This window comes from Pan troglodytes, chromosome 22 (assembly GCF_028858775.2).
Source record: "Pan troglodytes isolate AG18354 chromosome 22, NHGRI_mPanTro3-v2.0_pri, whole genome shotgun sequence".
NCBI lineage: Eukaryota > Metazoa > Chordata > Mammalia > Primates > Hominidae > Pan > Pan troglodytes.
In genome coordinates this window covers 43,494,319-43,605,552 of record NC_072420.2, presented here as the reverse complement: position 1 = coordinate 43,605,552, position 111,234 = coordinate 43,494,319, and the positions used below count along the sequence as shown (strand labels likewise).

Here is a 111,234-nt window from a genome sequence, read left to right as displayed (position 1 = left end):
AGGCCGGTATTTCTACGTCTCGCATTTGTCAGCCCTTGCCAAAACGGTGACGCAGAGGTGTGTTACCTGCCGACAGCATAATGCGAGGCAAGCGCCAGCAGTTCCTCCCGGCATACAGGCTTATGGAGCAGCCCCCTTTGAAGATCTCCAGGTAGACTTCACAGAGATGCCAAAGTGTGGAGGTGACAAGTATTTACTAGTTCTTGGGTGTACCTACTCTGGGTGGGTGGAGGCTTATCCAACACGAACTGGGAAAGCTCGTGAAGTAACCCGTCTGCTTCTTCCAGATCTGATTCCTAGATTGGGACTGCCCTTACGGATCAGCTCAGATAACGGGCCTGCGTTTGTGGCTGACAGTACAGAAGATGGCAAAGGTATCGGGGATCACATGGAAACTGCATGCCGCCTCCCGGCCTCAGAGTTCCGGAAAGGTGGGGCGGATAAATCGGACTATCCAAAATAGTATTACTGTCTTCCCCACTGGATATTAAAAACAATTCCACATGGGCGTCAAACCACTTGCCAAATTTGAGGGAATGTTATCCTCTCCCCCGCCCCCCGTCCCCAGATATTAGAGACAATAACACAGGGGTAATGTATACCCACTGCTTTATTGGGAGTAATATCATCCTCTCCCTTCTTGGATATTAGGAACAATATCACAGTGTGCGTGTACGCCTGTCGCGAAATTCAATGTAATGTCATCCTGTGCCTCCGTGGATATGACCAACAATATCACGGGGGATGTACCACTTCTGAGATATTGGGAGTGATATCATCCTCTCCCCTCTGGAAGTTAGGGACAATATCACAGGGGTAGTGTACACCCTCTGTGATGTTGGGACTAATATCATCCTCCCGCCCCCTGGATATTGAAAACCATATCACAAGGGGCGTGTACACACACTTCGATATTGGTAATAATACCATCCTCTCCCTCTTTGGATTTTCAGTGCAATATTTCAGGTGGGGTATACACCACCTGCAATATTGGAAGTAATATTATTTTCTCCCACTGTGGATATTAGCAACAATATCCCAGGGGGTGTGAAAAACCCCTGCGACATTCGGAGTAATATCATCGTTCCCCTCATGAATATTAAGAACAATATCGTGGTGGGGGGTGTATACCCCCTTTGATATTTGATATCATCCTCTTCCCCCCTGGATATTAGGAACAATATCAGGAAGGGATGTACAGACCCTGCGACATTTGCTGTCATATAATTGTCTCTCCCCTAGATATTAGGAAAAATGTAACTGGGGATGTGAACACCCCTGCGATATTGGGAGAAGTATCATCCTCTCCCCCCTTGGATATTAAGAACAATATCACAGGGGAGGTGTACTATCTCTGGGATATTGGGAGTAAAATTATCCTCTCTTCCCCTGGATATTAGAAAGGGTCTCAGAGGGGGAGGGTGTACATTCCCTGCGATATTCAATGTAATCTTATCCTCTCCCTCCCAGGGTATTAAGAACAATATTACGGGAGGGGTGTACACCCTCTGCGATACTGAGAGTCATATCATCCTCTTTGGCTCTGGATATTAGGAGCAATATCACAGGGCTGTGTACACCCCCTGCGATACTGGGAGTGATATCATCCTCTCCACCCAGGAAATGACTAACAAGGTCACGGGGGGTGTACTCCCCCTGCGATATTGGGAGTAATGTCGTCCTCCCTAAACCTGGATGTTAGCAGCAAGATCACAGAGGGGGTGTAAACACCCTGCGATATTGGAAGTAATATGATCCTCTTCCCCCCCACCCCAGATATTGGGAAAAATATCACAGCACGGGTATACATTTCCTACACTGTTGGGAGTAATATTCTTTTCTTCTCTGGATATCAGGAACAATATCACAGGGGTGGTGTACATTTCCTTTGATATTGGGAGTAATATCATCCTCTCTCCGTTGGGATATTAGGAACAATATCCCAGGGGGGTGTCTACCCTCTGCGACATTGGGAGTAATATCATCCTCTGTTTCCCTGGATATTAGACACAATATCACAAAAAGGTGTACACCCCCTACGATATTGGGAGTAATATCATACTCTCCTTCCCTGGATATTAGAAAACAATGTCATCAGGGGTGAACACCCCTGCGATAATGGGAGTAATATTTTCTCTTTCACAGGCCATTAGGAACAATATCACAGGGGGTGTTTACACACCCTGCGATATTGGAGGTAATATCATCCTCTGCCCCCCGGAATATTACCAACAATATCAAACAGGGGTGGTGTACACCTCCTGTGATATTGGGAGTAACATCATTCTCTCCACCCCCGGATATTAAGAACAACATCCCGGCGGGGGGTGGTACACCCCCAGTGATATTGGGAATAATGTCATCCTCTCCTTCCCTGGATGTTAGGAACAATATCACAGGGGGATGTACACCTTCTGTAATATTGGAAGCAATATCATCCTCTCCCCCGCTGGATATTAGAAAAAATATCACACATGGTGTACACCCACTGTGATATTAGGAAGAATATTACAGGGTGTACACCCACTCTGACTTTAGGAGAAACAGCTACCTAAAATGTCACAAACAATATCACAGGGTATACAGTAATATCTCCCTAGGATATTACAAATACTATTACAGGGTGTACACCCACTGCGATAACAGGAGAAATACATCCCAAGGACATTACCGATAATATCACAGGCTATACACCCACTATGACATAAGGAGTGATATTTCCCTAGGATATTACGAATAACATCACAGAATGTACACCCACGGTGTGCACCCACGGTGATATTAAGAGTAATATCTACCCAGGACATAACCAATAACAGCACAGGGAGTACATACATGATGTACACCCATGGTGATGTTATGAGAACTATCTCCCTAGGATATTACAAATAACATCACAGAGGGTACACACATGGTATACTCCCACTGTGGCACTAGGACTAATAACTTTCTAAGATATGAATAGCATCACAGAATAGAAACACATGGTGTACACCCACTGTAACATCAGGCGTAATTTCTCCCTAGGATATTACGAGTAACATCTCGGTGTGTACACACATGGTGTACACCCACTGTGATATTAAGGGTAATATCCCCCTAGGATATGAATAACATCACAGGGTGTTCACCCATGGTGTACACGCACTGTAATATTAGGAATAATATCTCCCTAGGATATTATGAATAATATCACAAGGTGTACACACATCGTGACTTCAGTGCTAATATCCCTCTCATCTACTGTGAATAATATCACAGGGTATGTACCCCTGTGATATGACATTAGGAGTAACATCTCCCTAGAGTATTATGAATACTATCATGGGGGTACACACGCCTTTGGTTTAGGAGTAATATTCCCCTAGGATATTACAAATGATATCACAGTGTGTACACTCACTGTGATATTAGGAGTCCCATTTTCCTAGGATATTATGAATAATATCACAGTAGGTGTTCACGCATAATGTGTACACCATGTGTGTACACCCATGTGATATTTGAAGTAATATGTCCCTAGGATCTTGTGAATAATCTCAAAAGGTGTACACCCCATGTGACATTAAAAGTAATGTCCCTTTTGGATTTCCGAATGCTATCACAGGGTGTGATATTAGGAGTGTGATATTAGGAGTAACCTCTTCCTAGGATAACCCATGTGATATTAGGAGTAACATCTTCCTAGGATATTACGAATAACATCACAGGGTGTACACCTCTGTGACTTTAAAAGTAACACCCCCCTAGAATATTATGAATAATATAACAGGGCGCACACCCCCTGTGACATTAGGAGTAACATCTCCCTAGGATATTATGAATAATGTCACTGGGGGCACACCCTCTGTGATATTAGCAGCAGCATCTATCTAGGAGATTACGAATGATATCACAGGGTGTCCACTCACTGGGATATTAGAAGGAATATCTCCCTAGGATATAAGCTATCATATCACAGAGTGTACACACATGGTGTACACCCACTGTGTTATTAGAAGCAATATCTCCCTATGATATTATGAAAAATATCACAGGGTGTACCCTCTGTGGGATACTAGAAGTAATGTTTACCACGGATATTACAAATAATATCACAGGGTGTACACACATGGGGTACACCCACTGGGATATTATTTGTAATATCTTAGAGAGATATAATTCCTAATATCCCAGTGGGTGTACCCCATGTGTGTACACCCACTGTGATATTTAAAGTAATATCTCTCTATAAGATTACAAATAATATCGAAGGGTGTACACTCCCTGTGACATTAGGAGTAACATCCCCCTACAATATTGGGAACAATATCACACGGTGTACACCCCTGTAACATTAGGGGTAACATCCCCCCAGAATATTACTAATAATATCACAAGGTGTATTGTGACATTAGTAGTAATATCCTGCTAGCATATTTTCAATAATATCACAGAAGGAACACACCTGTGACAATAAGAGTAACATCCCCCTAGAATAGTAAGAATAATATCACAGGGTGTACACCCCCTGTGACATTAGGAGTATCATCTCGCTAGACTATTACGAATAATGTCACAGAGTGTTATCTTCTGTGACATTAGGAGTACAGACCCCTGGGAAATTATGAATACTATCACAGGGTTTACACCCCTGTGACATTAGGAGTAACATCTTTCTAGAATATCACGAATAATGTCACAATGTGTAAAACCCGGTGTCATTAAAAGTAAAATTGCCCTAGGATATTACGAAATAGAACACAGGGAGAACACCTCGTGTGACATTAGAAGTAACATCCCCTGAGGATATAACGAATATGAGGCATTTGTCCCGGTGGGACGCCCCCAGAGCAGTGTGTGGCAGGCCCCGTGGAGGATCAAGGCAGTGGCTGAACACCTGGAAGGAACGGGCACTTGGAGTCTGCACATCTGAAACTTGGTAAGACTGGTCTTTGAAACTTGCCCACTCCGTTTGGGTGGAAGCGTGGCCTGATCACCCACGGCGTGCCTGTACCGGCACTTTGGTTTTGGTTTTGACTTGGTTTGAATTGCTTGACGGGACTGGTCTTGAGAACTTGCCCACTCCATTTGAGTGGAAGCGTGGCCTGATCACCCACGGCGTGCCTGTACCAGCACTTTGGTTTTTGTTTTTGACTTGACGTAGATTGCTTGATACTTTGGTTTTGGTTTTGACCTGGCTTGGATTTCTGGATACTCTGATTTTGGTTTTGATTTTGGTTTGGTGTAAACTGCAAAAGTGTGTGTGCAAAGGGTGGAAAGAAGAAAAACTCAAGCCCGCCTGGGAAGGACCCTACCTTGTCCTGCTAACCACCAAGACTGCTGTTTTTACAGCAAAAAAAAAAAAAAAAAAAGATGGACTCATCACACCCGAGTCAAGAAAGTGCCACCCCCTCCAGAGTTGAGGGCCATAGTCCCAGGGGAAAACCCTACCAAACTAAAGCTAAGAAAAATTTAACTCTTTTCATCTACTCTATTACTCTTTCTTCTTTCCTCATTCTATTGTTGACCATCTAGTTATTAACATAATCAAATCAATTTCACCTCAAGCTATTGCATTTAATTCTTGCCTTGTTATACCCTGTGGGGACTTGCCAAGTCAAAGACAGCTTTCTACTTCAGAAAAGTATCTCTGCCCCTCCTGACTCTCCTCAGACTGGGCATTAGTAAACTAGGACCATTTAATCCGGGGAGATTTCGATAAACACCCCAGTGCCAACTAGGAGTCTTGCCCCCCGATGTAGAGCTTTCATGCCATAGTTGGTCCAACGTCCTGTGGACCACGAAAGAGCAAGGATGGACTGCCCCAACCAGTTTTTGTAATTTCCTAAAACCATACATTCATTTTACTAGAGGATCATAGAAGTTAAAGACTTAAAACAAACTTTATCAATTAAGACAGGATACCAAGATGCAAATGCCTGGTTAAAATGGATCAAATATTCCAACTGACATTAAACAAAAGCAATTGTTATGCTTGTGCACATGGCAGGCCAGAGGCCCAGAATGTCCCCTTTCCACTAAGGTGGTCCTCCAGTCGACCAGGTGTGGGCTGCATGGTAACTCTTTTCCAGGATTCTACGGCCTGGAGTAATAAGTCATGCCAAGCTCTCTCTGCTATATCCCAAAGTCCAGCACCCTGTGGGTCAGCCCCTGAGGGCCATCCAACCTCCGTCTCCCAACACTAAGTTCACTTCGTGTCTCTCATGACAGGGAGGAAACTTCGTGTTCCTTGGAGACCTGAAAGGATGCAGTGAAGCATAAGAATTTTCAAGAGCTTATCAATGAGGCAGCCCTTGTTCATCCCTGAGCGGATGTGTGGTGGTATTGTGGTGGACCTTTACTGGGCACTCTGCCGAATAACTGGAGTGGCACTTGTACTTTAGTCCGATTGGCTATCCCTTTCACCCTGGCATTTCATCAATAAGACATCATAAAGTGAGAGAAGCTCCTTAGGGGTCTTTCAACTCTCATGTCTATTTAGACGCAATTGGAGTCCCACGAGGAATACCAGATCAATTTAAAGCTTGAAATCAAATAGCTGCAGGATTTGAGTCAATATTTTGGTAGGTGACAGTTAATAAAAATGTAGATTGGATAAACTACATCTATTACAACCAACAGCAACGAGCTTTTCATGAGTTAAAAGAAAACTCACGTCAGCTCCAGCCCTGAGGCTACCTGATCTGACAAAACTCAACATTCTATGTGTCAGAAAGAGAAAAAATGGCAGTTGGAGTTTTAACCCAGACTGTGGGGCCCTGGTCAAGGCTAGTGGTCTATTTCTCAAAACAACTAGACAGGGTTTCCAAAGGCTGGCCCCAGGTCTAAGGGCCCTGGCAGCAACAGCCCTGTTAGCACAAGAAGCAGATAAGCTAACCCTTAGGCAAAATCTGAATGTAAAGACCCCCCATGCTGTGGTAACCTTAATAAATACCAAAGGATATCATTGGTTAACAAATGATAGATTAACCAAGTACCAAATCATGCTATTTGAAAATCCCCACATAACCATTGAAGTTTGCAACACCCTAAGCCCCAACACATTTCTCCCGGTATCAGAGAGCCCAGTTGAACATAACTGTGTAAAGGTGTTGGACTCAGTTTATTCTAGCGGGCCAACCTCTGAGACCATCCTTGAACATCAGTAGACTGTGAGCAGTACGTGGAGGGGAGCAGCTTTGCCAACCCCTGCAAAGTGACTCTGAAGAATATGACAAGCCCTACTCCAGTCACACCTGGAAGCTGACTGGTCCACACACAGCCGAAGCATGAGAAAACCCACTGCGGGACTCATTCTCCTTAAAATTTGGACATTTACAGTAAGGACTTCAAATGACCTTCCTCAGACTAAGGACAGTTCCCATTGTATACATCAAGTCACTGAGGTAGGACAAAAGGTTGCTATGGTCCTATTATTTTATAGTTATTATAAGTGTACTGGAACTCTAAAAAGAACTTGTTCGTGTAATGTTATTCTGTACAAAGTATGTAGCCCAGGAAATGACCAACCTGATGTGTGTTATGACCCATCTGAGCCTCCCATGACCATAGTTTTTAAAATAAGATTAAGGACTGAGGACTGGTGGGGACTCCTAAATGATACGAGTGAAGTGTCAGCCAAAACAGAAGAAAAAGGGGTGCCCAAACAATTCATCTTAAAATTTGATGCCTATGCTGTCATTAATAGTAGTAAGTTAGGAATAAGTTGTGGTTCTCTTCATTAGAAAAGGCTGTATGGCAGAAAATAAATACACCTGTCACAAATTAGCACCGTGTGGAAATAAATATAAATACTGGTCTTGTGTCATTTAGGCCACTTGGATAAAAAAAAATGAAAAAGATCCAGCACACCTTCAGAAAGGAAAAAATGGCCCTTCCTGTACTAAGGGACAATGTAACCCCTTAGAGCTAGTAATAACCAATCCCCTTGACCCTCGCTAGAAAAACAGAGGAGCGCATGACCTTAGGAATCGATTGGGCCAGACTGGATCCTCGACTAAATATCTTGGTTCGAGGAGAAGTTTACAAACGCTTTCCTGAGCCAGTGTTTCAAACTTCCTGTGATGAACTAAATGTGCCAGTACCAGAAATTTCAGGAAAAACAAGAAATTTGTTTTTGAAATTAGTCGAGCATATAGCCCAGTCTCTCAATGTCACTTCATGCTATGTATGTGGAGAAGCTGTAATAAGAGATCAATGGCCATGGGAAGCCCGAGAATTAGTACCTACAGACCCAGTTCCTGATGAATTCCCGGCTCAAAAGAATCACCCTGATAATTTCTGGTCCTAAAAGCCTCAATTATTAGACAATATTGCATAGCTAGAGAAGGAAGAGAATTCACTCACCCCAGAGGACGACTTAGTTGTCGGAGACAGAAACTGTATAATGATACCACAAAAACAGTCACTTGGTGGACTCCAGTGAACTCCAGTTCAAATCACACAGAGAGAAATCCATTTAGTAAATTCCCAAAGTTGCAAACTGTGTGGACCCACCCGGAGTCCCACCGGGACTGGACGGCCCCCACTGGATTATACTGGATATGTAGGCACAGAGCTTATGCCAAATTACCTGACCAGTAGGCAGGTAGTTGTGTTATTGGTACTATTAAACCATCTTTCTTCCTACTGCCCAAAAAAACAGGTGAACTCCTGGGCTTCCCTGTCTATTCTTCCCGCGAAAAGAGAATTGTAGCCATAAGAAATTGAAAAAATGATAAATGGCCCCCTGAGAGAATCATACAATATTATAATCCTGCTACTTAGGCACAAGACAGCTCGTGGGGATACCGGACCCCCATTTACATGATCAACCGAATCATACAGTTACAAGCTGTCTTAAAAATAAACATTAATAAAACCAGCAGAGCCTCGACTATTGTGGCCTGGCAAGAAGCTCAGATGAGAAATGCTATATGTCAAAATAGATTAGCTCTCAACTACTTGCTAGCAGCTGAAGGAAAGGTCTGTAGGAAATTTAACCTTACTAATTGCTGCGTACACATAGATAATGAAGGGCAAGCAGTTGAAGACATAGTTAGAGATACGACAAAACTGGCACATGTGCCCGTGCAAGTGTGGAATGGATTTGATCCTGGGGCCATGTTTAGAAAATGGTTCCCAGCGCTTGGCTGGGTGCAGTGGCTCAGGCCTGTAATCCCAGCACTTTGGGAGGCCGAGGCAGGTGGATCACGAGGTCAGGAGATCGAGACCATCCTGGCTAACATGGTGAAAGCCCGTCTTTACTAAAAGTACAAAAAATTAGCCGGCCATGGTGGCGGGCGCCTGTGGTCCCAGCTACTCAGGAGGCTGATGTGGGCAGATCATTTGAGCCCAGGAGGCAGAGGTTGCAGTGAGCCGTGATCTTGACACTGCACTGCAGCCTGGGCAACAGAATGAGACCTAGTCTCAAAAAAAAAAAAAAAAAAAATCACCTTCATTTGGGACATCATGGCAAGCACTGGAGAGAAGCCAGGTGGTTCCCCATGTCCTGACCTGGCTTGAACATCACCTGCACACTTAGGTTATCATGTGCCTGGCAAACATTGACCAAGGAATGCCCAGCCTGCTGCCTGGGTACCAGGGGCAGTGCCTGCATCCTTCTGCTGCCCTAAGCAGGGTTCTGAGTGTGGTCCATCCCTCTTTTCCCCGAGTCACTGGGCAACTGCCAAATGCCGGGCCTTCCCTGAGCCCTGTGCACCAGAGAGCAGAGCCCTGGAGAGATCCCCACACTGTGTCCCACCCCTCCCCTGTGACTTCAGTGAGACTCGCAGTGTGCACTTGCTCATGACTCCCCAGAGCTCTAGGATGGCACCAGTGTTGGTTTTTTCTTTCCTTTTGTTAGAAATAAGTTTTTGGTGCCACAAAGAAATAGCACTCAAACATAAATTTAATTTTCTCAGCAAGGCAATGTTACTTCTATAGGAGGGTGCACCTCGAGGATGGAGCAATGGTGAGAGCACATCTGAAAAGGGAAGGGAAGGGGTTCTTATCCCTGATGCATGCAGCCCCTACTGCTGTGTCGTTCCCATATTAGCTAGGGTTGGACCGCACCGTCTAAGCTAATTCCAGTTGGCTGTTTTAAAGAGAGCAGGGGTACGAGCTGGAGTGGCGGGGTGAGTAGTTTGGCGGGAAGGATGGTTACAGAACAGGTGACTCAGAATGACTCAGGTCAGAGCAGGTGATAGAGGCTAGGAGGGGACTGTTCACTGAAACTAGGGGCTAGGAGACGAAGGGAAAGAGGAAATTAAATTTTAAAATGAAGAACAAAGAACAGGGGAGCTGAACATACTGATGGTTCTTTGGAGAGGATCTCAGAACTCATTGTACTAAACAATTTACAGGCTAAAACCTTTGAAGAAGAATTTATTATATCCTACATTTTGTTTTTGTTTTTGAGACAGGGTCTCGCCCTGTTGCCCAGGCTGGAGTGCAGTGGTGCAATCATAGCTCACTGCAACCTCCGCTTCCTGGGCTGGGTCAATCTTCCCACCTCAGCCTCCAGAGTAGCTGGAATTACAGGCATGCACCACCATGCCTGGTTAACTTTTAAATTTTTGTAGAGATGGGATATTGCCATGTTGTGCAGGCTGGTCTCAAATTCCTGGGCTCAACGGATCCTCCTGCCTCCACCTTCCAAAGTGCTAAGATTATAGGCATGAGCCACCGTGCCCATCCGGCACCAGTGTTCACCTGTGACAAAGCCACACCCAGACCCTCTACCTTCCCGCTCTTTGTCTCATGAATGAGTAATGAAACCATCCAGGCACAGAGACAAACCTCCTGTTTGGCAGACCCACTGAGATGCCCTGATTGCAAAACAACCATACCTGGAAATTGTCCTACCTATAACTTTTTGTGTGTGTGTGAGACAGTTTCACTCTTGTTGCCCAGGCTGAAGTGCAATAGTGCGATCTCGGCCCACCACAACCTCCGCCTCCCGGGATCAAGCAATTCTCCTGCTTCAGTCTCCCGAGTAGCTGGGACTACTGGCATGCACCACCACACCCAGCTAATTTTGTACTTTTTAGTAGAGACAGGGTTTCTCCATGTTGGTCAGACTGGTCTCGAACTCCTGACCTCAGGTGATCCACCTGCCTTGGGCTCCCAAAGTGCTGGGATTATAGGCATGAGCCACCGCGCCCGGCCCTAGCCGGCTTCTTTACTGCAACCTGTTTTATCAGCAAGGTCTTTATGACCAGCGTCTTGTGCGAACTTCCTATCTCATCTTGTGACTTAGAATGCCTTAACCATCTGGGAATGCAGCCCCGGGAGGTCTCAGCCTCACTTTACCCAGCCCCTATTCAAGATTGAGTTGCTGTGGTTCACACGCCTCTGACACTCAAACACATGCATTCAGACACTCACACGAGCAGGTGAGCGGCTTTGTGACACGCTGGCTGGAGAATTCCCTCTCCAAATCACAGTTCTGTTCTCAACCTTTTGTGCATAGGCCACTCTGATTTGCTCCCTGACTGCCAATCCCCGCCAAGAAAAACAGACTTTGGGCTGGGTGCGGTGGCTAACACATGTAATCTCAGCACTTTGGGAGGCCAAGGCAGGTGGATCACCTCAGGTCAGGAGTTTGAGACCAGCCTGGCCAACATGGTGAAGCCCCATCTGTACTAAAAATACAAATATTAGCTGGTTGTGGTGGCGGGCACCTGTAATCCCAGCTACTGGGGAGGCTGAGGCAGGAGAATCCCTTGAACCTGGGAGGTGGAAGCTGCAGTGAGCCAGCATCATACCGTTGCACTCCAGCTTCGGTGACACAGTGAGACTCCATGTCAAAAAACAAAAACAGGGTCTGGTGCGGTGGCTCACACCTGTAATTCCAGCACTTTGGGAGGCCGAGGTTGGCAATCACATGAAGTCGGGAGTTTGAGACCAGCCTGACCAACATGGAGAAACCCCATCTCTGCTAAAAATACAAAATTAGCCAGGTGTGGTGGTGCGTGCCTGTAATCCCAGCTACTCGGGAGGCTGAGGCAGGAGAAGTGCTTGAAGCTGGGAGGCGGAGGTTGTGGTGAGCCAAGATAGTGCCACTGCACTCCAGCCTGGGCGACAGAGTGAAACTCCATCTCAAACAAAAACAAAAACAAGACTTTGTAAATAGAAAGATGTAAAGAAAGGTAAGAATTTTGAGGCTGATACATTTCACATGCCCGGGGCTCCGTATTCTTTCTTCCTGGGCTCCTTCCCCATCCCCTGGATCGTCTTGTCATCATCGCCCCTGCTCACAGTGAACGATTTCCTCACTGGGAATTTCACAAGAACTGTAGACGCTGCCAGAATTCTTTGGCACAAAACTCCTCTGAGTCAGAGCCTAACGCTGTTAGCAAGGGAAGAACAGCTGCAAGGGCCACACATCTGTGAGTCTTTTGAGAATTTTATGATGAATAAAAACTATCCATTACACAGACTCATACATTATATATTAACCTAACATGTCTTCAATTGCACTGCTAACCGTCTCTTTTCATATTTTTTTCTAACGACACCCCAATCCCAACAATAAATTCAAAAATCTGAAACTTTGACTATCTAGTAGCACTGCACGCCATTTCCTAGTCCTATTCCTATTCCGCCTTTGGAGAAGCCATTCCCTTATTCCTTTACTTTCTTAATAAACTTGGTTTCGCTTTACAGACTGGCCCTGAATTCTTTTTGGCACGAGATCTAAGAACCCTCTTTTGGGGTCTGGATCTGGACCCCTTTCCTGTAACATAAGGGTCCCTTCACTGCGTTTGTGACATCCCAGGATCACCCTGGCCTCTAGGCAGTGTGGCTCCAGCTGGGCTGAGTGGAAGAGCCACCCAAGATGTTCAGTTTTACAAGAAGAATCATAAATAGAGCATTCACCAAAGGGGCAGAAGAGAAGCGGAAACCCTCAGGGTGCTGAGATTGTGGAAAGAGAATGATGCACTTAAATAACTGAAAGGTTGAAAAAAGTATGAAGAGCATCAAAAGATGCTGGAAAATACACCTTAAAAATACTGTGACCGGGCGCAGTGGCTCACGCCTGCAATCCCAGCACTTTGGGAGGCCGAGGTGGGTGGATCACCTGAGGTCGGGAGTTCAAGACCAGCCTGGCCAACATGGAGAACTCCCATCTCTACTAAAAATACAAAAAAATCAGCCAAGCTTGATGGCACATGCTTGTAATCCCAGCTACTCGGGAGGCTGAAGCAGGAGAATCGCTTGAACCCGAGAGGCAGAGGTTGCAGTGAGCTGAGATCGCACCATTGCACTCCAGCCTCGGCAATAAGAGCAAAATTCCGTCTCAAAAAAAAAAAAAAAACAAGAAACAAAAAACAAAAAAAACTTCAAGCCCCGTGAGCTGGCTTAGGCTGACTCCCGCAAGTAGATGCCTTAGTTTGCAACCCGTCTGGTGACACAATTAGGATTTTTAAAGTGCTCAGTGGCACAAGGAAAAGGGAGGAAGGGTGGAAACTCAAAGCCATGAGAAAGACAACGGCCTGGGCTGGCGCGGTGGCTCACGCCTGAAATCTCAGCACTTTGGGAAGCTGAGGTAGGAAGATCACTTGAGGTCAAGAGTTTGTGACCAGTCTGGCCAAGATGGTGAAACCCCATCTCCAGCAAAAAATACAAAAATGAGCTGGGCGTGGTGGTGCACGCCTGTGGTCCCATCTACTTGGGAGGCTGAGGTGGGAGAATGGCTTGAACCCGGGAGGTGGAGGTTGCAGTGAGCCAAGGTCACGCCACTGCACTCCAGCCTGGGGGACAAAGTGAGACCCTGTCTCAAAAAAATGAAAGACAAGTGCCTGCTTTTAAGTACAACTCAGGCCAAGGAAGGGCTCCTCCATGCAGAGGATCCTCACTGACAGCAGCAGGTAAACATTGCACCTGTGTCCTGCAGAGGCCCTCGGAGTCCCCCTTCCCTTTCCTCAGATAGGAAGGTTCAGATTCCCAGGGCTTAGGTCAGTTTGCAGAAATGTCTTTTCCCCCCTTTCTTTTTTTCCATAAACTCCATAGTTTAAAGCTTCTTTCCTGGAAAATAGCTGTCGGTGCCATGAAACTTTGCCTGTTGCACTAGAACGTCCTTTCTAGAATTTCTCCCTTACTCCGGCAGCAGCGACTTTCCATATGTCCTGGAGAAGAGAGTGTTTTACCTTGGCTTCCTCTCATTGGCTCAGGGCCGAGGATGATATATTTTAAGCCGTATATTTAAAAATAAAAGTCTTGGCAAGGGTTCTGATGAACTAAAACCATCAAGACATACTCGTTAGCCCAGGCTCCCATCTGCTTGGATTTCATAAGATTTCAAAGCCAATGCTGGAAAGAGAAAAAGAAGGCCGGGCATGGTGGCTCGTGGCTGTAATCCCAGCGCTTTGGGAGGCACAGGCAGGAAGATCACTTGAGCCCAGCAGTTGGAGACCAGCCTGGGCAATATAGCTAGACTCTGTCTCAACAACAACAAAATTAGTTGGGCGTGGTGGCACGTGCCTATAGTCCCAGTTACTCGGGAGGCTAAGGCATGGGAACCTTGAAAATTTGAGGCAGGCCTCAGTTAATTTAGAAAGTTTATTTTGCCAAGGTTGAGGACGCACCCACGACACAGCTTCAGGAGGTCCTGACAACACGTGCCCAGGGTGGTCGGGGCACAGTTTGGTTTTATACATTTTAGGGAGACGTGAGACATCAATCAATATAGGTAAGAAGTACATTGGTTCGGTCTGGAAGGCAGGACAACTTGAAGCAAAGGCAGGAAGACAGGAAGCGGGGAGGGGGCTTGCAGGTCACAGGTAGGAGACAGACAAATGGTTGCATTCTTTTGAGTTTCTGATCAGTCTTTCCAAAGGAGGCCATCAGACATGCATTGATCTCAGTGAGCAGAGGGGTGACTTTGAATAGAATGGGAGGCAGGTTGGCCCTAAGCAGTTTCCAGCTTCACTTTTCCCTTTAGCTTAGTGATTTGGGGTGGGGGCAGGGGCAAGATTTGTTTTCCTTTCACAGGCAGGAGAATCACTGGAGCTCAGGAGTTTGAGATTGTAGTGAGCTGTTTTAGCAGGATGAGCTGTGGACAAAACCCTTCAGACACCAAGATAGTGAAGGGAGTGGCTGTAATCAGCTGGGAGCATGGGCAGGCTAGCGTCTTAAAGTCCGAGCTCCTCAGTGCTCAACTTCTGTCCCTTTTAAGGGCTCACAACTCTAAGGGGGTCCACGTGAGAGGGTCGTGATTGATTGAGCAAGCCAGGGGGTATGTGACAGGGGCTGCGAGCACTGGTGGTCAGAGTGAAACAGAACAGAACAGGAGGTTTCACAATGTCCTTCCACACAATGTCTGGAATCTATAGATAACATCAGTTCCTAGGTCAGGGGTCGAATTTTAACTACCAGGCTTAGGTCAGGCAGGCCCAGGCCTGGTTTCGGGTCTGGTTCCTAGGCGCCGGGCTACCTGCCTTTAGTTTCGCTTCTCTTTTTCTGAGTATAGAACAATATAAAACAATATGAGAGGGTCTCTCTCTTACCTCATTCCCCCGCTCTGAGACTCTCACTTTTTATTAGTGGGAGTTCTCACTCTTATTTTTGCCACTTATGTCTTCTTGTTGTTGTACCTGAGCGAGTTAGAGAAAACGCCACACTTTGAGACGAATTAAGAGTCCGTTTATTTAGCCGGCGGCCAAGAGATGGCTAATGCTCAAAGTTCTCTTGGCCCTGAAGAAGGGGCTAGATTTTCTTTTATACTTTGGTTTAGAAAGGGGAGGGGGGGTCTAGTTAAAACAATTTTACAGAAGTAAAGTAGGCAAAAAAGTTAAAAGGATAAATGGTTACAGGAAAGTAAACAGTTCTAGGTCTAGGGGCTTTAAGACTATTACAAAGTGATAGACACGAGGCTTTGGGTGTTATCAATGGGGCGAATTCCTGGGAACCGCGGATATAGCTCGCCACAGTATCTTATCAGTTAATTGCCTTCTTGGATGTGCTGGGAGTCAGCTTGCACGAGTTAAGTCCTTGAGGAAGGGGCTGCCAGGGAAAGAGCCAAGATGGAGTCTGTCTGGCTCTCTTAGCTAAGGGAGAGTCCATTCAGGTGGAAACACGCCTAAAAACAGGGTTAGTAAAAACAAGGTTGGGCATTACATTGTACAACAGATTGCTAGTGATTCATATACACTTGTGCTGATGCATTTTGGTGAACTAAGGTAGCGATGAAGCTTTTTATCATTTGAAGAAGTACAGTTAGCAAATAAGGGAGCAGTAAGCAGGTTTCTGTTACTATTATAACTCCTATTATAAGAGTTTTAAATCCTTCTAGTGCTGGGAACCACCTGGCTCCAGGGCCGAATCCGTGTTACACTTGCACGGGCACATGTGCCAGTTTTGTCATATTTCTAACTATGTCTTTAACTACTTGTCTTTAATTATCTATGTGTACACAGTAATTAGTAAGGTTAAATTTCTTGTAGACCTTTCTTTCGCCTGCTAGCAAGTAGTCGATCTATTGATCGATGGCAAGTAGCTGCTAGCCAATGTATTTTGATAGATAGCACTTCTTCTCCGAGTTTCTTGCTGGGCCAGAACAGTCAAGGTTTCATCGGTTTTATTAGTGATGATTTCTAAAACAGCTTGCAACTGTATGATTTGGTTGAGCATGTAAATGGGGGTCTGGTATCCCCATGACCTGTCTTATGTCTAAGTGGCAGGCCTATAGTATTGTATAATTTTTTTTTTTTTTTTGAGACAGAGTCTCGCTCTGTCACCCAGGCTGGAGTGCAGTGGCGTGATCTCAGCTCACTGCAAGCTCCACCTCCCGGGTTCACGCCATTCTCCTGCCTCAGCCTCCTGAGTAGCTGGGACTACAGGCACCCGCAATCATGAGTATTGTATAATTTTTTTAGGAGGCCATTCATGATCTTTTTAATTATCTATGGCTATGTTTCACTTTTCGCAGGAGGCATAGACAGGGAAGCCCAGGAGTTCACCTGTTTTTATGGGCAGTAGGAAGAAAGATGGTTTAATAGTGCCAATAACACAACTACCTGTCCACTGGTCAGGCAGCTTAGCATGGGCTGGATGTCTACATATCTAGTATAGCCCAGTGGGGGCCTCCAGCCCCAGTGGGATTCTGGGTGGGCCCAAACGGTCTGCAACTTTGGAAATTTACTGAATGGATTTTTATCTGTATGGCTTGAACTCCACATGTAACTGTTTTTGTGGTACCATTATACAGTTTTTGTCCGAGGCAACTAAGTCATCCTAAAGAATGAGTGAATTCTTTCCTTTTTTTTAACTATGCAATATTTTCTAATAATTGAGACTTTTAGAACCTAGAAATGATCAAGATGATTTCTTTTGGGCCGGGAATTCATCAGGAACTGGGTCTGTAGGCACTAATTCTTGGGCTTCTTATGGCCATTGATCTCCCATTACAGTTTCTCCACAAACATAACATGAAGTGACATTTAGAGACTGGGCTACATGCTTGGCTAATTGCAAAAACGATTTCTGGTTTTTCCTGGAGTCTCTGGTACTGGCACATTTAGTTCATCATAGAAAGTCTGAAATACTGGTTCTGGAGAGAGTGTATGAACCTCCTCTTTTACTACGATATTTACTCTAGGATCTAGTCCTTTTCTATCCATGCCCAGAGATATGTGTTCTCTTTTTTTCTACCTTGGGTTTAAGGGATTTGTAATTACTAATTTTAAGGGGTTGCAGCTTCCACTCGTACAGGCAGGGCTGCCTTCTCATTTTTGGAGCTAAACAGGATCTTTTTCATCCTTTTTCCAAGTAGTCCAGATGACACAAGACCAGTAATTACACACAGTTGCACATGAGCTTAATTCATGGCAGATATACTTATTTCCTGCCGTGTAACTTTTTTTTTTCAATTTAAAGAACCACATCTTATTCTATGCCGATTGCTATTGATAGTGGCACAAGCATTAAATTTTAGGGTTATATGCTTGGGGACCCATCTTTCTTCTGTCTTAGCTGTTACTTTACTTGCGTCGCCTAGAAAATGACCAGTCCTTAATTTTATTCTAAAAACTGTGATCATGGGAGGCTTAAAATGGGTCACAACAGGCATCAGGTTGGTTATTTCCTGAGCTACATACCTTGGATAGAATAGCATTATACAAACAAGTTTCTTTTAGAGTCCCGGTACACTTATAATAACCATAAAATAACAGGACTGTAGCAATCTTTTGTCCTACCTCAGTGACTTGATGTATATACTGGGAACAGTCCTCAGTCTAAGGAAGGTCGGTTGAAGTCCTTACTGTACAAGTCCAAATTTTAAGGAAAATGAGTCCCGCGATGAGTTGGCTCATGCTTCGGCCGTGTGTGGACCAGTCAGCTTCTGGGTGTGACTGGAGCAGGGCTTGTCGTCTTCTTCAGAGTTACTTTGCAGGAGTTGGCGAAGCTGCTCCCATCCACGTACAGCTCCCAGTCTACTGATGTTTAAGGATGGTCTCGGAGGTTGGGCCCCCTAGAATAAACTGAGTCCAACACTTCTACACAGTTATGTTTAACTGGGCTCTCTGATACCAGGAGCAAGGTGGCGGGGCTTAGGGTGTTGCAAACTTCGATGCTTATGCGGGGATTTTCACAGAGCAAGCTTTGGTATCTAGTTAGTCTAGCATTCATTAGCTAATGATGTCCTTTGGTATTTATTAAAGTCACCACAGTATGGGGGGACTTTAGGTTTTGCCTAAGAGTTAGCTTATCTGCTTCTTGTGCTAACAGGGCCGTTGCTGCCAGGGCCCTTAGACGTGGGGGCCGGCCTTTGGAAACCCCGTCTAGTTGTTTTGAGAGATAGGCCACTGGCCTTGGCAGGAGCCCTACAGTCTGGGTTAAAACTGCAACTGCCTTTTTTTTTCTTTTTTTTTTTTTACTTTTTTTTCTGTTAGCAAAGCAGCTGCCGCTACAGATTGAATGCATCTGGGCCATCCACGGGTTACTGGGTTAAGGATTTTTGATAGGAAGGCCTCAATGCTTTCGGGATACGCCCTTGTTTACACTGACAACAAAGTGGAATTAGAGTGTTACCGGCTTATGGAGAATACCTTTAATTATCAATTATAGGTTTTAAATTTACCTTGGCTTTTAAAGAAATAGGGTATACTGTTTTTTTCTTAACTACTTGTATATTTCTCTCTTTCTCTTTTTCTTTCTCTCTTTGACTTTCTGTCTCTCTTAACTACTTTTGGGGGGAAGGGGTCTAAAACCAGCTGTGACTAAGTGTCTATGTACAGAAACTGGTCTGGGTGCCCCGGCTTTCAAGTTACTTTGTGCTGTACCTTTGAAACAAGGGCCCTGTCCAAGCTTCTTTCTGATGGCCAACCTACCTCTAATGCTGGCCGGTCTATTTCACACAAAGTTCTAAGATGTCCTGGTGTCATAGTAACACCGTAATCTCCCTCAAATCCTTTCTTGAAAATTTTCAATATAGTTCCTAGTAGGGTGGGCTTATTTGTTTCTGACCCATGCTTCTTTAAGACAAAACACCACACTCACACCACACGCACACCACAAAACAAAGAACAGGTAAAAAGGGCACACACACACACTTTTGCAGTTTACACCAAACCAAAATCAAAACCAAAATCAGAGTATCCAGAAATCCAAGCCAGGTCAAAACCAAAACCAAAGTATCAAGCAATCTAAGTCAAGTCAAAAACAAAAACCAAAGTGCCGGTACAGGCACGCCGTGGGTGATCAGGCCACGCTTCCACTCAAATGGAGTGGGCAAGTTCTCAAGACCAGTCACGTCAAGCAATTCAAACCAAGTCAAAACCAAAACGAAAGTGCTGGTACAGGCACGCCGTGGGTGATCAGGCCACGCTTCCACTCAAACGGAGTGGGCAAGTTCCCAAGACCAGTCTTACGAAGTTTCAGATGTCTGGACTCCAGGTGCCAGTTCCTTCCCGGTGTTCAGCCACTGCCTTGATCCTCCACGGGGGCCTGCCACACACTGCTCTGGGGGCGTCCCACCGGGGAAAATGCCTACCCGGGAGCACTCTCAGGATCCGTGTCGCTCCAGCTGATTGGAGTCCCCCGCAGGGATGTTCCACAGGGCAGGCTAAAGCCACCTAAGGAGCTGCCTCAACTGTCCATTAATCACCTCACTTCCCGGTCAGGGAACCAAGAAATGTAGCAGGACGAGCCGCGGACAAAACCCCTCAGACACCGAGATAGTGAAGGGAGTGGCTGTAATCAGCTGGGAGCATGGGCAGGCTAGCGTCTTAAAATCCGAGCTCCTCAGATGCTCAACTTCTGTCCCTTTTAAGGGCTCACAACTCTAAGGGGGTCCGCGTGAGAGGGTCGTGATCAATTGAGCAAGCCAGGGGGTATGTGACAGGGGCTGCGAGCACCGGTGGTCAGAGTGAAACAGAACAGAACTGGAGGTTTCACAATGTCCTTCCACACAATGTCTGGAATCTATAGATAACATTAGTTCCTAGGTCAGGGGTCGAATTTTAAATACCAGGCTTAGGTCAGGCAGGCCCAGGCCTGGTTTCGGGTCTGGTTCCTAGGTGCCGGGCTACCTGCCTTTAGTTTCGCTTCTCTTTCTTTTTCTGAGTATAAAACAATATGAGAGGGTCTCTGTCTTCCCTCAATGTGATCATGCCACTGCACTCCAGCCAGGACGACATGGTGAGAACTCATTTCTAAAAAAATAGAAAAAAAGAGTAGCGGCTGCCTGTGTGGAGCAACAGGACCACATCCCTCAGTGCAGTGGTTCTACTCCCTCCACTGAGCTGGCATCACGGGAACAGATGACCCAGTGGTGCCGGAAGCTGCTCTTGTGGCCCTGGGGAGCCTCCAGAAGGATCCTGCCATGCGGATCTGTGGGTCAGGCCTTGACTGACTCAGAAGTACAAAGAAGCTTCCCTCTGATCCGCCACTTTCTCCCCAGTTTTACAGCAAGACTATGATTCCCTGATGGGCTCTTCCTGCCGCATAGATGACATCAGGTCACTGAGACTGACTGCGGTATTGCAGTAAAGAAAGAGTTTAATTAACGTGAGGCCAGCCCCGTGGGAGATGGAGTTCCTACTCAAATCAGTCTCCCCAAAGGCTTGCAGGTTAGGCTTTTGATGGACAATCTGGTAGGCATGGAGCTAGGGGAGGGGTGCAGCTAAATGGTTGAGATGAAATGATAGGGGTATCACCTGGGCACTGTGGCTCATGCCTGTAATCCCAGCTCTTTGGGAGGCTGAGGCGGGAGGATCATTTGAGGCCAGGAGTTAGAGACCAGCCTGGGCAACAAAGTGAAACCCTTGTCTACAAAAAATTTTTAAAAATTAGCCAGGGAGTGGTGTGGTGGCTCATGCCTGTAATCCCAGCATTTTGGGAGGCTGAAGTGGGTGGATCAACCAAGGTCAAGAGTTCGAGACCAGCCTGGCCAACATGGTGAAACCCCATCTCTACTAAAAATATAAAAATTAGTGGGGCATGGTGGGGCATGCCTGTAATCCCAGCTAATGGGGGTGTTGAGGCACAGGAATCGCTTGAACCCGGGAGGCAGAGGTTGCAGTGAGCCGAGATTGTGCCAGTGCACTCCAGCCTGGGCAACAGAGCGAGACTCCATCTCAAAAACAACAACAACAACAAGAACACAACAACAACAGCCGAGCGCAGTAGCTCACACCTGTAATTTCAGCACTTTGGGAGGCCAGGGTGGATAACCTGAGTTCTAGACCAGCCTAACCAACATGGAGAGACCCTGTCTCTAGTAAAAATACAAAATTATCCAGGTGTGGTGGCGCATGCCTGTAATCCCAGCTATTCGGGAGGCTGAGGCAGGAGAATTGCTTGAACCTGGGAGGTGGAGGTTGCAGTGAGCCAAGATTGTGCCACTGCACTCCAGCCTGGGCAACAAGAGTGAAACTCCATCTCAAAAACAACCACCACCACCACAACAACAAAACAATTAGCCAGGCGTGGTGGCACATGCCTGTAGTTCTAGCTACTTGGGAGGCTGAGGTAGGAGGATCACTTCAATCACAGAGTTGGAGGCTGCAGTGAACTGTGATAGTGCCACTGCACTCCAGCACTCCAGCCTGGAGAATAGAGCCAGGCCCTGTCTCAAGAAAAAAAAAAAAAAGCGGGGCTGGGGGAGGGACAGCATTAGGAGATATACCTAATGTAAATGACGAGTTAATGGGTACAGCACACCAACATGGCACATATATACATATGTAACAAACCTGTACATTGTGCACATGTACCCTAGAACTTAAAGTATAATAAAAATATTACACACACATACACACACACATATATATATACATACATATATATATACATACATACATATATATATATATATATCTTACAGGTATGGAGAACAGTCCTCCTGTGCTGAGTCTGCCTCTGGGTGGGGCCACAGGATTGGCTGGGTCACAAGTCACGGGTCCCAGTAGGGCCACTCAGTTGCCAATGTGAAAGGAAAATAAATCTAGGGACCCCCAAATCACAAAGGGAAAAGTCAAGCTGGGAACTGCTCCTGGCAAACCTGCCTTCCACGCTAGTCAAAGTCATCCCTCTGCTCACTAAGATAAACGCATATCTGGTTGCCTCCTTTGTAAAGGCTAGTCAGAAATGCAAAAGAACACAACCATTTGTCTCTTATCTACCTATGACTTGGGAGCCCTCTCCCTGCTTCAAGTTGTCCCACACTTCCAAGTCGAACCAATGGACACCTTACATATATTGATTGATGTTGCATGTCTCCCTGAAATATGTCACACCAAACTGTGCCCCGAATATTTTGGGCACATATTATCAGGACCACCTGAGGCTGTGTCACAGCATGTGTCCTTAACTTTGACAAAATAAACTTCCTAAATTGACTGAGACCAGTCTCATATATTTGGGGTTCACACCAGAAAGTTTGAAAAAAAAATCTCAAAAGACCAATCTCGTCTGGTCACGGTGGCTCGTGGCTGTAATCCCAGCACTCTGGGAGCCCGAGGCGGGTGGATCATCTGAGGTCAGGCGTTTGAGACCAGCCTGGCCAATATGATGAAACCCCGTCTCTACTAAAAACACAAAAATTACCCGGGCATGGTGGCGGGTGCCTATAATCCCAGCTACATGGGAGGCTGAGGCAGGAGAATGGCTTGAACCCAGGAGGCGGAGGTTGCAGTGATCTGAGATCGTGCCATTGCACTCCAGCCTGGGAGACAAAAGTGTCTCAAAAAGAAAAAAAGGCCAATCTTAGGTTCTACAATAGTGATGTTATCTATTGGAGCAATTGAGGAAGTCACAAATCCAGCTGCCTCTGGCTATATGGTTCCTGGGCAGTAAAGGATTATAGGCCCAGAGCAGTGGCTCACGCCTGTAATCCCAACACTTTGGGAGGCCAAGGTGGGAGGATCCTTTGAGCCCAGGAGTTCCAGACCAGCCTGAGCAACACGGTGAAACCCCCATCTCTATAAAAAATACAAAAAATTAGCTGGGCATGGTGGCACGCGCCTGTGGTCCCAGCTACTTAGGAGGCTGAGGCAGGAGGATCACCTGAGCTCAGGCAATGGAGGTTGCAGCTGAGCCAAGTTCATACCACTGTACTCCAGCCTAAGCAACAGAGTGAGACCCTGTCTGAAAAAAAGAAAGAAAGAAAGAAAGAAAAAAAGAAAGAAAAAAAGAAAGAAACAAACAAACTACACTGCTGGGCGGCACGGTGGCTCACACTTATAATCCCAGCACTTTGGGAGGCAGAGATGGGCAGATCACAACGTCAGGAGTTCAAGACCAGCCTGGCCAACATAGTGAAACTCTGTTACTACTAAAAATACAAAAATTAGCTGGGCATGGTGGCACACGCCTGTAGTCCCGGCTACTCAGGAGGCTGAGGCAGGAGAATCGCTTGAACCTGCGAGGCGGAGGTTGTGGTGAACCGAGATAGCACCACTGTGCTCCAGCCTGGGTGACAGAGTGAGACTTTTTCTCAAAAAGAAAAAAAAAAAGAAAGAAAGAAATTACAGCTACATTTATTCAGGCCTGTCCCATAATATTATTCTTGTGGCCTTTCATTAGTCTTTGAAAGGCAGTTTTTGGTCCCTGAGCGAGGAGGGTTAGTGTCAGGAAAGGACTATTAGCATCCTTGCTTTCAAGTTGAATTACAAACGAAATTCCTCCATGGTTAGCTTGGCTCACGCCCAGGAATGAGCAAGGGCCGCTAGAGATCAGAAGCAAGGTGGAGTCTACTCTCTGTCAGATTTCTCCTACTGTCACCATTTTTCTTTTTCTTTTCTTTTCTTTTTTTTTTTTTTTTTTTTTTGAGACGGAGTCTCGCTCTGTCGCCCAGGCTGGAGTGCAGTGGCGCAATCTCGGCTCACTGGAAGCTCCGCCTGCCGGGTTCATACATTCTCCTGCCTCAGCCTCCCAAGTAGCTGGGACTACAGGCACCCGCCACCACGCCCGGCTAATTTTTTGTATTTTTAGTAGAGACGGGGTTTCACCATGTTAGCCAGGATGGTCTGGATCTCCTGACCTCGTGATCCACCCACCTTGGCCTCCCAAAGTGCTGGGATTACAGGCGTGAGCCACCGCGCCCGGCCAACTGTCACCATTTTTCAAAGGCAGTTTCAAGACACCTGTGAAAGGAAAATAAATCTCAGGACACCCAAATCACTAAGCCAAGGGAAGTCAAGCTGGGAACCATGTCAGGAAAACCTGCCTCCCATTCTACTCCTAAATAAAATAGGTACAAAGAAAAGAGCATATGTTTCTCCCTCACAATTTGCTCACAGGAAAATTCCTTGTGGACAAAGGACAGAAAACTCAGTCATCCCTCTGAGGCTGCCCTGAGACAAATGCACATCTGATTGCTTCCTCTGCCCTATTGTTTATGTAAAAATGCAGATTCGCTGAGCCAGACTCAATTGTGTATTCAGTGGAAGGCTGACCAAGGACTCAAAAGAATGCAACTTTTGTCTCTCTCTCTCTTTTTTTTTTTGAGATGGAGTCTCACCCTGTCACCCAGGCTGGAGTGCAGTGGCGCTATCTCCACTCACCGCATCCTCCACCTCCCGGGTTCAAGCCATTCTCCTGCCTCGGCCTCCCGAGTAGCTGGGACTGCAGGCACCCACCACCACGCCCGGCTAATTTTTTATTTTTAGTAGAGACGGGGTTTCACCATGTTGGCCAGGCTGGTCTCAAACTCCGGACCTCAGGTGATCGGCCCGCCTCGGCCTCCCAAAGTGCTGGGGTTACAGGCGTGAGCCACCACGGCTGGCCTCACACATACTGATTGATGTCTCATGTCTCCCTGAAGTGTATGAAAGCAAGCTGTGCCCGACCACCTTGGGCACACGCCCTCGGGTCCTCCTGAGGCTGTCACAGGCGCGTCTGTAAACCCGGCAAAATAAACTTTCCACATTGGCTGAGAGGTGTCTTGGAAGCTTTGGGCTCACACACTGGCTGCCTGTGTCAGTCCCTCAGCGAGGAACAGCCGTCCCCAGCTTGTCTATACCCCCAGATTTGTCCCGCCCACAGTATTCCCCAGGTGAAAAGATAGCCCAGAGCGTTCTGTGCTCTGCTAGGCTTGCACAGAGAGACCTGAGCTCGGGACTTCACTCGTGCCCTCCACCCATGCCCAGCGCAATTGTTTAGCCATGTAGTCCCTGAATACCTGCTTCACTCATTACAATCACGTTTCTAAATTTGTGGAATTTGTGATACAAAGAACAAGCCAATAAATCGCTTATGTATTTTAATGTAAATTGTTGGCGAGGAATTTAGCAACTGCCTCATTTTTCCTTTAAAAATCCACTTGTTAAGGCGGGGCGCGGTGGCTCATGCCTGTAATCCCAGCACTTTGGCAGTAGAGGCGGGCGGATCACGAGGTCAGGAAATTGAGACCATCCTGGCTAACACAGTGAAACCCCGTCTCTACTAAAAATACAAAAAAATTAGCCAGGCGTGGTCAACGGGCGCCTGTAGTCCCAGCTACTCGGGAGGCTGAGGCAGGAGAATGGCGTGAACCCGGGAGGCAGAGCTTGCAATGAGCCGAGATCGCGCCACTGCACTCCAGCCTGGGCGACAGAGCAAGACTCCGTCTCAAAACAAAAAAACAAAAACCAAGAAACAAAAAACAAAAAACCCACTTGTGGGCAGGTGCGGATGGCTCATGCCTATAATTTCAGCTCTTTGGGAGGCCAAGGCAGGCCAGATCATTTGAGGTCATTTGAGGTCAGGAGTTTGAGACCAGCCTGGCCAACATGGCAAAACCCCATCTCTACCAAAAAAAAAAAAAAAAAAAAAAAAAAAATTAGCTGGGCGTGATGGCGTGCACATGTAATCCCAGGTACTCAGGAGGCTGAGGCAGGACAATCGCTTGAACTCGGGAGATGGAGGTTGCACTGAGCCAAGATGGCACCACTGCAGTCCAGCCTGGGCAATAGAGTTAGATTCTGTCTCAGAATTAAAAAAATAAAATCCCACTTGAGGCCAGGCACAATGGCTCATACCTGTAATCCCAGCACTTTGGGAGGCCAAGGCAGATGGATTACTTGAGGCCAGGAGTTTGATACCATTTCGGGTGTGAATGTGGAAAATCTGAGACAGGTTTTTTTTTTTTTTTTGAGATGGAGGCTCGCTCTGTCGTCCAGGCTGGAGTGCAGTGGCGCGATCTCCGCTCACTGAAAGCTCTGCCTCCTGGGTTCAGGCCATTCTCCTGGCTCAGCCTCCCAAGTAGCTGGGACTACAGGCGCCTGCAACCATGCCCGGCTAATTTTTTGTATTTTTAGTAGAGACGGGGTTTCACCATGTTAGCCAGAACGATCTCGATCTCCTGACCTCGTGATCTGCCCGCCTGGGCCTCCCAAAGTGCTGGGATTACAGGCGTGAGCCACCGTGCCCGGCTGAGACAGGTCTCTTGTTAATTTATAAAGTTTATTTTGCCAAGGTTGGGCAGGGACCTGTGACACCGCCTCAGGAAGTCCTGATTGAAAGATTCTCCCAGGGGCCTGAAAGCTTGAGGGAATGAATGACTCCTCCTCCTCAGGCCCAGTCCCAACGCGCAAACTTGCACCAGCAGCAAGATAGCAGAGGCAGGAAAAGAGCTGGCTGGAAGACACATACTCTCTGAAGATCAAGGGGGAGGCCGTCCGCGTACTACATAGCAGTCACGTCAGGCTGGGACAATTCCTGTTTACAGAGAACTATAAAAGCCCTGCCCCCTCCTCACTTGGGGCTGATGCCATTCTAGGCCTCAGTCTGTCCGCATCCAGGCGCTTATTAAAACAGCGTGTTGCTCCACACCGCCTCGTGTTGTCTGTTGGCGTGCTCTCCGGGTTCCAACCAATGCAAGAGCCTTGGGTCTGGCCCTGAAACCCGCGAGGGGCTTCCGTCCACGTCCCCAGTGGACCTACCACCCCTCCATCTGGGAGAGCAGGCCACAGCAGCCGGACAAAGGAAGCTCCTCAGCCTCTAGTCGCCTCTCCGTGCATGCACATCGGTCACTGATCTCGCCTACTGGTAAGTTTCCTGGGAGCCCAGTTAACAGGGAAAAATCCACACGGCCTCTCTTGGTTTCTCCAGCCCCAAAATCCAACATGGGTCCAAGAAGGCTATGGCATGGCTGGGCGTGGTGGTTCACGCCTGTAATCCCAGCACTTTGGGAGGCCAAGGCCGTTGGATTCACGAGGTCAGGAGTTCGAGACCAGCCTGGTCAACATGGTGAAACTCCGTCTCTACTAAAAATAGAAAAATTAGCTGGGCACAGTGGCAGGCCCCTGTAATCCCAGCTACTCGGGAGGCTGAGGCAGGAGGATCGCTTGAACCCCGGAGGTGGAGGTTGCAGTGAGCAGAGATCGCGCCACTGCACTCTAGCTTGGGTAACAGAGCAAGACTCTGTCTCAAAAAAAAAAAAAAAATGCTAAGGTGTGTGCCAGGCACTCGCTGATCATCTGGTCTTAGGGGGACTCTAAGCCAGTTGATCCCATTCTGGGAATGAAAAAGGCTCCTTTTATCGTCTCCCTCCGGCTGTCCAGGACGGTCTGCTTTTCCCGTTCTCCTGAGCCTACCCTCCATTATGCAAAATTCCCAGTCTTCCATTCCAAAGGACAGCCCTCTAGGCTGCCTCATGAAAAACCTGCAAACCTCAGACCTCAGGCAAGATATCCCTCTAAGGACCTTGTTCTTTTATTGCAATTCAGTCTGGCCACAGTACAAATTGGACAGTGGGTCCAAATGGGCCACAAATGGAACATACGACTTTACAATTTTAACTGACTTAAGCAATTATTGCTGACGGCTGGAAAAATGGGGAGAAATTCCTTATATCCAGGCCTTGTTCACACTCAGATTACAACCCGGCCTCTGCTCTTGCTCACCTGTTCAAATCCTCCCCCTCCATTCTCGCCGCCCTGATCGCCGTTCTCCTCCTGACCCTAACTCTTTTTCCTTGTTGGATCCAGCCAACTGCTGCCCACCCCTTCCAGCCCCTGCCTCTTACTCTCAACCGTCTTCTTTAACCCCCTAAGCCTCCTCTTTGTCTTCCCAGCCAGCACCGCCTCCAAGAGTATCCACTTCTTTTCCTACACCATCCTCTCCTCAGGACAATTCTTGCACTGCCTGTACCCATTCTCCTCCCCCACTGCTCTCTCCTGAGGCCTGTAAACCCACCCCGCCACCTTCCGCTCCTATCTATCCTCTGCTGCCTATTAACTCAACCCCCCTTCCCCCTTCAAACCCTCCGCAGGAACCACTTCCGGCTTTTCTTTCCCGCCTATACTCATTCAGGCGTTGCTTTTGGCCCATGCCCCACCCTTACTTCAGCGTCTGTGCTAGAATGCCCCCTTCGGGAAGTAGCAGGAACTGAAGGTCTTATTAGAGTTCATGTTCCCTTCTCCCTCACTGATCGCTCTTGAATTCACAAAAGACTCGGTTTATTTCCAGAATACCCTGCCTCTTATATTAGAGAGTTTCAGTACCTTACCCAGTCTTATGAACTAACTTGGCATGACCTCTACATTATCCTCTCTTCCACCCTCACCCCAGAAGACTGGGACCGTATCTGGACCCTAGCTCAGGCACATGCTGATACAATTCATCACCAAGCTGCCGCCCAGCCTGCTGGCACAGAGGCAGTCCCCAGCCAGGACCCCCACTGGGATTATCAAGATGGGGCCTTTGGATGCTGCCATCGAGACCACATGATTGTGTGTCTCCTTGCAGGACTCAAAAAGTGTGCCCATAAAGCGATAAACTATGAAAAACTTTCAGAAATCACCCAAGGTCCTGACGAAAACCCAGCCCTTTTTCCTCTCTTGTTTAACGGAAGCCATGAGAAAATATACCAACCTAGACCCAGCCAGCCCAGAAGGAACCACTATCTTAAACCTTCGGTTCATCTCCCAACCCATCCCTGATATCCAGCTCAAGCTTCAGAAGCTTGACGATGGCCCTCAAACCCCACAACGAGACCTTCTCAATTTAGCCCTCAAAGCCTTTAATAATTGTGATGAGGAAAGTGAAAGGCAAAAACAGGCAGAGTTTCGAATGCTTGCCTCCGCCATCGGGGGGCCCTGCAGGCCCACGGGGCCGCAGCTCCACACGGGAGCCTCCTAGCAAGCCACCTCCACCTGGCACCTGTTTCAAGTGTGGCAGTGAAGGCCACCGGTCCAGACAATGCCCAAACCCAGGTAAGCCCCCCAGGCCGTGCCCCCTCTGCAGAGGACCCCACTGGAAGTCGGACTGTGAGCGGCCCCTGCAAGGACCGCCTCCATCCCTTCCTGAGCCGGCCAAAACCTACTCGATCTCATCCGCCTTGCCGCTGAAGACTGACAGTGCCCTGGAACGGACACCCGGCAACTACCATTGCCTCATCTGAGCCAAGGGTAACCCTGATAGCGGCAGGTAGGCCAGTGTGTTTTTAAAATTAATATCAAGTCAACCTACTCTGCTTTACCTAATTTTTCAGGACTCACCGAGTCCTCCCAGGTCTCTGTTGTGGGAATTGATGGACAACTGATGGTCTCCAAATCCCGAGCCCCCCTCCACCCTTCTGCTCCCTTCATGCCTTTTCCTTCACTCACTCTTAGTCCTGCCCTCATGCCCAACTCCACTCCTAGGCAGAGCCATGCTTTCAAAACTCCACACTACTCTCCACTCCCACGTTCCCCATAGTACCCAACGCATCCACCCAGACCCCTCCAGGGCTTCTAACTTTCTTCTACTCCTGCAACTTCCCACCCTAAAACATGCAACCTTTCCTTATCCCCCATCCGTGGTTAACCCCGCTGTTTTGAGATACTTCCACACCCTCAGTTGCAAAACACCACACCCCCTTCTGCATTACCCTTAAAATCTCCACCCAGTTCCTATCACAGAAGCAGTATCCAATCCCCTAAGCAGCTCTTGTAGGCCTATAGCTTATCATTTCTCGCCTCCTCGCCAGTCACCTCCTCCGCCCAACAAACTCCCTTTTAAACACACCAATTCTACCTGTTAAAAAGCCAGATGGAACTTACCGCTTAGTCCAGGACTTCAGGCTCATTAACCAAACTGTACTCCCAGTATGTCCAGTAGTTCCTAACCCATACACTTTACTTTCCAAAATTCCCTCCAATACCACCCATTTTTCTGTCCTAGACCTAAAGGATGCTTTTTTCCACAATTCATTTGCACCCTGATTCTCAAGACCTCTTTGCTGTTATGTGGGAAGACCCCAACACCCACCTTTCACATCAGCTCACTGGTGCCTACTACCTCAAGGTTTTAGAGACAGCACCCACCTTTTTGGACAGGCCCTTGCTCATGACCTCTGTACCTATCCCTAAAACCGTCCACTCTCCTTGATGATCTGCTCCTGTGTAGCCCCTCTCAAAAAGACTGCAACGCCCATACTATCTCTCCTTTAAACTTCTGGCAGAGTGGGGGTATCAGGTATCCCCTAAAAAAGCGCAAACATGCACCCCCTCAGTCATCTATCTAGGCCTAGCTCTTACCCCATGAACCCAAGGGCTCACAACAGACCACATATCCCTCTTCCAGTCCCTCCCGCCTCCGCAAACTAAGCAAGAAATTCTCTCTTTTCTAGGACTAGCGGGATATTTCAGGCTCTGGGTTCCCTCCTTCGCTCTACTAGCCAAACTGTTATACCAAGCTGCTAAAGGCCCTCTCCATGAGCCTTTAAACCCTGCACAGCCTATTACCCAACCTTTCTGCCTACTCCAGAAGTCTGTCACCCCAGCCCCCATCCTCACCCTCCCAGACCTCACCAAACCTTTCTCCCTCTATCCCGACGAACTCGCACTACGTGTTCTAACCCAGTCTAAGGGACCCGCCCTCCAGGTTGTTGCCTACCTCTCTAAACAGCTCGAAACCACAGTTCTCGGATGGGCTGCTTGCTTCCAAGCACTGGTGGCAGCTGCTGTCCTCACCCTTGAAAGCCTAAAACTATCTCTTGATGCCAACCTAACAGTTTAGTCAGCCCATAACATCAAAGACATGCTAGCTCACCGCAGCGTACTAAGTCTCATCTCTGCCCCACGGCTCCTCCAACTGTATGCTTTATTCATAGAAACCCCCCAGATCACCGTGCTAACCAGCTCCTGTCTAAACCCGGCCACACTCTTACCTGAAGCCACTACCTCCCAAGACCCTGCACACTTCTGTGTGGACACTGTTCAAACTTTTCTTACCTTTTCCAAACCTAACAGACCAACCCCTTCCAGATGCCTCCTTTACTTGGTTTGTAGATGGCAGCTCCTTCCTACATCAAGGACGCCAACATGCTGGCTATGCTATAGTGTCACCCACCCACGCTATTGAAGCTAATCTGCTCCCCCTAGGAACCACCTCCCAAAAGGCTGAACTCATCGTCCTCACTTGAGCTCTCACTCGAGCAGCTGGACATGTATTCAGATTCTCATTATGCGTTCCACGTAGTGCACTCACACTTGTCCATCTGGAAAGAAGGGGGTTTCCTAACTGCAAACAACACCCCTGTCATAAATGCTCTCATCAGCAAGCTCCTTCAGGTTGCCAGGCTCCCGCAGAAACTTGCCATCATTCACTGCAGGGGCCACCAAACCCCAGACAATCCTATATTGGCCAGAAATGCTTTAGCAGATAGAGTAGCCAAACAAATGGCCCTACAACCCGTGCAAGGCCGGTTTCTTTCCCTGTCCTCGTTCTCTCCTCTTTACTCCCCAGAAGAAAAGGAGGACTGCCAAGCCCAAAACCTTCAAAAACAAGGACCACGGTATGTCAAGGAAGTGCGCTTCGCTGTCCTCACTCTCAAACAATCCCTGTCCTCCAAAGCCTCCACAACTCTTTCCATGTCGGGTACAAAGCTGTCCTGCAACGTCTCCGCCCTATCCTCATTTGTCCTCATCTTTCCAGCCCTGTTCGAGAGATCACCCAGTCCTGCTCTATCTGCCACTCAATGTCACCCCAGGGTTCCCTCTGGCCACCGCCTTTTCCTACCCACCAAGCCCAGGGCAAGGTACCCGGGCAGGATTGGCAGGTAGACTTATTCACATGCCGCCCCATAAATGGCTCCGCTATCTTCTAGTCTTTGTCTGTACTTTCTCCAGGAGGGTAGAAGCATTCCCAACAACTTCAGAAGGTGCAAATATCATCACACAAACTCTCAACATGCATATAATTCCCTGTTTCAGACTCCCAACATCCATCTGGTCCAATAACGGGCCTGCCTTTATCAGCCAAATCACCCAAGGCGCCTCTACATCCTTGGGAATAAAATGGGTTCTCCACACACCCTACCAGCCTCAATCTTCAGGCTAAGTTGAAAAGGTCAACTCTGTCCTTAAAGCCCAACTCACCAAGCTCACTCTAGAAATCTGCCAGTCGTGGACGAGAAGTCTCCCTTTCGCCCTCATGAGACTCTGGCAACACCAAAGGCAGCCTTTTTGTATAGTCCCTTTGAGGTCATGTATGGCCGAACTTTTGTCCTAGGGCCTCCACCCTTAACAGACTCTCAGCCACTCAGGAATTACCTCCCCTCCTTCATCCAGACACGGTCTTTCATTCGTGAAGCAGTGAGTGAGGCCATGCCTCTCCCTGCCGAGACCGCCTTATCCTCTCAACATCATAACTGTCTTGCAGGCACAGACGTGTTTATCGGCCAACCTGACCCTCACAAAAAGCTACCACTGAAGTGGACAGGCCCCTACACTGTGATACTCAGCACACCAACTGCAGTGAGAGTCCGAGGACTCCCCAACTGGATCCATCGCACCAGGGTCAAGCTCACCCCCAAGGCGGCTTCTTCCTCCAAAACATTAACAGCTAAGTGTTCGTCTGGGCCAATTTCTCCTACCAAGTTTAAATTAACCAACATTTTTTTCTTAAAACCAAAACACAAGGAAGACTAACCACGTGCTTCCAGGAATGGCCTGTATCTACCCAACCACTTTCTATACCTCTCTTCCAACCAAAAGTCTTAATACGGGAATATCCCTCACCACGACCCTAATACTGTCAGTAGCTGTCCTGCTGTCCACAGCAGCCCCTCCGAGCTGCCGTGAGTGTTATCAGTCTTTGCACTACAGAGGGGAGATGCAACAATACTTTACTTACCATACTCATATAGAAAGATCCTGTTATGGAAACTTAATCGAGGAATGTGTTGAATCAGGAAAGAGTTATTATAAAGTAAAGAATCTAGGAGTATGTGGCAGTCGTAATGGGGCTATTTGCCCCAGAGGGAAGCAGTGGCTTTGCTTCACCAAAATTGGACAGTGGGGAGTAAACACTCAGGTGCTTGAGGACATAAAGAGAGAACAGATTATAGCCAAAGCCTCAAAACCAACAACTCCCCCTGAAAATCGCCCGCGGCATTTCCATTCCTTTATACAAAAACTATAAGCAGATGCATTCCTTCCTAAGCCAGGAAAAAACCTGTTTGTAGATCTAGGAGAACCATTGTGCTTACCATGAATGTGTCCAGTTGTTGGGTATGCAGGGGAGCTTTATGAGTGAACAGTGGCTGTGGGACGGGATAGACATTCCCCCTTACTTACTGGCATCCCAAAACTCCAGACTCACTTTCACTCCTCAGGAATGCCCGCAGTCCTGGACACTTATCAACCCAGTACGAGGGACGGTGTGCATATCCCGCAAGTGGACTGATAAAACCCATTGCTCTGTAGGTGAAAACCCGTGACCAAACCCTAACAGTCAATGCCTCCATAGCTGAGTGGTGGCCAAGGTTACCCCCCGGAGCCTGGTCTCCTTCTAACTTAAGCTACCTCAATTGTGTCTTGTCAAAAAAGGCCTGGTACTGTACAAACACCACTAACCCTTATGCCGCATACCTCTGCCTAAGTGCACTATGCGACAATCCTAGGAACACCAGCCGACAATGGACTGCCACTGACGGATTCCTGTGGATATGGGGAACCCAGGCTTACTCACAGCTACCTTATCACTGGCAAGGTACTTGCTTCCTAGGCACAATTCAACCTGGATTATTTTTATTCTGAAGCAGGCGGGCAACACCCTCAGAGTCCCTGTGTATGATAACCAGAGAAAAACGATCCTTGGAGGTAGGAGGGAGCCAAAGATTGTGAGAGGACGAGTGGCCTCCGCAACGGATCATTGAATACTATGGTCCTGCCACTTGGGCAGAGGATGGTTCATGGGGTTATCGCACTCCCATATATATGCCAAATAGAGCGATTAGACTACAAGCTGTTCTAGAGATAATCACTAACCAAACTGCCTCAGCCCTAGAAATGCTCGCGCAACAACAAAACCAAATGCGCGCGGCAATTTATCAAAACAGGCTGGCACTAGACTACTTGTTAGCAGAAGAGGGTGCGGGCTGTGGTAAGTTGAATATCTCCAATTGCTGTCTTAACATAGGCAATAATGGAGAAGTGGTTCTAGAAATCGCTTCAAACATCAGAAAAGTAGCCCGTGTACCAGTCCAAACCTGGAAGGGATGGGACCCAACAAACCTTCTAGGAGGGTGGTTCTCTAATTTAGGAGGATTTAAAATGCTGGTGGGGACAGTCATTTTCATCACGGGGGTCCTCCTGCTTCTCCCCTGTGGTATCCCATTAAAACTCTTGTTGAAACTACAGTTAACCTCCTGACAATACAGACGATGCTCCTGCTACAGCGGCACGATGGATACCAACCCGTCTCTCAAGAATACCCCAAAAATTAAGTTTTTCTTTTTCCAAGGTGCCCACGCCACCCCTATGTCACGCCTGAAGTAGTTATTGAGAAAGTCGTCCCTTTCCCCTTTTCTATAACCAAATAGACAGGAATGGAAGATTCTCCTCGGGGCCTGAAAGCTTGCGGGATGAATAACTCCTCCTCCTCAGGCCCAGTCCCAAGGTACAAACTTGCACCAGCAGCAAGATAGCAGAGGCAGGAAGAGAGCTGGCTGGAAGACACGTACCCCCTGAAGATCAAGAGGGAGGTCGCCCTGGTACTACATAGCAGTCATGTTAGGCTGGGACAATTCCTGTTTACAGAGGACTATAAAACCCCTGCCCTGTCTTCACTTGGGGCTGATGCCATTTTAGGCCTCAGCCTGTCTGCATGCAGGCGCTCATTAAAACAGCGTGTTGCTCCACACTGCCTCGTGTTGTCTGTTGGCGCGCTCTCGTGGTTCCAACCAATGCAAGAGCCTTGCACTGATGACATGTCCCCAGGGTGGTTGGGCCACAGCTTGGTTTTATACCTTTTAGGGAGATATGAGACACCAATCAATATATGTAAGAAGCACCTTGGTTCTTCTGGAAAGGTGGGACAACTTGAAGCAAAGGCAGGAACACTCCAAGAGGGGAGGGAGTTTGCTGGGCACAGAAAGGTGAGACACTGGAGGCTGCATTCTTTTGAGTTTCTGATCAGCCTTTCCAAAGGAGGCAATGAGATATGCATCTATCTCAGTGAGCAGAGGAGTGACTTTGAATAGAATGGGAGGCAGGTTTCCCTTAAGCAGTGTCCAGCTTGACTTTTCCTTAGTGATTTTGGGGCCCAAAATATTTTTCTTTCACATGGGCAACATGGGAGGATCACTTAAGCTCAGGAGCCAGAGGCTGCAGTGAGCAGAGGTCACACCACTGAGACGCTGTCTCAAGAAAACAAAACTAGGCTGGGCACGGTGGCTCATGCCTGTAATCCCAGTACTTTGGGAGGCTGAGGCAGATGGATCACAAGGTCAGGAGTTCGAGACCAGCCTGACCAACATAGTGAAACCCTGTCTCTACTAAGAATACAAAACACCCACGGAGGCGGAGGTTGCAGTGAGCCGAGATCGAGCCACTGCGCTCCAACCTGTGCCACAGAGCGAGACTCTTGTCTCAAAAAACAAACTAAACCAAACCCACTTTTAGGCCTGGAGTAGTGGATCACGCTTGTAATCCCAGCACTTTGGGAGTCTGAGGCAGGCAGATTGCTTGAGTCCAGGAGTTCGAGAGCAGCCTGGGTAACATGGTGAAACCCCATCTCTACAAAAAATTTTTTAAAAAGCTGGGCATACAGCCAGCCGCCCCGTCCGGGAGGGAGGTGGGGGGGGGTCAGCCCCGCCCCCGGCCAGCCGCCCCATCCGGGAGGGAGGTGGGGGGGTCAGCCCCCCGCCCGGCCAGCCGCCCCAACCGGGAGGTGAGGGGCGCTTCTGCCCGGCCGCCCCTACTGGGAAGTGAGGAGCCCCTCTGCCGGGCCACGACCCCGTCTGGGAGGTGTACCCAACAGCTCATTGAGAACGGGCCATGATGACAATGGCGGTTTTGTGGAATAGAAAGGCGGGAAAGGTGGGGAAAAGATTGAGAAATCGGATGGTTGCCGTGTCTGTGTAGAGAGAAGTAGACATGGGAGACTTTTCATTTTGTTCTGTACTAAGAAAAATTCTTCTGCCTTGGGATCCTGTTGATCTGTGACCTTACCCCCAACCCTGTGCTCTCTGAAACATGTGCTGTGTCCACTCAGGGTTAAATGGATTAAGGGCGGTGCAAGATGTGCTTTGTTAAACAGATGCTTGAAGGCAGCATGCTCGTTAAGAGTCATCACCACTCCCTAATCTCAAGTACCCAGGGACACAAACACTGCGGAAGGCCGCAGGGTCCTCTGCCTAGGAAAACCAGAGACCTTTGTTCACATGTTTATCTGCTCTGCTGACCTTCCCTCCACTATTGTCCTATGACCCTGCCAAATCCCCCTCTGCGAGAAACACCCAAGAATGATCAATAAAAATAAATAAATAAATAAAAATAAATTGTACAAAAATATAGATTTTCCCCTATCCCCTACCCCTGGAAAGTAATATACTGAAGTCTCATCATATTCTTTTGGGGATTCCAGTAATTAAAATCTCTAGTGAATAAAGACCTGTTTCAAAAAAAAAAAAAAAAAAGCTGGGCATAGTGGTGCACGCCTGAAGTCCTAGCTACTCTGGAGGCTGAGGTGGGAGAATCGCCTGAACCCAGGAGGCGGAGCTTGCAATGAGACGAGATTGAGCTACTGCACTCCAGCCTGGGTGACAGACTGAGACCCCTTCTCAAAAAAAGAAAAACAACAAAATATCACTGAACTCCAGCCGGGACAGAGTGAGACCCCTTCTCAAAAACAAAACAACAAAATACCACTTGTAACTGCAGCTAATCACAGCATGGATATTCGGGGCCACTTGAGTCAGTGCTCCTGGCTTGCAGTCCATAAACTTGGCCCAGAGAAGCTCTACTTACATGAGTTTTGCTCCTGCTTCTTTTTTCTGTTTTTGAGACAGAGTCTCGCTCTATTGCCCAGGCTGGAATGCAGTGATGTGATATCGGCTCACTGCAAGCTCCACCTCCCAGGTTCCTGCCATTCTCCTGCCTCAGCCTCCTGAGTAGCCGGGACTACAGGCATCTGCCACCATGCCCAGCTAATGTTTTGTATTTTTAGTAGAGACGGGGTTTCACCGTGTTAGCCAGGATGGTCTCGATCTCCTGACCTTGTGATCTGCCCGCCTCGGCCTACCGAAGTGCTGGGATTCCAGGCGTGAGCCACTGCGCCTGGCCTCCTAAAGTGCTGGAATGACAGGCGTGAGCCCCCGCGCCTGGCCACCCCTGCTTCTTCCTTTAGGTCAGCACCTGCTAGGTTTAAGACATTGTGGGCGGGGACAACAGAAGGGATATTTTCAACCTTTTTTGGTAAGAAGAGTTGTTTCTTTTTTTCCTCTGCCCTATCTTATAATGCTAAAAGAGTTGCTTCTTTATTTTTATTTATTTATTTTGAGACAGGGTCTCACTATGTTGCCCAGGCGGGTCTCGAACATCTGAGCTCGTGACCCTCCCATGTCAGCCTCCCAAAGTGCTGCGATTCCAGGCATGAGCCAATGTGCCTGGCCAAGAGTTGCTTTTTATTTTATTTATTTATTTAGAGACGGAGTCTCACTCTGTTGCCCAGGCTGGAGTACAGTGGCATGATCTTGGCTCACCGCAACCTCCGCCTCCCGGGTTCAAGCAATTCTCCTGCCGCAGTCTCCCAGGTAACTGAGATTATAGGCCAGCGCTATGATGCTTGGCTAATTTTTGGGTTTTTAGTAGAGACGGGGTTTCACCATGTTGGCCAGGCTGGTCTCGAACTTCTAACCGCAGGTGATCTGCCCACTTCGGCCTCCCACAGTGCTGGGATTACTGGTGTAAGCCACCATGTCCGGCCTCCAAGTTTCTATTTTACATTTCTCATCTCCATCCTGCCAAGTGTCTATTCCGCATAGTACTGACTCATTTGCTCTGAAGGATGAGCTGAGGAGTTCTCCTGGGCTACCTCCCAAGTTCCTATTTGTGTCCTCCAGGTTCTTGGTTTATCTTCTGTTTACTTGTTAGGGTTTATAACACTCTCATTCTGTCTTGTAATCCCCATAGTTGTTTAGCCTTAATTCACAGGCAAATAGGTTCTAAGGTCTCCCCCAGTACTACTGTGGCCTTCAATTCTTGATTTTTTTCTTTTTTTTTTTTTGAGATGACTTTCACTCTTGTTGCCCAGGCTGGAGTGCAAGGGCGTGGTCTCGGCTCACTGCAACTTCTGCCTCCCAGGTTCAAGCGATTTTACTGCCATAGCCTCCCAAGTAGCTGGGATTACAGGTGCCTGCCATCATGCCCAGCTAATTTTTGTATTTTTAGTACAGACGGGGTTTCGCCATGTTGGCCAGGCTGGTCTGAAACTCCTGCCCTCAGGTGATCCACCCGTCTCGGCTTCCCACAGTGCTGGGATTGCAAACGTGAGCCACCGCGCCTGGCCCAATTTTTGAATTTTTAATGTTAGTTCATCTCTTGTTTGGCTGGATTTCACTGTCTAGTTTTCCTCCCACGAAGGGCTTGAGGAGGTGACAGAGTCTCTGAATACAGGCAGTTGAAAGATGGCATATATGGGCCAGCACGGTGGCTCCTGCTGTAATCCCTGCACTTTGGGAGGCTGAGGGGGAGAGATAGCTTGAAGCCAGGAATTTGAGACCAGCCTGGCCAAAATGGTGAAATCCTGACTCTAGTATAAACACAAAAATTAGCCAGGCGTGGTGCCCTTTCCTAAAGGATTGGCCTCAGCCACTTACTCAGCCTGAGGCTGCTCTGAGACTGCAGTGGAGAGCCAAGGGGCTGTGGCTTCCTCAAACCCAGATGCTGCTTCAGCCCCGGTGCCTCTCACACCCATCCGGAGGCCTTGAGGACTGCCCTCCAGGGCTCCCTCCACCAGTGCCCTGTGCTCCTGGCAAAATCCCTTTCGACATCCAGGTTAGGCATCATGTCCTTCAAAGCCTTCTCTGATGAATCCCCATCTTTGCCTCTCCCCAGACAGCTCCCCTGCCTCTGCCTTCTACATCTGTTATCCGGCACATCGCCATGCATCTGTCTCTCAGCTGCCCCCTTTCCCAGGCCATACACTCAGAGAAGGCAGGCTGTCTCGATCATGTCTGAACCCGTGGCCGAGGCATAGTGCCTAGCATATAGTAGGCATTTCAAATAATGTTTACTACAGACAGGTCTCTAAGGGTGAAAATTACACTAGAAGGAACACTGTTTTAGCAGTTGTGAATTTTTTATATCCTATTGCTTCAGATCCGTTCTAGAATAAAGGCCAAGGTCAGGGGGAAAGGGAAGGAGGGTCAGGGAGAGAAGGTGGTAGAACCAAGGAAGCTGAGCACTTAAAACACCCACTTATTTAATTTAATTAATTAATTTATTTTTTGAGACGGAGTCTTGCTCTGTCGCCCAGGCTGGAGTGCAGTGGCACAATCTCGGCTCACTGCAAGCTCTGCCTCCTGGGTTCACACCATTCTCCTGTCTCAGCCTCCCGAGTAGCTGGGACTACAGGCACCCACCACCACGCCCGGCTAATTTTTTTTTTTTTTTTTTTGAGACGGAGTCTTGCTCTTTTGCCCAGGCTGGAGTGCAGTGAGGCTATCTCGGTTCACTGCAAGCTCCGCCTCCTGGGTTCACGCCATTCTCCTGCCTCAGCCTCCCAAGTAGCTGGGACTACAGGCGCCCGCCACCACGCCCGGCTAATTTTTTGTATTTTTAATAGAGACGGGGTTTCACCGTGTTAGCCAGGATGGTCTCGATCTCCTGACCTCGTGATCTGCCCACCTCAGCCTCTCAAAGTGCTGGGATTACAGGCGTGAGCCACCGCACCTGGCCAATTTTTTGTATTTTTAGTAGAGACGGGGTTTCACCGTGTTAGCCAGGACGGTCTCGATCTCCTGACCTCGTGATCTGCCCACCTCAGCCTCCCAAAGTGCTGGGATTACAGGTGTGAGGCACTGCACCCGGCCTCCGACAGAACGTGGGAAATCACATAGACCCAAACAATGGCCCCTTGGGTGACCACTGTATTGCCACCAGATGGACTATCAAGAAGTCATCTGCAGTGATAGCTACAAAATGCAGAGCTGTGCTTGGTGCTGGCTATTGGGTTTTAAGCCCTTCCAATGGGTGGAGGAGAGTAAACCAAAATCCCAGAAAGACTAGCCCAACAGGACTAGTTCTAAGGGAAGAACTTTATTTTTTTGAGACGGAGTTTTGCTGTTGCCCAGGCTGGAGTGCAATGGTGCAATCTCCACTCACTGCAACCTCTGCCTCCTGGGTTCAAGTGATTTTCCTGCCTCAGCCTCTCGAGTAGCTGGGATTACAGGCATGCACCAACACGCCCGGCTAATTTTGTAACTTTAGTAGAGAGGGGGTTTCACCATGTTAGTCAGGCTGGTCTCAAACTCCCGACCTCAGGTGATCCATCCGCCTCAGCTTTCCAAAGTGCAGGGATTACAGGCATGAGCCACCGCGCCCAGCCTGGAAAGAACTTTATACAAGTCTCATGCTTTATCTTAAAAATATATGCAAATCAAAATATATTCATGTTCATTTTAATATTAAGGGAATTTCCATTTCCAAAGCATCACCACCCATCACAGTAGTTCCACGGATCCCAGCTTGAGAACTATTAAATGAAAAACCAAAAAATGCAAATAGCAGGATAGAAAAGTTGTAGGTACATTAAAATGGTTACACCTACCACCACCACTGGGGAATCCTGTAAGATGTTAATGGCTGGGCATGGGGGCTCACGCCTGCAATCCCAGCACTTTCTGGGGCCGAGGCAGGCAGATCTCTTGAACCCTGTCTCTACAAAAAATACAAAAATTAGGCGGGCATGGTGGCCAGTGCCTACAGTCCCAGCTACAAAGTGGGCTGAGATGGGAGGATTGCTTGGGCCTGGGAGGACAAGGCTGCAGTGAGCTGAGGTCGCACCACTCCTCCAGGCAAGAGTGAGGCTGTCTCAAAAAAAAAAAAAAAAAAGGCTGGGTTAGCATAGTGGATTTTAGGTAAGTTTACTATATTCTTTTTGGTAATGTAGTTTTACCACTTTTATTATAAAAAATGTGTTTAGAAGAATCTGGCTGAGTTGCTAAGTCTCCCGTGTGGTAACACAATCTGAGGCAGATGACCACAACACTAGTTTTCAATTTTGATATTTAAAAAAAAAATTTTTTTTTTGAGATGCAGTCTCACGCTGTCACCCAGACTGAGTGCAATGGCATGATCTCGGCTTACTGCAAACCCCGCCTCCCGGGTTCAAGCGATTCTCCTGCCTCAGCCTCTTGAATAGCTGGGATTACAGGCACGCACCACCACAGTCGGCTAATTTTTGTATTTTTAGTAGACACAGGGTTTCACCATGTTGGCCAGGCTGGTCTCAAACTCCTGACCTCAAGTGATCCATCCGCCTTGGCTTCCCAAAGTGCTGGGATTACAGGCGTAAGCCACCGTGCCCTGGCCCTCACCTACATTGGTTACTTTCTCTAAGTCAGACTGGGAGTCTGTCTCTGCAGAGTGCTGGGGAGTGTGCTCCATGTGATGCACAGGAGCCCCCCACATTGCCCCCAAAGGTGTGACTTAAAGTTATCTATCACAAGGGATGGGAGGTTACTTGGCCAACCCAGAAACCCTAAATAGGTAAAATAGCTCACTGAGTGCCTGTGGCCAGCGGGGAGCAACTTCGTCCCTGCACTGCACGAAACTTCACCTCTTCCTACTCCGTCCCTGCACTGCACAAAACTTCACCTCTTTCTACTCCGTCCCTGCACTGCACGAAACTTCACCTCTTCCTACTCCGTCCCTGTACGCACGAAACTTCATCTCTTCCTACTCCGTCCCTGTACGCACGAAACTTCATCTCTTCCTACTCCGTCCCTGTACTGCACGAAACTTCACCTCTTCCTACTCCGTCCCTGTACGCACGAAACTTCACCTCTTCCTACTCCGTCCCTGTACTGCACGAAACTTCACCTCTTCCGAATCTCACCAATGAAAATGTCCTCAAGTTTATATAAAATATCTAACAGAGGCAAACAAAACAATTCCCTTCCTTTTCTGATGGTAAAATACTGCAATACAATTCGTTTGCAATGCAGTAGTTAAAATTAGTAACATTCCTGTTCCTTTTTGTTGATTGAGTTTCACTCCTGTTGCCGAGGCTGGAGTACAATGGCACGATCTTGCTCACTGCAACCTCCGCCTCCCAGGTTCAAATGATTCTCCTGCCTCAGCTTCCTGAGTAGCTGGGATTACAAGTACCCACTAGCATGCCTGGCTGATTTTTGTATTTTTAGTAGAGATGGGGTTTCACTATGTTGGCCAGGCTGGTCTCAACTCCTGACCTCAGATGCTCCACCCGCCTCGCCCTCCCAAAGCGCTGGGATTACAGGAATTATCCACTGCACCTGGCCAAAACTCCTGTTTCTAATGATCAAAAACCAGGGCTGTAGGATTAGAAGTCACTATTACTGGCTGGGTGCAGTGGCTCACGCCTATAATCCCAGCATTTTGGGAGGCCGAGGCAGGTAGATCATGAGGTCAGGAGTTTAAGACCAGCCTGGCCAAGATGGTGAAACCCCATCTCTACTAAAAATACAAAAAAAATTAGCCAGGCATGGTGGCGCGAGCCTGTAGTACCAGCTACTCAAGAGGCTAAGTAAGGCAGGAGAATCACTTGAACCCAGGAGGCGGAGGTTGCAGTGAGTTGAGATTGTGCCGCTGGACTCCAGCCTGGGCAACAGAGACTCCATCTCGAAAAAAATAAAAGAAGTCACTATTACATTATTGATACTCAGCTGATAATCAGTTTAATGCTAAATTGACTAGGCTGAGCACAGTAGAATCACACCGCTCTAAAGCACTTAAAATTCTCTAATTATATGGATTTGCCCAGTGATTCATAACCTTAAGAGTTTAAGAAAAATTCCTTGCACATAGTAGATATTCCAAAATATATGTTGGATAATCAGTGTTACTGTTGCTAATTCACCACTCACTGTAAAAAGTGTGAAAGTGGCCGGGCGCAGTGGCTCACGCCTGTAATCCCAGCACTTTGGGAGGCGGAGGTGGGCAGACCATCTGAGGTCAGGAGTTCGAGACCAGCCTGGCCAACATGGTGAAACCCTGTCTCTACTAAAAATACAAAAGTTAGCTGGACCTGGTGGTGAGTACCTGTAATCCCACCTACTCGGGAGGCTGAGGTGGGAGAATCACTTGAACCCAGGAGGTGGAAGTTGCAGTGAGCCGAGAATGTGCCACTGCACTCCAGCCTGGGTGACAGAGTGAGACCCTGTCTCAAAAAAAAAAAAAAAAAAAGGTAAAAGTGAAACCGATTATGCACAGTGGGCCTTGTGACTCTTGAGTGGATTTTATTTTTGCACTCCAGGATGCAGTGAAGACGGTGGAAGGTTCATCTTCACACCGAGGGCCCTCAGTGTCGAGGTGACTCCCGGCCTGAGGAGGGCTGAGGCATCCTGAATTTTGAGAGTTCGAGGTTGAGGTCTAAGAAGGTGTACGTGCTGTAGTCATGATGCTGCAGGTTCTTGTAGGTAGTGTTGTCAAACGGCTCGGCAGGCACTGGGGCTGGCTCTGCGGAGGAAACACAATGCCCATGAGACCAACACAAGGACAGCTCTTTATGAATGACTCGGCTCACACACAGGCGCTTACCTACCAAGCATTCTTCATCATCCCTATCTGTGAACAGCTCTTTATGAATGACTTGGCTCACACACAGGCGCTTACCTACCAAGCATTCTTCATTAACCCTATCTGTGAACAGCTCTTTATGAATGACTCAGCTCACACACAGGCGCTTACCTACCAAGCATTTTTCATCAACCCTATCTGTGAACAGCTCTTTATGAATGACTCGGCTCACACACAGGTGCTTATCTACCAAGCATTCTTCATCAACCCTATCTGTGAACAGCTCTTTATGAATGACTCAGCTCACACACAGGCGCTTACCTACCAAGCATTCTTCATCAACCTATCTGTGAACAGTTCTTTATGAATGACTCGGCTCACACACAGGTGCTTACCTACCAAGTATTCTTCATCAACCCTATCTGTGAGGAACAAATTGTCTAATTAAAAAAGAAAAGCCTACAAAAGCCACAGTAAAGAAAAAGAAAGATATTACTTGGAAGTTTATTCTAAAACATACAGCCTTCCAATTTAAGAAATGGAATAGTTATTACAATGTGTTTTTTTTTTTGAGATGGAGTCTCGCTCTGTTGCCTAGGCTGGAGTGCAGTGGTGCGATCTCAGCTCACTGCAAACGTCCACCTCCCAGGTTCAAGTGATTCTCCTGCCTCAGTCTCCCAAGTAGCTGGGATTACAGGCGTCTGCCACCATGCCTGGCTAATTTTTGTATTTTTAGTAGAGACGGGGTTTCACCATGTTGGCCAGGGTGGTTTCGATTTCCTGACCTCAAGTGATCTGCCCGCCTCGACCTCCCAAAGTGCTGGGATTACAGGTGTGAGCCACCATGCCAGGCCATACAACGTGTCTTAACATCTTAGTTTGTATACTTCTAGGCTTCTCAAAAGTTTGAAAATGCCTAGAACAATTATAGCAGGACTTTCAGGTAACTTAGAGATGCATGATAAAATCTACCTCTATTAGAAATCTGGGCTGGGCATGGTGGCTCACGCCCATAATCCCAGCACTTTGGGAGGCCGAGGTGGGAGGATTGCTTGAGCTCAGGAGTTCTAGATCATTCTGGGCAAAATAGTGAGACTCTGTCTGTACAAAGAATAAAAAATTAGCAGGGGCCAGTAGCAGTGGCTCACACCTGTAATCCCAGCACTTTGAGAGGCTGAGGCGGGCAGATTGCTTGAGGCCAGGAGTTTGAGAGCAGCCTGGCCAACAAGGTGAGACCCTGTCTCCACTAAAGTTACAAAAGTTAGCAGGTGTGGTGGCATACTCCTGTAATCCCAGCTATGTCGGGAGGCTGAGGCACAAGAATTGCTTGAACCCAGGAGGCAGAGATTGCAATGACCTGAGACTGCATCACTGCACTCCAGCCTGGTGACAAAGTGAGACTCTGTCTCAAAAAAAAAAAAAAAAAAAAAAAAAAAAATTAGCAGGGCATGGTGGCACACCTGTAGTCTCCAGCTACTCAGGAGGCTGAGGTGGGAGGATCGCTTGAGACTGGGAGGGGGAGGTTGCAGTGAGCTGAGATCACATCACTGCACTCCAGCCTGTGGGACAGAGCAAGTCTGTCAAATAAAAAATTTTTTTGAAAAGCTTAAACTAAAGGAGCCTTCTGAATCTCTGATAGAAGAAAATTAGATAAATTCTAATAACAACAACACAGCATTTAAACATTTGGTAATTCGAAACTACAAGTAGGGGTTGAGGCAAAAGAAGTACTGGTCTCCTGCAGCAGGACACACAATATAACATAATGGCAAAATCAAAACCAGCACGGGAACACAGGCTGATATTTGGGTTAAGATTTGTACTGACTCAATTTCTGTAAATCAGGTCATTAGGTCTGTCTTAACTTCCATTCATGCTCCACAAAAAAATAACCTAAATACATTTATTTTCTCACTATTTCAATTAATATCAAAAGCTCTGTTTTTCATTTTTAAGTTATGTTAAGCAAAAACGATGTCTTATTTAAAGAGCTGGCATCCTTCCGATCTCCACAAGGTGAGTATCTTCGGTGTGGTGTAGGGACACCTTCAAAGCAGAACGTACTATTTTAGTTACTATAGGGAGGGCGATAACTGACCAAGATGTGGGTTACAAAACTCTGATCTAAAACCACTCTACCTGGAAGGCCAGTACTGGGGCACGGACTGCCTAGTGAGACCGCGGCCCCACACAGACACGGCTCTGCAAGGTGGGCTCTGCGCATGCGCACTGAAGATAGTTAAGAAACAACACACCCGTGAAACATTAGAACTTTCTCTTCAGAAAGGTTTGCAGTCTGAAAACTCCCAATTCTGTTTTTATCCTGCGAGTTGTGTTATTCGTCTCCATTTTAGAGCAGGAGTGAAAGCAGCAGCATCAGGAAATGCAGTTCCTGAGGGCTGGGAAGTCTGGCAAGCACCAGCACTTGGCGTACTGATCAAAGAGCAGACGGAGAGGGGGGAAAACACATAGATCCTGTCGCATAATGAACCAAGAACAAGAAGGCATCACGTAAGGCACATAAGGCAAGGGGTGGCGGTACAGAGGATGGAGAGCAGACACAGGACGGAGCCGCGCTTGTTAGGGATCATGCACTTTAGAGAAGTCTTCAAGAAGAGCCATGGATTCTAAAACGGAAGCTTGCCTTTTCACGTTTGCCACGACCCACCTAAAGCACATTGCATCTTATCAAGTTTAGTGCTCAAGAAAATGGTAACACAGCTGGGCGCAGTGGCTCACGCCTGAAATCCCAGCACTTTGGGAGGCAGAGGCAGGTGGATCACCTGCGATAAGGAGTTCGAGACCAACCTGACCAACATGGCAAAACCCTGTCTCTACTAAAAATACAATAATTAGCCAGGCGTGGTGGGAGGCACCTGTAGTGGCACCTACTCAGGAGGCTGAGGCAGGAGAATCGTTTGTACGTGGAAGGTGGAGCTGGCAGTGAGCCAAGATTGCGCCACTGTACTGCAGCCTGGGTGACAGAGTGAGATTCCATCTCCAAAAAAAAAAAAAAAAAAAAAAAAATGGTAACATAATAGGAATAAATACTGTTGCCCTTTAAAAGCCTTCACACGCTAGGCACGGTGGCTCATGCCTGTAATCCCAGCACTTTGGGAGGCCGAGGCAGGTGGATCACCTGAGGTCAGGAGTTCGAGACCAGCCTGGCCAATATGGTAAAACCCTGTCTCTACTAAAAATACAAAAATTAGCCGGGGGTGGTGCCACACGCCTGTAATCCCAGCTACTCTGGAGTCTGAGGCTGGAGAATCACTTGAACCCAGGAGACGGAGGTTACAGTGAGCCAAGATTGTGCCATTGTACTCCAGCCTGGGCAACAAGAGCAAAACCCATGTCAAAAACGAACGAACAAACAAACAAACAAACAAAAAACAAAAACCCTTCATAAAATGTCTTCTAGAAGAGTAAAGCAGCCCATATGTGTTTTCAGTTAACCGGAGAAGGAAATGCTGTCCAGGGGAAAGGATGCGTATGCAGCGGCTGCCCTGTACAACACCTACTGCTTTAATTCCTGAACTGTGAATCTGCCCTGTGCACAGGATGCTGAAAGTAATCATCTAGTTTACCCAAAGACTCTCACGCCAAGTGACTAGCTACTGCTCTTCACCTATGCAAGTTAAAGCGGAGGCTCCCCTTTTCACTTAGCGAGATGCCCCATAAGGTCATCAATGAACACTTGGACACCTTCAAAAGTCAGTGGTGACAATGTTAAGCTGCCAGTTTTCAAAAATTATACTGGTTAAGAAATAGTCAAGAGTGCCAAGGACATACTCTTTAAGATGAAGGTTGGGGGCCGGGCGCGGTGGCTCAGGCCTGTAATCCCAGCACTTTGGGAGGCCGAGGCAGGCTGATCATGATGTCAGGAGATTGAGACCATCCTGGCCAACATGGTGAAACCCCGTCTCTACTAAAAATACAAAAATTAGCTGGGCATGGTGGTGGGGGACTGTAATCCCAGCTACTCAGGAGGCTGAGGCAGGAGAATGGCTTGAACCTGGGAGGCAGAGGTTGCAGTGAGCCAAGATTGCACCATTGCACTCCAGCCTGGAGATGGAGCAAGACTCCATCTCAAAAAAAAAAAAAAAAAAAGATGAAGGTTAAGCAGGGTGGGGTTGCTCACGCCTGTAATCCCAGCACTTTGGGAGGCCGAGGCGGGTGGATTGCCTGAGGTCAGGAGTTCGAGACCAGCCTGGCCAACACGGTGAAAACCCATCTCTACTAAAAATACAAAAAAATTAGCCGGGTGTGGTGGCCTGCGCCTGTAATCTCAGCTACTTGGGAGGCTGAGGCAGGGGAATTGCTTGAGATGGAAGTTGTAGTGAGCAGAGATCGCGCCACTGCACTCTAGCCTGGGCAACAGAGCAAGACTCCATCTTTAAAAAAAAAAAAAAAAAAAAAAAGAACGTTAAATATTTTAGGGATTCTGAATATAAAGATGTGGATTGTCCATAATTAAGACATACTTTCTGCCTGGCTAAGACAGCGTTACAGGCCATATTTCTAGTACAGAATTTGACTAATTGTAACACTGCTCTACAAGCATATGTAAATTAGTTCTTTTGCCTCACTACCCTAAAAAGGGTGCACTTGGGAGCGCGAGTCAAGGTATACCCTGTGTGCCGCCTCGGTCGTCCCCTGGCGCGGCTGCATCTTCCATGGCCTCGCCCTCGGCCTCAAGCTTCGGCGCTGCTGTCTTTTCATGGAAACCATGGTTATTCTCAACAGGAACTGTCTCCAAATTGCTTGGTGGTATCTGATCTTCCACGATTGCCTCTCCACCCTTCAGGTGCCCTTCTATTCCCTGCGTCCCTGAGGTTTCCTTTCTGGGCAGGGGAGGGGCTGCCTTGCGCTGGGGCTCTGGCACGGGTTTTTCCAGATGCCCCTCTGCCGCCCCAGGAGGACTGGTTTGCAGCTGCCCCTCTGCTCTGGCCTCTTCTGCCAACACAGCAGGCGCTGGGCTGCCCTTCGGTGGCGCAGACAACCCTGATTTTGTGTGGACAGGTAAGGGTCCTTTAACTTCAAATGGCTTTTGGCTTTCTTTATCTATTTCATTTAATCTAAATGTTTTCTGCAATTGTTTTTCCTTTAAACTTTGCTTCAAAAACTCTTCATCTACTTGAGATCTGGGCATTGTGGTTTTTGGTCTCGCATTTTCCCTGCCTTCTGATGGCTTAGCAGGGGACCCTTTCTTCTTTGGCTGGTGGGGCTTCTCTGGATCAGTGATGTCCACATGCGGCTTCTGCAGCAAGGTTTTCTCTTTTGCTGATACTGTAACTCGGGGGGCTCTGTTTTCAAAGGAATGAGAGGCCTCTGGTTTTCGAAGCCCCCCTCTGCCTTTGCTCACCACTCGAGGAGTGACCTCTGAAACATCAGCCTCATCATCAGATTCAGAATCAGAGGAGCTGGACGAGGATGAAGACGAAGGCGACGTCACTTTCCGACCCACCTGACGAGCTTCTGAATCAGAGCCCTGTTTTCTGAATGGAGACAGAACTTTCTGTGGAAACTCTACCAAAGTCTTTCTTGACAAAAATTTCGGAACCCCTTCATCTGTGAATAGCACGCTGCCACTGGGACTGGGACTAGCTACCTTCCTGCCCTTATTCACAGCTGGCGGGTAAGAACTGGGTGAAGATAAGTTTTTAGACAATTCAGCTGCTGTCTGGGTGGCTAGGAGCTTGCCCCTCTCCTTTGGTTCCACTACATCTAGGAAACGGCATAAAGAGGAATGTTATTTAACAAAACAACTTAAAACTCAGTCAAAATTACAGACATTTCATGACACATTACTTATTACTGACGGTATCTTCAATGCAATCATCCTAAGACAGGTCCCATAGAAACCCACCAAGCAACCAACTGAGGACGGAAAATGTTCAGAAAATCATCTGCTTTAGTACTGAACGTGAACAAACTTTTTTCCTTGACATTATTCCCTAAACAATACAACAACTATTTACATGGCATTTACATTGTATGAGGTATTGTAAGTAATCTAGAGATGATTTAAAGTATACAGGAGGATGTACTTAGATGATATGCAAATACTGCATCACTGTATATCAGAGACTTGAGCATCTGCACATTTTGGAATCCTGGTGGGAGGGGTGGCCTAGAACCAATTCCCCTCAGATACTGAAGGATGACTGTATAATAAAACACAAAACTACCGACCTAAGACTAGCTGTGTAGGCCTATCTCACAGCCTGAGATGGGGACTTTCAGAGACTGTTTCTCTTCTCTCAGAGACCATAACAAACTATGTAAAATAAAGGTTTACAAATACTATACTAGTAATTAGTGAAAGCAGGAATTCGCCTTGTTGCTTCCCTATCACCTCTCAAAATAGAACTCAAATTTCCTGAATCTCTTTTCTGCTTAGTTGAAAAGTGAGGGCATGGCCTTCAAGTTTTTAGTGATCCCCCTATCAAAAGTAAAAAGGGTTAGGGTGTGAAACATAGATTAGCAACCTTAAAATACTTCCACATCTTGTCAAAATATCACAAAACTAACTTTGGAAACAAGGCACATTCAGAAACAGAGGTGCATTTAAACATTACATTAGAGAATAAAGTTACTCAAATTTTATATGGTAATGGAAACCTCTACAGGTGTTTCACTATAAAAAGTTTTTTTTTATTTTTACTTATTTTATTTATTTATCTAATTCTTCTTTTGAAATGGAGTTTCACTCTTGTTGCCCAGGCTGGAGTGCAATGGCACGATCTCGAGTCACCGCAACCTCTGCCTCCCAGGTTCAAGCAATTCTGCTGCCTCAGCCTCCTGAGTAGCTGGGATTACAGGCATGTGCCACCACACCCAGCTAATTTTGTATTTTTAGTAGAGACGGGGTTTCTCCATGTTGGTCAGGCTGGTCTCAAAGTCCCGACCTCAAGTGATCTGCCCGCCTTGGCCTCCCAAAGTGCTGGGATTACAGGCATGAGCCACCGCGCCCGGCATTTTATTTTTAAATAAACACATGAGAATCAAGAATTTTCAGAAGGAAGACAGCACAGTGATTAAAATATAAACTGCACTGCCAGAATGCCTGGGTTCAAATCCAGGCTTCTCCGCTGACACCTGTGTGGACACTGCATGACTCAGGCAGCTCAGTCCCTCCAGACCTCAACTTCCTTGTCTATGACATGGGGATAACAGCAGCATCTACTCCCTGGGTTGTTGAGGACTGGGGAAGATGAGATATGGGAAAAGTGCTTAGAACAGTGCCTGGCACTGCTTGTTATAATTTGATACGTAAAATTTCGTTTTCTTTTTTTCTTTTTTTTTGAGATGGAGTCTAGCTCAGTCACCCAGGCTGGAGTGCAGTGGTGCAAATCTCGGCTCAGTGAAACCTCCGCCTCCTGGGCTCAAGTGATCTTCCTGCCTCAGCCTCCCGAGTAGCTGGTACTACAGTTGTGTGCCACCACGCCTGGGTAATTTTTTTTTGAGATGGAGTTTCACTCTTTTGGGTCAGGCTAGAGTGCAATGGCGTGATCTTGGCTCACTGCAACCTCCACCTCCTGGGTTCAAGTGATTCTCCTGCCTCAGCCTCCCGAGTAGCTGGGACTACAAGCATGCACCACCACGCCCGGCTAATTTTTTTTTGTATTTTTAGTAGATACAGGCTTTCACAATGTTGGTCAGGCTGGTCTCGAACTCCTGACCTCAGGTGATCCACCCGCCTCAGCCTCCCAAAGTGCTGGGATTACAGACATGAGCCACTGTGCCTATTTTTTTACTGAGCCACTATTTACACTGTGTGTAAATAGAAATTACGTGAAATTTCTATTTCCAGATATTCCTTACTTTTAAAACTGAAACAAGGACTTCAAATGGATAATTAACTGTGGCTTCTGGACATACTCTTGAAAAAGCTACACAGAAATTACTCAGTCAACAATTTATTACTGACTGTTGCAAAATTAGGCCTGGGTACTGGATTCAAGGAAAGCAGCAAGCTAGAGAGCCCAGCGGTTCCCCAAGGTGCACCTCCAAGAACACCCAGCCCCTGACATCTGTGCCAGCAGCCTTCCTCAGGGAGAATGCATGTGCTGGGGAAAGCTGGACTCCTCTGATGAAATAAGGCACAGCATGTCCCATCGCGCCAGGGTCTTGTCCTGTGGCAGACACTCTGACTAGAGATGTGACTCCAAGGATGAGAGCTTTGGGTACCTCACTTGCATGCAGGAAACTTCTGTTAGAGCTTCCAAAGCCACTTCTGGCTGAGAAAGGTTTGATCTGGCAATGTGCCATGGAGGGTGAAAAGTTCCTCTGTATCTTACACTTACCAACTACCAACACTTCAGGGGAAAATATGGGCCTGCACGTGTCCATTTACAAGCATTATTTATTTTTCTTTGTACAGGGATTTCTTGTTTGTTTGTTTTGAGATGGAGTGTCGCTGTGACACCCAAGAAGCAGTGCAATGGCACAATCTCAGCTCATTGCAACCTCTGCCTCCTGGGTCCAAGCGATTCTCCTGCCTCAGCCTCCTGAGCGGCTGGGATTACAGGCGTCCGCCACCATGCCCAGCTTTTGTATTTTTAGTAGAGACGGGGGTTTCACCATATTGGCCAGGCTGTTCTCAAACTCCTGACCTCAAGTGATCGGCCCGCCTTGGCCTGCAAAAGTGCTGGGATTACAGGTGTGAGCCACCACACCCAGACTCAGTATTTATTTTTGTCGAGACAGGGTCTCACTCTATCACCCAGGATGGAGTGCAGCAGTGGTGCAATCATAATTCACTACAACCTCGACCTCCTGGGCTCAAATGATCCTCTCGCCTCAGCCTCCTGAGTAACTAGGACCACAGGTGCACGCTACCATACCCAGCTACTTTTTAAAGTTTTTTCTAGAGATGGGTTTTCACTATGTTGCTCAGGCTTGTCTCAAACTGCTGAACTCAACTGATCCTCCCGCCTCAGCTTCCCAAAGTTCTGGGATTATAGGCGTGAACCCCCACGCCCAGCCTGTACAGGAATTCTTTTAAAAATTATGAGATACATGGCCAGGTGCGGTGGCTCATGCCTGTAATCCCAGCAACTTTGGGAGGTTGAGGCAGGAGGATCATCTGAGGTCGGGAGTTCAAAACCAGCCTGGCCAACATGGAGAAACCCTGTCTCTACTAAAAATACAAAAAATTGGCTGGGTGCAGTGGCTCACGCCTGTAATCCCAGCACTTTGGGAGGCCAAGGCGGACGGATCACGAGGTCAAGAGATGGAGACCAACCTGGCCAACATGGTGAAACCCCGTCTCTACTAAAAACAGAAAAATCTGCCGGGTTTGGTGGCGGGCACCTGTAGTCCCAGCTATTCGGGAGGATGGGGCAGGAGAATGGCTTGAACCCAGGAGGCGGAGGTTGCAGTGAGCCGAGATCATGCCACTGCACTCTAGCCTGGCGACAGAGTGAGACTTTATTGCAAAAAAAAACAAAATAACAAAAAAACAAAAAATTAGCCAGGCGTGGTGGCGAATGCCTGTAATCCCAGTTACTTGGGAGGCTGAGGCAGGAGAATTGCCTGAATCAGGGAGGCGGAGGTTGCGGTGAGCCGAGATCACGCCATTGCACTCCAGCCTGGGCATAAAGAGCAAAACATCGTCTCAAAAAAAAAAAAAAAAAAAAATTACAAGATACAACTGTTCTGTGTATTGATGAGCTTAGTTCTGAAAACTGTCCTCCCATCTGAAAGCTCTCTGCAGTGTGTGCAGTAGCTATGTGTATCCCACTGCAGCCAGTCTCACAACCACCCAGCAAGGCTGGCATGATCATCCTGCTTAAGCACAAAGGAACCGAGGCTCAGAGGCCTGCAGGGCCCGTCAAGGCCAGAGGCAGGAGCTCCATGAGAGCCCAAGGCCCACTCCCAGGTCAGTGTTCCCCTCCCCAAACCACACCCCAGATGGCCACAGAATGAAGCACTCCGTTTCCACTCACACACAGACGCATGTATCTAAAAAGGGGGCTCTTTGGCTCTGCCATGATATTTTAAAATCCATTTAATCCAAATTCATAAGTCTATGATGTAGGATTGCAGACACAGACTAAAATTCACCAAAGGAGAGGATAATGTTAGCAATGAAATTCAACTAATTGTTCATCAGTAAACATTTAGAGAATGTCAAAAACATGCCAGGTAGGCTGGACACAGTGGCTCACACCTGTAATCCCAATACTACGGGAGTTTGAGGCAGGGAGATTGCTTGAGCCCAGGAATTCAAGACCAGTCTAGGCAATACAGTGAGACTTCGTCTGTATGGAAAATGAAAATATTAGCCAGGGTGTGATGGTGTGCGCCTGCAGTCCCGGCTACTCCAGAGGCTGAGGTGGGAGGATCACTTGAGCTTGGAAGGTCGAGGCTGCAGTGACCTATGCTTGTGCCACTGTACTCCAGCCTGGGTGACACAGCAAGGCTCTATTTCAAAAAATAAACAACAACATCAACAAAACATGCCAGGGATATGCCAGGAGTGGTGGTATGTGCCTGTAGTCTCAGCTACTCAGGAGGCTGAGGTGGGAGGATTGCTTGAGCTCAGGAGTTTGAGGCTGTAGTGAGCTATGATTGTGCCACTGCACTCCAGCCTGGGAGAGAGAGCCAGAGCCCCTCTCTTAAAACAAATAACATAAAAGGAAGAAGAGAAAAAAACAATGATTGAAAAACGAGGCAGGAGTCATAGCACAAAACTAAATAACATTCCCGTGGAATCCAAGCCTCAAGTCCACACACTGTGAGAGGCAGTCAGGGGCTGGCACTCTTTGTATAAATACAAATATTTTAAAAGTTACCAGTGTTCTGTGCACAGACCAAGGAGGAAGAAAACAAAAGAATCTAAATACTTTCAAACATTAAAACTGAGGAAATAGTATATTGATGAAAATAAAACCAAACTCAATTACTATTCTACAACCCCATATAATGATTAAAGATTTAGGGCCGGGCGCGGTGGCTCACGCCTGTAATTCCAGCACTCTGGGAAGCCAAAGCGGGCGGATCACAAGGTCAGGAGATCAAGACCATCCTGGCTAACATGGTGAAACCCCAGCTCTACTAAAAATGTAAAAAATTAGCTGGGCATGGTGGTGGGCGCCTGTAGTCCCAGCTACTCAGGAGGCTGAGGCAGGAGAATGGCGTGAACCCAGGAGGCGGAGGTTGCAGTGAGCCGAGATTGCGCCATTGCACTCCAGCCGGGGCGACAGAGCAGGACTCCATCTCAAAAAAAAAAAAAAAAAAAAAAGAATTAAAGATTTAGGCCGGGCGCAGTGGCTCACGCCTGTAATCCCAACACTTTGGGAGGCCGAGGCGGGTGGATAACAAGGTCAGGAGATTGAGACCATCCTGGCTAACATTGTGAAACTCTGTCTCTACTAAAAATACAAAAAATTAGCCAGATGTGGTGGCACGTGCCTGTAGTCCCAGCTAGTCCTGGACTGGGATTAAGCAATGCCTGGAAAACCACAGATGGGTCTCAAAGAGACTGAAACAAAACAAAACAAAACAACTCAGCATCAGAGGATGGAAAGTAAGGTGGCTTTCTGGCAAGCTCACTGTGCCGGGGCCATCTAAATGCCACAGAGCCTTTATCAAGGCATCACTCACTTCAGGTTGGGGTTTGGCATTTAGAAAATACAGGAAAAACCATTTCAGGGCTAAATATTGAGTCAAAGACTACGACATGACTGAAATGTTTGGTCTAAAATCTGTTATAGATCTTGTGTCTTGTATAATCTGGACACTGCTGAAAAAGAAGAAGCATAAATTACGTAGCTAGTAAAACTCATTGTTGTGCTTTGAAGGCTGACTAATCTATTTTCTTTTTGCATTCTCTTTCCCTTATGACTACCAGCAAAATCTTACTTTTTGGTGGACTTTGCTTCTTGGAATTCTGTGGCTGACCCTTTTCACTCTTCCCTGATTCCGCAGACAAAGAAACCGTAGAAGCAAGTCCTCGAAACACCTGGGCTTCCTGGAGCATAGTCTGACAAAAGAATTAATGAATATGGATGTTTAGAGTAATGCCGTTATAATAGCTAGTACTATATATGAATATATATATATATATTTTTTGAGTCAGGGGTCTCTCTCAGTCGTCCGGGCTGGAGTGCAGTGGCACAATCATGGCTCACTGCAGCCTTCAACTCCTGGGTCCAAGCGATACTCTGACATAGCTAGGACTACAGGCACATACTACCATGCCTGGCTAATATTTTTTATTTTTTATAGAGATGAGATCTGGCTATGTGGCCCAGGTTGGTCTCAAACTCCTGGCCTCAAGAGATCCTGAAGCCCCGGCCTCCTGAAGTGCTGGGATTGGTCAGGTGCGGTGGCTTACGCCTATAATCCCAGCACTTTGGGAGGCTGAGGTGGGCGGATCACTTGAGGTCAGGAGTTCTGAGACCAGCCTGGCCAACCCCGTCTCTACTAAAAATACAAAAAAAAGGCTGGGCGCGGTGCGACTGTAATCCTAGCACTTTGGGAGGCCGAGGCGTGTGGATCATGAGGTCAGGAGATCGAGACTATCCTGGCTAACACGGTGAAACCCCCTCTCTACTAAAAATACAAAAAATTAGCCAGGCATGGTGGCGGGTGCCTGTAGTCCCAGCTACTTGGGAGGCTGAGGCAGGAGAATGGCGTGAACCCAGGAGGTGAAGCTTGCAGTGAGCCAAGATCGTGCCACTGCACTCTAGCCTGAGCGACAGAGCAAGACTCTGTCTCAAAAAAAAAAAAAAAAATTTAGCCAGGCACAGTGGTGCATGCCTGTAGTTCCAGGTACTGCAGAGGCTGAGGCAGGAGAATTGCTTAGACTCAGGAGGTGGAGGTTGCAGTGAGCTGAGATCGCGCCACTGCACTCCAGCCTGGGCAACAGAGTGAGACTGTCTCAGAAAAAAAAAAAAAAACAACCAAAGTGCTGGGATTGTGTGCATGTAGGTACCATGCATATGAATATTACATATTACCACTACATGTAAGTGCAAAACATTCACATGGTATATACTTCTAATGGTTATTACAGTTTTCATAATGTATGTATATTATGGACATTTTTTAAAATACAAAAAGGCTGCAAGAAGAAAACACCCGAGTTCAAGGACAATCACTATTAATATTTGGTTTAATAAAACTTCAACCAGACGTTCTCCAGTGTATTTTTTTTTGTCGTCTCCAATTATTTATTAACCTACAAAATACTACGTTTCTTCTTTTTTCTTTCTTTTTTTTTTTTTTGGAGACAGGGTCTCACTCTGACTCCCAGGCTGGAGTGCAGTGGCTCAATCTTGGCTCACTGCAACCTCCGCCTCCTGGGTTCCAGCGATTCTCTTGCCTCAGCCTCCCAAGTAGCTGGAATTACAGGTGTGCACCACCACACCTGGCTAATGTTTTTGTATTTTGTTTTTTGAGACGGAGTCTTGCTCTGTCACCCTGGCTGGAGCACGGTGGCGCAACCTCGGCTCACTACAATCTCCGCCTCGTGGGTTCAAGCGATTCTCCTGTCTCAGCCACCCAAGTAGCTGGGATTACAGGCACGCACCACCATGCCTGGACAAGTTTTTGTATTTAGTAGAGACGGGGTTTCACCATGTTGATCAGGTTGGTCTCGAATCCTGGCCTCAGGTGATCCACCCACCTCGGCTTCTCAAAGTACTGGGATTACAGGTGTGAGCTACCGCGCCTGGCTCTTTTTGTATTTTTAGTAGAGACGGGGTTTCACCATGTTGGTCTCGAATGCCTGACCTCAAATGATCCGCCTGTCTTGGCCTCCCAAAGTGCTGGGATTACAGGCGTGAGCCATCTGCCAGGCCCTATGTTTCTTTCTGTAAAATGTTTTCTTATCCTTAGAAAATAGAGTAGAAGAAATACTATCTGGCCACTAAAATGATGTAGGTATATAAAAACTGCTTCAAAAGTGTCTATAATATAAATGTGATATTTTATATTATGCCAACTCACTCAGCATATACTCACTAAGGCCTATTAAGTGCTAGACAGTACAATGTTCTAGATGCTGGATACGGAACAGAGGTGCCTGTATGTGCACATATAAACATGAAAACGTGTATGTTCATGATTGTAAGCATGAGTACATGTGCTTATGTGAACATATAAAAGTTGATAGAAATCGTTAGGAACTAGATGCTTGAAGGAGTAATGGTAGACTGTCAATGAATTTCCCTATCTGTACTTTTAAATTATTCTGCAGGCTGAGGCACGAGAGTCGCTTAATCCCAGGGGGCAGAAGTTGCAGGGAGTTGAGATGGTGCCATTGCACTCCAGCCTGGGCCTGGGCGACAGAGTGAGGCTCTGTCTCAAAAAAATATATATATATAAAATATATATTATATATTATATATAAATATATATAATATATAAATATATAAATATATAATATATTTATATATAATATATAAATATATAATACATATTTATATATTATATATTACATATAATATATATTATATGTAATATATAATATATAATATATATTTATATATATATACACACACACATATATATTCTGCAGGGAATAGTTACTGCTTTTGTAATAACAGCCATTTTAAAATTTGTAAGAGAGTGAAGTGGCCTTAGCCTTATTTTATTTATTTATTTATTCTGTCCCCCAGGCTGGAGTGCAGTGGTATGATCTCGGCTCACTGCAACCTCCGCGTCCCGGGTTCATGGGATCCTCCCACCTCAGCCTCCCGAGTAGCTGGGATTACAGGAATGCACCACCACGCCAGACTAATTTTTTGTATTTTTTAGAGACAGGGTTTCGACATGTTGGCCAGGCTAGTCTCGAACTCCTGAACTCAAGCGATCCGCCTGGCTCGGCCTTCCAAAGTACTGGGATTACAGGCAAAATCCCAAAGTGCCCGCGCCCGGCCTTGGCCTTAGCTTTTTATTTGCAGAAAAGAAAGCCCTTCTTCCCCTTTTCACACGTCAGGTCATGTCAGCTGGCTTCTCAACGGCTGTAAGTTACCAAGTTAACCAGGTCCCTGAAAGTTCCCTCATTTCCTCTCTTGGCTAAATGGAGAAGTCACTGTCCTTCAGAGAAGCCGTGCGGGAGCCGCACAGCGGCTGACCCCAGCGGCGCGGCAGCATCACCTGGGAACGTCCACCCGTGTCTGCCGCCAGGAGCGCCCGTCGGCACGGGGCACGCCAGCCTCGGCCTGGGCCTCGGGCAGCGGCGGCGGCGGACCGGCTCGGGGGAACCGCGGGACGCTCGCTGGCCACACCCGGCCTGGCCCCGTGGCCGTCAGTCCTGGGCCCAGGGAGCGGGGTCAGCGGCCCAACTAGGACGGCTAGAGGTCGCGGACAGGCCCGGACCTGACCAGCACCGCGCCCCCTCACCCCATCCCCTACGTAGGCTCCGGGCCGCGCAGCCAGCCCAGGCCGGCTCCTCCTTTACCTTCAGCGCCCCGGCTCGTCCTTGCCGCAGCAAACACGGGGCAGCCATGGCGGTGACAGCGGGTGCACCAGGCAGGGCCACGGCAGCTGCGCGCGCACCCGCGCCTGAACACCCGCCCCTTGGACCGAGTGCGCCAATTACAGGCGAGCTGGGGGCGGAGCAGAGGCCGTGGGTCTGCGCGCGCATCCCCAGTAGGGCTAAGTGCTTCCCTTGGGGCCACGCCCCGGATCAGGACCACCAATCACAGGCAGCAGCGTGAAGGGCCCGTCACCGGCTGGTGCCGATCCCTGTGCCCTGCGGGCGCCTGGGCGCTGTGGCGGGGGCGCGGCGGAGACCTGCGGGGGCTGCTGGGCACCCGTCTCAGGCGTCTGCGCTGGGCCGGCCTGAATGTCCACCCGAACGCTTCGCACTTCTTTGCCCTTGTCCTCGCAGCCTTAAATCTGCGACCTTCCCTGGGGGCACAGTCTGGTCCTACTTGATTGATAGTTCTGTGTTTTGAGAGGTTTAAAGCTCTTCGGCTCGCGACCTCGGCGCCCACACCACGCGCCCAGCTCCCTCACCCTCTGTCGGCAACGCGGCCACCACTGCTCACTGCCCCTCCTGCATGGCCCCTGCCAACGCTAATACCAGAGTTAGGCCGATTGGAAATGGAAGCTTTGTTTCACCTGTTTATTTAGCAAAGAGTTCGCCCCCAACGTTAGTCGTAATTGTGGAGTCGGTGTAATTAGTTATTAGCTTCTTTCTCTGCCTCTTGAGTTCTCTGCCTTCCGCCGCGTGCCCAGAGCCCCATTCGCATTTCATCGGAGATGGACGTGCCCACACCTTCAGCTTCCACAGGGGAAGAGGCCCTGCCACAGTCATTTAAATGGATTGTGTAGGGATTCCTGACTCACAGCTAGCGATTCATTGAGGTGGCAAGATAAACTGGCGGAATGAGGCCTTTATCAAAGGCCTTTATCAAAGAGGAGTCTGCAATCAAGTAAATGCAAGGGCATCTGCCACCATCCACCCTGGGAGGCAAAGAGAATAACCTTAGATCTTAGGATAATCATGAGAAGGGATCCTTTGTCCCTAAAGGGAGAAGGAAAAAAAATGCCAAAAGATTTTTTTTTGTTTAAATTTTTTTTTTTTGAGACGGAGTCTTGCTCTGTCGCCCAGGCTGGAGTGCAGTGGCGCCATCTTGGCTCATTGCAAGCTCCGCCTCCCGGGTTCACGCCATTCTCTTGCCTCAGCCTCCCGAGTAGCTGGGACTACAGGCACCCACCACCACGCCCGGCTAATTTTTTGTAATTTTTAGTAGAGACAGGGTTTCACCGTGTTAGCCAGGATGGTCTCCATCTCCTGACCTCGTGATCCACCCGTCTCGGCCTCCCAAAGTCCTGGGATTACAGGTGTGAGCCACCGTGCCTGGCCTAAATTTTTTTTTTTGAGACAGAGTCTTGCTCTGTTGCCCAGGCTGGAGTACAGTGGCACAATCTAGGCTCACTGCAAGCTCCACTTCCTAGGTTCAAGCGACTCTCCTACCTCAGCCTCCTGAGTAGCTGGGACAACAGGCATGAGCCACCACGTCCGGCTAATTTTTGTATTTTTAGTAGCGACGGGGTTTCACCATGTTGGCCAGACTGGTCTCGAACTCCTGACCTCAAGTGATCGCCCGCCTCGGCCTCCCAAAGTGCTGGGGTTACAGGCGTGAGCCACTACACCCGGCCAGATTTTTTTTTCTTCACCACTAGGCTAATTCTGTTGTGTCCAGGGAAAAGGTCATGCTCACCCTTGTGAGATGTGCTTAATAATTCACAGGTTAGTAACAAATTTGGGGATCCTGATCTGGAATTGGAAGATCCACGTCACCCTCCTTCATGGACCTGGAGCTCCCCACTTCCACACCACCACCAGCGGGCACATGCAGCAGATGTTGACATCTTGCTGGAGTTGCAACACTCAAGAAGAAACAGAAAAGACCTCCTCTGGCGTGGTCACCGGCCAGGTTGGTAAAGGTAGGGTACCTATGGTTGAGGGGGCATGAACCATCTTGATTTTTTTTTTTTTTTTGAGACAGAATCTCACTCTGTTGCCCAGGCTAGGGTGCAGTGGCGCAGGGGCAATCTCGGCTCACTGCAACTTCCGCCTCCTGGGTTCAAGTGATTCTCTTGCCTCAGCCTCCCCAGTAGCTGGGATTACAGGCGCCGCCACCATGCCCATCTAATTTTTGTATTTTTAGTAGAGATAGTGTTTCACCATGTTGGTCAGGCTGGTTTGTAACTCTTGACCTCAAGTGATCTGCCTGCATCGGCCTCCCAAAGTGCTGGGATTACAGCCATGAGCCACTATGCTTAGCCATGTTGATGGTTTTTGAAGGAAGTGATTAGGGCCTCGAAAGGTAACTAGGGCAACAATGTGTGAGGCCAGTGCCTAAGACTAGAGGGAGCAGGAAGGTTGGGAAGCCCATGCAGCCTGGTTGGGAGGTAACTGTGGCCTAAACTGTGTTTGGCCAAAGAGAAAGGACAGGGCCAAGTGCAAGAAGCAAATATAAGGTGCTGCATTGAAATAAAGCAGAGGCCAGACAAATACATTATTGTATTTTCCAATCAGCTAGAAAATAGTAGACTAGACTTTTCCGACAGCAGAGGCTGTTCCTCCAGTTAACTCTCTGCCCAGAGTCTTTCTGTGGGCACCATCAACTCTGCCTGTAGCTCTAGCAAGTAGTACCCAGCATTTTAACACAAAACCTTAAAAGTGTATGTTTGTTTATATTCCTTTCTTTGTAGATCACACAAAGTTCTACCTGAACTACTAGAGGCTCCCCCTTGTGTCTCCCAAGGGTCAGTGAAACTTCTTTTTTTTGAGACGGAGTCTCGCTCTGCTGCCCAGGCTGGAGTGCAGTGGCACAATCTCGGCTCACTGAAACCTCCGCCTCCTGGGTTCAGGAGATTCTTCTGATTCAACCTCCTGAGTAGCTGGGATTACAGGCCTGTGCCACCATGCCCAGCTAATTTTTTTGTATTTTTAGTAGAGACAGGGTTTCACCATGTTGGTCAAGCTGGTCTCGAACTCTTGACCTTGTGATCCCCCACCTCGGCCTCCTAAAGTGCTGGGATTTACAGTCGTGAGCCACCGTGCCTGGCCGAACTTCTTTTTAGGATAACTGGATTACAAGAGGATCACTTGGATCCATACTCTGAACATTTAACTCCAAGGTGTTTGGGCCAAAGAGGAAAATAAAAATACTCAAATATCACACCATTCGCATGCATGCCTCAGCTCTGTATTCTGGTATATATAATATATATATTTTTTTCTTTTAGGTTCTTACTCTGTCACCCAGGCTGGAGTGCAGTGGCTTGGTTATAGCTCACTACAGTTTCAAACTCCAGGGCTCAAGCAATCTTCCCACCTCGGCCTCCTAAAGCACTAGGTTACAGGCACAAGCCATTGCACATGGGCCTAAAATTGTGTCTTAAAACACAAGTAATAAGTTCTATTTCTGGCAATATTTGGTCACTAGATATTATGGAAAACTGGCCGGGAGCTGTGAACCCAGGAGGCCGAGGTTGCAGTGAGCTGAGATGGTGCCAATGCACTCCAGACTGGGCAGCAGAACGAAACTCCTTCTCAAATTAAAAAGAAAAAAAGTTATGGAAAACCCTTGGGCTCCAAATCATGTAGTAATTCTGGGTAAAAGGTTACAGGCATAATTTCAAATGACCATATAATCAAGTAAAGGATATCTCTAGGGATCCAAAAAAACAGAGAAGTAGCAAGAAATCACAGGCAGCAGTGCCACCCTGGAAGCATGCACTGGTCTCAGCAGCCAGAGCTCTGGTGTAACAGACTTCAGAGAACATGAGACCTTGGGGCTAGAACACTTGGGAGTGGGCTGGAAACCGCCAGAGGAAGTCGCCACCCTTGCAGGGCTACATGTCAGTGATGGGTGACCCTGGGCAAAGCAATCTGCTAGCAAGGAAATGTGTAGAGCCAGCCTGGGTTTTGAGTGGGGAAAAATGTCTCAAGGCCTATTCTTACTTAAGTTTGAAGTTAAAAAACACATATACTTCCTGTGTTTCAGGACATCTCAACTTTTAAAAAACCAAAAATTGGCCAGGCGCAGTGCCTCAAGTCTGTAATCGCAGCACTTTGGGAGGCCGAGGTGGGCGGATCTTCTGAGGTCAGGAGTTTGAGACCAGTCTGGCCAACATGGTGAAACCCCTTCTCTACTAAAAATACAAAAATTAGCTGGGCATGGTGGCATATACCTGTAATCTCAGCTACTCGGGAGGCTGAGGCAGGAGAATTGCTTGAACAATTTCAATCTATATATATATAGATTGAACCCTAGATTAAATAAAGATCAGATGCAATCAAAGATAAATTTAGAGGCTGGGCATAGTGGCTCATGCCTGTAGTCTCAGCACTTTGGGAGGCCAAGGCGGGCAGATCACCTGAGGTACGGAGTTCGAGACCAGCCTGGCCAACATGGTGAAACCCTGTCGCTACTAAAAATACAACAAAAATTAGCTGGGTGTGGTGGCGGGCACCTGTAATCCCAGCTACTCGGGAGGCAGAGGCAGGAGAATTGCTTGAATCCAGGAGGCAGAGGTTGCAGTGAGCTGAGATCACTCTACTGCACTCCATCCTGGGTGACAGAGCAAGACTCTGTCTCTAAAAAAAAAAAAAAAAATTATAAACCTTTATACTCTATATTTATTGTGAGCTCAAATACTTCAAAATTTGGCCAATGTGATAGATAGGGTTTTCCAGGAAAAAAAAACCAATAGGAAACACATATGTATGATATTTATTGATTTATTTATTTATTGGAGACAGGGTCTCACTCTGTTACCCAGGCTGGAGTGCAGTGGCTCTATCTCGGCTCACTGCATCCTTGACTTTCTCAGGCTCAGGTGATTCTCCTACTTCAGCCTCTCAAGTAGCTGGGACTACAGGTGCACAGTACCACACCTGGCTAATTTTTGTATTTTTTGTAGAGACAGGGTTTCACCATGTTGCCTAGGCTGGTCTGGAACTGTTGAGCTCAAGTAGTACACCGGCCTTGGCCTCCCAAAGTGCTGAGATTACAGGGGTGAGCCACTGTGCCTGGCTGATATTCATAATATAGATATTTATATCTATATCTAGCTCTCTATGTATCTATCTATATTCACTCAGTTGACACTTATAGGGCATAGGTGAGTTTGAGCTATGTGGGTCCACTTATATGTAGCTTTTTTCAACAAATATATTGAAAAATTTTTTGTAGGAATGAAATAATTTGTCAAAACTAGGATGAACCACATAGCCTAGAAATACTGAAAAATTAAGAAAATGGTAAGTCATGAATGCATAAAATATATGTAGACACTAATTTTATCATTTACTACCTAAAATATACTCAAATTGATAAAATATTAAAATTTATAAAAACTGTTTTTTTGTTTTTGTGTTTTTGTTTTTTGACACGGAGTCTTGCTTTGTCACTCAGGCTGGAGTGCAGTAGCACGATCTTGGCTCACTCACTGCAACCTCTGCTACCCGGGCTCAAGCAATTCTCCTGCCTCAGCCTCCCGAGTAACTCGGATTACAGGCACACGCCACCACACCCGGCTAAGTTTTGTATTTTTAGTAGAGACAGGGTTTCACCATGTTGGTCAGGCTGGTAAATTTATTAAAACTTTTATACAGAAACAGAGACCACACATGGCAGCATTCACAGTTGAGAGAAACGTAAAGATGCGGTATTCAATCACAACTGCATAAAACTAATGTTAGCACATACCTCACTACTGGAATCTTTCACAACCACCTCCTGTTGCTACTGTGCTGAGGTCAAGTGCTCTAAGTATCTACTCAAAATGCCGTGTGACACGAGACATTTCCTCGTGAGCAGTTAAGTCGCTCCAAATTGCGTATTGCAGTAACAAGTAGAGGCTGGGTCCAGATGTGGTGGCTCATGCCTGTAATTTCTGCACTTTAGGAGGCTGAGGCAGGAGGATTGCTTGAGCCCTGGAGTTCGAGACCAGCTTGGGCAATAGTGAGACTCTGCCTCTTTATAAAATTAAAAAAAAAAAAAATTAGGCCAGGCGCCGTGGCCCACACCTGTAATCCCAGAACTTTGGGAGGCCAAGGTGGGCGGATCACCTGAGGTTGGGAGTTCTAGACCAGCCTGACCAACACGGAGAAACCCCATCTCTACTAAAAATACAAAATTAGCCGGGCGTGGTGGTGCTTGCCTGTAATCCCAGCTACTCGGGAGGCTGAGGCAGGAGAATCACTTGAACTCAGAAGGCAGAGGTTGCAGTGACTCGAGATTGCGCCATTGCACTCCAGCCTGGGCAACAAGAGTGAAACTCCGTCTAAAAATAAAATAAAATAAAATAAAAAGTAGTGGTGGGGCATGAAGGCTCACCTGTTGGAAGCTGGGCCCTCCGTGGGCTTGTCCAGCAGGAGCAGGAGCCGTTCAGGAAACACATCCTACCAGTGAATGCACACCCTTGTTTCTCTTCCCTTTCTGCTCACCAGGCTTTCAGTGGGCTGGGGCTATTGGCTATCCCCGGCCAGGAGGCTGCTGGTTTATAAAAAGTTAAGACTTATTAAAACTATACATATAGAGACTTACAGACCACACATGATACCATTAGCATTAAAAAGAAATGTAAACAAATGTAAAGCTCGGCGGGCAATGACCCAAAGGCTGAGAAGCACAGCCTGCAGGGGCTCCCTGCTCCTCCCCAAAAGGCTGGGAATATATCTGGGGGCACAGGCCTTACGCTGGCAAAGTGCTGGGCAAACTGGCAGTGTTTGCTAGCAAAGCCCATGGAACATCTAGAAACATCATTGAAATGAATTCAAGAATTCAGCAAAACTGCTGGACGTGTGAACAATTTACAAAAGTCAATTGTATTTCTAGACACCAACAACAAACACAAAATTTTAAAAGGATCCCATGTACACTAGCAAAATCGCCTATTTTTTGCTAAAAATAAAATTGAAAATTTTGTGCATACGCTTTCTGAATAAGATGATAATATTTTATTGTAAGACATTAATAAATCAAGAGGAAAAGGTGCTCCTAAATATTGTAAACGTGAATGTTCTTAAAAAAAATCTAGGCTGGGCACGGTGGCTCATGCCTGTAATCCCAGCACTTTGGGAGGCCAAGGCGGTGGGATTGCCTGACGTCAGGAGTTCGAGACCAGCCTGGCCAACATGGCAAAACCCTGTCTCTACTAAAAATACAAAAATTAGCTGGGCTTGGTGGCACATGCCTGTAGTCCCAGCTACTCGGGAGGCTGAGACAGGAGAATCGCCTGAACCCAGCAGGTGGAGGTTGCAGCGAGCCGAGATCATGCCACTGTACTCCAGCCTGGGTGACAGAGCAAGACTGTCTCAAAAAAAAAAAAAAAAAAAAAAAAAATCTATGCTGAGGCGGGAGGATTGCCTGAAGCTGGGGATTTGGCACTAGCCTGGGCAACAGAACAAGACCCCCGTCTCTACAAAAAACTTAAAAGTTAATGGGTCATGGTCATGCACACCTGTAGTCCCAGCCACTCAGGAGACCAAGATGGGACAATCCACTTGAGCCGAGGAGGTCAAGGCTGCAATGAGCTGTGATTGTACTACTGTACTCCAGCCTGGGGAACAGCCTGGGGACAGATTTAATATATATAAAATACATTCAATTACATTCTAATCAATATCCTAGCAGGGATTTGGGGGGAAATTGATAACCTAATTTATATCTATCTATCTATATATATTTTTGATGGAGTTTTGCTCTTTTTGCCCAGGCTGGAGTGCAATGGTGCGATCTCAGCTCACTGCAACCTCTGCCTCCTGGGTTCAGTGGTTCTCCTGCCTCAGCCTCCAGAGTAGCTGGGATTACAGGCACGTGCCACCATGCCCGGCTAATTTTGTATTTTTAGTAGAGATGGGGTTTCACCATGTTGGCCAGGCTGGTCTTGAACTCCTGACCTTAGGTGGTCTGCCTGCCTCAGCTTCCCAAAGTGCTAGGATTACAGGCATGAGCCACCGTGCCAGGCTCTAATTATAACATTTATATGGAAGTAATAAAGGGCTATGAATACCCAAGGCTTTCTTGGAGGAGGAAGAAGAGAGGAGGAGAAGGGGGAAAATGTGAGGAAAAAAGGGTGAAGACTCGCCCTAGAAGATATTACATCTTAATATGCTATTAGGGTGATTAGGTCTGTGTGGTATTTATTCATGGAGAGACAATTTGACAGTAGAATATAACAGTTCAATGAGAGACCCACACCTATTTAGAAACATAATATGTGTCCAGATGCGTTGGTTCACGCCTGTAATCCCAGCAATTTGGGAAGCCAAGGCGGGCAGATCACTTGAAGTCAGGCATTCGAGATCAGCCTGGCCAACATGGTGAAACACCGTCTCTATCAAAAATACAAAAATTAGCTGGGTGTGGTGGCATGTGCCTATAATCCCAGCTACTTGGGAGGCTGAGGCAGGAGAATCACTTGAAGCTGGGAGAGGGAGGTTGCAGTGAGCTGGATTGCGCCATTGCATTTCAGCCTGGGGGACACAGTGAGACTCTGTCTGAAAAAAAACAAACAAAAAAGACATAATAACAAGTGATGGTGAGGATGTGGAGAAACTGGAACCACAATGTAGTGCTGGTGGGACTATAAAGTGCTGTAGCCACTTTGTGAATCAGCTTGGCCGTCCCCGAAAAGGATTTTTTTTTTTTTTTGAGGTGGAGTCTGGCTCTGTTGCCCTGGCTGGAGTGCAATGGCGTGATCTCGGCTCACTGCAACCTCTGCCTCCCGGGTTCAAGCGATTCTCCTGCCTCAGCCTCCTGAGTAGCTGGGATTACAGGTACGCAACACCATGACCAGCTAATTTTTGTATTTTTAGTAGAAGTGGGGTTTCACAATGTTGGTCAGGCTGATTTTGAACTCCTGACCTTGTGATCCACCCACCTCGGCCTCCCAAAGTGCTGGGATTACAGGTGTGATCCATCACCCAGGCTGGAGTGCAGTGGCGCAATCTCAGCTCATTGCAATCTCCACCTCCCAGGTTCAATCCACCACACCTGGCCAGTTCCTGAAAAGTTTAAATGTTACCGTATGACTCAACAATTCCATTCCCAGTGGAATGTTCACAACACCATTATTCATTATAGCCAAAAGGTGGGAAATCCCAAACTGCCTATCAACCAATGAGTGGATAAACAAAATGTGATATATGTGATATATGCATTCAGTGGAATATTATTCAGCCATAAAAAGCAGTGAAGTACTGACACATGCTACAATATCCATGAACCTTGGAAACCTAATATTCAGTGATAGAAGCCAGATTATATGAAATGTCCAGACTAGCAAAATCCATAAAACAGAAAGTAGATTAATGGTTACCAGGGGTTTGTGGGGAGGGTGAAAGGGGGAGTGACTGCTACTGGGTTTAAGATTTATTTTGTGGGTGATGAAAATGTTATAAAATTGTGGTGATGGATGCACAATTCTGTATATATACTAAAACCCACTGAAATGTACACATTACCACATATCAGGTGGATTACAACAGTAAGAATTTATTCTCACAGTTCTGGAGGCCAGAAGTCTGAAGTCAGGGTGTTGGCTGGGCCACGCTCCTTCTGAAAGGTCTAGGGGAGAATTCTTCCTCATCTTTCTCTTGGCTTCTGGTGTTGCCAGCAATCCTTGAATTATGGCCACATAACTTCAATCTCTGTTTCTGTCTTCATCTGGCATTCTCCTCTGTCTTCTCCCTTCTCTTCTCAGTACACATAACATTCGATTTAGGGTCCACCCAAATCCAGGATGCTCTCATTTTGCGATCCTTAACTTAATTACATTAGAAAAGACCCTTTCCCCAAAAAAAGTCACATCCCCAGTTTCCAGGGGTGGACATACATTTTAGGAGGCCACCTTTCAACCCACTACAACCACCATGAAATTAATGGGTCTTTGTCCATTTTTGTTTTTATACAATTTTTTTTTAACTCAAGGACCATAAGACAATGCTTATGTCGTCTTGCCAGTTTGTAAAAAAAAAAAAAAAAAGTAACTTTTTGCCCATTTTTCTTTCTTTTTTTTTTTTTTTTGAGACAGAGTCTCACTCTGTTACTCGGGTTGGAGTGCAGTGGTGCAATCTCGGCTCACTGCAATCCCCACCTCCTCGGTTCAAGTGATTCTCGTACCTCAGCCTCCTGAGTATCTGGGACTACAGGCACGCACCACCACTCCCAGCTGATTTTTCTTTTTCTTTTTTTTTTTTTTTTGAGACAGAGTCTTGCTCCGTCACCCAGGCTGGAGTGCAGTGGCATGATCTCGGCTCATTGCAACCTCCACCTCCCAGGTTCAAGTGGTTGTCCTACCTCAGCCTCCCAAGTAGCTGGGACTACAGGCGCCCGCCACCATGCCCGACTAATTTTTGTATTTTTAGCACAGACGGGGTTTCACTATGTTGGCCAGGCTGGTCTCAAACTCCTGACCTCAGGTGATCCACCTGCCTTGGCCTCTCAAACTGCTGGGATTACAGGTGTTAGCCACTGTGCCCAGCCTGATTTTTGTATTTTTAGTAGAGATGGGGTTTCACCATGTTGGCCAGGCTGGTCTCAAACTTCTGACCTCAATTGATTCTCCTACCTTGGCCTCCCAAAGTGCTGGGATTACAGGCGTGAGTCACTGTGCCTGGCCTTTTTGCCCATTTTTCTATTGTGCTAATGGAAAGATTCTCAGGTTCCTAATACCTTTTACTCAGGACAGGACTAGAAATACAACACAACAATCCATAAGCTTTTTTTTCTTTTTTCTGAGATGGAGTTTCACTCTTGTTGCCCAGGCTGGAGTGCAATGGGTGATCTCGGCTCACTGTAACCTCCACCTCCTGGGTTCTACTGATTCTCCTGCCTCAGCCTTCTGAGTAGCTGGGATTACAGGTGCATGCCACCAAGCCCAGCTAATTTTTGTATTTTTAGTAGAGATGGGGTTTCACCGTGTTGGCCAGGCTGGTCTCAAATTCCTGACCTCAGGTGATCTGCTCGCCTTGGCCTCCCAACGTGTTGGGATTACAGGTGTGAGCCACTGCACCCGGCCAATCCATAAGTTTCTTAATTGAAAAAGAAAGCCCACACTCACTCTAGGCTAATGTAATCGATGAATTATAAAAATGGCCATAGTTGGGCCGGGCGCAGTGGCTCATGCCTGTAATCCCAACACTTTGGGAGGCCGAGGCGGGCGGATCACCTGAGGTCAGGAGTTTGAAACCAGCCTGACTAACATGGATCATGGATCATGCCTGTAATTTGAGCACTTTGGGAGGCCAAGGTAGGAGAATCAATTGAGGTCAGGAGTTTGAGACCAGCCTGGCCAACATGGTGAAACCCCGTCTCTACTAAAAATACAAAATTAGCTGGGCACGGTGGCTCATGCCTGTAATTCCAGCTACTTGGGAGGCTGATGCAGAATCGCTTGAACCCAGGAGGCAGAGGTTTTGGTGAGCGGAGATCACGCCATTGCACTCCAGCCTGGGCAACAAGAGTGAAACTCCGCCTCAAAAAAAAAAGAAAAAAAAAAGCCATAGTTTTCATGAGCTTGTTGATCTATATCTAGGACTACAAGGAAGATATGCATGCTACAGATATTTGTATCTAGCAGTAGGTGCTACTGTAACATGTGGCATTAGCTTTGGACTAGAAGTCTGGAAAAGCAGTGGGGAAACTGGTAGTGAACACTGGAACAATAGTGAGGAAAACTACGGGAGGTGGACAAATGGTGAACAACTCTATGTCATGGTGAAGGATTTGTAAAATTGTTGCCCTTCAGTAAGATGGGCAGAGAAAAAGGCAACTACTGAACTCTGGGACTTGAAAAAGATCATATCAGTATAATGTTGAGATTAACCTGTGTTTCTTTTGCTTGAATATGTTGAGACACTTATAGAAAAGAGTGTGGTTAAAAACAAACAAACAAACAAACTGGCCAGCAGAATTTAGAGCACACTTTGGGTTGGAGCTGGAGAAAGTATTATTAGACCCAATAGTTGGTAACAAGTTCTCAAAGTAAGTCATAACCTGGGCCAAAGATCAAATTCAGAGTGGCGCTAGTAAAATACGGTCTTAAGAATAATGCTGAAGTCAAGGTGATCTCAATGATTTAAATGTCAACTAGTGGCCAGGCGCGGTGGCTCACGCCTGTAATCCCAGCACTTTGGGAGGCTGAAGCAGGTGGATCACGAGGTCAGGAGATCGAGATCATCTTGGCTAACACGGTGAAACCCCATCTCTACTAAAAATACAAAAAATTAGCTGGGCGTGGTGGCGGGCGCCTGTAGTTCCAGCTTCTCGGGGAAGCTGAGGCAAGAGAATGGTGTGAACCCAGGAGGCCGAGCTTGCAGTGAGCCGAGATCGCGCCACTGCACTCCAGCCTGGGCGACAGTGCGAGACTCTTGTCTAAAAAAATAAATAAAAATAAATAAATGTTAACTAGTATACCCTTTCAGCAATATACAAATATTTATTAAAAATCTTAGAGTGAGGCTTGTTTCAACAAGACTAGTGGGAGTGTTGGCCAGGTGCGGTGGCTCACGCCTGTAATCCCAGCACTTTGGGAGGCCGAGGCAGGCGGATCACAAGGTCAGGAGATCCAGAACATCCTGGCTAACATGGTGAAACCCCGTCTCCACTGAAAAATACAAAAAATTAGCCAGGCATGGTCGCGGGTGCCTGTAGTCCCAGCTACTCAGGAGGCTGAGGCAGGAGAATGGCGTGAACCCGGGAGGTGGAGGTTGCACTTCAGCCTGGGCGACAGAGCGAGACTCCATCTAAAAAAAAAAAAAAAGACTAGTGGGAGTAGCTTCTTGGGCATGGAGAGCAGCTGAATCAGATTCTTGAGAAGCCCATAAAGTTTTTAAGGGACTTGTAGTGAACAAAGCACCACCAGCTGCCAAAATGTGGACAGAACAGTTTAGAGTGAAAAAAGGTCTGTGGGCTCACAATTTGCTAATGACAGGAAGTAGGTTGAGAAAGTTTCTCAAAGGGCACATTCTTCAACATGGCCAAGAAGGTGCTGGAAAAGGAGGGACACCCAAGAGGGCAGAGGCAAGAGCTGTGCTGAGATACAGCCTGGGGAGATAGTCCCAGGAAGCAGAACTCGGGCCTGGTTAAGGAAGACTTCTTATTCTTGTAGGGCCTGAAAACATCTTCCAGTAGGATTTCAGAATTGCTTTGGACCAGTGATTGCTGTGTCTCCTCCTCTTCTCATTTTCACATGCAAGTATTTATTGTGGTTATCTGGTCCCGGCTCACCATCATATGTTGCGTGCATGGGAGAGAAAATTAATCTTTTTAGTTTGTAAGTCTCTGGATCAAGAGGAGCTGCACCTGACAAGCCAATCTAAAACAGACCGTGAGATCCTAGATTTTGTGCCTGATGCTGGGATTGTAAGAGGTTTTTGGGGATCTTGGGATGAACACTGGAAACTAACCATAGTTTGGGTTGAAAATATCACTCCAGTTCGGAGATTTTAAGGCATCTTTGGCTTGTCTAAGTGCAAAGATTCAGTAGGCTTACTTCCAGCGACCTCAGACTTGACGCCACCCGAGACACCCTCACCCATGACCACATCTTGGACATTTTTTTTTTTTTTTTTTTTTGAGAGAGAGTCTCGCTCTGTCGCCCTGGCTGGAGTGCGGTGGGGCGATCTCGACTCACTGCAACCTCCGCCTCCCGGGTTCAGGCAATTCTTCTGTCTCAGCCTCCCAAGTAGTTGGGGCTACAGTCGCACGCCACCACGCCCAGCAAATTTTTGTGCTTTTAGTAGAAACGGGGTTTCACCATATTGGTCAGGCTGGTCTCGAACTGCTGACTTCATGTGAGCCACGGCCCCCGGTTCATTGACTTCTTGAAGGATCATTTACCAGGCATCTAGTAGCCATCAGGTCCTACGTCTCTCCAGCTACCGCGGAAAAAGATCCAGAACCAGCCCTACCCCGTCTAGAGGAAAGGATGAACATTAGGCAAGTACTTGGAATCGTGCGAAGTGCACTCCATCAGATCACCTTGGTGAGTGAACTGCCAAACCCGAAACACCGAAGGCCACCAGCCACAACCGGGAGGACGGTCACAGCACCTTTCACGCATGCTCAAGGCAGGCTCGTCCTTGAGCATGCGCGGTAGGTGGGGGATACGTCATCTCTCGGCGTCTGCGCCTGGCGTCACCGACCGGTGCGGACAGGAAGAGGCTCTGGGCTGGCGCATGTGTATGGCGGTGAGGCGGGCGGGTACATGGCGGGCTCTGTGGGACTGGCGTTGTGCGGCCAGACGCTGGTGGTGCGGGGCGGCAGCCGATTCCTGGCCACCTCCATAGCAAGCAGGTGAGGGGGCCTTGGTCTTGGAACAGGGAGACCAGGCTGCGGGCGCGCGTCGGGTCCTGGCGACCCCGCTTCTCCCGCACCGCCTGGTCGCACCCACTCTGGGGTGACCCGGGGGAACTCCGCTCCAACCCGCGAGTCCTCCGCCGCAGTCTCGGCTGGCCGCGTCTCTGCTCCTGGAGGGTCCGCTTTCGGCGTCCGCTCCCCGGCGCGCTCCTTGCACTAGATGGCTGGTCTGCGGTGTTCTTGCCCGGTTAGCGCCGGGTCGCTTCCGGTCTCCGCGGCGCCGGCGGGGACCGGGTAGGCAGAGCACGTGGGGCGACGCTGACCAGTCAGCAAGGCCCGGCCGAACACGCTCTGCAGAACTGGGAAGAAGCGGGCCTCGGGTCTCCCTGGTGAGAAGGGAGGGGCTTACTCACTGCGAGCTCACTGACCTCCGAGCGCGCTCCCTCTCCTTCAGGGTTGCCTGTTCCCTCTTCCCGGCCTGCATCCACTCACCTGGCCTTAATTGCTCCTTAGGGCTCCAAGTCATCTCCGACACTTACCCAACCCAAGGGTGCACGTGGAGCTCGCAGTGCGCACCTCCCTAGCGGCCCTTCGCACGGCTCGGGTTTTGCTTTCCGTAATTTTATTCTCCTTCCTTAGTGTACCGCCAGTGCTAGGACGACGCCGGGGATTTTTAACTTAGTAAATGTTTGTTGATGAAATAGTCCTAACTCAGGACTCTCGGAGCAATTAGTAGTGCTGTCAGTTTCAGCCCCTCGTTTCCTTTCCCAGGTTATTTGTGATTTCATACTTGAAACGGACGACGTGTCTGTCAGATATACTGTATATTTTTTGTTCGTTTGGTTTCAGAAAGCCAATTCGATGTTAAATTAGGTCTCACAAAAATTGTACTCAGAAACCCGTCACATATCCCAGATGATTTTGTTTTAGAGACTCACGGTCTAATATCTGCCAGAGTGAGCTGTGGATATATTAGACGTGATTTGCTTACCTTCAGTCTATGCATTTTGAGGAAATTCTAGTGGCTGGTGGAGTTTCTGACTTGGAAGACAAGTCCACGGTTCCATATGGAAAGTTTTTTGGTGCACTCACTTTAAAGGCTATAAATATGTACAAGATACGTGCCAGGGGGTGAGGATGGGATAAACCGAAGTTTAGGTTCAGTATGGAAAATGGGTGATTCTTATGTTGGTAAGTGCCTGGGGTCATGGGAACACTTTCAGGTAGGTGAGATATGTTTCTAAATAGTAATGGCTCTTTGAAATTTGTATACAGAATCCCACTGAACGCTCAACAGTATCAGAACATAATTTCTTTTTTTTTTTTTTTTTGAGGAGTCTCGCTTTGTGGCCCAGGCTGGAGTGCAGTGGCGCGATCTTGGCTCACTGCAAGCTCCGCCTCCCGGGTTCACGCCATTCTCCTGCCTCAGCCTCCCGAGTAGTTGGGACTGCAGGCGCCTGCCACCACGCCTGGCTAATTTTTTATATTTTTAGTGGAGATGGGGGTTTCACTGTGTTAGCCAGGCTGGTCTCGATCTCCTGACCTCGTGATCCGCCCGTCTCGGCCTCCCAAAGTGCTGGGATTACAGGCGTGAACCACCGCGCCCGGCTCGTAATTTCTTATAACCATGTCGCATAGATTTTGTGGTGCCTAAAAGAATAGCATATTAATTCCTGTTGAGTATTTATCCCTCATTTGTTTTACTGAACTTTTTTTTCCCCACAGAACTATGCAGTATGACATACTCCAATAAGAGATTAAGCAAGTAAAGTTTGTTAACTGTTCCCTGAAATATTGTATCTAGACAGTTTTCTTGTCAAGTATACAACTTTTAATTTAATGAGTGTGCAAATATTTTTTGTTCCACAGAGAAAAAAAATCAACTTTTTTTTTTTTTTTTTTTTTTTTTTTAACAAAGTGCTCCTTTAAAAATCATTGTTAGGCTGGGCGCAGTGGCTCTGCCTATAATCTCAGCACTTTGGGAGGCTGAGGCGGGCAGATCACCTGAGGTCAGGAGTTTGAGACCAGCCTGGCCAACATGGCGAAACCCCGTCTCTACCAAAACTACAAAAATTAGCCAGGCGTGGTGGCAGATACCTGTAATTCCAGCTACCGGGAAGGCTGAGGCGGGAGAATTGCTTGAATCCAGGAGGGGGAGGTTGCAGTGACCTGAGATCATGCCCTTGCACTCCAGTCTGAGTGACAGAGCGAGACTCTAACTCAAAAAAAAAAAAAATTAGGGCCAGGTGCAGTGGCTCACACCTGTGAGCACTTTGGGAGGCTGAGGTGGGTGGATCACCTGAGGTTGGGGGTTTGAGATCAGCCTGATCAGCATGGAGAAACCCCGTTTTCTACGAAAAATACAAAATTAGCTGGGAGTGCTGGTGCATGCCTGTAATCTCAGCTACTGGGGAGGCTAAGGCAGGAGAATCGTTTGAACTTGGGAGGCGGAGGTTGCGGTGAGCCGAGATCGTGCCATTGCACTCGAGCCTGGACAACGAGAGCGAAACTCCATCTCAAAAAAAAAAAAATTTATTTCTCTCTAATGATAACTCCTTTTAAAATTATTCTGTTATTTCTCTTTAGTGATGATGACAGCCTCTTCATCTATGACTGCAGTGCTGCAGAAAAGAAGTCACAAGAAAATAAAGGGTGAGATGTGGGGAAGCTTTTTCAGGGCCTGCTTTAATGGTTCGACAATGGGACCAGAGGGTCTAAGAAGCAATTGTTGTCCTACTTGCTGAATTCTTAGCTTCTGTCACACAGTGGTGCAGATAAGTAGCACCTCAGGAGAGACATGTAAAAGTAACTTTTAGGTTAGGCATTAAGAGTACATTGTTGGCTGAGCATGGTGGCTTATGCCTGTAATCCCAGCACTTTGGGAGGCCGAGGTGGGTGGATCACCCGAGGTCAGAATTTCCAGACCATCCTGGCCAACATGGCGAAACCCTGTCTCTACTAAAAATACAAAAAATTAGCTGGGCGTGGTGGCAGGCACCTGTAATCCCGTCTACTTGGGAGGCTGAGGCACGAGAATCACTTGAACCTGGGAGGCGGAGGTTGCAGAGAGCTGAGATTGCGGCATTGCACTCCAGCCTGGGGGATAGAGCAAGACTCTGTCTCCAAAAAAAAAAAAAAAAAGAGTACAGTGTTAGTGCCGGGTGCGGTGGCTCATGCCTATAATCTCAGCACTTTGGGAGGCCAGGGTGCTGACTGAGGTCAGAAGTTCAAAGCCAGCCTTGCCAATGTGATGAAACTCCATCTCTACTAAAAATAAAATAGCCAGGCATGCTGGTGGGTGCCTGTAGTCCCAGCTACTTGGGAGGCTGAGGCGGGAGAATCACTTGAATCTAGGAGGTGGAGGTTGCAGTTGGCCGAGGTTGCGCCACCGCACTCTCCAACCTGGGTGACACAGCAAGACTCCGTCTCAAAAAAAAAAAAAAAGCACAGTGTTAGGACTTTTCTAAATACTTTCAGTTTCTGTCAGTAATCACATCTTACTGGCTCCTTGAAATAATGGTTGAAGGCAGGTGTAGGAAGTTAACTTCAGCTAATTGACATATAAAAGTAGAGCATGTGAGTGTTTCGTATGGTGGCTTTATTTAGTTATCATTGGTATTGTAGCTCAGTTTGTTTTAATTGTTATTATTATTTTTTGAGACAGGGTCTCTCTGTTACCCCGGCTGGAGTGCAGTTGCACAAACATAACTCCCTGCAGCCTCGACTTCCTGGGTTCAAGTGATCTCCTGCCTCATCCCCCTAAGTACCTGGGACTACAGGCACATGCCAGCATACCTAATTTTTTTTTGAGATGGAGTCTTGCCCTGTTGCCAGGCTGGAGTGCAGTGGCGCTATCTCGGCTCACTGCAACCTCCACCTCCCTGGTTTAAGTGGTTCTCCTGACTCAGCCTCCTGAGTAGCTGGGACTACAGGCACGCACCACCATGCCCGGCTAATTTTTTTTTTTGTATTTTTAGTAGAGACGGGGTTTTACCATGTTGGCCAGGATGGTCTCGATCTCCTGACCTTGTGATCTACCTGCCTCGGCCTCCCAAAATGCTGGGATTACAGGTGTGAGGCACCGCGCCAGGGCTGCCTGACTAATTTTTGTAGTTTTTTGTAGAGACGTGGTTTTGCCATGTTACCCAGGCTGGTCTTGAACTCCTGAGCTCAAGCGATCCTCTTGCCTTGTCCTCCCAAAGTATTGGGGGAAATTCAGCCAGATATCGGGCAAAATTCACCCCCGATATTTCACGTAGGTTCTTTTCTATTTTCCCTAAGTGTTGGCCGGTTTGAGAAATAAAGGGACAGAGTACAAAAGAGAGAAATTTTAAAGCTGGGCATCCGGGGGAGACATCACGTCAGTAGGTTCCGTGATGCCCCACAAGCCACAAAAACCAGCAAGTTTTTATTAGGGATTTTCAAAAGGGGAGGGAGTGTACGAATAGGGTGTGGGTCACAGAGATCACATACTTCACAAGGTAATAGAATATCACAAGGCAAATGGAGGCAGGGTGAGATCGCAGGACCACAGGAGCGGGGCAAAATTAAAATTGCTGATAAGTTTCGGGCACCATTGTCATTGATAACATCTTATCAGGAGACAGGGTTTGAGAGTAACCGGTCTGACCAAAATTTATTAGGCGGGAATCTCCTCATCCTAGTAAGCCTGGGAGCACTATGGGAGACTGGGGCTTATTTCATCCCTACAGTCTCGACCATAGAAGACGGCCACACCCAAGGGGGCCATTTTAGAGGCCCACCCTCAGGGGCACATTCTCTTTCTCAGGGATGTTCCTTGCTGAGAAAAAGAATTCAGCTATATATCTCCCATTTGCTTTTGAAAGAAGAGAAATATGGCTCTGTTCCGCCAGGCTCACTGGCGGTTAGAGTTAAGATTATCTCTCTTGTTCCCTGAACATTGCTGTTATCCTGTTCTTTTTTCAAGGTGCTCAGATTTCATATTGCTCAAACACACATGCTCTACAATTTGTGCAGTTAACGCAATTATCACAGGGTCCTGAGGTGACATACATCCTCCTCGGCTGACAGGATTAAGAGATTAAAGTAAAGACAGGCATAGGAAATCACAAGGGTATTGATTGGGGAAGTGATAAGTGCCATGAAATCTTCACAATTTATGTTTAGAGATTGCAGTAAAGACAGGCATAAGAAATTATAAAAGTATTAATTTGGGGAACTAATAAATGTCCATGAAATCTTCACAATCCACATTCTTCTGCCATGGCTTCAGCCGGTCCCTCCGTTTGGGGTCCCTGACTTCTCGCAACACCAAAGTGCTGAGATTATAGGTCCGAGCTACCACACCTGGCCTGTTATTAGTATTGTTAATGTGAGTTTATCCCTGCCTCTAGCCTTGGGTTAGTCCTTGCCCATGAGGAAGAGGGCCACGTGTCATTGAGGGTTCTTCCAGCTTAGCTCTCTGGGTTCTGGCTTGTGTGCTGGGAGATTTTCTGTTTAGTTAGGCTTCATGCTGATAAAATTAGCTGTTTTGAACTTCCCCATGTCCCTTTAATATGTCTGTATTTTGGCTACGTGATCCCCTTAACGGTTTCTACCTCCTCCCATGTTAGAAATTACCACGCTGGCCAACAAGGAATGCAGCCTTATTTCCTTAGGTGAAGCTTAACCGTCTTCCTCCTCTCTTCCTCAGGGAGGACGCGCCCTTGGACCAGGGGAGCGGTGCGATTCTGGCGTCCACCTTCTCCAAGTCTGGCAGCTATTTTGCTTTAACCGATGACAGTAAGCGTCTGATTCTTTTCCGTACAAAACCATGGCAATGTCTGAGTGTCAGGTATGAGATGCTAACGCTGGATTCTTAAGATGTCGAATGCACACCTTGTCCTTGCATGCCTGTAGCAATAGTGACCATAACATGGTGATAAGTGGTTGACGCAGAGCCGCAGTTCGGTGCCAGACACCGCTTTCAGTGCCGTATATGTGTTGGCTGATCTGATCCTCACAGCAGTTCTGGGAGGGTGCAGGGGTGCTGTTCTGTCCCACGTTAAGTGGTGAACAGTTAGGTAGCAGACTCCAATCAGTGGGCTTGGAAGACAGAGCCGGGCCCTGCTGCTGGTCCCTCCATCTACAGTGTTGGTGCCCCTGTTTTCCAGGGCAGTCCTCTGTCCTTGTGATTAGCAGGAACAAGGCTGTGAGCCTGCCCTGGAGAGTGGTAGGGATTTGGGGTCTGTTGAGGGGTCTGTACCATAGTATTAAGCTAGGTGGGTTTAGTGCACATATGTCTGAGTATCTGAAGAGTGGATGGGGAGTGGATCCGTGGGGATGGGGAGGCCAGTAACTCTGGCAAGAACAGAGATATTGCTATGCCTTGCCCTCTTACTTAGCAAAGTCCGGAAAGGTTCTTCTGCCTTCCCTATTCCTCTTTTTTTATTTTTTTGAGACGGAGTTTTGCTTTTGTTGCCCAGGCTGGAGTGCAATGGCGCGATCTTTGCTCGTCGCAACCTCTACCTCCCGGGTTCAAGTGATACTCCTGCCTCAGCTTCTCGAGTAGCTGGGATTACAAGCACTCGCCACCATGCCCGGCTAATTTTTTGTATTTTTAGTAGAGATGGGATTTCACCACGTTAGCCAGGCCAGCTCTTGAACTCCTGACCTCAGGTGATCCGCTGGCCTCAGCCTCCCAAACTGCTGGGATTGCAAGTGTGAGCCACTGCGCCCGGCCTGTCTTTAAGATTTTTATTTCATCTTTTTTTTTTTTTTGGAGAAGGGTCTCATTCTGTCACCCAGGCTGGAGTGCGGTGGTGTGATCTTGGCTCACTACAGCCTCCGCCTCCCAGGTTCAAGCAATTCTCCCATCTCAGCCTCTCGAGTAGCTGGGACTATAGGTGCACACCACCATGCCTGACTAGTTTTTGTATTTTTTGCTGGAGACAGAGTTTCACCACATTGGCCAGGCTGGTCTCCAACTCCTGATCTCAGGTGATCTACCCGCCTCAGCCTCCCAAAGTGCTGGGATTACAGGCATGACCCACCGCTCCCAGCCTCATCTTATTTTCAAAGAGAAGAGTAAAAACCCAAATTCAGCTGGGTGCAGTGGCTCCCACCTGTAATCCTAGCACTTGGGGAGGCCAAGGCAGGCGGATCGGATCACCTGAGATCAGGAGTTCGAGACTAGCCTGGCCCACACGGCAAAACCCCATCTCTACTAAAAATACAAAATTAGCTGGGCATGGTGGTGCGTGCCTGTAGTTCCAGCTACTCAGGAGGCTGAGGCAGGAGAATCTCCCGAACCTGGGAGGCGGAGGTTGCAGTGAGCTGAGATCGTGCCATTGCACTCCAGCCTGGGTGAGAAGAGCAAAACCCCATCTCAAAAAAAAAAGCCAAATTCTAGGTGGCGTCAAAAGCAATGAATGCTTGCTCTGTCCTCTCTTCCAGTCAGGTTAAAAGGAAAGCCCTGAAACGCTGCATCATTTCTACTCTTATGTGTTTTTGTGTATACAGGTTTTACTATATATGTTTTTATGTATATGTGACTTACAATATGTTTTTGTGTCTTTGTGTATCAGGTAGGTAATAGATGCACATGGTTTAAAAACTTAAAACACAACAAAATTAAACCAAAGATTATGCGTCAGTCTCCCTTCTTACCCGCCTTCTGGCTCCTTTCCCATAGGCAGTGATGGTTTCCCAGTAGGAAAATGACTTTTAAATGCATGTTCCTACATGTCTGAGTTATAACTGATAATAAATGGCTGCTTCCACCTGACTGCTGTGGATCGCGTCATCTTTATCTTGAAAGGCCTGTGAACGGCATCCTCTTGCTGAGATAGCCACATGAGTAAGTCATTTAGGACCTAGAATAGAGAAGATGGGAAGTGTTTTCAGGATTCAGGGTGAATGCCTCAAGGTGGCCTTGAGGTGTCCTGCCCTGAGCCCCTCCACAGGGATCTCTGCAGGTGGCAGGGGCTTTCTAGTAGGTTGGCCTTGACTTTGGGTTTCTTGGACAACCTGTGGGAAGGAGGGATGGACAGGCTTTCACCTCTCAGTGTTGAAAGAAGATAGTGGTTGTCCTAGTCTGCTTGGGCTGCCTAACAAGATACCACAGACTAGGGGCCTTAAATAACAATTTTCTCACAGTTGTAGAGGCTGGAAAACCAAGATTAAGGGGCTGGCAGGACAGGGCTGGTTCCTCTGAGGCCTCTCTCCTTGGCTTGCTGATGGCGTCTTCTCCCTATGTCTTCACAGAGTCGTCCTTTTGTGTCTGTCCTCATTTCCTGTTCCTGAAAGGACACTGGTCAGATGGGGTCAGGGCTACCCCAATGACCTCTGTTTCACCTCTGTAAAGGTCCTATCCAAATACAGTTACATTCTAAGGTCCTAGGTAGGTCAGGGCTTCAACATAGGAGTTGTGGTTTGGAGGATTCAGTTAAGCACATAACAGTTCATCTTGCCTTTTGGACACTGGCTGCTGTAGAGAGCTTTCATAATTCACATGAGATTCTCAAATGGGGCTTTGACTCCCAAAAGTTAAAAATGAAATGATCTAAGAGAATCTGATGGTAGTTTTTTTTTTTAATTTGAGACGGAGTTTCACTCTTGTTTCCCAGGCTGGAGTGCAATGGCGCGATCTCAGCTCACTGCAATCTCTGCCTCCCAGGTTCAAGCAATTCTCCTGCCTCAACCTCCCAAGTAGCTGGGATTACAAGCATGTGCCACCACGTCTGGCTAATTTTTTGTATTTTTAGTAGAGAAGGGGTTTCACCATGTTGGCCAGGCTGGTTTTGAACTCCTGACCTCAAGGTGATCCACCTGTCTCAGCCCCCCAAAGTGCTAGGATTACAGGAGTGAGCCACTGCGCCTGGCCTGGTAATTCTTTTCCTAAAGTAAAGGCCCTGGCTGAGCTCTGGCATAGGCATAGTGCACAAGAGCCGCTTGGGTGTCTTGTGAAAGCACAGACTTTGTGATTTGTTTCATCTGGGCTAGGCCATATGCTCTGTGATTTCTTTCTTTCTTTGTTTTGAGACAGAGTCTCGCTCTGTCACCCAGGCTGGAGTGCAGTGGCCCAATCCCGGCTCACTGCAACCTCCACCTCCCGGGTTCAAGCGATTCTTCTGCCTCAGCCTCCCGAGCAGCTGAGATTACAGGCACTTACCACCATGCCCAGTTAATTTTTGTCTTTTTAGTAGAGATGGGGTTTTGCTATTTTGGCCAGGCTGGTCTTGAACTCATGACCTCAGGTGATCCGCTGACCTTGGCCTCCCAAAATGTTGGGATTACAGGCGTGAGCCACTGAGCCCAGCTACGCAGTTTTCTTGACTATCCCTCTACTGGTGGTCAGCATTTTTTTTTTTTTTTTGAGATGGAGTTTCGCTCTTGTTGCCCAGGCTGGAGGGCAATGGCACGATCTAGGCTCACTGCAACCTCTGCCTCCCGGGTTCAAGTGATTCTCCTGCCTCAGCCTCCCGAGTAGCTGGGATTACAGGCATGCACTACCACGACCGGCTAATTTTTTCTATTTTTTTAGTAGAGATGGGGTTTCACAATGTTGGCCAGGCTGGTTTTGAACTCCTGACCTCAGGTGATCCACCCACCTCGGCCTCCCAGGGTGCCGGGATTACAGGTGTGAGCCACTGGCGCCTGGCCACAAGAGCAACTTTTTATATACTTAAGAATCATTTGTGTTTTGTAAACTTTTTTTTTTTTCCATATCCTATGTTTTTCCATTGGGGTATTGTTTATTTGTAGGAGCTCTTTATATTTGGACACTTTATTTTTACAAAATAAGCCCATCTCCCAAAGTGTGGCTGTCAACATGGCCTTTCTCACACGGCCTTTCTGTGGCACAGGTGTGTAAGGTGAGCTGCACCGGTAACCTCTGAGACTGGATTAGCATTTTCCAGTACCCTTGCCTTAGCTGACAAAACTTCAAAGCCCTGGGGTCAAGAACTGGTGCAGAGCTGAGATCCACGTGCTGATGTGTACACGGATCTCAGACGTGATCCAGTTACTTAGACAACAGTGGAATGTGTGGGTTCCCGTTCAGCTATGGTGAGTGGGGTTGTAGAAGTTGGGAGCGAATTCTCACTTGTCTGCTTCCCCTGGAGTACAGTTTGGTATCCTCTCATGCTACCTTTTGCCTTTTTTATCCTTTGGTTTTGGTCCGTACAGAAAATTGGAAACCACTGAGAAGTACAAAGTGAGAGCAAGAACAAAAACCACCCTGAATTGCACCACCCAGAGCCAGAGTATGGGATGAGCACTGGGGCCAGGCCCTCCTCTCTGCAGATGGGTTACAGGATTTGCATGTGTTACACTGTAGTGGTGGCACGTGCTAGCCTATAGCCTGTTTCCCCATCCCCCCGCCAGGGCAGTGTTGACAACACTGTGTCATTCCCTGTAGCTGAGTTGTTACATTGTTTGCACTGTTCCACTGCTCAAATGCTACTGTTTCCTTGTACCTCTTCCTGCCTTTAAACTTTGGGAAGTTTGAGCCAGAGCAACTGGGACAGCAGAGGTGTGGACAGTGTGGGTTTACTGGCACCAATGTGTGACAACAGACACAGCGAAGCTTCCCAAGCCTTGGTGTCCAGCGGTTTTCTTGGGGTTGATCACATGCTGTGGGGGTGGCTGACCTTTAGTTCCCAGCCCCTCCAGAGGTAGAGTGGACACCTTGTGGCCCCAGGCCCCTGCCCTAAATCACGTACTTAGGCTGCCTGTGGGGCCCAAGGCCCCTACTCTTGGAGATGAGGCCAAAGGCAAGGTTAATTCTTCACTATGCAGAGGGTGTACCCTGTGCCAAGGCTTTTGATGTCTGGTACCAGACACCATTTGAGGAGTAGCCACTGCCTGCAGAGGGTAGGGGAGGCTGGGTCTGGCTGTGTGTGCCGTAGGCCTGGCTGGTGGTGGGGGTGAGCGGGCAGGGAGCTCACTCGTGTCTTGAAGACACTGACTCTTTCAAGTCTGGACAGTGCTGTGGCTGTGAAGTTCTGAGGTTGCCAGAAAGATGGAGACGTGGGTGGAATGTCACTTTACTTCAATGTGGGCTCGCTGTCCAGAGGTAGTGTCTCACTTTGAACTTGGGAGAAAGGGGATGTCCAGTCAGCCTGCCTGCTGTGTCCGGGTTCCTAACAGTGGAGCTTCTTCACCCTGATGGAAGTGCGGAGGCCCACGGCTCCTCCAGGGGTTCTGACTCCTCCAGAGGGACGGGGCTTCTGCTCCTGGCATCGTGCATGGCCCAGAGGAGGGAGGAATCTAGAATTCTCTCCACTCAGTGTGGTTGCCTGTGGCAGTTGGCTTCTTGGAGGAGGTCATTTGAGGTTGAGAGCTCCATGAGTTGGGACTCGTGGTGGATGCAGATACCGCTGCAGCCTGGGTGGGTGGCGGGGCCTCTTCATCCTTGGTTGCAGGTGCTTTGCCAAGAGGGAGATGTCTTGCTGTGTTGACTCATCTTTTGAAGGTCGTGTGCTGGTGTGATTCTCTTTATGGAAGCACCTGGTAAAACTCTGGGAGGCTGGCATGGTGGTTCATGCCTGTAATCCCAGCATTTTGAGGGGCCAAGGCGAGAGGATCCCTTGAGGCCAGCAGTTCGAGGCCAGTCTGGCCTCAGCATAGTGAGATCTTGTCTCTACAAAGGAAAAAAAAAGAACAAGTCCAAGAGTGGGCAGTGCAACTAGTTTACCCCTAATCTGAAATTCAGAATCCTCCAAAATCCGAAATTTTGTGAGCATAGGGAAGATGCTCAAAGGAAATGCTCACTGGAATGTTTTGGATTTTGGGTTTTTAGGTTAGGGATGCTGAACCAGTAAGTATTTGCAAATATTCCAAAACCTGAACAAATCTGAAGTGCAAAGCACTTTTGGTCCCGAGCATTTGGGATGAGGGATGGGCAGCCTGCAGCATGTGAGCAAAGAGCAGTGGCTGGCTCTTGGCAGTGCCCCTTTACCTGTGCGTTTTTTTTTTTTTTTTTTTTTTTTTTTTGGTGGAGCGGAGTGTCTCTTTGTCACCCAGGCTGGAGTGCAGTGGCACGGTCTCGGCTCACTGCAACCTCCACCTCCTGGGTTCAAGCGATTCTCCTGCCTCAGCCTCGTGAGTAGCTGGGATTATAGGAATGAGCCACCACGCCTGACTACTTTTTGTATTTTTAGTAGAGATGCGGTTTTGCCATGTTGGCCAGGCTGGTCTTGAACTCCTGACCTCAGGTGATCTGCCCACCTTGGCTTCCCAAAGCTCTAGGATTATAGGCGTGAGCCACTGCGCCCGGCCTGCTCTTGGTTTTGAAAGTGATGTCAGCGGTATAACTTCGTGTAGGAAATGTTTGCCTTAGGTGGTGTGGAAGATGGACCATGTGATTTGATGCAGTCCAGGCAGCAGATTACAAAATCCCGCCTCGATGGTGTGGCTTGGGGTTTCTCCTGACCTTGGTGTAGGGCACGCGTTGCTGCCTCCCCTTTCTCTAGCTGAACTGCAGGACAGTGGGTACAGGTGTGAAGTTACTGCCACTTTCAGCATCTCTTGGCAAATTCCTCAATAATCTTTTTTAAAATTCCTTTAGAATTGTGGGTTTGTGAACTTTTCAGCATCGGGTGGAGTGAAATCTTTACCCTTTCTCTCAGTGAGAAATTGGAGGGGATTATTGTGGCAGGAGGAGTAGGTTTGGGGGATGCGAGTGGGGCAGGGAGCGGGGCATAGGGTGAGTTTTATCAGGAGCTGCTTTCAAGGAGAGGACTAGGGTGAGTGGAACCATGCTGAGCTGGCAGGCAGCACCCTGTGGCTGGTCTGCAAACATGGGGGCTGCTCCCCACACCTGGAGGCTTTTTATGCCTCTTAGATCTCAGACTCTTAGATCTGATGCACCCTCTCCCCAGAAAACCGCCCACACTTAGCACATCCACCTCCGTTCAGTTTTAGAGGTTCCATGTACTCGTGGCCTCTCTGCATTTCACTGAGGCCCTGCACCGCTGCAGGATGCCCCTGAGCTGGGCGAGACCCCAGGCTCTGTCCCGTGGTCGCTTTGTTACTGTGCTGCTGCTGGGAAGCTTCCTGCTGAAGGGTTTTGAGGCGTAGCCAAGATGGAAGTTGTGGGCAGCAACGATTCTTTCCCAGGTAGCAGTTTAGAACCGCAAGGGCAGGAGGGCCTGCCACCTGGGCAGTCAGGAGACTCTTGGCCCGAGGGACTGAGGCCAGGTTTTCCTAGCCGAAGATGAGGACACAGGGTGATGAGTGATACATTGATTTTGACATGTGTGTTTATGAGGGAGAAATCCTCCCAGTGGAGTCAGTGTTTCCGAAAACGACTGTGAGAGCCACGGCAGCACGTGGGAAAGGCAGAGCCGGAAAACCATCCGATTCGCTCTGCCCAGGGGGTGGAGAGAGAGCGCCTGGCTGCTGGAGTGTGGGTGTGGATGGCGCCTGGTGTCCTCAGTGCCCTGTTGGGGCTGCCCAGGCGGCTCTCTGGAGGGGGGCTTGGGGCAGTGCCAACTCAGTCTGGGAGTTCAGGGCTCAGCCACTCGACTCCTGGCAGAGAACAGAGGGTGTGGAGATGGGTGGCTACTTGCTAGGTTCTGCTGGTCTCTGGGCCCTGAACCCAGTGACTGTGGAGGGAGTGCTGAGACACGAGACCCTGCACAGGCTGGGGGTCGGAGGGCGGGCGGGGTTGTGCCTCAGCTAGGGTGACAGGCCGGCTTGCCATTGGTCCAGTGACCTGCCCCATTCTGTGACCTCCCTCGGATCCTAGCACCCAAGCCTGCGAGTAAGGCTCAGCTGCGTCCTAGAATCGGTGCCAGGATAAGCCCAGCTGGAGAGGCTGGGAGCCTCCGGCTGGGGCAGGACAAAGGGACGCGGAGCAGTGCCCTCTGCTGAGCTGGGCAGGAGGCACGGTGTCGGGGGCCATCTGTGCCACACGCCTTCCAGCCTGGCTGGGGGGATGAGCGCCTTGTGAGTCCAAGTCCATCCCCCCTCCCTGTGGCATTCTCTTGGGCTGCTCCTCTGTGCCACCATGGTCGTGTTTGTGGCAGCTGCTTAATGAGCCCATCGGACATTGGGGGCTGTGTCGCTGGTGCAGTGCAGGGCTGTTTGTTTAAATTGCAGCGCACCCTGAGAATTCTGATTAATCTTGCTCCAGAGCGTAATTACCTTTCTTTGTCCTTGTTTTCTCTGTGTTTACCCCGTTATACTTCCCTTCTGCCTCCCTTCTGCAGCTCTGCTGCACAGCTGCGAGGGAGGAGGAGGGATGCTGCTTCCAGCCTGGGGTGTGGCCCAAAAGTCCTGCCTGCCCTTTTCTGTCCTTTAGTCCCTCTGCCCCTGAGAGAAACATAGGGGCCTCATTGAGGACAGCGTTCCTGAAGCTTCCATCTCAATTTCCAGCCGCAGTGGGCCGGGCGCCCTGTACTTGTCTGCCTGGTGTTGGCTGCGTATTGGGCAGTGTGTGCTGCCACAGCCCTGGGGGTGGGGAAGCAGGGCTGGCTGCCGTTCTGTAGTGAGGCCCTGTGGCTAACTGCGTGTGTGGGAAGCTGTGCTACAACTCATATCTATGTAAAATAGAACATATGGGTCCCTGCCTTGTGGAGAGGACATAAATACGGGACGATTCTAGTAGAAATGATGTGGAAATGAGAGCCCCAGGAAGTAGTGTAGCCCTGAGCCCTGGCGAAGGAGAGGGAGCGAACTGTGACTTTGGTTCTTACTGAAGCAGTGTGCAGACGTGCTGCATCCGGAACTCTGGTGCATCCATGACTCTGGGTCGGGGTTGGATTCATGGATGTGCTGATGTGGATGTGGACTGGGGGGAGCGCAGGCCTCTCTCACGCTGGATAACCGAGCTTCCTCCCGAGGAGGGTAGGGTGCTGCCTCACTGTTGCCCTGGGCTGGGTCCTGCCCCGAGGGTGGCCAGGCCCCTCCATCCCTCTGCAGGGCATGGGGCACGGCTCTCTGTCTGAGGCTCCTGGTTCGACGCAGCAGAACGAGCAGCAGGGGTCAGTGTGGGTCAGGGGAGCGGCAAGGCTGGGGGGCCCTGGAGGCTGGTGCCTGCCTTTGTCCTTGACAGTGGCCCCCAGCACACTCGGTGTTTATGGAGAGGGCCGTTGTCTCCCTCAGTGCATGATGAAGACTCTGGGGTTAAGGAACCATTCCCCCATTTCTTGATGACAGTTTTCAAACACACAGGAAAGTTGAGGATTTTGTCACCCATTTATCCACCACGTAGATCCCACCATCAGGAGCAATTTTCTTTTCTTTTCTTTTTTTTTTTTTTTTTTTTTTGAGACGGAGTCTCGCTCTGTCGCCCCAGGCTGGAGTGCGGTGGCGGGATCTCGGCTCACTGCAAGCTCCGCCTCCTGGGTTCACGCCATTCTCCTGCCTCAGCCTCCCGAGTAGCTGGGACTACAGGCGCCCGCCACCATGCCTGGCTAATTTTTTGTATTTTTAGTAGAGACGGGGTTTCACCGTGTTAGCCAGGAGGGTCTCGATCTTCTGACCTCGTGATCCCCACCTTGGCCTCCCAAAGTGCTGGGATTACAGATGTGAGCCACTGCGCCCAGCTAGGAGCAATTTTCTTAAAGAAAAACGTTGTGAAAGTAAATTTGTCGAAGGCATTGGCTTTGTTCCCGTTGTTAGCATTGCTTAATTTTTTTGGCACCACCTTCAGCAGCTGGAAAACAGAGCATATGGCCAGGTACCAGTGCCGGCCACCGCCCACGTGGCCTGCCAGGCTGTCGAGGACCCTGCGCTGCTCCTGGAAGCTAATGGGGGTGTCTTTCTGGCCTTCTAGGACCGTGGCAAGGAGGTGTACAGCCCTGACCTTCATAGCCTCGGAGGAGAAGGTCTTGGTGGCCGACAAGTCTGGAGACGTCTACTCCTTTTCGGTGCTGGAGCCACACGGGTGTGGCCGTCTAGAGCTGGGGCACCTGTCTATGCTGTTAGATGTGGTAGGTGGGGGACGTGGCAGGTGGGGGACATGGCAGGTGTGGGACACGGTACCTGGGGGATGTGGTACGTGGGGCATACGCTGAGTCAATGTCTACCCTGTCAAGGCTCAGGCACCTGTCCATGCTGTTAGACGCAGTACGTGGGGGACATGGTATGTGGGGTACAGGCTGAATCAACGTCTGCCCGGTCTGCGCCCCAGCGTTTGGTGGGGAGAGTGGGGCTCCCCCGTAGCAGGGACAGCCCTCTGCAGATTTGGGAGCAGGGGAGTGGTGGGAACAGGATTTAGGAAGGTGGAGCAGACAGCAGGGAGAACGAAGAAGGCAAGTGAGGCAGGAGGTGGCCAGTAGGCAGCCCCAGGTTGGAAGTGAAGGTGTGGGAGGAGCAGGTGCAGCCACGAGCCTCTGGCTCCGCCTCCTTGGCCCGGAGCTGTGCCAGGTGCTGTAAGAGCATCACCTCAGCACTGCTCCCAGCAGCCCCTGTCACCCCATTCTGTGTGCCCCGTGTGTCACAGACACACACCTGGAGCCCCAGAGGGCGCAGGCCCACAGCCCGGGTGGTGGAGCTGGGATTGGACGCACACAGGGGCAGTCAGGAACAATGGCGAGTGTGGGGTATCAAGGGAACCTCACTGGGACTTGGTGACAGATGGGTGTGGGGACATGTGTGACAGGAAGGCAAGGAAGGCAACCCAGTGTTGGGCAGGAGGGTGCAGCAGGCCTGCGGCGGGTGGAAATGGGCGTGGGGCCTGGATTTGCCGAGGTGCGGGAGACAGGCAGGCAGGGGTGGCACTGCCCCACCCCAGAAGCCTGCTCTAGCACTGAGGAGTGAGGGCTGGAGGTGGCCGGCGACCCTCTGGGGAGGGAGAATGAGGGCCACCAATTAGATGTAGGGACGGGAGGAGGGGAGGAGCCACACTGGTCTGTCCTCGAAGGCCGCATCCTCTTGGCGGCCAGGCTATAGCCTCCCTGCCTGCTTCCGTGAGGGACTTGATTCGGGAAGACTCAGGTGAGCGGCTTTTTCTTTTCTGGCCCCTGGTGATGCAGGCTGTGAGTGCTGATGACCGCTTCATCCTCACTGCCGACCGGGACGAGAAGATCCGAGTCAGCTGGGCCGCGGCGCCCCATAGCATCGAGTCCTTCTGCTTGGGGCACACAGAGTGAGTGCCCCTTCCTGCCCCTCCAGCAGAAAGAAGCTCTGTTTGAAAACAGCGTCAGCTTGCGGCTCAGCAGATGCCGTTGTAGCTGGCGAGGCCCCACGCGGGTGACAGCAGCCCCCGTGCTTGGTGTTTGGTCACTGCAGGCGCCATGGTGCTGCCTGCAGAAGCCCCGAAAGGGTGGGGTTCACTCTGTGCTGTTACCCGGAGTCTGTGCCGGTAACTTCGCATTGGGCCTGACCGAACGGGAAGGGCTTGTTTCCGGGAAACCCCTGTCTCAGTGTGGAGACCCCTGCACCATGCCCAGGAGTTGTTCGCTGGTGGGCGGTGGGGGTGTTGGGGGCGAGGATGAACTTTAGTGATTTCAGCTGTCCAAGAATTAAGCGGCTTCTGCAGCCAGGTGGCGGCGTCTCTCGTGGCAGCACGCTCTGCCAGGACCCATGTGGAGGTGTTTCTGAATGCCCGCTTCTGTCTCACACAAAAAGCTCATTAGAATTTGCACAAAGGAAAAACGCTTAGTGTAATTGGCTGAAATGTTTTAAAATATATTATTTGAGGCAGTGGAAGAAATTGGAGGGAGGAAATTCAGTGCCGAGGTTGCCTGTGTTTTCCTGGTTTTGATCCAAACATTTCCTGTTTAAGAAGGCCAGTCACTGGTGTGTGCCTCAGGATAGCTTCTTCTGACTTGCATTTAGTTCGCTAGTGATCCAGCTCTGGAGTTCTCTGGCCTGCAGCCCCCCGGCCCCTCCCCTTCACCATCTCTCGCTGGGGTCTCTGCAGCTCCCTTGCCTCGCCAGGCATGTGAGGGAGGTTTCTGCTGACGGGAACACGCTTCTCACCCTTCTAGGGAAATGCCTCATCACTTAGATGTATTGAGTAAAAACACAGTATTAAAATTAACTTCAACTGCTCCCTCCCTCCTTCCCTTCCTTCCCCCCTCCCCACCCCACCCTTCCCCTCCCTTCCTTTCTTTTCTCTTTCTTACCTGTGTCGCCCAGGCTAGAGTGCAGTGGCGTGATCTTGGCTTACTGCAACCTCCACCTTCCAGGTTCAAGCGATTCTCCTGCCTCAGCCTCCCAAGTAGCTGGGACTACAGGCCCCTGCCGCCACGCCTGGCTAATTTTTTTTGTATTTTTAGTAGAGACACGAGGTTTCACTATGTTGGCCAGGCTGGTCTTGATCTCCTGACCTCATGATTCGCCCGCCTCGGCCTCCCACAGTGCTGGGATTACAGGTGTGAGCCACCGTGCCCGGCCTGCCCGTTTACTTTTCAACATAGTGGCTGGCAAATTGAAAACAAAGCCCCGTGGCCCCCGTGTGTGGCTGGAGCTGTGTTTCTGCTGGATGTGCTGTTCTGTGCCCTTTGCTGACATTGCAGTATCGGTTGGTTCACTGGCCGTCTCCCGCTGCGTCTGAGTGGTTCTGTGGGTCTGTTGGGCCTGTTGGTGTGTGCAGCCCTCAGCGTGGTGCCTGGCATGAGTAGGTGCTCAGTAGATACTGCAGTGATTGGACGAATTATGTTTTGAGATTTTGTTTCAGACCCCTGGAAACTGGTTTCCCGGCCTTTCAAACTGTTGAGAACTGTGAGGCCACTCGTGCCCTCTGCACGGGGCGTCCTGTGCCCTATCTGTCCTGGGCTGTGGGCTGCTGTTGGTGCTGTGGTGCCGTGCAGGGCGGTGGCTGCGGGACTGGGCCCGGCTCACGCGATGGCTAGCCCAAGGTAGCAGAGGCCATGACTGGTGGAGATGGAGTGAGGCAAACGGGCCACCCCATTCCAGGGTCCCTGGGAACCCTGTGCATGAGGGATTGCTTGAGGCCACTGTGTTAGAGCGGGAAGAAAAGGGGCCTTGTCACCCTTGTAGGTGCCCGAGCCAAGATGGGTTTGCAGGCGAGCTGGGCTGCTTGGGTCACTCTTCACGGCTGTTCTGATGGGAGGGTCCCTGTGACTTTGAGTCCTGTGCTTGCAGGCCAACCCCTCACAGGAGGACTGGGCCGGGCTCAGCAGAGACAGCTGTCTGGCCAGGTCACTCAGAGTTGTTGCTGAGGGGCCGTCAGGACCCTGATAGGAATCTGTCCATGGGCTTGGCTGCCCTCCTCCCTCCACCCTCCTCCCTGTGTGCTGTGTCTTTGAGTCTCCCCCAAGGCTCCTTTCATCACAGTGCAGGTGCCTTGGGCCAGGGTGGGTGCTGGGGGGCCTGTGGAGGTGCCGCTGAGCAGAGCTGCTGCAGAGGGGGCTGCAGAGGGGCACAGAGGCGCTTGGGTCTCTGGCAGGCATGGCTGAGGAGCGGCCTGGGTTAGAGGTTGCTGTGCTGTTGGGGACCCAGGAAAGACCTCACTCACCTCCCCGACCGCGTCCAGGGGCCTTCACCTGGTTAACCCTAACCAGGTTAGGGTTAACAGCTACTTCCCATGTTGGCTGTTTTTATTGGATCGGGGGTTTAGGGCAGAGGCTTCTCTTCCTTAGATGAACAGGCGGCCTCCCCAGGCCTCCCGGTCCCTGCGGGCGCTGGGCTCGCTGACTCTGCCGCGCTCTCGCCCTCACAGGTTTGTGAGCCGCATCTTCGTGGTGCCAACTCAGCCCGGGCTGCTTCTGTCCTCCTCTGGGGTAAGTGTTCTGCCCAGCGTCACTCACCCCTGGATTCTTGAGCCTGCAGGGAGGGTGGGGTGGGCGCCTCCTGGAACTGGCCCCTCTGGATCCCTGGCCCCGGGTGCCTCCTGGGACTGGCCCCTCTGGATCGCTGGCCCCTGGCTGTCCGTGGCTGTGCACTCGATGGTGCTTGTTTTCAGATCTTAGAGCTGCCTGCGGCTCGCTCCCCACCTGTGGCCGCTCACTCAGGGCTGCGTGTGGGGGGTGCGTAGGTGCGTGTGTGTTTGCCTGTGGGATGAACTAGCACGGGTCCGTGGAAGGCTTCCTTCTGAGAGGGCGGCTGCTGCATCTACGATGGTATCGGGGATCAGGATCTCAGGTAGAAACAGACGGGGGGCTTCTCTGACTCCTGGAGGGGTCTCAGTCCATCCCATTACAGGCTGCATTTTTTTTCCTTTTCTTTTTTTCTTTCTTTTTTTTTTTTTTTTAAGATGGGGTGTTGCTACGTTTTTCAGGCTGGTATCAAACTCCTGGGCTCAAGCGATCTGCCTCCTTGGCCTCCCAAGTAGCTGGGACCACAGGCTCGAGCCCCCGCACCCGGGTTACCACAGTGCGTTTTTGCTTGTTGGGTACAACTTCTGTGTCCCAGCAATTGGGTCCTGGAAGCCTTACAGTTTAGTGATGAGAGACGTGTTTTCTCTGAGGAATGTCTTAGAAGGATTGTTAGTGATTTTGCCAAAGTGAGGGCCTTGGATTCCTCACAGGGTCTGATTCTGTCCTCTTGCGGAATTGTTGCCCGCACACCACCACCTTCCTCTTCGCTGTCCTTCCCTGTGTTGTCTGTGTTGGTCCTTTGTGTGGTGTGGCAGGATGGCTGATGGACCTTCCGGCCGCTTCTATGTTTCTTCTCTGATTGGGCTTCATTCAAAGCCTCCTGTTCCTGCTCTTCAAATTAACACACAGCCACGCGACCTGAGAGAAGAAGAAAAGTGTGGCCGTAATCTCCAGAGGGTCAGGGTCAGGGTCAGGCTTCGTTAGCGGTTTGTCGTGCACCTTCCAGTCTTTTTCATAATATGAGGAAAATCTTCCACGGGCAGAGAAGCCTCCCCAGGCCCCATCTGTCCCTCATGGCTTACTGCTTTGTTTGAGTGGAACGCGTCATCTGGTAGCTGCCAAAAGGCGCGAGGAGGGTCAGTGTTTTCTGACTTTGCTTTCTGGAAATACCTTTAATCTCCTTTGAGGCCTGGTTGTTAGTTTGGCATAGAAGTCCTGGTTGAAACGGTTTCCCTCGGAGCTTGGGAGGCCTTGCACAGTGTGCTCTCCAGCTGGTTGCTCCTGTGGGTTTCCCCGCGCGCTTCCTGTAGAAACCTGCAGCTGTCTGCCGTGGGTCCGTGGGTTGACAGCTGGGCTCTCCTTCTGCCTGGAGGACTTTCTCTGCTCCAGTGTGCGATATCAAAGCCGCTGAGGTGACTTGGTGGGCCCCAGAGGGGAGTTGGCCACACAGCCAGTGATTTTCAGTGTCCTCCGACCTGGGGCATTTTCTTACGTAATTACCTTCTGTTCTCTACCCCTGCCTCCTGCTCACTTTTTCTAAAGCTTATGTTAGTTGAACCACTTTAATGCTCTGATTCTTATTTTTTTTGAGACAGAGTCTTGCTCTGTCTCCCAGTCTGAAGTGCAGTGGCGTGATCTCGATTCACTGCAACCTCTGCCTCCCGGGCTCAAGCAATCCTCCCACTTCAGCCCTCCCGAGTAGCTAGGATTACAGGCACATACCACCATGCCCCGCTAATTTTTTTACTTTTGTAGTGATGGGGTTTTGCCAGCTTGGCCAGGCTGGTCTCAAACTTTTGACCTCAAGCGATCCACACACTTCCGCCCACTGGGATTATAGGTGAGAGCCACCATGCTGGGCCGTAATTCTCTGGTTTTTTTCTTTCCTGTTCAATCTCGTATTTCTACTCCTTTAGGAATAGTCTTACTTCTTGGGAGATTGCCTCAACTTTACTTTCCAGCCTTCTGTGGAGACTTGAGTTTTATTAGGATTATTTTGAATCTTTAGTTCTTTCTTGCCCTCGGCACGTTCTTTTTTGCAGCCACCCATTCTCGGATAGTGCACGTGTCTCTTATCTCGCTGAGATGAGCACGGACTTTTCTTTCTTCGATTTCTTCCTGGCCTTGTGTTTGATTCCCTTCTCTGGAGTGTGTTGTCTGCCTTTCTCATTGGAGGTTTTCCTTGGATGTCTGGCGATGCCATCTGCCTGTGTGTGTGTGATGGGAGTCAGCACCAGCCGGCCTCAGAGGCTGGGTGTGTGCACCCAGGGTGGGGCCCGAGGGGCTTCAGAGCAGTTGTCTGTGGGCAGCAGCCCCTTGCCTGTGGACTCCGTAGAACGTGTGGGTCAGTTGGTCTCTTCTGGGTGGTCAGTGTCCCGGCCTTCACTCTTGCCCAGGTCTGTCCCCTGGGGCTCTGGGAGGTGAGTGCGAAGGGGCTAGGTGGCTCTCTCCTCAGTGAGTATTTGGCATCCCCGAGACGGGCCTCTTGGCTCCGTTTCCCCAGAGCCTTCTGCTGGCCTGGAGTTTGGGGCTGAGGATGCATCAGGGAGGTCCCGTTTCTCTTTGTAAAGACATTTGACAGCTCCCCTCACCACCTTGGTCTTCAGGCTGCCTGGCCCGGTTTGGTCTTTGGCAGGTCCTGGCACCTCTCGGGCTTCTCTGTGGATGGTGCATTTGTTCCCTGGCCTCCAGCCCCCAGGTTTCCTTGCTGTCTCTCCGCAGCTACCTTCTCTTCTTGCCTGTTGTCTTTGTCTTAGTGGGTTCATGGTTATTAAACATCTTTTTCTTGTCTTCGTAGAGAGGTTTGGGGGTGAGTGAAATGCCTGTAGATGTGTGTGTTGGTCTCCATGTTTATCTGCCACATTTGTAGAAAGGTGTGTGTGTGTGCGTGTGTATGTGCATGCGTGTGCGTGTGCATTCATACATCCACTCTTACCTCGGCACCCAGAGGATATGCATCTACTGTTAGCTGTTTGGGGTATTTACTTTTCATCTTTTTCATTTAGTCATTTAAAAATACTTACAAATAGTGCACAGACACTCTCTCATTAGATTTAATGAGTATTGATTTATTTCTCTCCACTGAATTAGTGCTGTAATGAATTTTTTTTAAGCCAGGTATGGTGGCTCATGCCTGTAGTCCCAGCTACTCGGAGGCTGAGGCGGGAGGATTGCCTGGGCCTGGGAGTCAGAGGCTGCAGTGAGCTAGGAGCAAGCCTGTGAATAGCCACTGCAGTGCAGTGGGCAGTGTGGAATAGACCCCATTTCAATTAAACAACAAAAAAAACAACAGATAAAACCAAGAAAAAAAAGAGAAACCCTTTTTTTCATTGATGATGGTTTTAGAGCGTGGAGGCTCTTGGTTCCCGTGTTGGCTTCCTGAAGGGTTGTACCAGTTGTCATGGGACGGTTGCTGATGGCCATGTCCTTCCTGTCATTCTTAGTGAAGTAGAGCAGTGGCCACGCGCTCATGAGCCCACACGTGTCTCCCCGTGGGAATGCGTGATTGCTGAAGTGTCTGCACCTGTGTGCATGCCCGTGTTTACGCCTGGCCCGGGCACAGCAGATGTGGTCTGGCCTCCTGGCAGATGACAACCTGGCCATCTAGCAGCCTTGGCTTATTTTGCTGGGATCTGCCTCATTGGCTTTGTCATCTGCCTGGGCATATTGGCACTCGAGAAACAGGGAATCGGTCACCTTCCGTTCCCCACCGTTGTCCTTGATGATTTGCGTGAGCGATTTACGCAGTCAGAGCAGAGAGCCTCTAATTCCTGAGGGTGGGTGGCATGGCTGTCACAGAGCGGAGCCCCGACCATGCAGCTGTCCTCTCTGTCACCCTGCCTGATGGAAGCCCCGCAACCGTGTGCTAACCTGTGCGTTTGGTTTGTGCAGGACGGCACCCTGAGGCTCTGGGAGTACAGGAGCGGCCGCCAGCTGCACTGCTGTCACCTGGCCAGTCTGCAGGAGCTGGTGGACCCCCAGGCCCCCCAGGTAGCTGCTTCTGTTCACTCCTGGGCGACTGAGTGCTTGCAGACACCTGCAGTCGCCTGACTTGAGTGGAAAAGTCACTTCGCCGTTGGAAACGTTTGCTCTCAATGCCAGACTTCCTCCTGTGTGAGGGAAATCTCGTATTTCAAATTCTGAAGGTGGCTCGTCATGTCAGTGGGAAATAATTTGTCTCCCCGTTGCATGCAAACAGTTAACGTACAGGAAGGCCTCTAATCCTGCTCTGAGGTGGAAGGAATGGAGGTGCTTGAGCATGCACCTTTGTGGGTCTGCCAGCCAGGTGGGGCAGGGGTGGGGCCAGGCCCACTCCAGCATTCTCCCGCCAGCTTGGAGCAATCTCATGACACCCTGAAAGCCCAGGCCTTGGCGAAGTTTCTCGCCAAACGGTCTGTTCCATTTCCTAGAGAACTGTGTGGTGTGGCCTCTGCCCCCTGCCAGGCAGCTGTGTAAGAGAGGACCAGGCCTTTTCCTTCATGCTTCACGTGGACTCAGGTTCCTGGAAGTTTCCTTCATTTAAAAAAAAATTTTTTTTTTTTTTTGAGATGGAGTCCCACTCTTGCCCAGGCTGGAGTGCAGTGGTGCTATCTCGACTCACAGCAACCTCCGCCTCAGGCTCCTGAGTAGCTGGGATTAAAGGCGTGAGCCACTGTGCCCGGCCTCTTCTTCATTTTTAATATTTCCTCTGCCAGGAACTGTGGGAGCTCACAGTGCAGTTGTATGTGTAGCTCTCATCTCTTCCTTTCCCCTGTGTCCTCTGCTCCCTCCTCTCCTCACTGTCTGACCCATTTTGTTGGCTTTGGAGGCTGTCGCAGGCCCTGTAGGGAGTGCCAGAGCCACTGGGGGGCTTTTGTCATCTGCTTGGGAAACAGGGAATCGGCTACCCTCCTTTCCTCACTGATTCCAGAATGTTCCAGTGCTGTTTCCTCTTCCTCGATATGCGGGGGCGTGAGTGTCCTTCGGTCTTGCTCTTGTTGGATCAGAGCGCCCAGCATCGGGCCCCTGCAGGTGGCGTGAAGTTAATGGGCTTCTTCTCCTTTTAGAGGTTTGCCGCGTCCAGGATTGCGTTCTGGTGCCAGGAGAACTGCGTGGCGCTCCTGTGCGACGGGTAAGCTGCGGCGGCACCTCTATGGCCTCCGGTTCTGCAGACCTGCAGGGGGAAGAGTTAGCAGGTTGGCCACTGGCCCACGTCCTCAATGAAGAGGTCCTGAACGCTGGTGGTATTGGTCTAGCACCTCCCTCTGAGAATGTCACTTTTGATGACTGCTGCTGCGTGAGGGTGGGGGCTTCTCTCAGCCAGCGCTCTTCAACCTGACGTTGAACTCCCCTGGCGTAAAGAGCACCAGCAGCCTCTGCCTGGCCTTCTGAGATGACAGACTTTCCCCTGGGCCAGTCGTGGTGGCATCACCTCACTCCCGGCTCGGGGCTGGTTGGATGGGAACCCCCTGGGGTTGGCGGTGCTGACAAGGTGGGTTTAGGAGTGGAGTGCAGTTCTGCTGCTTCTTCCTGAGTGACTTCTGTGTGTCAGGAAAGGTATTCTATTTGGTGCTTTCGGCAGTTTTCATCTTGTCCTTATGACAGCCTGGGGAGGTCTCTTAGCTCGTTCTAGAACTACGCAGGTGTGAGAGGAGAGCTGCGCCTGAGCCCAGGGCCTGCGTCCTCCTGCCCTGCCTGCCTGTACCGTGCTGGTTAGCTATTGCTGCACCACAAGCCACTCCAGAGTTTAGGACTTAAAAAAGTGTACGTCACCCTGTGGTTTCCCCGGCGCCGGCATTTGGGAGTGGCGCAGCTGGGGCTTTCAGCGTAGGCTCTCCTGAGGTGGCACCGGCGAGGGCTGCACCGTCTGGGGTGCTGGCTGCAGAGCGGAGCCCGTGGGCCTGCAGTCCTAGTAATCATGCTCTCTTTCTTCGTGGCAAGCACTCCTGTGGTCTACATCTTCCAGCTGGACGCCCGCAGACAGCAGTTGGTGTACAGGCAGCAGCTGGCGTTCCAGCACCAAGTGTGGGATGTGGCTTTCGAGGAGACCCAGGGGCTGTGGGTGCTCCAGGACTGCCAGGAAGCCCCCCTGGTGCTCTACAGGCCTATGGGCGACCAGTGGCAGGTGAGACTCGGCACCTTCCAGATGTCCTATGCCCTGCCTTTCCATAAGCCTGGGGGGTGTGGGGCGGCAGCTATGTTTTTTGGGTCCACGGGTAAGCCTCTTTCAACTCAGCCACTTCTGGGGCCCAGGGTCTGTGTCCTGAATGGCAGTGGCTGGGGCTTCCACCGTGGGTGAGGGGAGCCGGGTGCCTGGACGGCCTGGCTGGCTTGTCCCACGTGGTGATGTCTGCAGCAGTTCTTTTTTTGGGGGAGTGTGTGGCCCCCCACACCACACTTAGCGATGAAGTTGGCACTCAGTGTGGCTAGGGTGTGTGGGACTAACACTTGGAGGCTGGATTAGCACAGCCTCGGGCCTGGGGCACTGGCTGAGTCCTCAGGAGCATGTGGAGCCCCGGGTAGAGGAGGGGGCAAGGGCAGCAGGCTGAGCTGCTTTCCTCTGGGGAGACGGTGGGGTCTCTGGGCGAGGGCGGCGGGCCGAGCTGCTTCCTTGCTGGGGGACGGGGCGAACCCTGTACCTTGTCCGCATCGCTCCTGGTAACGGAGCAATGCCCCTGCCCGCCCTGCGTCTCACAGGGTTGCTGTGGAGTTGAGTGGAGTAGGTACCCATTTGCCAAAGCTCAGTTGAGCACTTTGGAAGCACTTTTTTTTTTTTTTTTTTTTGAGACGGAGTTTTGCTCTTGTTGCCCAGGCTGGAGTACAATGGCGCTATCTCGGCTCACCGCAACCTCCGCCTCCCGGGTTCAAGCGATTCTCCTGCCTCAGCCTCCCGAGTAGCTGGGATTACAGGCATGCGCCACCACACCCGGCTAATTTTGTATTTTTAGTAGAGATGGGGTTTCTCCATGTTGGTCAGGCTGGTCTCGAACTCCCAACCTCAGGTGATCCGCCTGCCTTGGCCTCCCAAAGTGCTGGGATTACAGGTGTGAGCCACTGCACCTGACCTGGAAGCACTTTTAAGCCGTCCAGTTCTTTTTACCTGAGAAGTGGCAGGCCACATGATGTCCCCAGTGGTTGCCTGTCGCACCTGCTGGGCCCCTGAGGTTGATGAACTGCATGTGAAGAGCTTGCCCTGGCATCATGGGTCAGCTGCGGGGGCTGCCTCCCCAGGTCTCCACAGAAGGTGAATGGGGGTCCCCAGGCACCAGGAGGGGACCTCCCCTGCAAGCCTCTCTGGCCAGCATGTGTTGCGTCCTGGTGCTGGGTTTCCAGGCCTGCCTCTTTCTGATGAAGATTTCCTGTTTGTCGCCTGCAGTCTGTTCCTGAGAGCGCCGTGTTAAAGAAAGTCTCTGGTGTTCTTCGTGGGAACTGGGCCATGCTGGAAGGTGAGAGCACGGGTGCAGGCTGCCCTTGGGGGTCACACCCAGCCCGGTCCCCAGAGAAAGCAGAAGCACACACTGTGACCTGCCCGGGGGACCTGGTGTGCAGATAAAGAGGGAGGGTAAGCGTGTGTCCCCATCCAGAAGGCGGGGCAGGGCAGGAGGTGGGTGACGCACAGCAGAAGAAGGAGCCCCCCATGGGAGTCAGGCTAACGAGAGCCACTCAGGAACCGGGGGCTCAGGGTCTGAGCACCTGCCTTCAGAGTTGGGCGTTGAAGGTCCCCAGGACAGGGCTGGCAGCTGGTGGCTCCCAGAGGGAGCGGGTGCTTTGCTGCCTCAGGCCTGGTCCACGGTGTTGAGGGAATTGATCCCACTGCAGTGTGCATCAGCAAGTGCAGGGCCTCACTGGGAGGTTTAGTGGGGGTCTAGCCAGAGGCCCCGGGGCTCTTCAGGAGGCTGAGCAGGGGCAGGATGGTCACTGTCCTGACGGGAACACTCAGCTGAGGGGAGGGAATCTAGCCAGCAACTCCCGTGGCTGCGGCTGCAGGAAGGAGAGCAGCCAGGCTGAGGGAAGAGCTGGACGAACATTTTCTACCCTGCCTTCTGGCGACATGACACGCCGTAGTTCTGGGTGCGTCATTGTGCCAGCACTGTGCAGTCTTGTAGGCGATGGTGTCTGCAGGATGGATTAGCCCAGCATGGAATCCAGGTGCCTCATTCACGACAAGAAGTTGCTGCTCTGAAGTCTTTCAAAGCCAAACCCCACTCCAGTGAGCACTGAGGTTCCTTGGAGCTCTGGAGGGATTCACACTGAGGTCGGAGGAGTTTCTGCTGATGGGGGCCCAGCCGCCTTCTGCCAGGCTCCCCGAGTGGTGGCGCACTGGTTCTGCCTCTGAGGCTTCTCTCCCTCCTGCTTTGCTTAGGATGTTGAAGGTTGAGACGGGCAGGGTCGGGCCCCCCAGCGTGGTTGGGATCTGCTTTAGGAACACTTCAGAGTGGGCCTGTCACTGGCTGTGTCAGGGACTGCAGGCGGCAGTGCTCATGGCCGGGCATCTGCAGTGCTCATGGCCCCCGTGCTCTAGGCCACGGACAGCATAGACCTGTTGAGTGTCACCTTGCACAACAGTCTCAGGCCAAAGCCTGGGCTCGCTCTCCTGAGATGTTCCATAGATAGAGCAGCCTGTTCCCGGCGCAGACTTGGGCGCCTGCGTTGGGAGACGGACGGGGGAGGGCTGCTGCTAGAGTGTCCCACAAGCAGCAGAGTCGCTGGAGGGGCGGGGAGGCTGCGCCACCTGCTGGATGGGCAGGCTTCAGGCAATGGCTGGTGCGGGGGTTACCGGCTGGGCCTGTGGTTTCCTGGCCAGGCTGAGGCTGTCTCCGTGTGCCTGTGGTCAGTCATTGCCCCCAATCCTTGGCACTTAGATAAAGTAGATGAAATCCGTGTCCATTCCCTGTGGCTGCAGAACATGCTATCCCCACTCGATGCCTTAAGGCACCCCACCCTTACTATCTCACTGTTTCTGTGGGTCAGGGGTCCGGACTCAGCTGAGCTGTGTCTCTGCAGGTGGCCACCTCAGCTTCACCAGGCAGGGCCCGACCTCGCTCAGTCTGGGTTGTCGGCAGGACAGAGGGCCTCTCTGGCTGTTGGCCAGAGGCTGCTGCTCCTGGTCCCCTGCCACCTGGGCCCCTCCACAGGGCAGCTCATGGTGCAGTAGTGGCTTTCTCCGGGCGTGCAAGCAGAGAGTGCTGGCGGGGTGGAGGCCCAGCCTTGGTGCCCTGGTTTCCATTACATTCTTTCGTCTTTGCCCCATTCTGCTGGTAGCCAGTCCTCAGGTCCAGCCAGGGTGTGGGTCCCAGGAGGTGGGCACCGTGGGGAGCCATCCCAGAAGGCGCCCTCCACGGTCCACCGAGGACTCCGGGAGTCACGAGGTAACTCCCTGCTGCAGGGGGCCCGCTGTGGTGGCCGAGTCCCATGTTCCTGCCCCACTTGGCACCTGTCCTTGTTCCCCCATCACAGGCTCTGCCGGCGCAGACGCCAGCTTCAGCAGTCTCTACAAGGCCACGTTCGACAACATGACCTCCTACCTGAAGAAGAAAGAGGAGAGACTGCAGCAGCAGCTAGAGAAGAAGCAGCGGCGCCGGAGTCCCCCGCCTGGGCCCAACGGGCATGCCAAGAAGATGAGGCCGGGGGAGGCGACGTTAAGTTGCTGATCGTGGCGGTCAGTGGTGCCTCTCACCTCAAGTTAGGAAAAGCTTTTTAACTTGTTCCCCTGCATCCTGGCATGTCCCTTTAAGAAGGAAAAGGTGACGTCAGTTGTGACCAGCTCAGAGGATGGGGCTGTCCCCTGGGCTCTAGAAAGAACATTCTGTGTCACCAGCACAGGCTCTTGCTGGGTGCCTGTGCCCCCTTTCTGGTTGAAGGGAAGCCAGACCAGTGGAGTGGAAGCTCTTGAAGCACTTTCTTTTCATGTTGGAGGCTGCGTGTGAGCCCGTGGTGGCGGCAGCTGTCTGTGTTTCTCCTGTTCTCATACCGCCCTTCGTGTCTGCTGCGTCTTCCTCTAGGAGCATCTGTGGGCAGACGTTTCTGGCATGGTGGATGTTGTCATGTTGTTCCGCCGTCTCAGCATCCAGGTGACGTGCTGTCCCGCAGTAGCTGCTCGCCACACAGGCTGTTGAAACTCAGCACGAATGCTTCAGCCCGCCCCAGCCCCAGCCATAGCCCTTGTGCTCAGGAGCTGCTCCTGGAGAGTGGCTCCCTTGTGGGAAGTGAGAAACACGTTTCGGAGTCACAGGGAGCTCTGTCTGGCATCGGTGGCGCAGATGGTGAACTTGTTTCAGGAAGTGTGAGCATGGGCCTGGCTGGCACCCGGTTTACAGGGAGGTGATTGAGGACGTCGTTATGATTTGATTTGACCTTGGCACACACTGCAGAGCCACAGGGATGTTGCTGAATTTCAATCACCGATCAGCAAGGATGAACCTTCTCAACTTCCTAGGAATGTTTAGCAGCAACCTAATATACCAGGCAAAACTCCTTGGTGCCTGCGCTGTGTGTGAGTGAGGTGCTCGCCGCGTGGTCGTGCGCTGTGTGTGAGGTGCGCGCCGCGTGGTCGTGCGCTGTGTGTGTGTGAGGTGCGCACTGCGTGATCGTGCGCTGCATGTGAGTGAGGTGCGCGCCGCGTGATTTGGGAAGAGGCTTCTGCAATGGGCAGGCTTCTGGGTACATCACTTAATTCGTTCAGGCCGGCTCCTACCTGCTGTCCAGTGATGAAGTCTCCACACAGGAACAGGTTCATGCTGGCGATGACTTTGATGTGGGGTATCGCTGGGTACTCGGAATCCTTTTGTGTATCAAAAACTGGAATGCTTCAAATTTTTCATAAGTGCCTTGTTTTCCTTTTAACATTGATCTGGAAACAGTGCTGTCTGCAAAGCTGAGGCCCACTCCTCTCTGCTGGGGATCAGGGGTTTCAGAAGGCAGGGGTCACGCTGGGCCACTGTCCTGTACAAGCAGCCTGGCCTCCTTCACGCTGCCAGGGCATCTGGCGCAGGGCATGCTTTCTTGCTCATAGTCTGCTTTGAAAGTCTTGGTTTTAGGAGAGGTTCAGGTTGGTCTTGCTGGCATCTTCACCTAAAATAGGGTCTGGCAGACAGGCCTATGCGCTGCATCCTGCCCACGGCCTGATAGATGGCCTGTGAATGGCTTTTTTACATTTTAAAAATGGTTGAAAACAAAAATATATTTCATGACATGAAAATCATGAAATTCACATTTCATTGTCTGAGAATAAACTTATGGATGCAGCCATTCCTGTCTGTCCACGTCTCATCTGTGTCTGCTTTGTGCTATGGCTGCAGAGTGGAGTGGCTGGGACTGAGACGGAACGGCCTCCTCACAGGACTGTGTCTCTCCACCAGGACTGCGGGGCTACTCTGAGGCTCTGCTTCCTCACCAGCGGGGTTGGCTTCCTGCTATTCCTCAGCATCCTGCCTTGGTCCTGAGTTGGTCCCTCTGCCAATAGCCGTTTCTGTGTCTCAGTGGATGGCGCAGCTGCCTTCTTGCTGGTACCTTGACTGATAGACTAGTTCCTGTTCACCTGCCCGAAGTCATCCCAGAAATACCTCTTACAGTTGCATGGGTTGAACCCAGCTCCGCGTGTATTTAGAGTTTTGTCTCTGGCCCCTTCACCCAGAACAGCAGCACCCACCGCCTTCCTGTCCCCTGTGACTGCCTCGCAGCTGGGTCTGTTCTGTGAGATGTCGCCACCCTGTTTGCCATCTGGGAGGATCTCACTCCTTCAATTTCATCTGCTCTCTTCCGTTATTTTTTTAGTTTCTATGTATTTTACTTTTGGGACATTCCTTGGACTTTGTTCTACCTCTTTAATTGATGAAGAAAATTTGGTCATTGTATCTGGTTTTTTTTTTTTTTTTTTGAGACAGAGTCTCGCTCTGTTGCCCAGGCTGGAGTGTGGTGGCACAATCTCGGCTCACTGCAACCTCCACCTCACTGCAACCTCCACCTCCCGGGTTCAAGCGATTCTCCTACCTCAGCCTCCTAAGTAGCTGGGATTACAGGCACCCGCCACCACGCCTGGCTAATTTTTGTATTTTTAGTAGAGATGGGGTTTTGCCATGTTTGCCAGGCTGGTCTCCAACTCCTGACCTCAGGTGATCCTCTCGCCTCGCACTCCCAAAGTGCTGGGATTATAGGTGTCAGCCACTGCACCCAATCTATTGTATTTAATTCTAAGCACTTTCTTCCAGACGGTCTCACTCTGTCACCCAGGCTGAAGTGCAGTGGTGTGATCTCAGCTCACAGCAGCCTCAACCTCCCAGGCTCAAGCAGTCCTCCCACCTTGGCCTCCCAGAGTGCTGGGATTACAGGCACGAGCCATTATGCCCAGCCCGTCTTTCTTCATTTTGATTACAGTGTGCGTACTGTACATCCGAAAAGTGCATGTGAAATGCTGGAACTGGGATTTCAGCAACTGAATGCAGTGTGTGACTCCCCACGAGAAGCAGGACACTTAGCACCTGCTGAGAAGCCCGCACGCCCATGTTCCCTCCTAGGCACTGCACACGCATGCTGGCCGGCCTGACCTCAGTTTCCCTCTTGCTGTGGCTGCTTCTGCTCCACTCTCTGTGAGGCTCATCCACCTTGTTGCCTGTGGTTGTGGATTGTTCATTCTCAGTGCTATGTATGCCAAGTACTCCATTGTGTGAAAATTCCACAGCGCGTTCGTTCTATTATCGATGGGCATTTGGGTAGTTTCCACAGTTTGGCTGTTAGGAATAGTGCAGTGATGAACATGCTGGCACCTGTCTTCTGTTTTTTTTTATTTTTAGAGACAGGGTCTTGCTCTGTTACCCAGGCTGGAGTGCAGTGGTGTGACCTTGGCTCACTGGGCCTCCTGGGCTCAAGCGATCCTCCCACCTCAGTCTCCTGAGTAGCTGGGACTGCAGGTGTGTGCCTGCATGCTGGCTAATTTTTGTAGTTTTTGTAGAGAGGGTGTCTTGCTCTGCTGCCCAGGCTGGTCTCGAACTTCTGGCCTCAAGCAGTCCTCCTGCCTTAGTTTCCCAAAGCACTGGGATTACAGGCGTGAGCCACTGCCCCCGGCCAGCACCCGTCTTCTGGAACATTGTAAGCATTTCTGTTGGGTGTGTACTTGCGCGTGGAATTGCTGGCTCTCAGTTATGCACATTTCTTAGAAGATCCTGCCAGTCCTTCATCCCAGACCCTGACCCCAGCATGGAAAACGCAGTGCATCCTCAACGCCTAGTGTTTGCGGCTGTGGCGGCTCATGATCGACTTGGAAGGCCCATAGTGTGTGGTGTGGAGTTTTGCAGGGAGCCAGTGACACTGCCCACCTTCGATCCAGACCTAACCTTGATCCTTTTCTCTGAGGCCACCTTACCAAAACCTTGACTTACCCGTCTTAGATCACTTACCCTGGGGGAAATGTGCCGCAAGCTCACGAGGGCACTCAGCCAGCCTATAAAGGTTACCATGGCAGAGAACTGAGGCCTCCTGCCAGCAGCCAGCAGCAGCTGACCAGCCGCGAGGGCCCCTCCGGGAAGGAGAGCTTTCTGTGTTTCTTCCTGTACCCCATATATGTTGACGTGATACGTTTTACTTTCTGATTTCCCTTGCGAGATCTTTGGTCTGTGGGTTATTTGGAAGTATGGTTTAATTTCCAAACATTTAGGGTTTTCCTCCAGATTTTGTTGTTGTTTCTGGTTTCTGGTTTTAATTCCATTGTGGCCTCAGAATATACTTTGCTGACTTCCCTCTCTTTAGATTTGTTGAGCCCTATTTTGTGCTTCACAGTGGGAGGGTGATTGTATGTGCACGTGCAGATATGTGTGGCCCCCACATGGTGTCTCCAGCTATCCCTGTCTTGCCTCTCCGTGCCCAGTGCACCCTTCTCAGCCCTGCCGTGTGACCCTGGGCTGGGCCCTCCCTGTACCCTCCTTTGCAGGTTGGCACAGTGTTTGGCTCTGTCACTGGAAGGAGCTGGAGGGACTCCACAGGAGGGAGGGGTCTGCCCTCCTGCTTCCAGTGTGCTTGCTTTTCCTGGCTTCCGTGGTGTGTGCCTGCCAGCCTCATGGTGGGGGCGGGGGCTCTCAGTGACAGTCTCCAGGAGTTTAGCGACACCCAGGTTCATTCACCACGGTGGGAAGGATTCCTGCTAAGCTTCCTTGCCTCTGTCCAGCTCCCAGGGCATCTGCCTCCCTCCTGCCCCAGGGAGAGCTTCTGGGTGAGTCTCGCTGGCACTCCCGCCCTGGGCTTCCTGCTCTCAGGCCTTGGCCTGCTGCACCACCCGGCACATCATAGCCCCACTCAGGTCAGAGCTGCGTCTCAGCTGACGTGGGGTTCCGAGGTTCTCACCGAGATCCAGACTCAACACTTGTGGGTTTGTTGTCTCAGTCCTGGCGGTGGAGATTCTCCCGAGGCCTCAGCGCCTCTGTTCTTGGAAGTCTCTTTACATGTTAGTGGAACCCTCTGTTCCTGTTGAATCGTTCTTCGTGTTAAATGTTTCCATCTCTTGACTGATACATGACAGTCATCATGTATGTATTCTGCGGCTGCTTTTGATTTTTTCTCTTTATCCCTGGTTTTCTGTAATTTGATAAGCTTTAGGGTGTGTGTGTGTGTTGGGGGTTTGTCAAGATTTGTAGGCTTTGTCATTTTTATGCAATTTGGAAATATTCTAGCTATTCACAGTCTCTTCCCCTGCCTCCTGCAGTCCCAGGTACTCGAATGGGCTGCTTGCTGTGGACTCATGGGTCCGAGAGTCTGGTCATCTTCTTCAGTTTGCGTTTCATTTTTGGTAGATTCTGTTTCTACGTCTTCAAGCCCACTGATCTTTTAAGCTGCTGTTAAGCTATGGCCGTTTTCTGTATGAGCCATTGTGTTTTTTCATCTCTATAAATTTGGTTTTGGTATTTTAAAAAATGTCTTCCAGCTAGGCTGGCGGCTCACACCTGTGATCCCAACACTTTGGGAAGTTGAGGCAGGGGGATTGCTTGAGCCCAGGAGTTTGAGACTAGCCTGGGCAATACAGTGAGACCTCATCTTTAAAAATAATTAAAAAGGTCAGGTGCGGTGGCTCACACCTGTAATCCCAGCACTTTGGGAGGACAGTGGATCACAAGTTTAGGAGTTTGAGACCAGCTTGGCCAATATGGTGAAACCCTGTCTCTACTAAAAATATAAAAAATTAGCTGGGCGCATGCCTGTTGTCCCAGTTATTTGAGAGGCTAAAGCAGGAGAATCGCTTGAACCTGGGAGGCGGAGGTTGCAGTGAGCCGAGATCGCGCCACTGTACTCCAGCCTGGGCAACAGAGCAAGAATTGTCTAAAAAAAAAAAAAAATTAGCCAGAGGTGGTGGCACATGCCTGTAGTCCCAGCTGCTCGGGAGGCTGAGGCGGGAGGATCACTTGAGCCTGGGAGTTTGAGGCTGCAGCAAGCCGTGATTGCACTACTGCATTCCAGCCTGGGTGACAGAGTGACGGTCTCAAAAAAAAAAAAAAGCACACCAGTGTCTTCCATTTCTCTTTTAATCATAATCATGCTTTAAAAAATACCTTCGAGCATATGGAGCAAATTTAAGATAATTGTTCCTTTTCTGCTAATTCATTATTACTGTCATATCTAGGTCTGTTTCTGTCAACTGTGGACCACTTGCGTGCGATCTGTCGGCCAACGATGAGCTTGTTGGGATGTAGCTCCATTGTAAGTCGAGGAGCATCTGTGATTTGTCCTCTGCTTATGGGATATGTTTTTCTGCTACTGAGTCTGTCTAGTAAATTTTTGACTAGGAACATGTGAGATTTACATTACTGAGTATGAAGTTTTGTTAACGTTCCTTTAAAGAATATTACGCTTTCTGGCAGGCTGTTAAGCCCCATGTAGATTAATTTGGTCTTTTTCAGGTTTGTTTTAAGCTCACTAGAGTGAGGCTGAAGTAGCCTTGCCTTGGATGATTTAGTCCTTCCCAGGTGTGACCCTCCTGCTGTCCCTGCAGAATCCTGGGTATTCAGAAGTGTCTGCACACTGGCTGGAGGGACGAGGGTGATTTCTGTGCAAGGCAGGAATTGTTTGTCTTACCCTCCGGAGGATTGTTTTTTCCTCAAAAGCTACTCTTTGGCGTCCTGGGGTTTTACAGAATGTGTAGGTTGGTGTTCATTCGAAGACCCCAACGGGACGCTGGTGTGTATTTCCTTTCGTCTGTGCAGCTCCCCTCCCCTTTGTGGGTATTCTGTCCCCAATTCTAGCTGCCTTGGCCTTACCTATACCAGGGAGGCCAAGTGGCCCGCTTGCCCCACTTCCCTTCCAGACAGGGTGCAGACAGGGCCCTCCCATCTCCTGGACGGCCGCGGCCCCTGTGCAGAACTTCCTTCATGGGCACCTCGCTGTCTGGGGGCCTCTTCCCCAGGGAGTCTCCTGGTGGTGGCCGTGTTGCCTCAGGCTCACTGTGCACTAGGCAGGTCACGTCGATGCCGCCTGAGGGGCAGGGGTTACCACCCTGTGGTTCAGGTGAGAAGCCCGAGGCCCAGCCCACACCCACCAGGAAATGCCCCGATTTTACTTCCCTGGGGCAAAGGCCCTTGGCTGGCTGAGCATCCCCTCTCCCAGCACTCGGAGGCACCTGCAGTTGCTCAGCTGATCATTGAGTGCTGGGAGTGGAAACTCATACGCTGAGCGGCAGCGACGCTGCGGAGCTGACACCAAACCCCACAGCCCGCCTGGTCACCTGCTTCACCGAGGGCCACAGCCCCCCGGGGTCAGGTGGCCACAGGGGTCCTGGCCATGTGGGACATCCGTTCTGTGGCCCTGCTCAGGATGGCACCCGGCGGGGACTGGCCCTGGGGCCGAGGCATGGGCTCAGCCGCCGCCCTGCAGGGACGCAGCCAGGGACCTCTTCCTGGCAGAGGGACTCCCCCACTCATCCCCAGAATACTGAGGGGCACGCTGGGTGCCAGGCTGGCAGGGACCCTGGGGATTCTGCTGTGAGCTGGATGGGGCGGGAGTTCCTTCCTAAAATGTGGAGTCTGGAGGCCACTCTTGGCGAAGCGCTGGCGCCCGGGGATTCTGCAGTGAGCTGGGCATGGATTCGTGAAGCTGCTCATGGTGAAGCACTGGGGTGATGGTGGATGGGCCACAGCGCCACTGTCACAAGGAAGGTGGGTGACAGTGAGTGACCCTGTTCCATTACCAGCGAGTGCCTCCCTGGGAACTTGCCCCCAGGCTGTGCTCTTGGGCCATCTCCTTCATCCTCACCTTCACAGCCACCCCTCCTCCCAACTGAGGCACCTGCAGAGGAGAGGGGCCCCAGACGGGGACAGCAGGGCAGAATCCCAGCTCCCAGATCCGGGGGAGGGGGGATTGGGTGTGGTGGCAGTGGTGCAAGGGGTCGTGCCAGGG

At 49.5% G+C, this 111,234-nt stretch overlaps 3 protein-coding genes across 13 annotated transcripts; 2 read left to right on the top strand and 1 right to left on the bottom strand.

Moving 5' to 3' along the window:
* The first annotated feature begins 27,203 nt into the window (after nucleotides 1-27,203).
* Nucleotides 27,204-35,088, top strand: ERVH48-1 (endogenous retrovirus group 48 member 1, envelope). The gene is made up of 2 exons (NM_001309176.4): nucleotides 27,204-27,456; nucleotides 33,055-35,088. Exon 2 carries the CDS (start codon nucleotides 33,340-33,342, stop codon nucleotides 33,814-33,816), a length of 477 nt encoding a protein of 158 aa, NP_001296105.1. The 5' UTR covers nucleotides 27,204-27,456; nucleotides 33,055-33,339; the 3' UTR covers nucleotides 33,817-35,088.
* A 9,011-nt stretch (nucleotides 35,089-44,099) lies between these two features.
* NDUFV3 (NADH:ubiquinone oxidoreductase subunit V3) lies at nucleotides 44,100-59,943 on the bottom strand. 3 transcript variants are annotated; one of them, XM_009434126.5, is made up of 4 exons: nucleotides 59,818-59,943; nucleotides 56,271-56,391; nucleotides 49,032-50,126; nucleotides 44,100-44,339 (listed from the first exon to the last, which is right to left on the bottom strand). In XM_009434126.5, the coding sequence occupies exons 1-4, from the start codon at nucleotides 59,863-59,865 to the stop codon at nucleotides 44,182-44,184; spliced, it is 1,422 nt and encodes a 473-aa protein (XP_009432401.4). In that variant the 5' UTR covers nucleotides 59,866-59,943; the 3' UTR covers nucleotides 44,100-44,181. The 3 variants fall into 3 exon arrangements, with proteins under 3 accessions (XP_009432401.4, XP_063659462.1, NP_001065281.1); XM_063803392.1 differs by lacking the exon at nucleotides 59,818-59,943 and adding an exon at nucleotides 59,389-59,589; NM_001071813.1 differs by lacking the exon at nucleotides 49,032-50,126 and having other exon boundaries at nucleotides 44,182-44,339; nucleotides 59,818-59,865.
* Nucleotides 59,944-61,783: 1,840 nt separating this feature from the next.
* WDR4 (WD repeat domain 4) lies at nucleotides 61,784-109,644 on the top strand. 9 transcript variants are annotated; one of them, XM_009437397.5, is made up of 12 exons: nucleotides 74,000-74,185; nucleotides 76,775-76,840; nucleotides 79,863-80,003; nucleotides 89,934-90,090; nucleotides 91,135-91,247; nucleotides 93,789-93,849; nucleotides 97,777-97,875; nucleotides 98,931-98,995; nucleotides 99,805-99,988; nucleotides 101,240-101,309; nucleotides 103,321-103,522; nucleotides 109,466-109,644. In XM_009437397.5, exons 1-11 carry the CDS (start codon nucleotides 74,097-74,099, stop codon nucleotides 103,512-103,514), a joined length of 1,239 nt encoding a protein of 412 aa, XP_009435672.1. In that variant the 5' UTR covers nucleotides 74,000-74,096; the 3' UTR covers nucleotides 103,515-103,522; nucleotides 109,466-109,644. The 9 variants fall into 9 exon arrangements, with proteins under 9 accessions (XP_054531057.1, XP_003949234.1, XP_009435672.1 ...); XM_054675082.2 differs by lacking the exons at nucleotides 74,000-74,185; nucleotides 109,466-109,644 and adding an exon at nucleotides 61,784-61,804 and having other exon boundaries at nucleotides 103,321-105,111; XM_003949185.5 differs by lacking the exon at nucleotides 109,466-109,644 and having other exon boundaries at nucleotides 73,995-74,185; nucleotides 79,863-79,951; nucleotides 103,321-105,111.
* Nucleotides 109,645-111,234: the final 1,590 nt, after the last annotated feature.

Coding starts and splice junctions, on each gene's coding strand:
- WDR4 (XM_009437397.5), top strand. CDS start 74,097: ATGGCGGGCTCTGTGGGACTGGCGTTGTGCGGCCAGACGCTGGTGGTG. Junction 74,186..76,774: donor GCCACCTCCATAGCAAGCAG/GTGAGGGGGCCT, acceptor ATTTCTCTTTAG/TGATGATGACAGCCTCTTCA. Junction 80,004..89,933: donor TGGCAATGTCTGAGTGTCAG/GTATGAGATGCT, acceptor CTGGCCTTCTAG/GACCGTGGCAAGGAGGTGTA.
- NDUFV3 (XM_009434126.5), bottom strand. CDS start 59,865: ATGGCTGCCCCGTGTTTGCTGCGGCAAGGACGAGCCGGGGCGCTGAAG. Junction 56,392..59,817: donor GACGAGCCGGGGCGCTGAAG/GTAAAGGAGGAG, acceptor TTCTTTTGTCAG/ACTATGCTCCAGGAAGCCCA. Junction 50,127..56,270: donor GAAGCAAAGTCCACCAAAAA/GTAAGATTTTGC, acceptor GCCGTTTCCTAG/ATGTAGTGGAACCAAAGGAG.
- ERVH48-1 (NM_001309176.4), top strand. CDS start 33,340: ATGGCCTGTATCTACCCAACCACTTTCTATACCTCTCTTCCAACCAAA.